Source organism: Orcinus orca, chromosome 12 (genome assembly GCF_937001465.1).
Source record: "Orcinus orca chromosome 12, mOrcOrc1.1, whole genome shotgun sequence".
In the NCBI taxonomy this organism is placed as follows: Eukaryota; Metazoa; Chordata; class Mammalia; order Artiodactyla; family Delphinidae; genus Orcinus; species Orcinus orca.
The window spans coordinates 17528846-17668449 of record NC_064570.1 but is presented as its reverse complement, the minus strand read 5'-3'; the positions used below and the strand labels follow the sequence as shown (position 1 = coordinate 17668449).

The 139604-nt window shown below is 41.1% G+C and overlaps 1 protein-coding gene across 1 annotated transcript; it reads left to right on the top strand.

Annotated features, from left to right (window-relative positions):
- Positions 1-18225: 18225 nt before the first annotated feature.
- Positions 18226-76255, top strand: SAMD5 (sterile alpha motif domain containing 5). Its single transcript, XM_004263734.3, has 2 exons — positions 18226-18962; positions 71957-76255. The coding sequence occupies exons 1-2, from the start codon at positions 18498-18500 to the stop codon at positions 72017-72019; spliced, it is 528 nt and encodes a 175-aa protein (XP_004263782.1). The 5' UTR covers positions 18226-18497; the 3' UTR covers positions 72020-76255.
- Positions 76256-139604: the final 63349 nt, after the last annotated feature.

Sequence of the window (139604 nt, the reverse complement as noted above, 5' to 3'; positions counted from 1 at the left end):
ATAAAATAATCCGAAGGAACAGGCCAAGAGAGCCAGACAACTTAGAGGCTTTAGAAGTCCTAACAGCTAAGTGTCTTTGAATTCTACTATTGTACACGTTTCCAAATGATTGGAGTAATATACACTACTCCATTATGGGCATATAATGAAAGTATTCTCTTTACTAAGAAATTGCAGAAATTATGCAAGCTCTTTAACATAAGCTTGCTAGGTCTAGAAGTGCCTTATGGATTTTGAGCACACAAAACAGCCACTACCCTACCCCTAATTTCTGCTGTCATTGAACCTACAGTAAATATTATGTTAGATAATAATAAGTTCCAGGGAGAAAAATAAAATCAGGGTGGAGAGTAAACTGTGCATGAGAGGGAGAATTTTTGTTTATTTATTTGCTTGTTTGTTTGGTACTTTAATTAGGGTGGCCAGAAAAAGTACACTTGAGAAAAGATGAAGGAGGTGGTGAGGGAGCAGACTGGGCAGATCAAGCGGGGAAGCGTCTTCCAGATGGAGGGAGCAGCAAGTGTTAAAGTTCTGAGGTCAAGTGTGTTTGCCTGGCACATTTGAGCATCGGCAAGGAGATGAGTGTCCTGGAGTGGAGTAAGTAAGTGGGAAGGTTGCTGGAGCCGTACATGTATCCTGTAGGGCTTTACATAACATCGTAAGGTCACTGGTTTCTCTTCTGAGAGAAAAGATGAACAAACATGGAGGGTACCAAGCAGAGGAGTGACATGGCCTGACTTAATCTGAACAGGATCACTCTGGCTGCTGTGTGGGAATAGACGGGAGGAGAGCAGGGGCCGAAGCAAGGGGAACAGTTAGAAGGCTATTGCAAGAAGTGATGAAAAGCCTGGACCAGGCTAGCGATTCTGAGATTACCTGAAAGTGTCATCACAATCATCCAAGATGGTGGACAGAGAGGACAGTAGACATTCAATTCGGAAATGCCTATATTTATAATATAGGAAGAAGAAGAGGAATTCGCAGAGAAAACCAGACATACTCTCAGCGTTCCACGAGGTCTGAGTGTCTGCTAGATTTCTAAAGCAGGAAGAAGGACCAAGAAGTTATTATATGCTCATGAGGCAGCAAGGCAAGAATATCTGCTCTCATCGCTTATGTTCAGTATTGTACTAGATGCCCTACCCAGAGTAATAACCCTAGAAAAAGAAACAAAAGACATACCATTTAGAAAAGAAAAAACTTTTTTTATTCTCGGATAACATGACCATTTATGTAAAAAATCCAAGGGAAGCTACCACACACACACACACACACACACACACACACACACACAGATTACTAGAACTAATATGTGAGTTTAGCAAGGTTACAGGATACAAGATCAATATAAAAAATAGTCATATTTCTTTATAATATTAATGAATGATTAGAAACTGAAATTTTAAAAAACATCTATAATAACAATGCAAATATGAAATATTTAGATAAAATTTTACAAAAATTTGCAAAAGACCTGTACATTGAGAACTACAAAGACAGTGATAATGAAGAGTTTTTAAAAATAGAAATAAATGGAGAGATACACCCTGTTCATAAATTTAGACTCAATATTTGTAAAATGTCAGATTTTCCCAAGTTAATCTATACATTCAAGGAAATACAGCTGGCTTTAGGAGGAGGAGGAATAGAAACTGATAAACTCATTCTAGCATTTCAACGGAACTACAAGGACCTAGAATAACCATAACAACTTTGAAAAAGAAGAACGAAATTGGGGGATTTATACTACCTGAATTCAAGACTTGCTGTAAAGCAACAGTAAAGGCAGTTTGGTACTGGCATAGATATAGACATATAAGTCAATGGAATAGAATAGATAGTTCAGAAATAGATTCACACGTAATTGACCAATTGGTTTTCTTTTTTGTTTTTTTTTTTTTGCGGTACGCGGGCCTCTCACTGTTGTGGCCTCTCCCGTTGTGGAGCACAGGCTCCGGACGCGCAGGCTCAGTGGCCATGGCTCACGGGCCCAGCCGCTCCGCGGCATGTGGGATCTTCCCGGACTGAGGCACGAACCCATGTCCCCTGCATCGGCAGGTGGACTCTCAACCACTGTGCCACCAGGGAAGCCCTCTTTTTCTTTTTAATATAAACATATCTTTATTTGCCCTCAATATTATTTTTATTGAGTTATAACTGACATACATTATATCAGTTTCAGATGTACAACATGATGATTCAATATTTGTACGTATTATGAAATGATCACTACAATACATCTAGTTAACATCCACAGCATACATAGTTTGTTGAGAACATTTAAGACGTGCCCTCTTAGCAACTTGTAAATATGCAATAGAGTATTATCAACTATGGTTGTCATGCTATACATTACATCCCCTAGATTTATTTACTTATTTTATAACTGGAAGTTTGTACCTTTTGACCCCCTCTGCCCACTCCCCTGCCTCTCATCTCTGACAACCACTAATCTGTTCTCTGTATGAATGAGCTTGTTGGTTTTCGTATTTGTTCTTAGTTTTCACATATAAGTAAGATCGTATGGTATTTGTCTTTCTCTCTCTGACTTACTTTGCATAATGCCCTCTAGGTGCCCAACTGATTTTCAACAAAGATGCCATGGAGAAAGGATAATCTTTTCAATAAATGGTATTGGCAAAGCTGATTATTTATATGTAAAAATGATGAACTTTGACCTTTACCTCAGACCACATACAAAAATTAACTTGAAATGGATCATAGATCCAAGTGTAAAAGTGACAACGACAAAACTTCTAGAAGAAAATGGAGGAGAAAACCTTAATGACCTTACATTTTGCAAAAATTTCTTAAAGAAAACACAGAAAGTATGAACCCTGAAAGAACAAGTTGATAAACTGGACATAATTTAAGGATTTTGTCCTTCAAAAGATAATGTGAAGAAAATGAAAAGGCAAGCCACATACTGAGAGAAATTATTTGCAAAGCATGTATCTGATAAAAAAAAAATCTATGCAAATTTCATAAAGAACCCTTGCTACTCAATATTAAAACAACTTTGATAACATAAAACAGGCAAAAAGTTGACACTTCACCAAAGATAAAATTACCAGATATAAGTACAAGAAAAGATGGTCAATGTCATTAGTTATTAGAGAAATGCAAATTAAAGCCGCAGTGAGATATCACTGCATATAAAATTGAATCGCTAAAATGAAAGGAACTGACTGACAAACGTTGTAGAACATGAGTAGCAAATCAGGCTCTCCTCCATCACCAGTGGGATATAAAGGCATATGGTCACTTTAGAAGGCAGTTCCTTATGGTCACTATATGACCCAGCAATCCCCTTCCAGGTATTTATCCAAAAAGAAATGAAAGCATAGCATCAATCCACACAGAGATTTGTGCTCAAATGTTCACCGCAGCAATATTCATGAAAACCAGGAACTGGAAAGAACCCAAAACGTCCATCAATCGTTAAATGGACAAATGGAGGTACATTCTTAATGATAAAGTACTACTCAATAATAAAAAGGCACTAATTACAGGTTCACACCACATGGCTGAATCTCAACACATTGTGCTAAGTGAAAGAAGTCACACACAGAAGACCGCATAGGTTGAATTCCATTCATAAGAAATTTTACTAAAGGCAGAATCCATGATACAAAACACATCAGTGGTTGCCTGGAGCTGGGATAGGAGTAGGGATTGACTGCAAAGGGGAAAGAGGAACTTCTGGGGGTGAGAGAAATGTTCTGTATCTTTTTTTTTTTTTTGTGCGGTACGCGGGCCTCTCCCTGCTGTGGCCTCTCCTATTGCAGAGCACAGGCTCCAGACACGCAGGCTCAGCGGCCATGGCTCACGGGCCCAGCCGCTCCGCGGCATGTGGGATCTTCCAGGACCGGGGCACGAACCCGCGTCCCCTTAATCGGCAGGCGGACTCTCTACTACTGCGCCACCAGGGAAGCACCAGTCTGTGTATTTTTTTAGAAAGGCACAACCCTGCGTCTTTCTACCACACACTAACATTGACACCATTTGCTTCAAAGAAATCTACCGTTACCTAGAAATTCCATAAGGAACTAGGAGATACAAAGACATAAGTCCCTGTAAAGATACATAATTTATCATTTTGTTCTTACTTATCATCTAGTATTTTCTTCATGGAATTTCCATTTTAATGGACACCCTAAGTATTTTGTCAAAAAAATTTAAACACTTTTTTTCCATTAATCTCACAGAACTTCTTGGAGAACATAGTTCTAAAGATCTTCTATTTCGATGTCTTCAGAAAAAGTCTACTTTTGCTTTTATATTTTATAAATCTTTCATGGTGACTTTTGTAAATTATTCCCACCTTCCTTCTACCAATCCAAAGCATAATCTTTCAGAATTTTCTGGAAAAAAATATTTGCCTTAAGTCATTTTCCATTATTTCTAGGTATAGAATTAAATTAATGCAATAAAATTTAAAGAAGAAACTCTTCCATTCATGTAGCTTTTATACTCATTTCTTTTATTTCCTTTGTACCTGAAATTTATGTCTTTTTGTGCTCACAGTGACTTGTAAATCGTCTTTTCCCATCTACACCACTGAACTCAGGCCCTGGAAAAAGGGTTTTGAGTCCTGATTTCCTTTCCTGCAGCATTTTCAGGGCAGTAGGTTATGCTAAGGTAATTTCAATTAGAATGTAAATTGGGTAATCTGGAATTCTATCAAGTATAGTCATTCTTTCCTCTTCTCTCTAATATCAAGTTTAGTACTTCTTTCACTAGCACAATAACTGATGTTCATCATTATAACCCCAAGGTACCATGCTGTCCTCTGAATCAAGAAGGTTTCCAGTATAGTTTTATTAGGTGTACTCATCCTTTAAAAATGTATAATCTTATGTAATAAAGTTTTTTGTTAGTCAGATTATTTGATTAACTAGCTCAATTCTTTCTTTGCTTTATGCAGGATAACAGAAAAGACTGTCAAACTTCTAAGTTTGTTTGTTGGATTGTTTCAGGTTTCCATTTCCTATGTGTAAATCCTCTCTTGCATTGTATTCTGGGGTTTTTTTCTAAGTCAAGGTTTGGTTAAAGTGAATCTTCTGCCAGCTCTGCACATGCACTGGAGCAGCTCCATGCTGCTGAAGGATAGCATACAATCCTGCTGACTGGCCTCATTCAGTTTATGACCATAAGCTGCAAATACGACCCCAGGGTTACCGGCATCCCTGCTATATGTCTCTAGTCGATTCAGTCTCCCACTCCCTAGGATGGCTGTTTCTACACCACCTCATACCTGCATGGCTTCCTCCTCTTTCTCATCAGATGACCTTGCCTTCGGTCATCAATCAGAACAGAACTTCCACATCCTCCCATCCCCACATCTACTCATCTACCTGTGTCTGTCCCCACAGACTTGTTCTCCCACCTGTTAGAAACAAAACGAACCAGCTGGGCTCCTACCCGAGGCCAGAGCCTCCACGCATGCCCCCATTCCATCCCCTCCCAGCCGCCCAGGGGCTCTGTTCCTGCATCACCTGTTCCCCCCTCTTCCTGGATCCTTCCCTTCTGCAGCCCCACATACAGAAATTTCTCGTTACTAAAAAAAGATGCTTCCTTTACCGCATACCATTCTCTAGCCCTCACCCCATTTTTCTGATCCCTTATGGCTACACTCCCTGTACTGTCACCTCCACTTTCTCCCCTCAGTCTCTCTTGAGCCCACCCCTGGGCTGAGACTGTTCTGGGCAAGGCCAGAAACTGACCTCCCTGCTCTCGATCCAAAGTCAGTCTGGATCCGTCGGCAGCAATGGACGCAGTTGCTCGTTGCCTTCTTGGAGTGGCTTTATGCACAGGTCCCGTCCCCACCTCACGGCCTGATCCTTCTGCTTCTCTCCTGTGCTTCTCCAGAGTGCCTTCCAGATGCTCCACATCGCGGTGCCCTAAATTTTCATCGCTTGCCTGCTTTAATCTAATCTCACTTCATCCCGTGACTTTAAATACCAACTACATGCTGAAATGGCCAAGTTTATACTTCTGCCCTACTGTTCTCCCCTAGCTGCAGACGCCCCTTGACGACTCCACTTAGATAACTTTTAGGCGTCTGAAACTTGATATGTCTGAATGGGGACTCTTGCTTCCTTTCTATCCCCACTCCCCAAATCACTCCTGTCTCTCCATTATAATAGAATATGGCGACCCCGTCCCTCAGTTGCTCATGCCAAACATTTAGGAGTCAACCTTGGTTTCTCTCTTTTTCACAGTCCACACCCAGCAAGCTCTACTAGTGTAATGGCATTCTTTGGGGATACGGCAGGGTTGAGTTCCAGGCCACCACAATAAAGCGAATATCAAAATAAAGGGAGTCACACAAATTTGGGGGTTTCCCAGTGTATATAACAGTTTTGTTTACACTACACTGTAGTCTGTTAAGTGTGCAATAGCATTATGCTTTAAAAACAATGTACATATCTTAATTAAAAGATAACGCTGTTGGAGAAATGGTACTGATAGACTTACTCAGAGCAGGGTTGCCACAGACCTTCAATTTGTAAAAAACGCAGTATCTGTGAAACTCAATAAACAAGACGAAGCACAATAAAGCGAGGTATGCCTGTATCAGACATTCTGAATGCTTCTCACCGCGTTTGCCACTATAGGTGCCAAGTCCAAGGCCTTGCTAGACCTACTAAGGTAGCTTTCTAAGTGGTCTCACTGCTTGTACGCTTGGTCCCTGTGGTCTCTCCTCCATGAAGCAGCCAGAATAGTCCTGTTAAATTACGAATTAGCTCACGTTCCCCTGCCAGGAATCTGAAGAGATGGTTTTCTATCACACTTGGAACAAGCTCCAACGCCCTCAAGGTGATTCGGCCCTGCCCCCCTCTCCGATTCCAATTGTTCCAACTCTCCCTCACTCTTACTTTTCTCCACAACACAGGCCTTCTTACTTCTCCCCAAATGCACCACGCTTGGTGCTGCCTCAGTACCTTTGCATTTGCTGTTCCCTCTACCCAGAACATTCCTTCCCCCAGGTATTTCATGACATTTATTCTTCCTTTTAGACTTTATTTTTCTTAATATTTTTTATCTTCATCTGAAACGATACAGTTATTTATTTAAGCCCTAGGAGGAAAGAAACTGTCTCTCTTGGGCACTGCTGTATCTCCACTCTTAGAACAGTACTTGAAACATGACAGGCACTCAATAAATATTAAATGACAAAGAACTCATCAGTGACATACGCTATTTTCCAATTTTTTGGTTCTGTTTCCACCCTACTAACGCAATAGCCGTTGATCATATTCTTTATATAGATATTTGTTTCACAGTTCTAGTTCTAGCCATCTGCAACTCCGGCCTCTACATAATCTCTCTGATCTCTGTCATTGGCAATCTCACCTCCTGTTCTAATTACGGTAGGCCACCTTGTGCCCATCAACAGGGTTGCAAGCCATCCCACAGAACAGTGTGGAGTTCGCATTGCCTATATATTTGTTTAACTTGTTATTACGAAAATTTGAAAACAGGTACAATAGTAAAGAAAATAATATAATGAACCCTATTTAATATAACCCAGCTTCAGTAATTAACTCAAGGTTAGGCTTGTTTCGTGTATTACTACCTCTTACTTCTCCAAATTACTCTGGAGCAAATCCCAGGCATTATATATTTCACCTGCAAAAATTGCATCTCTATGGAATTGCTACATTAAAAAAAAAAAAAGAAAGAAAACACACATAACTACAATATTGGTATCACCCCCCCAAATGATCAATTTCTTAATATCGACAAATATTTAGTCAGTATTTACATTTTTCTCATTTTCTTATAACAGTATTTAACAATGTCTGTTCAAATCAGGTTCCAGGAAAAGTCCATATTTTAAAATTGTTTGATCTGCCTTTTGTTTCTCTTGTCAAAGTCTCTGTCTCCCAATTCCTCTCCGCACCCACACCCTGACTTTGCCATTTTTGTTCAAGAAAAATGGTGCTTTTTTTGTAATCTCCTTTAGTCTGGATTTTGCTGATTGCATCTCCCACATGTTCATCTGTTGTATTCCCTATAAATTGGTAGTTGCTCATAGAACTTTGTTCAGAGTCAGGTTCAATATAACTTCTGGCAAGACTTCTTCATAGGTAGTGTCTACTTCCAATGGAAGTAATAATAATGTCTGGATGTCTGGATGTCTCTCTTTTAGTGATGCTGTCAGCCATTGACATACTACTAAGATCAGCAGTTATCAAGCTTTTTGCCTTATGAGTACATTACACTCAAAAATTATTGAGGATCCCGCAGAGCTTTTGCTTTTGTGGGTTTTATCTACTGGTATTTACTATATTAAAAATTAAAACTGAGAAAACTTTAAAATATTTATTTGTTTAAAATAACAATAATAAAACATTATATGTTAACATAAATAGCATATTTTATGGGAGAAACTATATTTTCCAAAATAAAAAATTCACAAGAAGAAGAGCATTGTTTTGCATTTTTACAAATCTCTTTACCGTCTGGTTTAATGGAATAGAAGAGCACTGGATTTTTCTTTCTGCTTCTGTGTTCAATCTGTCGCAATATGTTGCTTTAATTGAAGTGCATAAAAAATCCATCTTCACAAAGATGTGTTGTTAGAAGTGGAAGAATTATTTTAATACCCTTTTCAGATAACTGTAGATATTCTCCTTGGACACTATACAGAACCTTGATGAATGGTAGTTTTCTAAAGGTTAGTTGTAGTGTGAAATCTAAAACCATGTCAGTGGACTTTTCCTATTCAATTAAGAATAGGCTTATCTTCCTCTTTGAATGGATCTCTCACCAGGCATGATTTTGTGACAATATTTGGAAAATATACTGATATATGTAGAACTTCCAAATGTGGACATATTTCATTATTCAATATCAAAAAACCACATTTATTAATAACCATTAGTTATTTTTTAAAAATCTGTAGGTGTTGGGAAGCTGTCAAGCTCATGGTGGCAAACTCAAGTTTTCCCAAATTCAGATTTTTATCAGAAAATTTGAATTTTACCACTGGCAACAGATACTGTCAGTTGTTTACTTGACGTGTCAGTGTCACTTCATTCATTTTCAGGAAAATACCTGCCAATACCCAAATCTGAATAACCATAATTTTTCTGTCAATCATTCCTTGAAGTGAAAATTATGTTCCGTGGACAAAGCAGTTAGTTCAGGGGCAACTCAATCACACAAATGATTTTTAAGGAGATGATTTTTAAGGAGATGACCACCAGAGGTCAGTAGTCAGCATAAGGGCTTTATGGGTATTTCTACCTTCTTTTAACATGGAAAAAAAATTTTTTTTTTTGTAATCGGTCAAGATTTAATACAATTAATTACTTTTACTGCTTCATTAGGAAATTCTGAGGTGAAATTGGCTTGTTTTTGTCTTGCAGTGTGTGTTGGTAGAAATACAATGGCTGCTAGTAAGGTGGTTTGTGCCACCGCCTTGACAGGTATTGAGGCCCCAGCAGTTTTGCCCACCATTACTTTTGTACCATTATTGTAAAAGTTAACACAGGGGAGAAGGTCAATAATGTCTTCATAGTGCCATGAATATAATATTGAACTTGTGGTCTCCCTAAAAGCTTCTTAGGGATTCCTATTTTGAAGTCTACTGGTAGATATATTACTTTAATAGGAGTCGCATTAGTGACATTTTAATTTTCATAGCTGGGATGCTTCTATGAAGAAATTTCTCCTCATCAATGATTTTGTTTCCTGAGTTACAAATCATATAGGAAAAGCAGGAAAAGTGCTTGATTCATTCTCTTTAGGTACCCGTCTTTAAAATAATGAAGTGGTTCTCTAATATCCTCTAAAGGTTACCAAGTAGGGTCATATTAAAATATCATAGGAACTTATGAGTTTAAACATATTTGATCAGTTTTCATTCATTACACTTATGATCCTAATTGATAATGCTCAAATTATTCCATCTTTGTCTGGTGGGAACTTGTTCAGGTTGGTGCCTGAGCCCTTTGGCATGCCTAGCTGTCTTTGATAGATACCTTGTCTTCTGCTATGACAACATTTCCCAGACTAATCTTGTTCATTTCCTTCCCCAAACCTGCAACTGGGCATTTTTTTAAGGAAGTAGTCCCCTTTAGTGGGAAATAGTATTTGAGATCAGAATTTGGGTTCTAGAGGTCTCATTACTATTGGGTCAATCATTTTTTCTAAACCTTTTTGTAGACAAAGCTAAGAAAAGGTGTTTTTTTAAGATAAAATATATTATGAGTTCATATTATTTCAAATTAAAACTTAGGACTACGGAGTTTTATTTTTAACTCATTGATCTTACAACTCTAGCTCCTTTTCAATCGTGCTTTCAAAAATCTTGGATCTCAACACCACCAACAATTATTATTTGATTTATACCACATTATACATGTAACAATGTCTTCGTAACAATCCAAATACTATTAACAACAGTCTCATTAGTAAACAAATAGTTTACTATTTGTTGTTGTTGTTCTTTTTTCCTTAGGTGATCCCATTGGGTTTGTATGGTCAAATTGCCCTTTTAAATCCCTTAGATAGCTCCTCTCTGTGAGGTTATGCCACTCCAGGGCAAATAGGTTTCTTTGTTTTGTTTTACTTCTAATTTGGGGAGGTTGATTTTAAAATTTAATTTAATTTTATGATTATTTAAAACATTTTCATTGTTCCACAGCCAAATTGACAAAATATGTTTAAAAAAAAAAAATCTAGGTCCTAGCCCCATCTCTTCCACCCTATGCCATCTATCTCTTTTTGAATAATCATTTCTCAAATTGTAGGACATATATTCACACCTCCTCCTCCTTAAATTAAGTATAGAATACTAAATGTAAGTATTGAATACTTTCCTCCATCTTGCTTTTTTTTTTTTCAAATAGTGGTATAGCCTGGAGCTCACTCCATGCTCATGTACAGAGGGCGTCCTCATTCCTTTTAACAGTTGCCAAGTACTTCACTGTGTCATTTAACCATAGCTTATTCCATCAGTCCCTCACTGATGGACATTTGGACTGGTGCTAATATTTAGCTATTACAAAAAGAACTGTGATTAACAGTCTTCTGCATACTTAAACAAGTTTAAAAACAATTTTTGCTAGTATATCTTTGGGATAGATTCACAGAAGTGGGAATGCGAAATTGAAGGATAAACGAACATGAAATTTGCTGGCTATCACCAAATCCCCCTCCATAGGTGTTATGCTGATTATTTGTTCATTTTTTCTCATCTCTCTACCCACCATTTCATCCTCCACTTTGAGATGCAGGTGCTGGGACTCAGCACTCCACCTTTCTGCTTTACCGGCTGGCTCCCTGCTAAGTTCTGGCAAAAGTGTGCTAGAGGTAGGCTGCAAAGCAGGAAAAAGAATGAGGGACTTGCTACTTTCTGCTTTGTTCCCTCTTCCTGTCAGAGTCACCCCTGCAATGGCGTTTCATCCAGTAGGGACAGGTTACGGTTTCCAGTTTTCTACACTCTTGGAACCCTCCCTAAGATTTCAGCCCCAGCTAGTAAGCAGCCTTCCTTAGAAACCTCAGCTCTGCAGGGGGACCTCCTTGGAACTCCTGAGGTACCTCTACCAGCCAGATGGTGTTCCTTCCTCAGAAGTCTGACCCCAGCTCCATGGGGTCCTTCCTCCTAACCAATCAGGCAGCACACCTTTCTCAGAATTCTGGGTCCCCGCTCAGCAGGGCTCCTTCTTGAAGTTTTTATATTCTAATAATTCCAACCTCTTTCCTTTGTTCCCTCAATTTTTAAGGATAAATAGCTACTTCCTAAAGTTACTACATCTGGTATACTGCAGGGTTTACTTTTTGTCTTTTAGATTCAATACTTGGTTAAATTCTCTTTCAATTAAATAGATACTGTGAGTTTTATTTTTCTGAGTCTGAGCAACGCAGAGGTTGTACCATTTTGCCTTTTTATTCTCAATTTTGAGAATGTTTGTTTCTCTGAGGTCTTGCCAACTGAGTTTGTTGCTAAACTTTTGTTTTTTGCTAATCTGATAGGTAAGTGGTGGTCTCTCAGTATATTTTGAAAGTGCATTTCTTTTATCTTGAGGAAGGTAGAGAATGGTTTCAGATGAATATCCATTTGCATTTTTACTGGGAACTCTGGCCAATTTTCGTTTAGGTCTATTGCCTTTTTTCCTCTTTTATTTTGAGATGCTTTTTTTGGTATTAGCTTTTCCAATCCTTGATTGTCACATAAGTTCTAAATGTTTTCCCAGAGGGTGTCATTTGCCTTTTTTACTTTGCTAATGGCAGTTTCAATTTTAATTTTATTTGTTTGCCATGCAAAGGCTTTTTATATTTATGTAATCAAAGGCATCAATCTTTTTTCCCATTGCTTCTAGAAGTGGATTCAAAATTAAGAAAGTCTTCCCTACTCCCAAGTTACCCATATTTTCTTTTAGTATGTATATCGTTTCACCTTTATCTTTAAATTGTTGATCCATCTGGAATTTATCCTGATGTACAGTATAAGGAATGTATCATTTATATTTTTTCTGGGCAGGACCCTGAAGACCCCGCTCTCCTTGCTCATGAAACCAGCAAGTCCTCGGAAGTCAGGACACATTGGCGGAGAGCATGCTGCCAAGACCATGGCCATGGCCCAAGCTGTGAGGGTCTGGGATCACTCGGACAAGACAGATGAACAACACCAAGAGTCTGAAATTTGGCTTTGGTGAAACTGATAGGCTGAAAAGTTTTAAAGATGTATTCAAAACATCTACTATTCCCAGGTTTGTCCAACACACTTCTAGGAACAGGGCTTTGCTGGTTTAAGAATCTGGTGCTGCACTCAGATAGGATGTTAACACACCCATAAATGAGGTCTGAGTTTGCATATGTATATCCAAAGTGACCTCAAAGGTCACAGACAGTCCACCTGCCTCTCTCTAAAGCTGGAAAAGGAACAAGGCCTAAGGTTTCCATAGGAGCCCCAATTACTGCAGGTTTCCTATAAGTTAAGGGTTCAAGAGTTTTAGAGTGTATATTCCAATAGCAAATTTGAACCAAATAAGGAGGAAGAAAGATTTGAAAACAAACACATAAAATTACTTTGTCTCAAAAGAGACCACCTACAACCTCTCATTCACAGGAGCCAAACAGATCTCAGGAAGTAGCCTCACCAAACCATTTGTCCTAACACCTGAATGGAAATGAACTGTTAGATGGGAACAGCTAGTATGTGTTCAGTTTTGACACCTGGTCATAAATGGAATGATTTCATTTTTGTGATTAGGTAGATAACTTGCACTTGTCTGAAATAGTTTTTATCAATATCATTTCACTTGTATGAGATTATGTAACCTAACTTTCAGGTGGTAAGTTAACTTTGCTGATTTAGATTAAAAAAAAAAAAGGTACTCCTAAGAGCTGCCTATCATTTAACAAAATACTTCACCTACCATCTTTACTTTAGGAAACACTGAACTAATCAATCCTTTCCTCCTCTTCTTGAGTGAATTTTAAAATACAGCATGTTTCGGGCTTACCAGAGATAAGAGCATAGATTTATTATTTTTTTTAATGGATCTCATTTTATTTTCTATCACTATTAGTCTCTTGCTTGGCTTTTTCTGTTAGTGATCTCCAGGTCTCTGACTTTTTTGAACATTTTTTTTTTTACCCTTTGTTCCTTCCTTAAAGAAAGAAAGGTCTGTTATAATAGAAATGAATAATCTAATGGAATCCTGCTGCTACTCCCTACTGCTTCGTGTCTCTCCTTCTTTCATATACGTGTTGTCACACACAAGTATAATGTATACAGCTCAGACATATTAACAGGTGCCCCCGCCCAGCCTGCCCCCAATTAAGTTGCCAACCCAACGTCTGACTCCCAGCCACCAGAGAACGCATTGCCTATTACATCACTCAAGTCCATTATTCTCCTTTCTCCCTATGGCATCCGCTCCTCCTAGATGCTTTTTAGCTCATAGTTTAAACAGAGGCAAGACATATTCTGCATTTTAAGATTAATATTATATATCCTTGACTTCTACAAGCCTAGACACAATGGGGACTGATGTTTAATAGATATTAATGGAAATTAATTTTTACACACCCTACATGCAAACAATTTATTCCGAAAAAAAATGGTATGAAACCTTAAGTGGCACCGAGAAAATTTCAAAACAAATTGTTTTTCACTCTATATCCTTAGATCAGTTTACAGAGTCTGAGCAAAGTAGAAAAGCTGTCTTTTGAGATTTAGAATTTAAAACTTGAATATAATTATCATTAATTTATTACACTGAGTATCAACAGGCATTTTGCCATAGTTATTACCGTTACAGAACAGTTCTCAAAGAATGCCTACAAAAAGAAACGTTGTCTACAACCTATTTTCCCATTAATTTTCATCAGGCAAGGAGTCCTCTCTGCAAAAAAAATCTGGCTCCAAACATATTAAATAATAATCAGCATTATAAATGTTTTGAACATTTTTATAAAAAGAAAAAGATTCTAATAAAGCAATACCACTTGAAAATACTTGTAAAATTATAGGTACTCGACAATGTGTGTTAAGTAAATTAATTTGGTGTTCCAAGGCTGTGCCTAGAAACATAATAGCCACTTGTTTTTTTTAAATACATTTCTGTCTGGATGTAAAATAGTTTAATTACACATTTTGGCTAGTGTAAAGATTCATGGAATTTGAATAATTAATTAAAGATAGAAGAAAATATCACCTTTGTAATCTTCTTAATTCATGAACTCACATACAAAAAACTATGGGTTTATTCTCTACATATTTAGAATGCTGAAATCTCTCCAGTTCCAATTAATGAAGGAAATCTCATCTCTTTTTGCTTCAGTGCCTGGCACTGAAATGCCTACTTAATAAACGTTTGATGAGTAAATGAATGTTTTTGACAGTAGCCAGGCGCTTACAGCAAAAAATGAGGTAACGCAGTGCATTGTGAAGAACATAGGAGGAAACAGATCTGGGTTCCTGTCCTAGATCTGTCACAAACTAGCGGTGTGACCTTAGGTAAGTAATTTGACCTTCCTGAGCTTCAACTTCCTTCATGTAAATATGGATGTTTGAGATGACCTTGAATGGCCTTCTAGCTCCAAAACACTACAGTTCTAAATCTTAAAACTGCCTGTTGTACTTTGGACTTTAGCCTTGTGTCTCTCCCTCCTGTTTAGCCTATAAAACTTTTGTATTTGCGATTATATGTAGTTGCCTCTGGAACTAAATCTATTAAGAGGTTCAGTATGCTAAGGCAAAGCAGAAGAAAGATAGTAGCCTTGAGGGCTCACAAATAAAAGACTTGAGCAAGTGTAGGAAATAAGAGAAGTAGAAGGGAAAAAATGTCTCAGTAGTTCAGACTAGTGAAGTCTCCACATAGCAGGCTTTCTCTACAGGTAACAGTAAGTTTTATTTATGACTGATTAACAGCGATTGATTTATAAAAGCCTTCCCTTTCAAAGAGAGCACCAGGATGCTTTATTTCCTAATTGGATAGTGGCTTTGCACATAAATAAAGGGAGAATCCCAGCCACCGGTTGGGAAGACACTTTGACATGGCAGGTTTCTTCTTGTCTCTGCCCTGATTTACTGTATGACCTTGGACAAGTAGTTTATCTTCCCCCAAACAAGTTTCCGTAATTATAAAACGGAAATACAAATACTTGCTGCCGTCACTGAGGATTAATGAGCAAGGTGAGTGTCTTCAAGCTCCCAGAGGGGAAAAAGCTGTATATAACTAAGCAAAGAACCCCTCGGTAACACTGTTGGACTTTTCACACAACTGGGGAAAGAAAAAAGCCACAGCTCTAAAAAAACCCTGCAGCTTTCAGTTTCACAGTCTAAACACAAAAAGCGCTCCCCTCTTACAACCAGACCAATTTTTCCTGCACGTTACCCAGCACACTCTGGAGACGAGGAAGTTTCCTGGCTGGAAGACAGGCGCTGAATTTACTCCTCCAGGGTTCTGGCCCTTGCTCTATCGTGAACAGTGACATCTTTGGGGTGGGGTGGGTGGGCAAATTGGTGTTTCGGTGCCTCCATTTCTTCTTCTGTAAGATGCTGGAAAATAATACGGCTTGCCATATATAAGGAGATATGTGTAAGTGCCTGGCGTATGGTAAATTACAAATAACCTGCTGTAACTTCTGTTCTTAGCAGCATAGTTCAAACTGCTGGAGTATTTTCCTCCTAAAAGTCAAAGGCCTTTATGAAACAGTGTCGGGGTACAAAGGTAAACCTGCTGTAAACATTTGTATTTTAAAAGGGGGTCGGGGAACTAATATAAAGCCTTGAAGCTCACTTCTTTGGCTAAGTTTCGGGGTAGGGGTGCTTGAACAACTCGTTAAAATTCGGCCGCGCGATCGCTAGGGGGCACTGTGAGCCTGCTTTGGCGAGAGAGAGACGGCGAGCTGCGCCGGGCGGAAGGGGCTTGGTACTTTCAGCACCCAAGCGCGCGAGAGAAACGCAACCTAGCGTTGCCGGCGACCCTAGGGCGAGCTCCGTCAGGCGTGACCCGGGCGACCCAGCGGGGGTGGGGGACGGGCTACATGCAGCCTCACAGCTCTTCGCGCTCGACTCCCCACGCCCACCAGGCTCCTTCCTGGCAACTGTTCTTACTGTGGTATCCGCGAGTCCGGAGGCTTGGGAACCCGGCCCACCCTCTCCCCCTGCCCCCAGCTATAGGCAATATTTTGGGTGCACCTAGGTGGGTTGTTTTGCCCGCCCAAAGGGCCAAAACTGTCATTTGATTCTTTAAGGGCTCTACGTCCCCAAAGGGGTTCAGCTCTTTTGATTTAGGAAAGAGGACCCCCTCCCTGCCCTGAAGGCTAAATGAGCAGGTCTGGAAACGACACTGAAATCATCGTCGAGTCGGGGCTAGCGGCTGGCACGCCCCACGGCGACTCCAGGAAAAGTGTCCAGTTCAGGTCCTGAAATGGCTCAGGTGCGAAGTTGAAACGCCCTTCCGCGAAAAGAGTGGAGGCAGTGAACCTGCCCCACTGAGTACCTAGACCAAAATTCCCTTAGCCCCAAGAAGAGGTCAACACACTTAAGGAAACTCGGGCGAGGCACTCGGCGGTTCCACCTGCTTCTCGGGTCCCCGCCTCAGGCGTCTGTTCAGGCATTGGGCACGAAAGGGAAAATCGGTAGATGGTGTTCTTCCCTAGAGAGAAAGTGTGGCGGGCGGAGGTTGGTGCGTCTCCTCTAACGCGAGCTGGGTGCTGGTGTATCGATGTCCACGCGATCCCGGGGCGGGAGGCGTAAGCTCTGCTCCCCAGGCTCCTGGACTGAACGCCTCGAAGTGTCATCCCTGGGGGGTAGAGCACCCGAAGAGGCAGGGCATTGTGCTGGTGTGTGTGGGGGGGGGACCGGAAAGAAAGCACAGTGGAGACGAGGGTGAGAGAACCCGGCAGAAAGTCGCCGGGGTGGGGTGGGGGCGGGGCGGCAGGGAATGCGCCAGCCGAGGGGAAATTTCGTACAACCCGTCCCAAACTTTCGCAGACCCGGGGGCCTAGGAAGGGAGAGCCAGGCAGAAGTACCAGCCTCTCCCGCCACCCAGAGTGCCCAGCTGCAGCGAGGAGGGGCCGCACGCAGCGCCGGCTGAAACGGGCGGTCCCCGCGTCGCGCCCACCCGCCGAGCCAAAGCGCCGCGGCCGGGCGCCGAGCGGCCGTTCCTGGGAGAAGCCAGAACGCCGGGCTCCGGCCTTGCGCGCGGGCTCCGAGCAAGGGGGATCCAACGCGGATCGGGAAAGGAGAAGGGAAACTTGACCTTCCAGCCTCTCCCAGCCTGGGGAAGTGCCCGTGGGCGACCGGCGAGCGCGCAGGCTGCAGCCAGAGAGGTTCGGGAAGAAGTGAGCGCAGAGATTTCCACGAGCTAGAGAAAGCGGATTAAAAACAAATGTGAAAAGCAATCCAAGGCATCCGCGGGAGCCCGGCAGTTTAGGAGACACCCCCTCTCCGCTAGGAGGACGACAGTGACTCGCACTAGCGAAGACGAGGCGCTCCTGGGCTGCCGCGGATCTGCGCCGAGGAGCTGCCTCCGCAGCGTGGGGCGCGCGTTCAGACGCCAACGGCGGCGGCCAGAAACTGAGATGCGGCGCGCAGCCCTAGGACGGTCCGGGCTGCGGAAAGTCCTGGGCGGCGCGACGCGCCGCTGACCCCGCGCGGGTCCGAGGGGTGTGCCCGGGCCCCGCCCGCCTCCGCCCCCTCGCGCGCCCGCCGCGCGCCCCTCCCCTAGGCGCCGGCGGCGGCGGCGGAGAATCTAGGGGCGGCGCGGAGCGGCTCCCCCAGCCGCCAGTGCCTGCGAGCTCCAGGCTGCTTGGGGAATTCAGTTTGCCGCTTTTCCGCTTCTCCCTCTTCAGGCTTCTGATGGCTTTCTATCTCCGGCCCTATCCTTTTCTTTAAAAGGAAAACTTCACTGAGATTTTTTTCTTTCCCTTTGGAGGAGAGGATTAAAAGTTCTCAGAACTGGTGCCGCCCGTGCCGCTCGGGCGCTGGGACGCCGTTTGCCGGCGGGGGTTCCAGTCCCACCATGTGCACCAACATAGTTTACGAGTGGCTGAAAGCGCTGCAGCTCCCGCAGTACGCGGAGTCCTTCGTGGATAACGGCTACGATGACCTGGAGGTGTGCAAGCAGATCGGGGACCCGGACCTGGACGCCATCGGGGTGCTGGCGCCCGCGCACCGGCGTCGCATCCTGGAGGCCGTGCGCCGGCTGCGGGAGCAGGACGCCGCCGCCGCCGGCCTCTACTTCACGCTGGAGCCGCAGCCGCCGCCCGCGCCACCCGGGCCGCCTTCGGTCGCCGTCCCCACTCGCCGCCGGGGGGAGCCTTGCGGCGGCCAGGCCCAGGGCCCCCGCGGGGACCCCCGCAGCCTGACGACCGCCCCTCGCGGCAGGGAGCTGGTGAGCTACCCGAAGCTGAAGCTGAAGATCATGATCAGGGATAAGCTCGTCCGCGACGGCATCCACCTGAGCAAGCCCCCGTACTCCCGCAAGGTAAGGAGGCGGCGTGGGCGCGCGGCGGGAGGGACGCGGCCCGGCCGCTCCTGCCCAGGCTTGGCAGCCCGCTTTGCCCAGGAAACGACGGGAGACGAGGAGGCTCTGGGTGTTTGGGATTCTCTTCTGGGTTCTTTCTGTGTTCGCTTCCCGGTGCCACCAACGGTTGATACGACAGGCTCCCTCACCCAGGTGTTACTTCTAAACTAGGACCAAGTGTCCGCGTAGGCTCGGTCAGGAACTGGGTGCGCGGTGCTTCTCCAGGAGCACAGGACAGTCATGATACCCTCCGTGGGAGTGTTTGGGTCTGAAGGTACCAGAAGACTGGTTAAAACCCACATTGTTCTCGACCTTTCTTTTTCTCACCTTTTTGAGAAGCTCCCAAGGGAAATTGGCCGACCCTTTCCTTCAAAGAGTGAGAAATGATGCCCTGTTGCTGTCAATTCCATAAAGTCGAATCCCAGCTGCAAATTTGAAAAGTGAACGATTGACATGAACAGTCTAGGGGAAAAGTTAACAAAACACAAGTCAGTCCGCTTGGGATAAGTTCCTTCAGCTTAAGTATAGGGAGGTAATGGGTGCTAAGGACATTGGTGGTAATGGGGTCACTGAGGGCGAGCTGCTGAGTTCTGTGCTGGGTCACCGGTTTGGTTGATTATTAATCCAGATGAGATGAAGCAGGTACAGCTGTGACTTCTAGAAAGCCTGAGTGGATTCTCATGTAGGAAAGGAGAGCACAGCACAAGGAAGTGAGATTTTCCGTCACCAGTGAGGACTTCCCTGGGGAGAAGCTGGGAAAGTATGGCAGCTGATCTGTGAGGAAGGCTGAACTGTGGATTTGGGCCTTTAATAATTAACTACGGAAAGTCTTAATTTCTTACAAGAGCTCGGCCACCAGCTGAGTCTGTTCAGTTCAGGCTTCTGCAGCCATCCAGGTAGAGGGTCCTGACTTGAAAGGGAGAAGTAAACAGTATATGGAATCCTCAAGCTTGCCTGGAGTTGCCCAGGAAAAGGAGCACCTCAGCGGGAAAGTCAAGACATAGAGAGAAGCCCAGCGGAGAATGGTGGCAAGGATGCTGTAGCTGGAGGGGAGTAGACACAGCACCACAGCAGAGACATGCGGGTAATCCAAATGTTGTGTGCGGATAATCCAAATGTTGTGTGCTTGTCTAGGGCACTTGCGTTGCTTTATAGTCCTAAGTTACGGTCATAACGTCTGGATTTAAGGAAGTTCAAGAGAATACTTTGTAAAAAGTAGATAAATATATCTAGGGTAGATGAGAATAGAAGGTTTAATATTATCCATAGGTTATCTTGTAAGACAGGCAACTGAGATAACCTGCTTAAGAGTATAAATTTGTTTTGTATGAGCTATATAAAGAGGGCAAGTCCGGAGGACAGTTTGCCTTAAGTTAAACACATGTTCCAGTTACCCACTCTGAATGTGTTTCTGCTATGTGCCCCAAACAGGGCGATGAAGGGGAGAACACAGTTTTCCCAGGCAGGTAGAGGTGGAGATACGTGTAGTGTGTATACAGTGACTCTGACATCAGTGTAAAATAAAGGCTCGTTCCTGGAGACGGCAGGTCAAAGGAGTTCAAGGCCAGTCAGACTTTTGTGATTACATCCTGGGAAGTGAGGTGGGCTTAGGCTGAGAGAGTGTGAGCTCCTGGGCACCTGGTGAGGGCAGAGGTCAAGTCCTGGCCAGAAAGGGATGCCGGGTACAAGTTCATATCACTAGGGCTTGCTGCTTCTTCAGAAGAGCTGGGTACGGGGCTGGGTGGGTAGAGGAGAGTGTGGGCTGCAGGTGGGGATGATGTAACACATTTTGATTCTGATGCTTAAAAAGACCTCGATATCAAAGTCAGAAGCTGAAAAGGATAAGTGGAAGAGGGTTCTAAGGACATGAATGTCTGGGCATTGGCTTTGGACTGTGCATTCCTGCCGAGATCAGTGTGTGAGATGGTAGTGCATTTGAGTCAGTGCAATTTATCGAAGAAAATTTCGACTTACATTGTAGTACTATTTACTTTTGTAAATAATACTTTCTGTCAACTTCTATATAAATCCCATAACAATAATGTTTGATAGTAAAAATATACCCTCATTCACTTTCTACACATAGGTAATTTCTCAAAGTGATGAAGAATGAAATGGGGCCAGAAGTGTTTGTGTACCTCCTTCATCGATGCTCCAAGTGGGGACCAAAAAAATGGAGCTGACGAATTTAAGTGTAAAAAAAATTCTGTCACTTCATGTATTTGTTACAAGAAAAACACACACTGAAACAGAAACTAAAATACAATTAATGTACCCCAAACTGAGCATGCACATGTATAGTGCCAGATCATGTTGCTTTTTCTGAATTTGTTGCCTACGTATGCATTGCTTCTTAAATTTTGGATTTTAAATGATCTAAGAAGTTGTTTTCTGCAACAGTGTTAGGACTCTTTTTTTAAAATTAATTAATTAATTAATTAATTTTTGGCTGCATTGGGTCTTTGTTGCTGCACACGGGCTTTCTCTAGCTGCAGTGAGCAGGGGCTACTCTTCGTTGTGGTGCGCGGGCTTCTTATTGCAGTGGCTTCTCTTGTTGCGGAGCCCGGGCTCTAGGCACGCGGGCTTCAGTAGTTGTGCCTCACGGGCTCTAGAGCACAGGCTCAGTAGTTGTGGTGCACAAGTAGTTGTGGGCTTAGTTGCTCTGCGGCATGTGGGATCTTCCCGGACCACGGCTTGAACCCGTGTCCCCTGCATTGGCAGGCGGATTCTTAACTACTGCGCCACCAGGGAAGCCCAGGACTCTTCTTTAAAGTGTGATCCACTTTTTAATTTCTCCAGATTCCTTGGCTGTGTCAGGATCAGAACACAGTGTTCATTCTGTGCATTTGGAATTCTGCTTGTTAGAGAGGCCTCACGTCTCCTTTATAGTCTTTGCATGGCTGATCCTTGTAATTTTTTTGTACTTTGGTGAGAATATTAGATGGTTTGAAAGTGGATTTTATGTAGGGTGATCAAGGCAGGAATAGTGAATCTTTACAGAGGAAAGTAAGTTGAGGAATTTTCCCAGGAATTACTTGAAAGGACTGCAGGATTGTGGTATTTGCCCCAATAACAGTTAATGTTACCGGGAACTGTGCTGCAGTGCTGTGTTCATTGTCTTATCAACAGTTGCCACTTTCCTCTTTTAGGTGAGTTAAAATGTAAGAAAAGTAAGTTTCTCTCTGTACCAAGGCAATCCAGCTTTGGAAAACCAGGAGCTTGGAAAGAGCGCTGCTTGAAATCTAAAAACATCGGATGAATCCCTCTTCTGCTCTGTCCTTAGCTTCTCCAACTGCTGTGATTTCTACCTTAATGAAGTGGGGATATGTTTTCACAAAGTAAGGATTAGGAAAAGCTTTGTGTACATGTTCTCGATACTTTATCAAGCTTCTCTATGCTGAGGCTCTGCCAGGCTCCAGGTTACTGTGATTGGCAGGATGCAGAAGTCCTGCCTTCAAGGAACTTGGGATCTAGCGGGGAAGACATAAAATGGGATGAACAACAATGATGAAGTATAGTGATTGCTTCCAACCTAGTTTGTGGGGAGGGGGATCATGGCAGACTTTCTAGAACTGGCCTTTGGTCTGAGAACTGAAGGATGGAGGGTTTAGCCTGAAGGAGAGGAGGGTCTTAAGGGAACAAGTGTTCTAGGTATAGAGAACAGTGTGTGCAAAGGACCAGAAAGGGAAGAAGTGCAGCAGGGCACCGGGAATTTAAAGGAATTCAGTCTGGCTGAGCACGGAATGCTTGGAAGAAGTGGCAAGAGATGGCGAGACAGGCAGGGGCTGGTCCTGGATGGCCTTGGAGTAATATGTAGGTGCTGGAGTGTATCTCGAGAGGGGAGCTATTGATGGATCCTGACCAGAGATAGAGGAAATGATTAGGACGAGGTTGCAGTGTCAGGAGAGATTTGCCGGCAGCCTGGACTGCGTGGCGACAGGCTGGGAGGCGCCATGGAGGTAACTGAGGGGTAGAATTGCCAGGACTGAATGATTGTTTGGACGACAGGCATGAGGGGAGAGAGGTTGGGATGACGTGTAGATTTCTGATTTAGGATTGCAATGCCCTTTCCTGAGCAAGAGGCCCAGGAGAAGAGCAAGTTTGGAAACAGAGATGTTGCCTTCAGGTTTAAATATACTGATGCCGGAGGCATATTGGAACATATTTGTCTAGTTGGCAGTTGGAAATACAGTTGTGGAGCAGAGGAGAGATGCTGGGACAAAAGATACAGATTTGGGAGTAGTCTGCACATTGAAGCCACAAATACGAGTGATCTGTAGAGGGAGAAGGGAGAAGGGACCAGGACAGAACCTTGGGGAACACCAGGATTTGGGAGATGGGCAGAGGACAAAGAACCTTCGAGGGAGGCAGAAAGGGTGAGTCAGTGGAAGCAGTGACGCTTCAAGGAGGAGGGACTGGTCAGGAGGTCAGAGACCGGTCAAGCAGGACGAGAACTAAATGTGTCCATGCCATGGGAAGTAGCAGCCATGCCAGTGGGAACCTCTGAAATAGCAGGTTCAAGTGATGGACCAATGAGAGGACGTGGAAACAGGGAGCATAGACAACTTTTGTTTTTAAGACTTAATTTTTTTTAAAGAGCAGTTTTAGGTTCTCAGAAAAATTGAGAGGATGGTCCAGAGAGTTCCTATATACCCCTGTCCCACATATGCATAGTGTTCCTCGCTGCCACCAGAAGTGGGACATTTGTTACAATTGATGAACCTACCTTGATACATTATAATCACCTAAAGTTCATAGCTTACATTAGGCGGTCACTCTTGGTGGTGTGCATTCTTGACTTTGAACAAATGTATAATGAATGACATGTAGCCATCATTATGGTATCGTGCAGAGTATATTCATTGCCCTAAAAATCCTCTGTGCTCTGCCCATTCATTCTTCTTTTCCCCCAACTCCTGGCAAGCAATGATTTTTTGCTCTCTCCACAGTATTGCCTTTTCTAGAACGTCACATATTTGGAAAGGCTACATAGTATATAACTTTTTCAGATTGGTTTCTTTCACTTGGTGATAGGCATTTATGATTCCTTTGTGTCTTTTCATGGCTTGATAGCTCATTTGTTTTTAGCGCTGAGTAATAGTCCATTGTCTGGATGTACTATAGGCAACTTTTTAATGAAGTCAGACTGAGAAAATAGACTAAAGCTATAGCTGGAGGAAGAAGGGAGAATTTGAGTCAAGGGAAGAGTTTTGTGAATTTGTATTTTTTTTTAAGTATGAGAGAAGCTACAGCATGTCTAAGTGTTGGTGGGAGGGAGCCAGAGAGAGGGAGCAGGTGAAGATGTGGGAGAAGGGAGACCACCCACGAGATCAAGGAGGTGGGAGGGAATTGTGTCCAAAGCACTGGAAAAAAAAGGGGAACACACTTCCAGTGTGTGGGGGGATGCCTTCTCCATGACAGAGGGGCGGAGAGGAAGGGTGGATGAGGAGACTGGGAACTTTGTGGGGATGGCGTTGAAGAGCCCTCATTTCTCTGTCTGCTCACATGATACCAGTGAGGGGGGAGATGGAGAGATTAGAGGTTTACGGAGCGTATTGCGTTAATATACAAATACTAGGTATTATGCATCTGGTGTTTATAGCTATGCCTAAATGTAAACGTTATACAATAATGCTTGTAGGATATATATAGCTCTACGTGAATAGAAAGTACTCTCACCATTCCTATGTTTGCGCTGCAGGTTACAAGCTACGTGTGATGTTGTATTGCGTCCTGTAAGTTTGGCAGTGCTTGTGCACGGGGGTTGTGGTAGATGTGGGTTGTATGGGACTGTAAAAGTATCCTGTTTTCTAACAGACTTGGAAAAGCGGAAGGCAGGCTCTAGGGTAGATGGTGGACGGGGAAGGTGTACAGACTTCTTCACTGAAAAATATCTCCTTGCCACACACTACCAAGTAGAGCTGAGTTAATATAATGTTATTTTAAAAATGCTGTAGGAGTGTTAAGCTTCATTCATGCCTCAGTGTGAATTTAATTACCGTAAGTAATAAGACTCTTATGGTAACAGGGTTATTCATGGATTTTGGGGAGAGATGGCTTGGGATGGAGGTGTTTGGAGAGACAGGTGGCATGAGGGCTTCTGTTTTTTGGGGCCAGGGTGAAGGATATAGAAAGAATATTTAGAAAGGAAAGAGAGGTTGGCAGAGAACATGCTTACGTCCTTTGGAGTTGTGCCTTGGGTCCTGGCAGAAGCTGAAATGACAGTAAATATTCCTTCTCCCAAGAATGTCTCTGCCTTCATGGTGCTAACATCATTGTTTATTTTCAATCTGTTGTTTGACTGATTCATGTAGTACCATGGGAGACATGACAACTTCTACAAACTTATTTTAGAAAATGACTCTTATAACCAAGTTTGTGGATATTAGCAGGCATTGAGCAAACAACATTTGCCAGATGGGTAGCCTGGCTCCTGCCACCCCGTACCTGTCCTTGCTTAGACATTTCAGCCGCCATCATAGTGGTCATGTCTTGGCTGTGTACAGAAAAGCCTGTTGGCCCAGGTCTTACTCCTGATAATAGGGGGATTTGGTAATTAATCAGCAGTAAATTTTTAGTACCAGTGATACGCAGTCATTTCTGCAGGCCTGAGGATACAATAATGAAAATTATTTGTAAAAACTTCAAAAATTAGATTTTCAAAATTCGGTTGGAATGTTCAAAACTGTCACCTGGTAGTGAGAGATTGACATATATACTATTGATACTGTGTATAAAATAGATAACTAATGAGAACCTACTGTATAGCACAGGGACCTCTACTCAGTGCTCTGTGGTGATCTAAATGGGAAGGAAATCCAAAAAAGAGGGGATATATATATATATATATATATGTATATGTATATGTATGTATGTATAACTGACCCACTTTGCTGTACAGTAGAAACTAACACAACATTGTAAAGCAAATATACTGCAATGAAAATTTTTTAAAAAAGGAAGATTAAGGGCTTCCCTGGTGGCACAGTGGTTGAGAGTCCGCCTGCCGATGCAGGGGACATGGGCTCGTGCCCCGGTCCGGGAAGATCCCACATGCCGCGGAGCGGCTGGGCCCGTGAGCCATGGCCGCTGAGCCTGCGCGCCTGGAGCCTGTGCTCCACGACAGGAGAGGCCACAGCAGTGAGAGGCCCGTGTACCGCAAAAAAAAAAAAAAAAAAGGAAGATAAAAAAGGAGTAAAAAAAAGAGAGAGGTTAAGCAACCTGCCCAAGGTCATACAACTTGCCCAAGGTCACACTCTTCCCATCCACACTCTGTGGATGGGAAGAAAAATACAGCTATTCCTTCTTGGTACGTATTATTATTTTCATATTTTTATTAAAATTAAAAAGGTCATTAAAAAAAAGAAAGCTCTTTTCTCTGCACTGGCATCTCCAGTCTTAAAGAGGTCTCAGTTGTGCTCATTCTTCCTTCCTCACTGTTCAATGAGGAAAAGATGCTCAGGGCAGGGTTAGCAGTACTAAGGGTGGGGCCTCATGAACCTTGTCTGCTCTTAGGTAGTTGTCTAACGCATGCCATGAAAAATAAGAAAGAAATTTTGATAAAAAAGCACATTTTTTCAGATTATGTAAGTAATTAGATTCCAGTTCACCAGAAATATGTTCTGAAATGAATTTTCTTGAAGTAAGGTAAGTCAGATGACACGGACTCAACCAACGCTGGTGCTTGAAATTAACAAGGGATATCCTAAGGTATTTGGAAGAACATTGCCCATGGTGAGGGAAAGTACACCCAGGACCATGATCGGTATAACTTTTCAAGGTTATAGTCTGTGTAGAGCTAGAAACAGCATCGAGTCCTTAGCTATAGCTAAGGCTTATTATACTATTGCTAACACTTGAGTTAAAAAGTTTTTAACAGTTATTTTCTAAGTTTTATGCAAAATGCTATTTCAGTTCAACCGCTGATTTGGACTTGAGGACGCCTGGGAGAAGTAGGAAGGGAATCCTTGTTTTCAGTCAATATAAAAAGTATTAAGGGCAAATAATTGTGGATCATGCCAAAAGGCATTAAGCATACAATCCGTCTTACATAGAGACTAAGTGACATCTAATAGTTTAAAGAGATTTCATTACTGCTTCTAATTGAAATAAATGGTCTGATGAGCTCTTAAAACCTTACTGTTATGTTTCCATAAAGTTATAAATACAAACAAAATAAGACCTACTTCATTTGGAACATGTCCGAAAGATGAGGAAAACAATCAGCATGTATTCTTTACCAAAATCTGAATTTTAAGATATTTTCCCTAGAGCATACCATAATTTTATAATAAGACTAGAAGTGTACCTGTTGTATTTGACACCCATATTTTTTTAACACCCTACCTCTATTTGACAAAGCTATTTTAAGTAAAAGTCATGGAATAAAACACAGCAATTATTTTCTTGATTTCTTCTGTAGTTTTAAACAGTTAACAGTTAAAATAAGGAATATATTTCAGTTTTAAAGAATTCAAATTTAATAAAAACATTTCATCTATAAAATAGAATTTGCACTTAACCAAACTAACATATTGCACTTTGCAGTTTGTACTCTGTTTCACTGTTTTGACTTTTCAACACATATAAAAACTCTAAGTGGTCATAAGAATAATGGAATTGAACTAACTCAAGTTTCACGTTTTTCTGTTTTGTTTTTACAAATCACGATGCTATCATTGTTTATTTTCAATCTACAGTTTAACTTATTCATGTAGTACCATGGGAGAGACATGACAACTTTTACAAACTTATTTTATTTATTTATTTTTAAGTTTTTTTTTTTAATTAATTAATTTACTTTTGGCTGTGTTAGGTCTTCGTTGCTGCACCCGGGCTTTCTTTAGTTGCAGCGAGCGGTGGCTACTGTTCGTTGTGGTGTACCGCCTTCTCCTTGCGGTGGTTTCTCTTGTTGCGGAGCACGGGCTCTAGGCGCACGGGCTTCAGTAGTTGTGGCACACGGGCTCAGTAGTTATGGCTCGCGGGCTCTAGAGCACAGGCTCAGTAGTTGTGGTGCACAGGCTTAGTTGCTCCACGGCATGTGGAATCTTCCTGGACCAGGGATTGAACCCGTGTCCCCTGCATTGGCAGGCGGATTCTTAACCACTGCACCACCAGGGAAGTCCTACAAACTTATTTTAGAAAGGACTCTTATAACAAAGTTCGTGTGTTGGTGCCAACCATATAACCAGGAGTTCTGTGAATTAACTCCCAGGTAGGACACAATGCCTATAAAAGGACAGGTAATAAAAGATGCTAATTTGGGCTTCCCGGGTGGCGCAGTGGTTGAGAGTCCGCCTGCCGATGGAGGGGACACGGGTTCGTGCCCCGGTCCGGGAGGATCCCACATGTCGCGGAGCGGCTGGTCTCGTGAACCATGGCCGCTGAGCCTGCGCATCCGGAGCCTGTGCTCCGCAACAGGAGAGGCCACAACAGTGAGAGGCCCGCTAATTTGAAGATGCTAATTTGAAGCGAATGTAAATGCCATTGAAACTCGACAGTAACTGTGACAGCTAGAAGTTAGGCCAACAAAAGGTTTTTTTCAGGGAGAAGTGTTTTATCACTGACATTGTTTAGAGTTTCTATAGGTCTTGTTCATAATTTAAAATTTCATTTTGTTTTAAGGGCCCCTTCTTTGCCTGCCCTTTCTCTCTGCCCCGTCCTTGGAAGACATGAGGAAATGTGATCTTTTTAGTTTAAGAAACGTTATTTCTTCTGTAAAATAATGCCAGTATTTATCTCAAAAGGTTGTAGTGTGAATTAAATGGGATAATATTTATGAGGTTGTTTTGTAAATTCTAAAAGAACTTCACAAATTTGAAGGGCTCTTACTGATAGTGAATAAATCATTGTTTCTAATACAATTTTGAAAATATTTCTGATTGAAAAGTAAATAGATTGAATTGAGAAAATTTGGAGAACACTGAAGCAGACTGAGAAGAAATTTAAAATGGTCTGTTTTACAGTTTCTAACACTACAGTGTATTTCTTTAAAAATCACCTATGAATTAGAATTTCTGTCTTGTACACATGCATAAATCTGGTATTGGATAAGAGTAAGGATAAGGCTAGTCCTATGTTGGCAGATATCATTTGAAAAGTGATTGTAATGCTAAGACATATTCCATCTTAGTTTAGCACCATAATTAATTTAACCATTTTCTTATTGGGTTGAAACCTCACCCATGTTATTATTGATTATTTACATTTCTTCATAATTTGAAAATGTCATGTTTGAGAAATAATATTTCATCATTCTTTGAATGACATTTCTTAGATTATTGATTTACATAATTTCATGTTTGTGGCTTTTATAATTATGTATTGCTTATTCACTGTACTTGCCTGTTTTTTCTGTTGGTCTTAGACCACTTCCAGTTGCTTGGCAAGAGCTCTTTATATATTAAGGAAAATAATCATTGTTGCATAGAGGTTGCAGAGATTTTTCAGAGTGTGGTTTACCTTAGATTTTTTTTTTTTTTTTTTTTTTTTTTTTTCTGGTATGCGGGCCTCTCACTGTCGTGGCCTCTCCCGTTGCAGAGCACAGGCTCCGGACGCGCAGGCTCAGCGGCCATGGCTCACGGGCCCAGCTGCTCCGCGGCATGCGGGATCCTCCCGGATCGGGGCACGAACCCGTGTCCCCTGCATCGGCAGGCGGACTCTCAACCACTGCGCCACCAGGGAAGCCCCTACCTTAGATTTTAATGATTTATTTTTGGATGTCCAAAATTTTAAAACTCCTATGTATTCCACCTTATCAATAATTTTAGTTGTTTCTTCCGGACTGGAGGAATATAGAGGGTACAGACTTGGATAGAATTGAAGTTACATTCTTTTTTACCATTTACTTGGACAAATTATTTAATCTTTCTAAAACTCAGTTGTCTCATCTATAAATGGGTGTAATATTACCTACTTCTTAAGGGTGTTGAATCAGAGAGACAGTATATGAAAAGTGCCTCAAAGAATAACTGACAGTAATTCCTCAAAACATCTGGCTAATCTTTGTTGTATAATACAAAATCTTGTGATTATAAAGTTATTCTCAATATGAAGACCTATCTTAAATTATTAGTTCATGTCCTTATGATTCTGTTGAGGCTAAATGTTCTTTCCATAATTTCAGAAAGCTGTTTAAATAACAATAACGTACATAATTTGTTTGTTATAATAATTGAAAATATTTTACTCAATTTACCATTTGCCTTTTAGGTTTTCCTTTCTCTTTTTTTAAATTAATTTTTAATTGGAGAATGGTTGCTTTATACTGTTGTGTTAGCCTCCACTGCACAACAAAATGAATCAGCCATACACATGCAGATATCCCCTCCCTTTTGGACTTCGCTCACATTTAGGTTACCACAGTGCATTAGGTAGAGCTCCCTGTGCTATACAGCATGTTCCCATCAGCTCTCTATTTTATACATAGTACCAATAATGTATATGTGTCTATCCTAGTCTCCCAATTCCTCCCACCGCATCCCTTTCCCCCTTGGTATCCATACATTTGTTCTCTATGTCTGTGTCTCTATTTCTGCTTGCAAATAAGATCATCTATACCATTTTTCTAGATTCCACATATATGCTTTATTATATGATATTTGCTTTTCTCCTTCTGAGTTACTTCACTGTGTATGACACTCTCTAGGTCCACCCACGTCTCTACAAATGACCCAATTTCATTCCTTTTTATGGCTGAGTAATACTCCACTGTATATATGTACCACATCTTTATGCATTCATCTGTCGATGGACACTTAGGTTGCTTCCATGTCCTGGCTATTGTAAATAGTGCTGCAATGAACATTGTGGTACATGACTCTTTCTGAATTATGGTTTTCTCTGGGTATATGCCCAGTAGTGGGATTGCTGGGTCATATGGTAGTTCTATTTTTAGTTTTTTAAGGAACCTCCATTCTGTTCTCCATAGTGGCTGTATCAATTTACATTCCTCCCACAGTACAAGAGGGTTCCCTTTTCTCCACACGCTCTCCAGCATTTATTGTTTGTAGATTTTTTGAGGATGGCCATTCTGACTGGTATGAGGTGACGACTCACTGTAGTTTTGATTTGAATTTCTGTAATAATTAGTGATGTCGAGCATCTTTTCATGTGTTTGTTGGCCATCTGTATGTCTTCTTTGGAGAAATGTCTAAGTCTTCTGCCCATTTTTTGATTGCATTGTTTGTTTTTTATGTATTGCACTGTATGAGCTGTTTGTATATTTTGGAGATTAATCCTTTGTCAGTTGCTTTGTCTGCAGATATTTTCTCCCATTCTGATGGTTGTCTTTTCATTTTGTTTATGGTTTCCTTTGCTGTGCAAAAGCTTTTAAGTTTCATTAGGTCCCATTTGTTTATTTTTATTTTTAGTTCCATTTCTCTAGGAGGTAGGTCAAAAAGGATCTTGCTGTGATTAATGTCAAAGAGTGTTCTGCCTATGTTTTCCTCTAAGAGTTTTATAGTGTCTGGCCTTAACATTTAGGTCTTTAATCCATTTTGAGTTTATTTTTGTGTCTGGTGTTAGGGAGTGCTCTAATTTCATTCTTTTACATGTAGCTGCCCAGTTTTCCCAGCACCACTTATTGAAGAGACTGTCTTTTCTCCCTTGTATATTTTTGCCTCCTTTGTCATTGCTTAGGTGACCACAGGTGCGTGGTATCTCTGGGCTTTCTATCCTGTACCATTGACCTATATTTCTGGTTTTGTGCCAGTACTATTACTGTCTTGATTACTGCCCCTTTGTAGTATAGTATGAAGTCAGGGAGCCTGGTTCCTCCAGCTCCGTTTTTCTTTCTCAAGATTGCTTTGGGGACTTCCCTGGTGGCACAGTGGTTAAGAATCCACCTGTCAATGCAGGGGACACAGGTTCGATCCCTGGTCCGAGAAGGTCCCACATGCCGTGGAGCAACTAAGCACGTGCACCACAACTACTGAGCTTGTGCTCTAGAGCCTGCGAGCCACAACTACTGAGCCTGCGTGCCACAACTGCTGAAGCCCGCACACCTAGAGCCTGTGCTGGGCAACAAGAGAAGGCACCACGATGAGAAGCCCACGCACTGCGACGAAGAGTAGCCCCCACTTGCCACAACTGGAGAAAGCCGGTGCTCAGTAATGAAGACCCAACGCAGCCATAAACAAATAATTTAATTAAAAACTTTAAACAATCTAAACTTACACCTAAAGCAACTAGAGAAAGAAGAACAAACAAAACCCAAAGTTAGTAAAAGGAAAGAAATAATAAAGATCAGAGCAGAAATAAATGAAATAGAAACAAAGAAAACAATAGCAAAGATCAATAAAACTAAAAGCTCATTCTTTGAGAAGATAAACAAAATTGATAAACCTTTAGCCAGACTCATCAAGAAAAAAAGGGAGAGGACTCAAATCAATCAAAAAAAAAAAAAAAAGATTGCTTTGGCTATTCGGGGTCTTTTGTGTTTCCATACAAATTGTAAAATTTTTTGTTCTAGTTCTGTGAAAAATGCCATTGGTAATTTGATAGGGATTGTATTGAACCTTTTTTTTTAACGGAGAAGTATAATCAATCTATTTTTGTGATTACTTTTATTCTTATAATAAATCCCTTCTTTAGTCCAGGATCAGTTAATATTTACCTACATCTCTAATTAATTTATTTGGTTTTAGGTTTACATTTAACTCTAATTCATCTGAAATTTATTTTGGGACATGATATAAGATGGAGTTCTGGGCTTCCCTGGTGGCGCAGTGGTTGAGAGTCCGCCTGCCGATGCAGGGGACACGGGTTCGTGCCCCGGCCCGGGAAGATCCCACATGCCGTGGAGCGGCTGGGCCCGTGAGCCATGGCCGCTGAGCCTGCGTGTCCGGAGCCCGTGCTCCACAACGGGAGAGGCCACAACAGTGAGAGCCCCGCGTACCGCAAAAAAAAAAAAAAAAAAAAAAGATGGAGTTCTAATGTTATATGTAATCATACACAGGTGATAATTTTATCACCTACTTTACAGGAATTACAGCTTTTATTTCTGTGTTCTGGTCCTACTGCATTGGCTAGAATTTATGTAGCATTGTTAAATAATGGTGATAATTAGATGTTCTTGTCTTATTCCAAATTTTAATGGACATGCTACAAGTATTTTGTTATTATTCTGCCATCGGCTCTCAGCTTAAGATACTCTTCATGAGGGAGACGCAAGAGGGAAGAGATATGGGAACATATGTATATGTATAACTGATTCACTTTGTTATAAAGCAGAAACTAACACACCATTGTAAAGCAATTATACTCCAATAAAGATGTTAAAAAAAAACAACCCCCCCCCCGAAAAAAAGATACTCTTCATGATGTTGAAAAGCATCTTTGTTTTCCTAATTTTGTAGGCATTTTTATTGGGAATGGATATTTGATTCTATTAAATACCTTTGTAGCAACTTAAAAATAATCGAAAGTCTTTTTCTTCCTGGGCCCAATGTTGTGATGTATTGCATGAACAAATTTCCTAACATGAAACCATCCTTAAGTGTTCTCTTTTGAAGCCACCTGAGTGTGAGAGGAGGAATTTTGTGATCTTACTCCCAGATTATTGTGACATTCTTTTACATGACATAGCTTTTCTTTCAGGAACGATGTTTGACATTTACCTTCAGTTTGGTAACTACTGTGGCAGTTGTTGTCATGATATTATTACAGTTGACTTCCTGCCAATAGCTTTTTGGAAGTTGCCGTCTCTGTCTAGACAAGCAAGAGAGGCAGCGACAGCAGTGAGATGTGGGGACCAGCCCCGCACCCTTCTTGCTCAAAAGACAACAGCCACATAGTTGTGGGTAACGATTGAATTTTCTGGTTTTGCAGACATTTTGTTTTTGAACCAGAGGGCAGAGACTCTGAGGGGGGTGAGGGGTTAACTTGAATCTTTATTGATTTTACTGTTTTCACAGCCAAAATGGGCTTTTTTTCCCCCCTAAGTATAGTTCGGGAAATTGCTCCCAGATTCTAGAATTATATTCTCTTCCTTCATCCTCCCACTCTCCCACTCCCCCCACCCCCTTGTACTCCCTCATCAACTAGTCTGCTCCCTTCCTGCCCTCACCCTACCCAAGGCCTGTTGGTGGACAATACAGATGGGGACTGCTTGCCAGATGCCATGTTAAACTGAAAACCCTTACAAAAGAAATTGAAGTGGCGTTCATTTTAATTTGAATGTTTGGCTTTGCGTAGAAACAGTAGCCCAATTGTAACAAATATGAAGTTGGAAAACTCTGTAAGAAATATTGTTATAACAAATCCTTGATTTACATTTAAACATGTGTTGACAGGTCAAAAAGAATTACTTTTTTAAAAGGTCGTTGAAGCAAGGATTAAAGATAGGTACAGAATGGTATGTTTCTGGAAGAAATACCTACCTCAGGTGCTGAATTCAGCTCAGTGTGTAGAAATAGATGCACCCAACGCTTCCCAAGCTGGCCATCAATCACGCAATAAATATATAGGCACTTTAAAGTAACCATATATCAATGCAGAATGGAACACTGCTGGATTAGGAGGTGCTCCTTTGGGAAACTCTTGATTGACAAAAGTAGTACTGCATTAAGTAGCAGCAATATTTTCATGGCCAGAAAGTAATAAAGCAGTAGATAATCTTTATGAAGAGGAAAATATTTTACATAAAAAACCGTTGAGCAATTCTTAGAACTCGCTAACTACAGGATCCAGTTAAGGTGAAAAATAGCTCTACCTAAATGTGAAAGAAAAAAACGATAATTCAGTGAATTGTTAATTGCATCCAAGTTCAGTGCTCTAGTCCCTGTCATTGATAAGGCATCTAAAGAAAAGAGGGGATTCGTTGCTATCTGGGATTGCATGAACCCCCTGTATCTCTGGTTTGCACAGTAGGAGAAAAATTCAGGATATGCATATTGCATCCATTATAGATTAGAGTGGAGCCAGAGGGTATGCAAAATAGTTTACTCTTTTGAGACCTACTTCATTACGGAGAGGTGGTGGAGAGTTGGAGTTAGGTTGGTGACATTAACTTTGAGTTTTATTGTTGTGTCATTTTATTTTATTTTATTTTATTTTATTTTGCGGTACATGGGCTTCTCACTGTTGTGGCCTCTCCCGTTGCGGAGCACAGGCTCCGGACGCGCAGGCTCAGCGGCCATGGCTCACGGGCCCAGCCACTCCGTGGCATGTGGGATCTTCCCAGACCGGGGCACAAACCCGTGTCCCCTGCATTGGCAGGCAGACTCTCAACCACTGCGCCACCAGGAAAGTCCTTTATTTATTTTTAAATAAATTTATTTATTTCATCTATGTTTATTTTTGGCTGCACTGGGTCTTCATTGCAGTACGTGGGCTTCTCATTGCGGTGGCTGGCTTTTCTTGTTGCGGAGCGTGGGCTCTAGGAGCGTGGGCTTCAGTTGCTGTGGCTCTCAGGCTCTAGAGCGCAGGCTCAGTAGTTGTGGCTCATGGGCTTAGTTGCTCCGGGGCATGTGGGATCTTCCCGGACCAGGGCTCGAATCCGTGCCCCCTGCATTGGCAGGCGGACTCTTAACCACTGCGCCTCCAGGGAAGCACCTTGCTGTATCATTTTAAATCAGAGTTTTCACCGCCACTTCTTGGCACAGCAGTTTGGGCCATATGTTTATCTCTGTTAATATGGTTCCTTGTATTGATATACTTACCTTGAAAATGGGGGTGAATTGAATCTTCTGATGGTTTATTAAAACATTGTGACAGTGACATGCTTGACCTGCTGAGGCATATTAGTCCTGCTCCCTGATAGGAAGCATGATCTTCTTTGTTATCCCCAAGATTGCTGTTTGGGGATGCACATGCTAAATTATATTAAGAGTGATTTGTAGGGCAACGGGGAGAGGGATGGTGTTCTTTTGAAAGCAGGCAAACTGAGAAAGCAAGAGCTTCCTAGAGTAGGGAACTCACCCTGTAGTCTGAACACCTTTCACTGTGCTTTGATTTCATTCACTGTGAAATTTAGACTGATACTTGATTCAACCTTATATGAATTATTTATGGCTACGTCTGATTTTCCTCTTCACATCAGGGGAGGACTTCTCTTCTTCCTCGAACCACCTCCCTTGTGCAGGATAATAATAGTGATAACAGTCTATATTATTTGCTAAGAGTGCTTTATCACATTATTTCATTCAATCCTCATCACAGGTCTCTGAGGAAGATGCTATTTTTGCTATCCTTGTTTTATAGGTGGGAAAAATGAGGCATAGTTGTGGGGTAGGGAGTGGATATGTCCTAGAGAGTTTTACTTTATTTTTAAAATTTAATCACATACTAATAAGTGTAAATTTCATAGACTTACGGTAGAATGAATCCATATTTCGTGTTTGATTTAAGATAAGGAGAATTCCTTCATTCTTTCCACATGCATTACAAATACTGATTGGCAAAAGGAGACTGGAAAGAAAGTCATATATAAATTAAATCACACCAGTTTGGTGACAAAAGCCCCTGTTAATCTTGAGCATTCACTGATGAAGTGAGTAGCCATCATTAACTGTGTATGATTGTTACTGTGGTACATACACTGCAAAGCAAATAGTGGTTTTCTTTGGTTCTGCTTTTCAGGAGTTTTTACTGAATTAATGTCTTTGCTAATAAATACATAACTTGTGATTTTAGTTTAAGATAAGTTCTTAAGATCGGGGCTTTTCTTCTTTTAGACAAAGTGGAGAATAGTATTGGAAGCAGGCATTTAATCAAGTGATTCTTTTCTTTCTTGGAACACTTCTTGAAGTTAATTTGAGTTGCTTTCTTAGCCTCCAGCACAGTTTTTGAATATCCATAATGGCATATTTGGTGTTTGAGGTGGGATTTGGAAACAGTTGAAAGTCATTTTGGTAAACAAGTTAGTTAGTGGGGTAGGTCCTATTTTAGTCCCAAATACCGAACAATCAAATAAAAAGTAAGACAAAACAGAAATGTGACTATCACGAGACAAGTCTGATTTTCTTAGAACTGTGCATTTTTCAGGAGAAACGATTTATTAATATCTTGATCATGTACATAGATCTACTGTTTTAATAAGCATTGTCTCCCAACAAAAATTATTTTTAAAACATTTCTTATTTTACAGTTTTTTAAAAACTTTAATTTTATTGGGTTATAGTTGATTTACAATGTTGTGTTAGTTTCAGGTGTACAGCAAAGTGTTTCAGTTATACATATATGTATATATTCATTCTTTTTTAGATTTTCTTCTCATATAGGTTATCACAGAATATTGAGTAGAGGTTCCCTGTGCTATACAGTAGCTCTTCGTTGTTTTTTCTTTTTTTGTTTTGCTGTACGCGGGCCTCTCACTGTTGTGGCCTCTCCCGTTGCGGAGCACAGGCTCCGGACACGCAGGCTCAGTGGCCATGGCTCACGGGCCCAGCTGCTCCACGGCATGTGGGATCTTCCTGGACCGGGGCACAAACCCATGTCCCCTGCAGCGGCAGGCGGACTCTCAACCACTGCGCCACCAGGGAAGCCCTACAGTAGCTCTTTGTTAGTTATTTATCTTATATATAGTAGTGTGTGTATGTTCATCTTAAGCTCCTGATTTATCCCTGCCCCCACGTTTCCCCTTTGGTAACTCTAAGTTTGTTTTTGATATCTGTAAGTCTGCTTCTGTTTTGTAAATAAGTTCATTTGTATCTTTTTTTTTTAATTAGATTCCACATATGAGTGATATCATATACTATTTGTCTTTCTCTGTTTGACTTCATTTAGTATGATAATCTCTAGGTCCATCCATGTTGCTACAAATGGCATTATTTCATTCCTTTTTATGGCTAATATTCCACTGTATATATGTGCCACATCTTTATTCATTCCTCTGTTGACGGACATTTAGGTTGCTTCCATGTCTTGGCTATTGTAAATAGTCCGAAAGGATACATGCACCCCAATGTTCATTGCAGCACTATTTACAAAAATTACTTTTAAAGGTACCTTTTTGGGTCATATGTAAGTCTTGATTTGTTTGCTTAAAAAATCTATTTAGTCATTTGTAATAAGTATCCCCTTTGCTTAGGTTCATGTGTTTTAATGGTCTTATTTTGCAATTGAAATTAAGAATAGATATTTGAAATTGAGTAGCAATTATAAACTTGGAGAAGCAGGCTGTCTTCTAGGCCTTAATTATAAAAGAGGGAATTAGTCTCTTCTGAAGAATTAGCTGACATATTATTCAATTCCAGTAAGACTCAGCCCATGTTACATCTGTGAACACTGTGTCTTAATGGGAATATTCCTAGGATACCTTCATATCATTTGAGTCTGAAAAAAGACTCACATACTGAATATGAGGCTTAATTTTGTTGGAAAGAAGGAAAGGAAAGTTTCAAAATAATGAGAAAGCCTTTGGTTATACTGTAAAGTCCTATAGGATCATTAACTTGTTTTAAATAATATTTAACTCTAGAGTTCTGCTTTCATTTACGGTGTAGAAAGCCACAGGAATACACTGGTCCCACATTAACCATGAGAAAAAGGTGGATAATGTACAGTATTGTGCCTATTTTTGGTCCCATCAGAGACCTGAGTTCTAAAGGTAGTCAGATGATCTAAATTCCAAGGAGAGAAGGGACACATCATTGTTTTGTCTTTAGCAGGGCCCGAGAAGAAGGGTTAGCAGCCATCAAAGCAGATGTGAAGACAACAAGTAAAATTTTTGTGAATTTTTAAAAGCTAGTATGGGCTAACATGACAATTTTGAATTGTCAGGGACGCCAGATACAAAGAGAATCTGTATCTATCAGTACTTACCACTTTTTACCATAGGCCTTCAACTCAATACTCATGAGAAAGAATGAGTGGGGCAGGAAACCAGAGGAAGCTTGTCAGTGGTGCAGGCATGTAGGTGATGACGAACTCTACCCCTCGGAGACAGGCACAAAATCCACCAGTGTCCCAGAACTTCTGTCATAGGACACAAAAGCTGTCATAGGCAGGGATGGGCAAGAAACCTGCCCAAACCTGGATCCAGGCAAAGTTTGGCACATTGTTGGAATAGTGATAGAAAATATACTGTCTCAGCCCTGCACTGATGCTGGATAAAGCCCATCCGCTGGGGAGGAGCAGGCTTGGATTCACGATCCACTGATCCACCAATGGTGCAAGGTAGAGACTGGCTGTCATTCATAGGGAGAAGAGGAAGGGATGCTGAGAAAGCCTCACTTCTGAAGCTCAGGTGCACAAGGTCTGTCAAAGACAGAGGCTGCAGCAGGAGAATAAAGAAAACTCCTTTGACCCCACCATGTATTGGTGTGGAACAGGAACTCTAAGAAAAACCCTCTGTTACCCCAGATCTCACATTAAACATAAGGTGGCTGGAATCCACTGCTAGAAGAATTCATAGTTTTTGCTGTACCAGAAGTTACTATAGCATCAACAAAACACACACCCACCTCAGTACTCTTAGATTAACTCAGGCACTCACAGTAATAGCCTGACAACAGAAGAGATATGCCCATTCCAGAAGTAAATTCATTTACGTCAGTCTCAGCTGCTTTTCTGTATACAGTGTTTTGTGTTTAATCAAAATCTGTAAGATATGCAGAATAAAAAGGGAAAAGAAAATTAACCTACCAAGAGAAAAAGCAGTCAATAGAACCAGACCCAGGAATGACCAGGATGTTGCAACTATCAGATAGAAACTTAAAAAATGGCTATTAATTATAAAAAATGTACCATAGTAATGTAAGATGTTAAAAACGGGGAAGCGGGTATGGGGTTATATGGGGACTCTTTGTACTGTCTTCTCCATTTTTCTGTAAATCTGAAACTTCTAAAAATAAAGTTTATTAAAAACTATATTGTTAAGGAATACATTTAAAATATATTATTAAGGAAATAAAAGTTCAAGCCAGAGACTGAGAGAAAGAATTTGCAAAGTGCCTGTCTGCTTAAAGAAAGAACTCTAACAACTCAGTAGTAAGAAAATCATTTCAACAGGAAAATGGACAAACATTTTGACCTTCACCAAACAAGATTTATGGATTGCAATTATGCACATGAAAAGATGCTCGACATCATTAGTCATTAGAGAAATGCAGATTAAAACCACAGTGAGATGCCATTAGAATGTCTAGAATTAAAAAGCCTGTCAAAACCAAGCGCTGTTTAGAATATAAAGCAAGTAGAACTCGCATACGTTTCTGTTGAGAATGCAGGATGGTCCAGCCTCTTTGGAAAACAGTTCGGCAGTCTCTTATGAAGGTGCGTGTAAGCTTACCATACAGCCAAGCAGCCCCACTCATAGCTCTCTACCCAAGAGACGTTAAACGTATGTCCATACAAAGACCTATGCATGAATATATATGGAAGCTTTACTTAAAATAGCCCCAAACTGGAAACAACCCAAATCTTCATCTACTTGTGAATGGATAAACAGATTGTCATATATCCATACTGTGAGATACTGCCAAGCAAGAAAAAGGAACAAATTACTGATACTTGGCAATAGCATAGATGAACCTCAGAAGACTTATGCAAGATGAAAGAAGCCAGACACAGAAGACTACATAGTGTACGATTCCATTTGTGTGATATTCTAGAAAAGACAAAACTATAGTGACAGAAAAAAGATCAGTGATTGCCGTGGGCTGGGCATGACTGCAAAAGGGCACGTGGAAAATTTTTGAGATGATGAAAATGTTATATATTTTATTGTGGTTGTGATTTCATGACTGTATACATCTGTCAAAACTCATTGAGCCAGGCTTCCCTGGTGGCGCAGTGGTTGAGAGTCTGCCTGCCGATTCAGGGGACACGGGTTCGTGCCCCGGTCCGGGAAGATCCCACATGCCAGGGAGCAGCTGGGCCCATGAGCCATGGCCGCTGAGCCTGCGCGTCCGGAGCCTATGCTCCGCAACGGGAGAGGCCACGGCAGTGAGAGGCCTGTGTACCTCAAAAAAAAAAAAAGAAAACCTCATTGAGCCAAATAGACAAAAAGGGTAAATTATTGTATGCAAATTATATTTCAACAAACTTGTCCAAAGACACTATTAAACCATAGACGAACATATAGTAAGTTCTCAGAAAATAATTTAAAATGTAATTTTAAGAACTTTTGGTAGTTTCTGTCTACAATAATGCTGTGCTATGTGAGGGGTCTTGAACAAGTTACTTTACTTCTTGGGTCCTTATTTTCCTTATCTATAAAATGGGATAGCAGTCCTACATACCTTATATGAATTTTTTGTGAGCATTTAAATAATACTCATAAAGGACTTAGAAAAATTCCCAGAACATAGTAAATACTCAAATAATGTCATTTCTGTGCTGCTTTAGCTTCTGTGTATAATAGGGGACTGAAAACTTAGATGTCCATGTGTTGTGATAACCTGAAGTAAGGATTTAGAGAAACACTACTATCGTTAACTGAAAAAAATGCGCAACCTAAAAGTTGAGGGTTATGTTTTATTTGATGGACTTACTGAGGACTTAAACCCCGGATCTAGCCTCTCAGATAGCTCTGAGGGACTGTTCTAAAGAGGTAAGAGCAGAGCCAGGATAGATAGGAGTTTTTGCCAAAAAAAAAAAAAAAAACACCCCCAAACCCACGTAGTCAGAACATCAAAAGATTACTGTTAACTAAAGAAAAAGACATCTCAAGTCAATGAGTTTAATGCTTTTCTATGTATGGGAAGATGCAAGGGTCTGAGCTTACTGAAATTATTCCTTTGATGTGCACCTTAACTATGTAGGGCCAGTATCCTGTTTTTCTCCACCCTGAGTTCCCCACAGGTGCACCATCAGGGGTGGCTGCAGTGGCTGACGACTTGATGGCTGCAACATCCTTTGTTTACTGAAGTGGCAGGTGACATTCTTTGTCCACACAACTTTACTTCAAAATTGATGTTTGCTTGTGCTATTGCATAGACTCATTTCTGCATTCATTTGAAATTTTTTAACTGGACACTCTCTCTCTGTTAAACATTGTTTGTCTTGAAGAATAAGACTCAGTCTGTGTCCTCAAGAACGTACTGTGAAAACAGACCACTCAGTAGGGGATTACAATGCTTTGACTGGGATAAGTACTATGAGTAGGCATGGGAGCCTGTTATGGGACTCTATGGAGTGGGTATCTGATCTGGAAAGCGGGGAGATTTTATGGAGGAGGTGATGATGTGGCTGACCCCTGATGCAAGCTGGTCATCAGTTGGCCTGTTTGGGAGTGGAAATACATTTTTAAAGGTCCATGGAACACTGATATAGAAGGAAAAGAAACTTAAAAAACAGAACTGGATCTGTATAAATAGTATCTGACCTTTTAGTAAAATCAGTTGATATCCAAAGTTTAGGTAGCTACAGGTTACAAGGGATCAGATTCTAACTTTTCCCATTTGTGACATAGCATTGTTGTTAGTCACAATGGAAATGTCACATTAAACCACAACCATCAGATTCCTGAAGAGAGCAGTCAAGGTTTTTAAACTGAGGCGTGAACCATGGTGGTAGGTTCCTGCATGGGCAAAATCATCTGAAGCCTGTGTCTCAAAACCTGATGGCGAGAGAAACATCTGTCAGCCTGTGTTAGAGAAGCACTGTTGATTGTTAATGTCCCTGAATATGCTTTAGAAGGATCAGTCTGTTGATATGCTTTACCTACAGGTAGAAAAACACAACTAAGAAAGCCAGTATGCCATCTGAAAAGCTAGACGGTTTATGATACGATAAGCATCAATTTCTAAACTGATCTTAGGTTCCAGCAGGCAGGTACAGGTCCAACCTTTGGGCCATTATCCTTGGATGTACCACAGCGACCATACCTGGCTGGCTTTTGTCATTTTGTTAGCGTCACCTACACACCACACTCTAGATGGCCTGCTAGAGATGAATTCCTGGGGCAGAGTCCAGGCAACATGAAGTGGGCTGTGGCAGTTCAGCTCATAAAAAGTAAAAATATTTGCAGAGGGAATGGGCAACAGTGTTTTGCAGAGAAAACATTGTAAACCTAAAAATTTGGGGGCCTAGATTTGGTGAGTTTCATATTTTTGTTTAGTTCTGTACCTTAGCATATTATTGATTATTGTTCATTAATATTTAAAAATTCATTGACGTTCAGCAGATATTTTTTGAACACCAAGAATGTGCAAAGTACTGTTAGGTGTTATGTGGGGAATTCAAAGGTAACTAAAGTATAAATTATGCTCTAATGGAATTTATAATCTAGAGGACAACCTATATGGATATATCTGTTTCTGTATTGATATCTATGTACACACACAAATACATCCACAAATCCATACATAGTAAATATGTGTATATGTAAGTATACATAATATTTCAGTATGATATGAATGCCAAAATGAAATATAAACAGAATTTTGGGGGGTACCAAAGAGAAAGCTGTCCATTTTGATTGGAGGTTGGGAGGATCTTTGGAAAGTAAATGGTAGCTTTCACTAGGCAGAGCTACAGTGGGGACTAGGGACTGGAAACTGAGGGAAATAGACCGTCCATTTTATAACTTGTCCATTTTATAAACTTTTGAATATTCAGCACCTTGCTACACAACATTTGTTGAATGAATGCATGCATGAAACATCATCACCCAAATTTCAGAGTAGAGAGGGGAATAATGTAAATTGGTGAGTGGTCCGCCATGGGTGGTGCCCAGCTACGGGCCAGTGTTTATATGGTATAGGGTGCAGCTTATTGAGCGCTGGGCTGGGTTGTTTTGTTTGTTTGTTTTGCGGTACGTGGGCCTCTCACTGTTGTGGCCTCTCTCGTTGCAGAGCACAGGCTCCAGACGCGCAGGCTCAGCGGCCATGGCTCACGGGCCCAGCCGCTCCGCGGCATGTGGGATCTTCCCGGACCGGGGCACGAACCCGTGTCCCCTGCATCGGCAGGTGGACTCTCAACCACTGCGCCACCAGGGAAGCCCTGGGCTGGGTTTTTGAGGGACTTTGCTATAGTGCTAAGGAGTTCAGAATTTATTCCGCTGCCTGGGACCTGTCAGATATGTTTGACCTGGAGAGTTACCTAAACTTATTTATTTTACAGAGCTCCTTCATGCTTTCACCATTCTTTGTTTTCTTTCCTGTTATCTCCTCAGGAGTTCTGAATCTCTTTATCCACAAGCACCCAGTTTATTGGGCTCCACCCTACCCCCATCTTTGGGGCTTTGTTTTAAAAAACTATCTCCTACATTGCTCTAATGGTAATCAATTAATTTTCCTATTTTATTGGTGAAAAGCATGTAATTCAGGAACAAGGTATTCCTGCAGAGGTTGAACATGGATTTAATTGCTGACTGTATTAGTTACCTGGGACCGCCATAACCAAATGCCACAGGCTGGGTAGTTTAAGCAACAGAAATTTATTTTCTCACAGTTCTGGAGGCTGGAAGTCCAAGATCAAGGTGTGGACAGGGCTGGTTTCATTCTGAGGACTCTCTCCTTGGCTTGCAGATGGCCATCTTCTCACTGGGTCCTCACATGGTCTCCTCTCTGTTTGTTGTCTGTGTCCTAATCTTCTAATCTCTAATCTTCTCCTCTTCTTATAAGGACACCAGTCAGTCATATTGGATGAGGGCCCACCCATATGACCTTATTATACCGTAATTACCTCTTAAAGGCCCTATCTCCAATACAGTCACATTCTGGAATACCGGGGTTTAGGACTACAACACGTGAATTTTGGACAGGACACAGTTCAACCCGTAACACTGACCTGAGAAGTTACATCCGTGCTCTGCCACCTGACAGGATATCATACTGTTGGGGTTCAAGGCAATTTGTGTCACATGTGGTTGGGATCTAAGCTTGAATCTAAGTAAGTGGCTAGTTGCTCAGAAGCTGATGGAACTCGGTTGTTGCCTAGTGAAAGCGATCCCTTCCGAAGTGCTCAGTCTCTACCAAATCCATTGGCAGTCCATATTATAATAGTTTTAAGTAAGTTTGGACAGGATGAACATAAATCCAGAGCACAGTTGTACGACATTTACTAGAGCATCACCAACTAAGCAAGTGCTAAACAGTATAGTTGATGAGATGAGTCAAGTCAGGTGTACTGGACTCCATCATTTTTGATCTGTGTGACCTCAGGCAGATGGCTGAATCTTTCTCTGCCACTCTTTCCTTATCTATAAATCAAAGATAATGCTTCCTACCTCATAGGATTGTTCTGAAAGGTTAAAGGAGAAAATGTAGGTCAAGCATTTAGCACAGTGCTTGGTACATAGCACTCAGAAAGTTAACTAATCTAATGTGTATTCAATGTTAGCTGCTGTTAAAGATGAAAATGGTGGATCTGTTCATAGGCATGTTAGCAATAGAACTATAGCAAAATATTAGTCTTTGTAGCCATATTTATATAAATAGCAGAAATAATTTTTAATGTTTTATATATTTTAAAAATATCATAAATATTCTGATACCCTTATTAAATAAACGTACTTCTTATTCTTGTGTACACTATAGTATTATTGAAAAATAACTTTCCTTGGCCTTAATCCAACAATTTGAGGAATACCAATTTAGATGTAACTTAGGTCGATTTATCTTCTACAATTGAACATTGGATTCTGTTAATAGTATAAACTTTAATTGTCTTTGGGGTATAGATACAAATAAGTTATTTCTTTGTATTGTTAAGATACACAAAACAATTGGACACCATTATCATTTCATTACAGATAATGTCATAGGAAGCCTTCCAGGAGGTTTGCATAAAGGAAGGGTGGCACTCGTAGAAAATGCTGAATAAACTCATCAGTAATGATTTTCTTGGACCTTTTGTACTTTCTGCCTACTTCTTCCCACCTTGAGTAAAGCAGTTTATTATTAATGCTTTTCATACCACTTATTTTGCTAGTCCTATACTTGTTTTAGAACATTTTGAAATATCCAATAAAAATGAATCAGGCACTTATAAATACTTTGTAATATATGGCTGTTTTGAATATTATCATAAAATAATTCTTTCAGAGGTTGCCCAGTTTATACAATACAAATGATAACTGAGATACTTAAGATTTGTATTGCGTGTTTAAAAGAACAAAGTTAGTGGGAAAGGTTTGTTAGTTTTAGAGATGGGTTGAAAGGACATTTAAAAATATTGTCAACAGTTGGGATGCTTCAGCAACTTTTCTTTTCGTGACCTTTCTTTTTTCTTTAAAGTGGGTTTTAGTCTTTACTACATATGGTGACGGTACTTTTCTAATATTTAGGTTCTGCTTTAAAAAAAACTACAAGCAGAACTATCCAGCAAACATATTAAGAGGTTCTGCCACGGGAACGGAAATATTTGTTATTTGTGCTTGGGATTTCTCTTTAGTAATAATTAGCCTTCGCTTTTATACTATAAACAGATGCGACCTGGACAGGAAGTACTTCAGTATTAGTGGAGGAATGTTTTCTGGCGATACGGTTAGTTACTACCATGTTGTAGCCACGTGTGTGCACACACGTGCACATTTTTCTTGTTGGCATTTACCTTGGAGCAGGGCCTGTGGGCAGTGTGCAGGAGGCAGGTGCAGACGGCTTTTTATGAGTGATAGGGCATGTCAGTTCTCATTTCCTTCTGCAGAGAAGTGTAAAGTGAAGCAGCCCATGGGGCCCTCTGGGGCCAGCCCACTGCTTCCTCTAGCTGGCATCCTGGAGACATGCCATCCAGCCCCTGCCGCCGCCTTCTCAACCACAGCTGGCTTGTAGTTTTTGTTTTTGCTTTGTTTTGTTTTTTAAATCTTTGTGGTGATTGTTGAAGATTGTGAAATTAATTTAATAAGCAGAACAGACTTTACAGAGGATTGGCTGTAAATGCTAAGAATCAGCAACTAAAAGGCAGAGAGCTGGGGTGCAGAGTGGCTTGGGGTGGAGTTAAGGAACTAGTGAGATGCATGGCCAGGCCACTATTTCCCAAACACTGGGAGAAAAGTCCTGGGTTCTGAGCCCTGGGCATTTTGCATCATCAGCCTTCTTTGCAATTTCTGTCATCGGGTGTCTTCATCTGTTATTCTTAGAACTACCAAATTGTGTTACAGAGATCCAGGTTAATCCAAGTTACCCTCTGAACTTGACCTACTTTCACTTAGAATTAGCCTTATTTGAAATTGTAAACTACTGTCATGACTATGGCACATTAAACAGTGTTCTGTTTATAAAACATATGCCTTTTTTCCTACTGTAGATCCCTTCTGGCTCGAGAAATCTCTATAACAAAACCAGAATATGTATTTCAATTACCCCAGGACATTTAGACTTTCAAGGATTTAAAAATAATAGTTTTTTTTTCCTTTTCAATTTTGGAGATCAAAGAGGTTCCTTAGGCTCTAAAACTCTCAATTAATTTTTGTTCTAATGTTTTAGAAAAAACACTTTAATCTTGTTTACGTGAATAAAGTCCAGTCCACATGAAATCTACACTCAAGTCATAATAGTCAGTTATGATTATGTAAATTGTAGAAGTGAATTTGGCTCAGCATTTAAACTATTCTGCCTGAAATTACAGTATTTAATTGTAATCTTAGATGATTAGCAGGATAATTGCTGTTTTCAGTCTTTTTTGTTCCGTAAGATGTGAGGGCAGGCCCGTGACTTACTTACTTCTTTAGCCCCAAGGCCGGACACCATGCCTAGTGCTTGGCAGGCACCCACTCCATGGAATGTGCACCAAGAGGACACTTGCCGCCATTTTCATCTTGCTCCTTAATTTAAACAAACATAGCAGCCAACATTCATGTCAGAACTCTACTCTTCTGATACGGGTTGGCTTCCAATACAAGAGTTCAGCCCAAATCAACAGAAGCATTCTATGAGAATCAATTGGGTATTATGGAATTACAATAAGGGGTATCACAGAGTTTATCTTTTTGTAAATTATGTGCTACACATCATTTATATCAGTAAAATGTATAATATATTTATGAATGTGTATGTATGTATACATTTTTTTCCCCCTGGGGAGCCGGTTATTAAATATTAACAGCACAACACTGAGGAGGCCTTATTACTAGAGTTACTTCTAAGATTTTGGATAGTCAAGGTTCACTTAAGTTCTTCTGAGCTGAGATTTTACACACCTGCCGTGCAGCCTAGTCCCAGGAATGGTCAGGCCCTGGGCAGGGTAAGAGTCCCGCAGCTCTGCCAGAGGTGAGGCAGGCAAGTTCAGAGCTCAGACTCCGACGTAGGGACCCAGGCCCACACATCCGTGGAACCCAGGGGTGGAGCCGGGTCTTTTGGAGATGAGGTTTATCAAATTGAGAGGACCCTTTTTAAGAAACAAAATACACAATTAGGTAAAAGGCCTGGGAAAAGCCCAGGTAAGGAGCCTCGAGGCTTCTCCTTCATGGTATACCTGCCTTTGATCAAGCAAAGGGAACATTTTAGAGATGAGGCAAAGCTTTCAGGCTGAGATCAGGAAGATAGACAACAGGATTGCAAGACAGGATACACGGGAAGCTCAGTGGTGGCAGAAGACAGTGAGAGACTTGCTGCAAATCCAGCAGGGTGAGTATCCTGTATTAGAGGATCAGAATTAATAGGGTGTGTGCATGTGGGGGGTGTGTGTGTGTGTGTGTATGTAGGTGTAGAGAGAGAGAAGGAGGGAGTGAGAATGCCTTATTTTAAGAAATTGGCTCATGTGATTGTGGGCGCTGGTGTGTCTAAATCTGCAGGGCAGGCTGGAGACTCAGGGAAGAATTGATGTTATGGTCTTGAGTCCAAAGTCAGTCTGAAGGCAGAATTTCTTCATTCTTGGGGGACTTCAGGCTTTTCTCTTAAGGCTTTCACCTGATTGGATGAGACCCACCGACATTGTACAAGAAAAGCTGCTTTACTCTATTATCTATTGTCAAACACATCTAAGAAATATCTTCACAGCAACATCTAGACTGTTTCAGGGCACCATTGCCAAGCCACACTGACACAGAAAATTAACCATCACAAGCCCCAGTGCAAGTTCTCAACCTGGACCACAACAAGGGGTGGGGGAGGGCAGGTCACCTCCTGCCACAGTGTGGAGATGGCCTGCTACACCTAGAATGCAGCAGAATGACTACAAGTGGAATATGGGGGTCCAATCCCTGCTCTGCCATTGGCTACTTTAGTTTGGGGTCCTGAGGGAGGTGAGCCCTTTAGCCTTTCCAGCCTGCATTTTCTTCCATATTAAATGAAAGCATTTGTAGAGGCTTGCCACGTCAGAGGTGAAAGGACTGGGGTTTTCAGTTTTTTTTTTCTTATAGTACTTTAAAAAAATTTTTATTTATTTATTTTTGGCTGCGTTGGGTCTTCGTTGCTGCGCGCGGGCTTTCTCTAGTTGCGGCGAGCAGGGGCTGCTCTTCGTTGCAGTGTGCGGGCTTCTCACTGCAGTGGTTTCTCTTGCTGCAGAGCATGGGCTCTAGGCATGCAGGCTCCATTGTTGTAGCTCGTGGGCTTCAGTAGTTGTGAAGCATAACCTTAGTTGCTCCATGGCATGTGGGATCTTCCCAGACCAGGGCTTGAACCCGTGTCCTCTGCATTGGCAGGTGGATTCTTAACCACTGCGCCACCAGGGAAGCCCTATGATGCCTTTTTTGAAGCAAAAATCTCATAAGGAATTCCCAAACAGAGTTAAAAGGAGCTTGTCTGAATGAACAGTTAGGGCAAGGACTAAGAGTCAGATAACAAACACACAGCAGGCTGGGTAATTCAGTGGTTTGAGAATCACTGATCCATGTCATTCTAACCCTACTTTCCCATGCCTGTTTTCTAAACCACTGAATCCACATCCCAAGCTTGTGGAATGACAAAATCAAGATTTGAAGTCACATTCCTTCTGGCTGCAAAATTATTTTCTCTGTTTGAAAGCTGTGTCATTCGGCCTGACTTGCATTGATTTGCTTCAACACATGTATACATTCTGACATCTAGAAACATTTTTATGGTTTCAAATGAGAACATCCTCTGTTCACTCCTCTGGAGAAAGTTCTAGTGAGAGCAAGGTCAGAATTATAGAACTTAGTTGAACTTATCTAGAAGTGAGAAAATTTTAATTAAAAAATTTTTTTTGCCATTTGTGTGTTTGATTTGCTTGGAGCCAAATCGTATATAATGACCAGAACATACAATATTTAGGTCTAAATAACCTGAGAAAGAACATCTAGTCCTAAAATTATGGAACTCTTGAGTGTTGAGAATTATGGACAATTTTTAAAAATACTTCAGCACTAAGGCATAATTTCTGTTGATGAACTTATAGTTGATAAGAAAAGACAGAAATTTGTAAAATGTTAAATGCATAGCTTAAGGCAGCAAAGATGGGAAAGCAGGATGGCTGCTAAATGAACTAAGAGTTTAGAATAAGGAGAATGAATTCTTCAGGATGGGGTGATCTGGGGATTTATAACATAAAGGATGGAGTTTGAGTCAAGTTTAGATATGAGTCGGGAGGAGGAGAGGAGGCATTCCAGGAGAACGTAATAAAATATAAACTAAAAATAGAGCTACCATACGACCCAACAATCCCACTACTGGGCATATACCCTGAGAAAACCATAATTCAGAAAGAGTCATGTACCACAATGTTGACTGCAGCTCTATTTACAATAGTCAGGACATGGAAGCAACCTAAGTGCCCATCATCGGATGAATGGATAAAGAAGATGTGGCACATATATACAATGGAATATTACTCAGCCATAAAAAGAAACAAAATTGAGCTATTGTAATGAGGTGGATAGACCTAGAGTCTGTCATACAGAGTGAAGTAAGCCAGAAAGAGAGAGACAAATACCGTATGCTAACACATATATATGGAATCTAAGAAAAAAATGTTATGAAGAACCTAGGGGTAAGATGGGAATAAAGACACAGACCTACTAGAGAATGGACTTGAGGACACGGGGAGGGGGAATGGTAAGCTGTGACAAAGCGAGAGAGTGGCATGGACATATATACACTACCAAACGTAAACTAGATAGCTAGTGGGAAGCAGCCGCATAGCACAGGGAGATCAGCTCGGTGCTTTGTGACCACCTAGAGGGGTGGGATAGGGAGGGTGGGAGGGAGGGAGACGCAAGAGGGAAGAGATATGGGAACATATGTATATGTATAACTGAGCCGCTTTGTTATAAAGCAGAAACTAAAAAAAAAAAACTGGATTAATAAAGGGTAATAAGTATGAAAAAATATATATAAGTGAACACATATAAGCAGTGGGCAAGGACTGTTCAAGGGAGAGCAAGATCCTCTCTTTTGAAAGGTAGTAGAAAAGTATATTCAAAAATAAGATACCCAAAGGAGATTAAGGCCCTTCAGATGCCAGTACACTGTGAGTAGAAAATTATAGCGCATATAATTTATAAAAAGGCTTTCTGTGGTGGCACAACCTCATTGAAAGAAAATTGTTGGTCTTTCAGGGCTGTAACGTCTATTGTGGACATCAGGCAAATTAGTAGGAGTTAGTATATAGGAAATTTACTTTTAATAGAATGATTGCACTGTATACTCATCCATGTGATGTAAATAGTAAATACTGTATCTACATAGATACATACATTCATGTGAACTCCAGCATTTATGGAATATATTTAAGAGGGAGTTATTAGATCATTAGCTATTAAACTTACACTTAAAGTTATATTCATATTATCACCATCCCTCTCAGTGGCTTGGTGGCCGATCCTGTGTTCCTTACTCATATGCACACAAATAACAGTGTTGTTGTTATTACCTTTTTGTAAATGTCCTGACACCCCCTGGTCATTTGTAATAAGGGGATTGATACTGATGTTGCCGGGTCTCTTGTAGCCCCCATCACATCCCATTGGGCGAGGGGGGCTATGGAAGTGATTTGGGAAGGGACGCACCATTTAACATCCTTTCGTGGATGGTAGATTCTATTTGATTTTTCTATTCTGTTTTTCTTTTTGCATATTATGGTTTGCTTTAGAAATGTAAAATCTTGAGTGCTTAAGAAACCATCCACATAGTTTTGCTCCGAAATCAACTCCCCCAGTTTGGCAGTGTAAAATGCTCTTACTTATTGCTCTAGACAAAGCAAACGATTTCAAAGTTATTTCTGAATAGCTGAAATTCTTTGGCAACAAAATAATTCTGAATACTAGCAGAAAATTTATGGATTTCAATTCGCGTTTGTAGCATATCATAATTCCAGTTTTATATTCCATGCAGTTCAGTGTTCTGGATTTTTAATGGGGCCAGTGCAGTAATAATAAAAGTGATTCAAAATGCACCCAGTAATTACAGAGATTTGCTGTTGCCTTTGCATTAAAAATGATGATGATTTATGCTCAGTGAAATTGCGGTCTGTGGCTCTATTTAGGGTATTCTTGCTATTAAGCTGCTTATTAGTTATGGTCAGTGATTTAAAGCTTAAGAGCTGTATTAGAGGGCTGTAAAATTATTTACTCCTTAATAGATAACAGTAAATTTGAAACAGACTTTGGGTTAATTATAATCGTGTACATTAAAGGAATACGTGTTAGCCCTTTGTCTCTTCTTAGGTCTTTTGAAATTCATTTCAAGTAAATGGCAAAATGGGTGATTGGGTTAGAAGGCCTGGTATATTCACTTCTGCCTTCTGGTTTATAAGTGGTTAACACCTTTTCTGAATGTTCCGGAAAAATAATTTGACTTCTCATTGTGAGTCCTTCTGCCTGCTAAACAAATGCTAGTTTTCACTTTAAACTTGTCTTTGTTCCAGGTTGACCTTGATTGCTTACATTAGGCTGAAAAGATCAGAGCGCTGGGCCCATCTTCTGAGGGGGGGGTGGGGGTAGTGGGGGATGGAGATGTGGTTAAGGTTAAGTGTACTTTTTTTTGTTGTTGTTACACTAGTTTTATTTTAAAAGTCTTGTTATTGCATAAATAAGTCTCCACGAGGTTAAGTATACTTTAAACTGGCATTGCAGGAAGGAGTTTGTCATTATTCCTATTATTAATAATTACATGTATATGTGTACATTTGCATGTATATGCGTGCTCCTCATTGTAGTTTTACGTTAAGACAGAAATTATCCAGTGTAGATATCAGATGTGTTGGAATGTGAGTGTCTTTTAACAGTAATTAAATTTGATATTCAAATTCCTGTGTTAATGTCCTTGTGTAATGCTTGGGTGTTACACTAAATCAAGAAAAAGTCTAAGACAAAGAGATTCTGTCTAAACCTGTTAATAAATTAGATCCAAGGAGAAAATATATTTGTATTATTTAAGATAAGTGAATATTATTAAGCTGTGCTGTAATAAGAATATTACCCTCCCCCCCAAATCTGAAAACCTTAACAGATACTTATTTCTGGCTCCAACAAAGTCCAGTGTACCTTGGTGGAGGCTCTCTTCCGTGCAGTGACTCAGAGATCCAGGCTCCCTCAACACGTGGCCTCTTCAGGGACAAGAGAACTTCAGATTGGTTCACGATATTTTTGAAGAGGTGGCCTGGAGATGACTTCTGTTATTTCTACTTACATCCCATTTGCCAGAACTCCATCGTATTCCCAACATATTTGTAGAGGAGCCTGAAATGGTAGCCTTCCTTTGTGCCAAGGAAAAGGAAAGGGCATCGGGTGAACACACAGTGTTTCCTCTGCTGCAATATGTAAACACTTCTGAACTCTGCATATAATCATGTGAATTTATAATTGGAAAAATGCCAGAAAGGCATGGCATCATTTAAGCAATTTCATCATCTCCCCTCTCTCCCCCACCCCATGTACTAAGAATTGACAAGAAAGACAGTTGGTTGTACCCAGTTTCCTGTCACTTTGTGCCATGGCACATTTTAGTTTATCCCAGCTGTTCTGCCTCTTTCCCTCCTTTAGAGTACTGTAGTTGGTGGCCCAGCACATGTCACACTGCAACCGGGCATGGTAAATGATACAGTATTTGCCATTAGTCTGTCCCACATTGGGTCCTACTTTTCCATCACTGACCCTCCTCCCCCTTTTCTCCCAGACAATTCCCCTCGTTTCATTAGAATTAATGGTGCATATTCTGAAGGTGGGAAAGAGTCGTTATTTAGCTGTTTAACAATAGAACACTCAGTTGATAAATCTGGTTACATGTTGTGTTAGTTTTCTCTTGCTGCATGACAAATTCCTACCAACCTAATGGCTAAAAATAATACCCATTGGTTACCTCACAGTTCTGTAAGTCAACACTCTGGGCAAGTTGGCTGGGTTCTCTGCTCAGGGTCTTATAAGGCCAAAGTCAAGGTATCAGCCAGCTTGGGCTCTTATCTGGAGGATTTGGGGGAGAATCTGCTCCTAAGGTGGTAGGTTGTTGGGAGAATACAATTCCTTGCAGGAAATTCCCTGGCCGTCCAGTGGTCAGGACTCCACTCACAGCTGTAGATTCGAGGTTCCCAAATCTTTGCTGGCTGTTAGCGGTGGGCGTCTGGATACTGACTGCGTTCCTTTCTCCTATTTTTTTTTTTTTTTCTTTTTTGCGGTACGCGGGCCTCTCACTGTTGTGGCCTCTCCCGTTGTGGAGCACAGGCTCCGGACGCGCAGGCTCAGCGGCCATGGCTCACGGGCCCAGCTGCTCCGCGGCATGTGGGATCTTCCCGGACCGGGGCACGAACCCGCGTCCCCTGCATCGGCAGGCGGACTCTCAACCACTGCGCCACCAGCGAAGCCCTCCTTCTCCTGTTTTAAACCAGCAGTGGTGAGCCAAGTCCTTCTCATGCTCCCGATTTCTCTGTCTTCCTGTCTTCTAGCCAGAGAAGCACTATGCTTTTAAATGACTAGGATTAGATTAAGCCAACCTGAAGAATCTGCCTTTTGTCATACAGTGTAACCTAATCATGGGAGTGACATCGTGTATTCATGGGTTTCACCCTTACTCAAAGGGCAGGGACTTGGACAAAGGCAAGAGTCACTGGGGCCATTCTTAGAATTCTGCCTCTGGTATGTGTTTCTGCCCGGGACAGGTAAGAAAGGAATTTTTTGTTTAGCAGAACCTGTATTTTTGCCCAAATCCAGACTTGAAAGGTACGAAGTCTTTCTACCGCCAGAATTAAATTCAGGTAGGAGAAGAGGGGGTAACTGAGGGTGGTGAGGAGGGAGGATGAATTTTCTTTCAAAGGCTTCATGATGTATAGAAAATACTTAAAAAGCAACTTAATTTGGATAATGGGGATATAAAATAGCTTACTTCATTTTTAAATTGTCTGTAATCATAAAAGTGCATTTAATAAATAAAACAAGAAAAATATAGTAATGGGCAATTAAAAGAGAGATTTAGTGGGGAATGGGAAGTGGAGGTAAAATCCATTCAAAGATCTTACTAGAGTAACAATAGCCCTTAAAGGATAATGTTGCTGATTGTTACTAACAACTGGGTTGTGACTTTACATAAATAGCGTCATAATTTCCTTACATGATGCCTGCTCAGAGACCCCCACTTAACAGATTGACATCCCACCTCTCACCATCAAACCACTGTTTTACTGTCCTTAGAGACCTACCCTAATTTGAAGTTATCTTGGTTATTTACATGTCTAATTGTTTATTCTCTGCACCCCCCACCCCCTCCCCAAAGCGTACACTCCATGAAGGGGGGACATTGCTGCCTTGCCCTTCACTGTCAGCCCAGTGCCTAGAACTGTGCTGTGCACAGCATGGGCACTCAGTAAAAACGGATTGAATGAATAAACGGATGGAATAGTTTGCCACGCTTTCATCATTGGCCTCTAAGGCAGATCGAATTAGGTACAGGCTTGGAGGTTACAGTTTTCTCTCCCAGATAGGGACTCCCTTTATTTAAATGAGGCTCGTCTAACCTCTGCCCTCTTCCCTCTTGGCTGTTTCATCTGACAAAATTCTGATGGTTCTTAAGTTTGTGCAAAGAACGTGATATCTCTGGTCAGCAGGCTGGTAAATCAAATGCTCTAAGTGTAACATGCTTCCTTTAATTTATTAACAAATTAAATTGAATTTTGTCTTGTCAGTGTAGTGCCTACCTCGCTATTTTAAATTGTTTCATTGTTACATTAGGTTGTTAACTTTATAAAAGAAACAGATATTTTCTGTAAAATGTATGTACTTTTCAGGTAATTTGAACAGAAAATGATGACTAATGTTTTCTATCAACTCTGTCCTGGAATGGGAATACAGAGAATTGAAGCCTAGTCCCAGGTCTCTCATTAACTTCCTCAGGAGTCACTTCATTTGGGATTTGAACATCTATAAAATGAAGGAATTCACAAAACAGGAAGTAGATGGTTTCTTATCCTTCCCCATGAGGTATCCCCCATGCTTTTTTTTTCTCATTGGAAAAAGATTTGCTTTCTTTGATTGAGACTTAATATTCCTAAATTTTTTGTTTTTTTGCGGTACGCCGGCCTCTCACTGTTGTGGCCTCTCCCGTTGCGGAGCACAGGCTCTGGACGCGCAGGCTCAGCGGCCATGGCTCACGGGCCCAGCCGCTCCATGGCATGTGGGATCTTCCCGGACCGGGGCACAAACCCGTGTCCCCTGCATCAGCAGGCGGACTCTCAACCACTGCGCCACCAGGGAAGCCCAATATTCCTAAATATTGGTTGCCATGTGCCCAAAGAAAATTGGTGCTATGAAATAATTTTCACAGGATTCCTTAAAGTTAATTGTTCCTCCTACCCTTGGCTTTTCTCCCATGAAGATGAAAGTATAGAGTAATAGGCTGTATTACTGTATTCCAAATCACTCTTCCTACATTACCCCTCCCTGCAGGAGGATTATATATTCCAGCCCTTTGAACTAAGAATAGGCAGATGGCATGTTTTGGTCAATGAAAGGTGAGTAGAAGTGATGTGGACCTCTTCCAGGCAGAAGCTTTATAAAACTGTGCATAGTTCACAAATTTAATATTTTCCCTCAAGTCACAATGACTGGCTATGTTTTTTGTTTGTTTGTTTGTTTTGCGGTACATGGAGTGTATACTTTGGGGAGGAGGTAGGGGGTGCAGAGAATAAACAATTAGACATGTAAATAACCAAGATAACTTCAAATTAGGGTAGGTCTTTAAAGACAGTAAAACAGTGGTTTGATGGTGAGAGGTGGGATGTCAATCTGTTAAGTGGTAGTCTCTGAGTACTGTTGTGGCCTCTCCCGTTGCGGAGCACAGGCTCCGGATGCGCAGGCTCAGTGACCATGGCTCACGGGCCCAGCCGCTCTGCGGCATGTGGGATCTTCCCGGACCGGGGCATGAACCCGTGTCCCCTGCATCAGCAGGCGAACTCTCAACCACTGCGCCACCAGGGAAGCCCTGGCTATTTTTTTTGATGGAGACTGATTTGTCAGCTTTGGTCCTGGAGTGAAGAAAATGGCCCAGAGCCATAGCAGACCCACCTTGGATTTGTAGCATGAGTAAAAAATAAACCTTTGTTGTTGTAAGCCATTGAAATCGTGGGGTCATTTGTTACTGCGGCATAACTGGCCCATCCTGACTCATACACATGCCTGATGCTTGTGTGCACCAGTTCAAATCATCTTAGCCTTGTTTCTTATTCCACCCACTGCTGAGTGAACACTTCTGCACAGGCTTAAACAGGTAGCCCATGAGTGTAGCCTAACGGCTCATTGGCTCAAGCCCGCGCTTCTTGCTTTATAGCCAGGAGCTTCTTTGATTTTTTCCTTCACTCCTATGGGAGCTGACTAGGCTCTCACCGTGTGTAAATACAAAGTGCAGAAAAATTGCCACCCACCAGGAAAACCTTGACAAGTGGGTAATAGAAGATGAGGTCTAAATGTTCCTCCTTTCTCCTTTCACATACCTGGTTCTGAGATGCATTTCCTAAGGCTCCCCTGAAGGTCTTACAGAATTGAACAGCACGTCACTGAGTGGCCAACTCCAGATGCATCCTTGTGTTGGCTTTCCCTTCTTTATTTCACTCTCCCTGGCCCCTACTTCTGCTCTCTGGGATCACATTCCCAAATAAACGACCTGCACCTAAGCTTTTGTCTCAGGCTCTGTTTGGCGGGGGAACCAGTCAGACCTTCATTTAATTGGACCAATCAGAACATTATCCACCACCAGAGTGAATTATTTAAGTAATTCAGCGGTGTAAAGGATTATACTATGCATTTATAGAAACTTGCAAAGCATAAACACTTTGTTACTCAACCTGAAAATTATTGTTAGATTTGCTGATCCAAAAATAAGACTTTCCCCTTCCCCCCTACAGAGGTTAATTTCCTGTTATTAGTTCTCAGTCCATTCTGATGCCTTGACACAGACCTTAGTTGGGAGGAATCCATGTTTTTTTTTGTTTTTTTTTTTTGAGGTTCAGTGATTTATTGAATGGCATATTGTTAGGCAGATGTTTATTTGTTTCATTTTTATTTACTTATTTTAAAAGCCAATACTCAGTTGAATATTTTGTTTTTTAACTGGTGTCATAGAGATCCTTGCATTAACCATAGAACGGATTAAATAAAGTGTGTAGGCAGATGTTTAAATGTTAATGTGGAGTTGAGGTTTTGGTGGAACTGTTGTTCTGTGGTAGCTTCGAGTTGCCAGTCCACTGACAGTGCCCAGTGGGATGTGTGTCTGCATCATGGGAATTACTGCCTTGTTTAGGAGCTGAATTGGCCGAGTTCCCATAGCATCTTGGCTCTGTTTCGCCTTTGCCTCCGCATCAGACTATTCCCTAGAAATCTTAAAATCACAGCACGATAGAACCAGAGGGTATCTTAAGATCATCTAATCACACTCGTTATTTCCTAGGTCAGAAAAGAAGCCCATAAAGGTTAAGAAGAATGACCCACTTTGGTGGCGGGGGAGGAGAGAAATTGAGGGGGATGCACTTCTGGTTGTTAAAAAGATACCGTTCTTTTTTTGACATAATTAAATTCTTGATTGTGATGCTCTTAAATGAACCATGAAATTATAAGTGCTTCCAATGCAAGTGTGATTTTTAACTAAGGCTTTTCTTCCCCCCAATCTGAATGTTAAGGTGGCAGATGCATAACTAATCTTAGCTGAATCTATATTAAGAAATCAGCAAGGTGTCTTTATTTAGCTTGCATGACCTGTGAATATAAGGTAGAGTCAAATAACATGATTTTGCATGTTATGTCCTAAAATAAAAACAACTCTGCCTTTAAAGCGATAGCAAAATGCAATTACATGAGAGGTTGTTTTCCATTTGCTCTCAAAGGGAATGAGAAGCACAGAAGAAAATAACTGAAGAACTTGTTCCTAAACGTAATTTCAGCAGACGTTTATACCTATTTCAAATACTATTTTGTCTGAGGGACAAAAAGTCAGCTCTTGGGATTGCGTTCCATGTCATACAGAGCAAAGTCCTATCAACAGTAGGGAGCTTCTAAAATCTCTTGTTATCCTAGTTTTGAATTGTCTGAAAAATGCCCAGTCCACTGAGCTTCTCTGTTTTTGCCTGGAGATGTTTCCACGGATCTGTATTAGTTCCAGGAAATTTGGGTCCTTTCTATTATCTCTGGAACCAGGCATGTTTCCTGTAGAAACGACATGGTATTATCTGTTTCTCTGTTTAACATCTTTGCCGCAGAGGGTCAGATTCCTGAAGGGGTAAACAGTGAAAAATTGTGAGGCTCAACTGTGGAAGATTGTGTGGAGAGGAAAGCAAGCTATTCTGATTTAAGTCATAAAAAATGTTGGCCTTTAGCTTCTTGGAATACTGCTGTATTCAGATGTACTGAAATACTTCTTGCCTGCCACATGCTAACCGATGCAAGCCTGGGGTGCCCACTCCGCGTTAGATTAAAGTCGGGATCCTGGGGTTTGACTTTCACTTGGTTAATCAACTTTTATTTTAATATATTTGAATTTCTTCAAGAACACGATCTTAGCTTCTGATGATTCCATTCCTCTGTGAAAGCGACTTCTAATCTGAGAAACCCAGACCCTTGAGGAATTAATACAGGAGACTTGGGACCAAGTTCCCCGGTGGCCTACTGGTTAGGATTCTGGGCTTTCACAGCCATGGAATCCCTGGTTCGATCCCTGGTTGGGGAACTGAGATCCCCCAAGCTGCACGGTGTAGCCAAAATAAAAACAGTTGGAACCTACTTGGGTACTAAGTATCCTCAGTGGATCTGTACGTAAATAATATGTTTCATATTCATTTATTTGAAGGTATTCTTACATTCTTGATCACTTTTAAAGCAACAATTTTTCTCAGAGAGTGGTAGGAAAGTAAGAAGAATTTAATAGTGAAGTTACTCTCTTTTGTGCGTGTGTGTGTGTGTGTGTGTGTGTGTGTGTGGATGCGTGCACTCACACACACGCCCTGTGGCGGGGGGGTGTGACTTACGTTTTAAAACAATTAAAGGGGTCTTTATGCTTGAACAAGCTGAGAACGACTGCTATGGCAGTTATGTTCTATAGGGCATGCTTCACAAAGCTAAATGAAATTTTTCAAACTTAATGGCTAGACAGTGCTTAAAGCATACACACTATTCATGATTTATTCTAATAACATTTGTGGATGACTAACTTAATAATGTTGCCGCACATCCATTATGTTTTTGTTCTGAAAATGTGCCTAAGTATCTATGCCTCCTTAGGGGTGGGTTTATATCACTCGGTGATTGAATGAAGAAATAGAATTCCATGCCTTTTATGGGGTACGTGTTAGAAGAAACATCCACTTATATAGGCTGACACTGTGCCAGATACTGTTCTAAACAATCTTGCAAATGTTAACTCGTTTAATCCTCATAACAGCTCTCTGAAATGGTACCACTGTTGTTCTCATTTCAGATGGGAAACTGAAGCACAGAGCAGTTAGGTTAAGTAATGTGCCCAAGGCCACCCATCCAGAAAGTAGTAAACCTGGGGTTTCCTTCCAGAGTCTGAGCATGGGTCTCTAGCCCTGCACTGCTTCCCGCCAGGGGCTTTCACTTCTGTCCTGGCAGGAAGGGAGGCACTGACTGCTGAGGATACCTGGAGGATAGGCTGGTTTGGTTTGAGGAGGTAGACCCAGGTGTCCTCCATTCCCCACCCCCAACCCTCAATGTCTCTCTGTCTCTCTGTCTCTCTCTCTCTCACACACACACACACACACACACACACACACACACACACACACACACACACACAAAGAGTCACTCTGGGCTCACTCTGGACACAGTGACATTAGGCTACCTTGAACTGTAACCATGTGAAGGGCTGCGATTTGGGTTTTGCTCCCAAACCTTCTAGAAGTGTCACTTCATAACAGCAAGTGTGTGTGTGGTGAAGACCTTCAGTGTATGATGAAACTCAGTCCTATTTACATATTTTGCTGCTTCAGGTAACCCATTTACTCTTCCTCAGAGTTTATTTGGACAAGGCCAGCATCTTGAGGATTATTCAGATGACTTCATAAGTACTGTTTCTTTCTTTATTTTATTTTATTTTGTTTTTAGCTGCATTGGGTCTTCATTGCTGTGTGCAGGCTTTCTCTAGTTGTGGCGAGCGGGGGCTACTTTTCCTTGCTGTATGCGGGCTTCTCATTGCGGTGGCTTCTCTTGTTGCAGAGCACGGGCTCTAGGCGCGTGGGCTTCAGTAGTTGTGGCACATGGGCTCACTAGTTGTGGCTCGTGGGCTCTAGAGCGCAGGCTCAGTAGTTGTGGCACACTGGCTTAGTTTCTCGGTGGCATGTGGGATCTTCCTGGGCCAGGGATCGAACCCGTGTCCCCTGCATTGGCAGGTGGATTCTTAACCACTGCACCACCAGGGAAGCCCAGTACTGTTTCTTTAAAGCAATTAGCTGATGGTCCTTAAGACCCAGAATGATGGCATCAGAGCTTGTGGCTTTCTCGAGACATTTAAAAATGTCCCTCTTTTCCCCTGCCAAAACCAGAGAAGAGGTAGAGTAATGGAAAACAGCACAGATCCCCTGGGTAGTGCTTCACTCTGGCTGCCACTATACATGCAAATGGGCTTTCCAAGGAATTGCTAAAAAGGCTTATGACAGTTTTCTTGCTTCCCTGCCCATTCCAATTTGGCAGGTGAGGTTAAGGCCCAGTGGAGGCCACGCTTCAGTGTTCAGGGGTCTGGGACTGGATGCCAAGAGACCACAGGTTATTTTTGATCAGAATTGCCTAAATCACATAAAAAGCTCTTGCTTTTGTCAAATCTGGCAAGCACTGTCCCTCCGAGAAGCGTTTCCCCCCCAGCCAGCCCAGCTACCTTTGCAAACCCTCTCTCGACAGGAGGAAAGTCAACTCACCTTCATGGCAGGAAGGCTACAGCCTTTCTGGTTTCATGGGGCTGAGGCAGGTGGGGAGCCAGGAGGGTAAATACAGAGCGATTGTTAGGAAGGAGTTATTTCAAAGGGAAGAATTATATTCCAGACTGATGAGTTGGTCTGAGATCTCCTGGTGCTGATTTTGTGGCCTGTACCCTCTAGAAGTGGTTTAGACAGTGGTTCTCAAAGTGTGGTCCACAGATCCTTGGGGGTCCCAGGGGTCTTTGAGGTAATAATTATTTCATAACAATACTGTAGCATTATTTGCCTTTTTCGCGTTGTGGACGTTTGCATTGGTAGCACAAAAGCCACAGTGGGTAAAAATGCTGACACATTAGTGCCAATCAAGGCAGTGGCATCAAACTGCATTAGTGCTTATGGCATTCATCACCTGCGCACATGCCAAAAAATAGCTGTTTTCCTTAAAATATCCTTGATGAAGCCGTAGAAATTAGTAAGTTGATTAAATTCTCAACCTTTGAGTACATTTTTATTTTGATATTCTGTGTGACAAAATGAGAACTACTCACAAAGACTTCTGTTGCAAATGGAAGTGCATGTGAACCTTGTCTCCTCATTAACCACTTCTGCTGTTAAGTTACTAGCTCAACTAGCTGCTTTAGTCATGGAACAGCATTTTGCCTTAGAAGAACAACTGAGGAACAAATTGTGGTTACTTATTGGGTATTTGGCAGCTAAATTTCTTTCTTTTTTAATATGTATTTTATTTTATTTTTGCCCACGCTGCGTGGGATGTGGGATCTTAGTTCCCCAACCAGAGATTCAACCTGCACCCACTGCATTGGAAGCCCAGAGTCTTAACCACTGGACTGCCAGGGAAGTCCCAGCAGCTAAATTTCTTGAAAGCGAGTAAAGTGAACCTAATATTTCAAGAAAAGTAATGGATAATATTTGTTAATGGTAAAATTTGAATATTCAAGTAAAAATTACATTAAAAAAAAAACCTGTGTCTGCCACAGCGAGCTTGACAGTTTCCCAAGACTTGAAGGCTTTTTTGATGAGCTGGGTGGTGATAGTAACAAATGTTACTTTTTTGATATTGAATGACGATATCTGTTAACATTTAGAAGATCTGCATAGCTCAGGAACCTAATATTTTCCAAATGATTAATGCATGATGTTGCCAAATCACGTATAACAAGAGATCTGTTAATAGTAGAAGACAGACCAAAGATTTTCATGTCGTTGATGGAGTACAAAAAGTTCATTGATATGGTTTCAGATTTCACATGGTAACTGACTTAAGAATCTATATGTTGTCAAATTTTGGCATGGTAGCAAAAGAATATCTACAACTATCTATCTTAAAAAGCTATTAAAATATTTTCCTTTTTCTAATGGCACAGATTTTTCTTTATGTATTTCAACTAAGACAACATATTGTCACAGTTCAAGTGTGGAAGATATGAGAACTCAGTAGCCTATAAAACTAGCCATTAAAGAGATATGCAAAAATGTAAAACAATGTCATGCTTACTATTAATTTTGGGGGAAATAGATTTATTTTTAATAAAAATGTTATGTTAACATGATACATGTACTATTTTAATTTTTAAATGAATTAAATAAATATTTTAAACATTTCTCAGTTGCAGTTTCAAATAGGTAAATGTCGATAATTATAACGCATATAAACAAAAGCTCTTTGGAATCTTCAGTGTTTTTTAAAAATGCAGTTTGCTCCTGGAAACAAATGTTTGAGAACTGCTAATATAGAAACTGCCATGTTATCTAGCTGGAGGTTTCTGAGCTGTCAAAAGAGTCAAGAAAGGTTTCCAGGTTGGGAATAGTAACTGTTTCATCATATATCTTTAAGTATATCAATGAAAATTATTTAAATATTTTCCTCTGTAAAATGAGAGCTTCATTAGAGTTCAGATATGCTTACATTGCACATTAAACTCACATTCTTCAATAACTGATATCAAAACAGAAAAATACTGGTGTTTACATTCAATTTTAACTTATTGGAAATAAAAATGTCATGTATATAGCATGTTATTTGTAGAGAAATGCTTACAAATAGTCACTGTAACCTTCCCTCTGGTCTTGCAACTTAAAGCAAATCATAAATATTCAAGTAAATAAACTAGTGGGCATCAAGCAAAATGAAAACAATCATCCCAACTGCTGATTATTTTCTTTCTTTTTTTAAACATCATAAGCCAATCTTTTTATTTATTTATTTTTTGGCTGAGTTTGGTCTTTGTTGCTGCGTGCGGGCTTTCTCTAGTTGCGGCGAGGGGGGCTACTCTTCGTTGCGGAGCACGGGTTCTAGGCACGCGGGCTTCAGTAGTTGTGGCTCGCAGGCTCTAGAGCGCAGGGAGGCTCAGTAGTTGTGGCGCACGGGCTTAGTTGCTCCGCGGCATGTGGGATCCTCCCGTACCAGGGCTCGAACCCATGTCCCCTGCATTGGCAGGCAGATTCCCAACCACTGTGCCACCAGGGAAGCCCTGATTATTTTCTATTTTTGATGCTGTAGGAAATAGTTAAATCTCAGTCTGCATCTTAATATACATGGAGGATGCATAAACACAGCATATAGTTTTTAATGTATTTTTTACAAATCATATAACAGTTTGCATCATTTATTTAATAGGACAAAATTAAAATGTTCTTATATATTATGAATGACATTAAATATAATATCTAAGTAAGCATTATGCGCAACATTTTGTATCCTGAATAAAAATAAAATACCTTTTGCCTAAAATCACATTTGCGTGTATTGCTAAAAATGATGGAGTGATTAAAAATACTCCCAAGAGCATTTGAGAAATTAAGTATTTCTGTGAAAGGATTCCATATTAGTTTATGAGAGCTGCTGTACAAAGTACCACAAACTGAGTGGCTTCAAACAACAGACGTTTACTCTCTCACAGTTCTGGAGTCCGGAAATATGAAATCACAGTTTGGGGGGGGCCATGCTCCCTCTAAGGGCCCGAAGGGAGAATTCTCCCTTGCCCCTCCCAGTTTCTGGTGGTTCCTGGCATTACTGGGCTTGTAGCTGCATTACTCCGCTCTTGGCCTCTGTCTTCACGTGGCCTTCTTCTCGGTGTGTGTCTGTGTCTTCTCTTCTTCATAAAAGAACACCAGTGGCTGCATCTAGGGCCCACCCTAAATCCAGGATGATTTCATCTCCAGAGTTTAAACCATCTGCAAAGGCTGTATTTGCAAATTCACATTCTGAGGTTTCAGGTGGGTGTGAATTTTGGAGGATGCTATTTAACTACTATACATTCACAGTCAAAAATGATGGGGGGAATTCCCTGGCAGTCCAGTGGTTAGGACTCTGCGTTTCCACTGAGGGACGCACAAAGTTCCGTCCCTGGTCAAGGAAGTCCCGCATGCTGCACGGACCAAAATAAATAAATAAATAAATAAAAACAAAAATGATGGGGAGTGCAGACATACTTTTACAAGGTTGGGCTTTGCTGTGGGACAGGACTGCTCTGCCACTGATTAGCTCTTTGACCCTCTCAGGGTATCTACACTTTAAAGCCTCAGATTCCCCATGCGTAAAACTGAGTCCATGATAGCCATCACGCTGGCTTGTGGTAAGAAGTAAAGGAGATTATGTTTAAATATACTGTGTCCTTAGCACAGTGCCCGGCACAGAAGAAGGTCGCTCAGTTACTGTTCGTAGCCGTTTACTGTTGGCGGGGTAGGCAGGTAGTAATAATTGTAATATGTACTATAAACCTACAGTTGATGGTAATTACGTTAATGATAATTGTAATCAGAGTTAGCAGGTTAGTGTTAATGGTGGTTTCAAGCACCATTAGAACATAATAAAGGATGATTTTACTGTGAGTATGTAGATGAGAGAGAAGGAGACGGAGGGACAGAGAGGTGAGAAACCCTTAAATGGGTAGCCAGGGAGCCTGGTTAGAGACAGATGATGCTATAAACTGAATGTCTATGTCTCAAAATTCATATGTTGAAACCTAATCCCCAATGTGATGGTATTTGGGGGTGGGGCCTTTGGGAGGTGATTAGATTATGAGAGTAAAGCCCTCAGGAAGGGATTGATGCCCTAATAAAAGAGACCTAAGAGCTCTCTTGCCCCTTCTTCCTTGTGAGAACCCAGTGAGAAGGTGGTGTCTGTGAACCAGGAAGACAGGCTCACCAGACACTGACCCTGTGGGCACCTTGACCTTGGACTTCCCAGCCTCCAGAAGTGTGAGAAGTAATTCTGTTGTTTATAATCTAGCCCGTCTGTGGTATTCTGTTATAGCAGCCCAAACAGACCAAGCTAGTCATCAACGGCACTGTTTCATTCAAAGGCATATTAATATTAAATATGCCTTAAAGAGCTTTACTGGAAGACAGAACACTCATATACAACATACTGTAGCACTTACTATTTCTATTCTGGACTTGTATTGCGCATTTCCAGGCCCGTGTCTTGATCCCTATTTTGGGTAGTATTTGGAGACTTTGAAGCATAATACAGAAAAACTCTAAAAGCTCATTTCACTGTAATTCTATGCAGTCCAGCCCAGCTGAATCTGCCCTCCTGCAGCTGTCAAACTGATTTCATGTCCCAGTTCAGGCCCCCCTTACCGCCTCTGGGCGCCTTAAAACTGTACCCTTGCTCCTCTCTCACCTCCCCTTCTGCAGATGACCTTGGCTAGGTCGTTCCTGAGAACTGCAAGTCCGTTGCACACGAGCTACCTCCCTCGCTCTCTCCTTCATCTCAAAGTGTGTTGACGTCCTTGCCCATCTGTTCTTCTTTCCCTCTGTTTCTGATGAGGAATTGCCTCTCTCCCCTCTAAGACTAATCCCTCCTCTGGGTATCTACCCTTGGCCCTAGTCATAATTATGGTCCATAATTATGCCTTTATTTTCTTGCATTTGGTCTCTCTCCATGGAATCCTTCCACTCCATCTGTAAACATGCTCAGAATCCCTCTTTGTTCTTAAAAGCACTGTCCCCTCCAGCTACTATTTTGCCTCCGTAACAGTACTATTAAACTTCTTGAAAGTATGGTGACCTAGCCCCAGTTTCATGTTGTGACCAGCTGTTAATTATTATAAAATTGTTGAAAGAAGAATTCAGAATTCCCAACAGTTAGACCCCTGATCATTTCTTCCTGGTAGAGATAAGACATGACCCAACTCTGGGCAGCGAGGAGGTCCCGGGCCTCTGAAGCCTGGTCTCTGGAGTTTGCTGCCACTTGCCGACCACAGCCCTGTGGGCTGCCCTCCGTGTGGGGGGAATTTAGCATATTCAGAATATGTCAACGATGACTATAACAAAGTGGTTTTAAGAAATCGGAAATTTACATAGCTATTCAGTTGGAAAAATTATAAAATCGGTGAATGCCCTGAGGAGAGCATAAATAAAGACGCTTTTGTCTTTTAACCTCTGAATTTGTTCCTGAGAGTTTTCTGAATAATAAGGGGTAGGAGAATTTCCATCCTCTCCAGTATACATTCCATTTGCTTAAAACCTGCAGATTCAGTCCTGAGTGAAGCTTAGAACTCTTGTGGGTCCAGAGAAGGTGGCGAGAAGCTGTTCAGTTTATTATAACCTGTTTAATTTGTTCCAGGAATTAGATAGTAAATCAGTACTTACCAAGTACACACCATAGATGGAGGCAGGATAGTTGTACAGAATGGTTTATAATGCGTCTGGGTATTTGTGTTTAAAGTCAGAAAAAGAAAATGTACGTGGATCATACTGGAGCAGGCCAAACATTTTTCTATAGAATCCCTGGAAACCTACCCTGTAAAATCCCTGTAGAAAAAAGGACATATATGCCAGCTCATTGTGTAACGTAACATTGCATCCTCCAGCCTACTGGGGGCTGGGAGGCAGCCTCAGCCTTCCCAGCAGCTGAGAGGTGCCCCGCCCCCCACCAGAGGCCTTTCAAGGAACTGAAAGATGACTGTGAAGATGCAGATGGGTTTAGTGAACATATTGCAATTTTATTCTCTGTTGTGTAGGCAAAGGAAACTATACTCCTATCTGACTTGCTAGACTAACATTTCTCAATAGCAACTTTGTTTACTGAGAAATTGTATGTAAAAATTATACTGTGGACAGTTGAATCAATCAGCAGTAGAAGTGTGTGACATGCTATATATAATATTCCCGAGGCAGATAGAAAGAAGTGTAAAATGTGGTTTCTGCCTTTGGAGAAATTTACAGCTAAAATGAGGCTGTATTTACACCCGCCCACCTCCCCGGTCTCTTATCAAATTACCAACCTTCCTTGGTTCCATAACAATAAGTAGTGTGACATGGTTGAATGTTGAGAAAGTTATGTGTTAAAAAATCTTGTCTTATCACCAACCACCCAAAGGTTCAGATTTGTGTGCCTTGTGCCATCCAGGAGGAGAGAAGGCAGCATTGGCACCACTGTTCTTTATTCTTTCCTGTGAGAGAGTCGTCCCCCTCCCTCCCCGCCCCCCCCAAGGGAATTGCATGGCCTGTTATGGTACAGTCACCAGTTTTATTTTTTTTATCTCAGCCACCACGTGTGGAGAATTTATTGGTTCTACATCTGCAATCGAGCTACATCCTTTAACCTAATATCACAATAGAGAAATAACCTCTAAATGGTTTAGCCTGCATATAACTCTGATTGCCTTTTAATTAGGGGGAAAATCACAAGCTGAAAAGAGCAACAGACTGGAAGCCAGTTAAAAATCAGAATAATCAACTGAGAAACAAGAAAACGTAATCTCGTAACATTTAATGTTTAACCACAGGATAATAGTTTCTTTATTCCTTAAATAACTTTTTCTGCACCCCTGCCCACCCCCTCTGTTTCTCAGATTGGAACTCTAACATAGATTAGAATTGCCAAGTATCTGTGGAATGAAAGACTGTCCCTGTACCCCTCCCATCCCCCATAAGAGCTTAGAGCAAATAAAACTGAGAAAGTCACAGTTCAGCCCAAGAATTAGGTTTGTATGGCCCTGATGTAGGACTATCTGAGAGTGGGCTCAAAGGCAGATTGGGGAAGAATTAGGCCAAACCAGAGTATAAACCTTTTAGTAATGTTTCCGTAGACATAGATAATAATTTGGCATATTACAAACCGCTGGCATTCAATTTTTACAAACTTTAAAAACAGGAAAACTTCAGGAGCATTAGTAGAACCAAAAATATAACTTGCTATTTATTGGTCCAGAGGTTGACTTTTATGAATTTTGAGAAAGGACCAGGTTTGAGGCAATTCCTTTCATGATTTGTTAAGTCAGCCTAGTCATATCCAAAGAAGGCTGTAAACACATATAAACAGATTGTTATTTTTCTTGGTGGAGTGAAGAAAGGGCTTTTTTCTTTGTAGGCGTATGCCGGATTATTTAGGGGGGAAAATGAAAGGAAAAAATGTGAGGTGGTAGGAGCAGCTCTGTGAAATGAGGCTGGACTGGCATCGCTTGTTTGCCCATAAGACGTATTTCTAGCAGTTATCTCCTTAAAGCTGGTCAGAGTTGTGAACATCTGTTCATTTCTATTCAGCTTGAGGACTGCGGTCTGTAAGGAAAAGGATCTGGGATGTCACAATGCATGCCAGGCGCCAGAGCTCCAAGGAGCCTTCCTAACATGGAAATTACTCACGTTTCCTATGATCACGAAGCACCATGTGCTCAGCTAATTACTGTTCTCTGCGACTGCTGTCACATCTTGAAACTCTCCATGACCCAACTGTGGAAATCCTGTTTGCCTCCCACCCCCTCCCCCAAAGAATGAAAAGTAGCAAATTGCACGGCTGGGCTTGTTTAATGAATGCGATTTATTTTTGTTGAACCAAAGACACAAGAGGTTTCCGAGGCTGTTAGGTTGATGCTAGATTTGTGAGTGACTTCGTGGTCCACATCTTTAGATAAGTTTAAGGTGGAGGGTGTCTGCCCGTTTACTAGATGATAGTCTGTACAAAGGCGTTTTCTTTATTTCCGCAGGTTCCTGGAATAAAATGACTTTTAACAGTAGACAAGGTCATCCTGCTGACTTCAGGCAGAGCCTATCAGGTGTGGTGCAGACATCTGAGAATCATTTTAATAAGAATGTCCTCAAGATGCTGCCTCCTTCCTTTGTGACCCCTTCAGAATTCAGCTGTAGTCTTCCTGAGGTCTTAGTAACCCTAATGCTGTAACCTGAGGCTCTTTCTGTTTTTTCAGATAGAAATAGCAAGTTAGCTTGCACTCTATAGCAAATACAATTTTTGTTGCAATGCTTTTTCATTCATTCATTCATTCGAGCATTAAAAATGAAACAGTTTTGCCTTCGTGATGTTAAGGTAACTTTGATCACTCCCCCCTCAAAAAAAAAAACTTAGTTTGTCAAGACAGATTGAACATTACTTTTACATAGTTTATAACAGGAGTTTGGTTTTCATGGAGGCATTGATTGGCTTGGGTATGGGTTTATCTGAGTGACTATGTGAATATATTAGTGAGTAGTAAGATATTATTACTTGGTCTTACAGGGGCGAAAAAGGCCTGAAAGCAGCTTGATTTTCTGGAGAAAGAAACTTGTGAGCACGGCTAGTAATACTTCCTATCCATTTACTTGCAACTGCCGGATGATATTACCCAAAGTAATGAATGGTGACATATTAGTTAACATATTGCCATCGGCAGGTTTGAGCAAGGGTGAAGATGGCATATGCTAAAACAAATTATTATGCCCTAGAGAAATATGCAGAATTGTTTCTTAAAAGTCTTAATAATGCCTGCAATATGATTTTTTTTTGCAAGAGATAAAACTGGGGGTACCACTGGAGAGATATAGACTAGAAAAACAAAACAAAACAAAAACAAAAGAGAGCAAAATTGATTCAACCATTTCCAGAAGCTTTTCCAGTTAAAAAACAACAACAAGAAAATTGTTGAATCCAAGCAGCACAGCCTGCCTGTCATATCAAAAATCATAGGAGAGACCCAGGCATCCTCATTCTTCCTTTGCACTCTTTTTTTTTCCTTCTTCTCCTTTGTCCATTCTCGATCTGTCAAGGGATTCTAGGCCCAGGGCATAACTATGACAGACGGGCAGGAAACTGTAATCTGTTGCTGTCTTTCAATTTTGGAGGAATCATGGTGACCACGAAGGGGTTAAAACTGTCAACACGGATCAGAGCTTGGAGATAATTAGTGTAATATCAATCTCAGAACACTGGTGCAGATGACCACACAATAGCAGATGAATTCAACTAGGTTACTGTTTGTAAGAAATGCTTCTTCATCTCTTTCCAGTTCATGCACAACTATGTTTTTTAAATGCCTATGTGTTAAAGTTATGTGCATACAAATCATGATTAAAGATGATTGTGAATCTTTTTTTATTTTGGAAGGTACATTTTGAATTAGCACTTGTACAGACAAGCTGGATAGATATGTACCCTCTGAGCATGAGCTAGGTAGCCTTTGAAATGTTTAGCAGTACGTTGACTGTTACCTATGACTAAGGCTGCCGGAATGTAGAATTCAGTGATGTGATTTCAGGGAGGCAAACTATTACAAGATATACTTTTATTTATTTATTGCGTTTTAACTTTCCTTTTCTTATAAGAAACATGAAAGGAAAGAGAAGTAGACCTTTTTTTTTTTTTTTTAAACAAAACATAGGCTTGAGAAGAATAAAATACGTTTTTCTCTTATTAGCTTCAAAGAGAAAATTGATAGATAAAAAGCAGAGACTGAAAGCTGGTTTTCAGAAATCCATGTGGTAACCAGAAAGGGACAAGTATGACTTAAAAATTGGAGCAGGAATCCATGATGGACTAGGGGAAGAATGGGTAAAGGAGAACTTAAATAACCCCGATATGTTCAAATCCACAGGTCCCAATGGCTGGCATCCTAGAGTTCTTAATGAATTGGCCGAAGTCATCACAGAACCGCTAGATATCATTTTTGAGAACTCGTGGAGGACTGATGAGGTGCCTGAAGACTGGAAAAGGGCATATTTAGAGCCTTCTTTCAAAAAGGGAAATGGATGATGACCCTGGAAATACTCATCAGCCTAACTTTTTGCTTGGAAAAATTCTGGAATAATCAACTTAGTACACTGGGTAACGAACTTATAATAGCTAGACAAAAGGCAGTGAAATATCACACATAAAGAAGTACTGAGTTCATTTTTTAAAGACACACCATTGTGAGATACAGTCTTCTACATATTTTGGGATTCTGCCCTCGGTGCTATGAATTCTTGCTTCAAATAAGTGAGGTTGGCTAAGGCATTTGGGTACTGACTAATTTTAAGTGGTAATACAAGACAAAAAGATTTCTGGCAATAGCTAGAAATTACATCATTTCCAAATTAGCCTTTAAGTTGAGAATAGTCTTTTTTTTTTTTTTTTTTGCGGTACGCGGGCCTCTCACTGCTGTGGCCTCTCCCGTTGTGGAGCACAGGCTCCGGACGCGCAGGCCCAGTGGCCATGGCTCACGGGCCCAGCCGCTGCGCAGCACGTGGGATCCTCCCGGACCGGGGCACGAACCCGCATCCCCTGCATCGGCAGGTGGACCCCCAACCACTGTGCCACCAGGGAAGCCCGAGAACAGTCATTTTAATTTTGTATTTTAACATATTTTTTCGCTTTATATAGGACTGTTTTCATAGGTGAAGTATTTTATATAATTCTCTATAGAATAGTTTGGTGAAGGAATTCTTATTTTAAGGTGCTTTATGTAGTTATTTCATATGTAGGTACAATGATAAAGGTGACAAATTCAGGAACATCTGCAAAGGAAGAAACTTTTTTCTAACTTCTCTTTTTAAGTTTCATCTGGCTGAATTTGAGTGTTAGGACATGTAAGAGTGTCTTACTCTGATGTACATGGAGCAAGGGCCAGCTGTGTGACTGGATGGCCAGTTTTCCTCAGCCCTGGACACTGCCATGGCCCAGATTCCCTCCCCAGATTCTGATTTCAGGCCTTTGGTGGTGGGGGGGGCAGAGAGGTGGGCCGTGGCAGTGGACATTAAGAACCCTGTATAACCACAGCCAAAAAGGAGAGTAGAAGGAGGTGGGAGGAAGAAATTAACATGAATCTGGAGTTCTTCTAATTCCTATTGTTTTTGCCTTTGGATGTTGGCAGTTTTCTTTTCTGCTTAGAAAATGCAGTCATGTTGACCAGACCCCAAACTTAGTTAAAAGGAGATCATCAGAAGAGATCTAGACATGCAACAAGCTCCACGGTCAGACAGATTCTGAGAGCAGCTGGGCAGTACTGTATTCCAGAATCTTCCCTGCACTACTTAGAAGTACAAAAGAGATTGAAGCTTACATCACATTGTAATGCTCCAGAGTAGGAACCCTCGGAGAAAAAGAGGTAGATGTACATTCATTTCTTCCTGGTGCGTATGGGAATGGGTAGGCAGTTAAGGTCTCCAAGGGCTATTTTAATCACAATACTGCTTTAAAAATCTAAGGTTGACATAGTTTAGCTACTTCTAGAGATTAATTTCGATACCGGGTAAAGTCAGTCTCATTCTTAAGTACAAATGCAAGGAAATTAAGCTCTAAAAGCATGTATACGTTGTCTTTTAAACTACATGTTTAAAAAAATACTGCTTGCAGTTTTGTAAGAATTATACGCCGATCAACCTTTCATCATTTTTTTTTTCCCAAGTGAGTCTTTATAATTTCCAAGTTAGGTTTTTTTTTTGGTTTTTGTTTTTTTTAAGGAGTGGGGGGTCTCTATAGATTATAGATATAATTTATTGTGATAATAAATGGCTTCCTGTTCGAGACCTCATTTCCAGGTGCAGGATCTGTGGCAGATTTATTTCACAGATGTACATTTACATGCATTTGTTGAATTGTTGCTAGAGAGGACCCGATTTCTGAAAAATCTAGTATTTTCACTGTGGGCATTATGATGCAATCTACTGCAACCAAAAAGGAGGCTCTTTGGTCATTGCAAGTTTTATTTTCTATTTATATAATGTCTAGCTTCAATTATTTTGCCAAATTTAAATCTTCTCTTTGTGTTTGCTATTGGAATTTGAAAATAACAATCCTCTATCACAATCTAGAACGGTGAAATAGCCCATGGATTTTAAAGACTTCTTACCTAAAGCTAGAGGAAGAAAGCTTTAAAATCAGCAGAGAAATATTAAAGGAAGCCCATTAATTCTTTTGCATTAAATGAAGATGAGTTAAGAGTTAGAATATAAGACATAAGAGAAAGGAAGTAATCTTACCATGAATTATATCTGGAGATAATTAAGCTTAAGAAGAGTAATTTTTTCATAGTGTTTTTTTCTTTTATCTAATATTCATGATATTGTTAATTTTTTAAGGTAAAGGAAATAGCAGAGGGACAAATAAATATATTATGAAAACTAGAGGATTATCTTGATTTGTATCTCCTAGAACATCAAGAGAGGTTAATTACAGACTTTTACTTCATAATATTGAGGAAATGGGAGGATTATAGCAACACTTTCTTCATTTCATCTTAAAACAAAATTTTTAAGGTGAGGAAAGAAAGATTTTACGCACATATTCTTGGCATAGGGAATGCATGATTCTAAGGGCTCTTTCCTCACAAAGGAATTTACAGCAACATAGAATAGCTGTACTCAAGCAGTTTTTCAATCCAGAGAAATTTACAGCATCTTGGTGTTGTGAAATTAATAACAGAAACAATAAGCATTGAGTTTTTATTTTGGAGTTCCTCAGATCTGAGTTCAAATTCTAGAATTACGTTGATAGCTTTTTCCTGTCATGAATCTGTTAAGAACAAAGCTAAGAATGTAGCATGAGAAATGATCTTGAACAATTATTAAACTCATCAAAGCTTTTTATCCTTGTCCATAAAATGGGAAGAATACATACCCTCCCTTAGTTCTTAAGAGGCTTAAGAATTCTGCAACATACACCCACACAGTTCTTGGCTCGGTGTTGACACATAGTAGGTGCGCAGTGCCTCGCTCCCTTCCCTTCTTTTTTTCCTCTTATATGAAAGAGATTACCTTAAAGCTGACTACAACACTCAAGAATAAATTGACTCAAGCACAAATTGTCCTTATTGATGCCTTAAACCCACTGAATAAGGCCCTTTGCTTTCTTTTAGGAAGGAAAAAGGAGAGCTACAGTGCCTGCCCATAGTAGGAGTCGAGTAAATGTTTATTGATCGAATGAAAAGAATGTGATTTTTAAAAACAATGAGCGGATAGCTAAGGCCAACGTTTTTCAAGTCTGGGGAAATTGTCACATAGACACATATAAAGGTATTCTTTAAGTTGCCCCTTTTTAAAACCGCTTTAGATTTATAAATTTAGTGTGCAAATTAGGGACGGGCAGATATGCATTTCCTCTGATTTTATGACTGTGATTTACAAATTAAGAGTGCAAATGGGCATTCCCCCATAGCCTTTTCTGGGATAAATCCAGCCAAGACATGAAGCAGATGATGGTGGATGGCAAACTCTTTTCTATGCAAAGAGAAACCAGATGTGCAAGTGACTGGGATGCACCTGCCAGCAAACTGAGATAAGCCTGCCTGGAATGTCCTCTATGAAGAATCTGGGTGTTGTAAACAGGTCCTTTGCATGGGCATTGAACAGTAATAAAAAGGAAGGTTGAAGAAAATTAAATTCTTCGACAAAATGGTTCATTTTTACATGTAATATTTAATTACGTGTCAAAATATCATGTTCAGACAGGTGGAGGATTTCTGCATTTCAAAGTGAATAAGGAATAAAGAGTAGAAAAGTATATCCAGAGACATATGCAAGAAATGAGCAACAGCTACACCTCTAAAGTGGCCAGTTCACCATTCAGACCAAGGGCAGGGTGACAGAATTCTTAGAAGAGACCAGCTGGCATCTTATGCTTAGAATAAAATCATCAGAGATGCTGTCTTAAATTAAACCAGATAAGTTGTGCAGAGCAAAGTGAATCAGCTAGGCTTTCTCTTCTAGAATTTTCGAATTTTATTCTTATTAGCAGTCTCAGTGGTCATCAATTAAGTATTCCTACATCAGATGTTTTATACTATCAGATTCTTTGATTAGAAAATCCTCTTCAGTTTTCTATTATTAATCTCTAAGGAGATAAAAATCTAATAATTTTCTACTCCATGATCACTATTTTAGATATTTCCATAAAAGGCAAAAAAAAAGAGATAGAATGTAGTTCAGAAAATGGAACAACATAACTTTTTTTACTTATAAAAATAGTTATTTTGTTTTAAATTGTTTAAATTCCTGGAAATTAAGTTTTTAAAAAAATTTTTGTTGTCAAAATATAACTTTTAGAGGAAAATTGGAGGTTAAAGTCTACCTCAAGAACCTGGTGGTATTTTTTTTGACAATTTGACCAACCTTTCTTCCACTGGAACAAAAGGAAAGAAGTCGACTATTAAACATTGTTTGAGATGAGAAATCCCTTTTATAGGTGTATTCCGTATCATGTCCTTTGTCAGATGAATTTTCCCTTGTTATTCCAAAAATGAAGTACTGTGTTGAATTTCTTGAGGGCAAAGTAGGATATTGATTGGGGCAAATGTTAGAAATTCTGTTGTTCACTGAAGCTGTTGCCCTGCTTGCTAAACTCGACACTATCCTGAGATAGTCTATGGGTTACAAAAGCATTATTCTTTGAAAAGTTCTGACCGTACAAAAACGTGTGCATGGACTTGAAGAATCACCTCGTGTCCATCTAAGTAGTAGAGCAGAGATTCATTCTAAATGAAAGTTGCCATGTGGTTTTGTGCATGTAACTGCAATTGACACCTTTTTCCTTTCAGTTACTGTTTTAAAAAGGGACTGTGTGAGAAGGCCCTTTGGAGAGCCGAACTGGAACAGCATTATGAACCCTGGACTGTGTGCTCGTGCAGCGCTGTAATTTGCAAACATATGTCCTCTGTTCAATAAACGTTACAGCTTTCACTGCGGTTTCCGCCTTGACTCTTTTGTGATCGTTTACATTTCGATGAATGGGACAGAGTATGTGCATTGTTTAAATGGACAATATATAAATGTTTATGGTACTGGAGCATTATGGTTAGCATGGGAAATCAGAGTGCGAACCCAGAAGAAAGGAGAAAGCCGGGCTCCCCACACTGCCTGCAAAATTCAAATAAATCCTTAATGATGTTTGCTTGGATGCTTTTGTGTGAGGGTTATTATACATGTATGTTGTGGCTTTCTCCCTTCTCCCCCCACCCCGCTTCTGACTAAAAAAATACTTCTGAGGGTGATAGCATGCGATTCCGTGCCAGTAATTGTGGCCCCCCGCAGTGGGAGGTGAGTCGTGGTGTATGTTAGGTGGTAGGCGGGGTCATATGTGGAGTTTCTCCATATGGGATCCTGCTGTGGCTGCCAGAGTCCCTGAATCTCCACCCAAAGGTTGTTGTGATTCAATTATAGGTAAGCAGCATCTCAGGGGTCATGAGACCTAAAGATTTGAATCCCAGCCTTACTACTTTCTTCCTTCAGGACCTTGAGCAAATGGAATAATTCTTGTAAATGCTTAACACGATAATTAGCACATGATAAGCAGCCCCGAACATTAATTCAAAGAAGTTTTGTAATAGTGTTTTGGGTTCTGTATAAATGGCATCATGTGATATGTTTTGATGATGATGAATAGCTGTTTTTATTCACGCTGAATACAAAATGAAAGGAAAGTAAATTTAAAGCAAGGAAGATGTGGAGTAAATATTAGGAAGAAATAGCTACATTTTTGATTTTTAGAAATGAAAAGGGACCTGAGGATGTCCTAGATGGATTGAGAAATTGTGTAGTTAAGACACTAAGGAGCCTAGAGTGTGTGGCACACCCACCGTGACATTGGGCTGGTGATAGACAGTCGAGGTTATTCCCAGGTCCTCTAATCCCAGCTTTTTGTCTGATGTCAGATCCTAGAAAGTATACCTAAGATATGTGGCATCTTCAAAAAAAAGACCCATCTTTCTGTACTGTCCTAAATTTCAACTTAGATTCATGGTCTTCAAGACATAGCCTTAGAATACTTTTGTTCATAAACTAAAGCTCCAACCAGCCCCAGGGTTCTGCAGGGGCCAGCATTATGGTATGAAAACCTAATCTGTCAGCTCTAAAATCGTATGCTTCAAGACTTCGTTGATTTGTCAGCGAAAAAGTCAATAATAGAAGAGTCAGTAATATTGGTGAACAGCACTAAAATGTATTTTTAAAAAAGGGAAGGGCTTCCCTGGTGGCGCAGTGGTTGAGAGTCCGCCTGCCGATGCGGGGGACGCGGGTTCGTGCCCCGGTCTGGGAGGATCCCACGTGACGCGGAGCGGCTGAGCCCGTGAACCATGGCCGCTGAGCCTGCGCGTCCGGAGCCTGTGCTCCGCAATGGGAGAGGCCACAACAGTGAGAGGCCCGCAAAAAATGAATAAATAAATAAATAAATAAATAAAATAAAATAAAATAAAAAAGGGAAAATGCGAGCATGCAGTAGAAATCCCGAGTAAGGAGCGGTTGATAAAGAGTAGGATGGTTTATATCATAAATAAAATCACTTGACCTAGGGCAGCCTTTAAAGTCTGTCAACTGAATCTGGAAAATGAATACCTTTTAGTCTCATTCCAGGTCATACGCTGTCCCACTGAGGACTTTTTAATTTAAAAGAGGAATCTTGAACAATTTTAAGTGAAAAACTTACTTCCCTCCCTCCCCTACCCTAGAATTACTCTGAGGACAGAGTGCCTTCATGTAATTATGGACACTTTTTTGGCCCGCCTTCTCTACTTTATTATATCCATGTACCGTTAACAGGATGTCTGTGGAATCTCATCTGTCTCTTGGTTGAAAAATGAGCACCAGTCATGAACTGTATATATTCCGTGTGCATTCTTTTATATCCGCTGAGCTCCATCAATTTAACTTCAACTTCATTTTGGAAATTAATCAATCTACAAAATAGCATTTGCAAAAATAGCCATTTTGAGTGAAGAATATACATTTAATTTCTTTCTAAATCCTGACTGATAAATCAGAAGCCCTGAATCCAATCCAGTCTTGGTTTTCTTGGTGAGTAGCTGTCTAACCACTTCTTTTTACCCCTTTGCAGCTCTCACGTCTGTAAAAGTGTCCAGTGAACAGTGTTACCTAAACACACCCTGTGAAAGGTCTGGGAAACAGATGGTATCTGTGAATACCATCATGCCCTTTAGAAGAAAGTCACAGAGAGACATGGTCTGGTTTTTTACTATGACCTCCCAGAGGCTGTGAGCATGTCTCTTTCGCCCCCAATAGAGTTGTTCCCGGCTTAGTACTTCCGTAGTTCTGGTATATTTTCTGACACATTGTGCGTGTTCAATAATATTGTTGAATGGATGAAGAACCAAGTGAACTTTTTCACGTGCCTAAGGAAACTGAACACTGAAGTTGTATCAGTTGGTTCTACCAGGGCATTTCCTGGTCTCAGGGAATTTGCAGGAACTCCATGCCCTTTGTGTTTGAAGGAGGGCATGCCTTTCACTCCAAGAAGCGGGAAACCAAATTTCTTTTTATCAGAAGTTCACCTTGGGGTGTAGTTTTGTTGTTATTCAAGTCCTCTGACTTTCCTGTTTCCTTTTATATAAAACTATAAATGCAAATATTTTATAAAATAAAAATTTACATGCTCATTTAAGGTTTTTTTGGACTGAAATGTATTAAATATTATAATTTGTGAAGGCATCTGGAAGTATTAAAATGGTACACTATTTGAATTATGATTTTCTTTTGGCTGTATTTTCCTAATCTGAATTGTGAGAGGGATATCACCTATTCCTGCAATTAAAGCTTACAAAATATCAATCTATTCTTGCGATTAAAGCTAATCAAACTATGATAAATATACTTATCATATGCATGCTAGTGTATGGTGTGCTACTAGACAACATACAAAGATATTTTGATAACCTGTCCTACAAATAGTAACTTCCCTCTTTGTTGCATTTTGGACACACCGCCTTTTAGATATATTTAATATAAATATATGACCTATGGTTTTGTCCTTGGAAATAATTATTTCTTCCCTAAAGATTATGTTTACCTTCTACCATTAGAAAGGCAAAAAAAGAGTGGAGTATTTAAGAATAGTCATTCCACGAGTGATATAAACAGGTGGGGGGAGGGATAGTTTGGGAGTCTGGGATTGACAGGTACACACTGCTATTTTTAAAATAGATCACCAATAAGGACCTACTGTATAACACAGGACACTCTACTCAGTATTCTGTAATAACCTAAATGGGAAGAGAATTTGAAAAAGAATAGATATATGTATATGCATAACTAAATCACTTTGTTGTACACCTGAAACTAATGCAACATTGTTAATCAACTGTGCTCCAATTTAAAATAAAAATTAAAAGAACCCAGTCATTCCAGGGTTGTTCCGACTGGATTTGAATCCCAGAGAGCACTGAGAATTACAGTCACTTGATCTAGAAGGAAACTTGTGCCTCTACAGTGGTCACATGTCTTGTCTTTCTTCTGTTGTGCTGATATGTGTGGATCACGTGGAAGGAAGGGAAGAACGTTAAGGCTTTGGAATCACAAAGACCTGGATGCAAATCCCAGTTCCCCACACTGGGCTCAGTGACTGTAGGCAGGTTACTGAACTCTTTCAGGTCTGTTTTGCCATCTGAAACGTGAGGTTAATAAAACCCTCTCAAAGAGGTCTTGTGGAAATTGAACAAACTAACCTGTAGCCGATAGAAGGTCTTGTGTTGAAGGAACACGAGTCCTTACCACAGATCCGATGGGCAATATTGGCAGGTAGGAAGTAGAGACACAGGACACTGAAGAACAATTTGTGACTCATGAACTAAAATTGTATTCCAGGTCTGTTAGAAAAAAGCTTACCGCCTCGACTTGATTACAGACAACAACATTAAAACATATAGTTGTCAACACTTTAAAGGATATTTAATATGGTACCCAGGACAGTTCAAAGCACTTTGCATGTATGTTCTCTTTTAATCTTCCCGACAACCCCATGAGGTAGATGTTATCATTATTTGCCCTCTACAGCTCAGGAAACTGAAGTAAAGACGGGTTTTTGATCATTTCCCTGAGGCCACACAGCCAGCAAGCAGGAAAACCGGAATTTGAATCTCAGCCGTGTAACTTTAAGTCTCTCCCCTTAACCTTTATTTACAGTTTATGGGGCCAAATTATTATGAGACCAAACATAAGGGCCATAAATTAAGAAGTAGGAGAGGGCAGGAGGATGAGAGTAGGGTTTATCTTAAAAGAGGGAGTACTTGAGGGGTCAGGAGACAAGGTGAAGAAGGTGTGAAATATATTGCAAGTCTTAGGTGCCACAAAGGGTAAGACCACTAGTAAGTGCCACTGAGAAAGAAGAAATGTTCAGCTGGTACACGATCCTGCTTTTCCATTAAGGTTTTTATTTTCAACTTATTGACAGAGCTGTCTTGGACTTAACTTATACATAGATGTTTATGACATCACTCAGGCATACGTAACTATAAAAGTAGAGTTAAGCAAGTATGAGGTAATCCTTCAGCATTTTTCTAGGCAGACTCTTCTGAGTCACTTTTGCACTCGGGTCCATCCTCACAGTGTCATGGTCGGCAGGAAGATGGCTAGCGCAGCCTGTCTGAGAGCGCCTCTGTCATCTCTGGATTTCATCCAAACCCTTCTACGAGTTTAGATGCTCGTACTATCTTGATCTTACTTGACTGTAGAAGGTTTCCAGACAGCGTCTCATTCTTTTTTTCAAATGGTCATTAAGTGGTTTGTAAGCTGAAATGTGGGCTTTTGGCTCTGCAGTTGTGCCACCAGGAATGGCATCCGCGTTTGCATACATGCACCTAGGGGCAACTGCATCGCTAGCCACTGGTCAACATCAGCTGTAGCTCCCCCTCCATTGTTCTCAGCCCTGGTGTTGTTGAAATGTGACAAAGTGTGCATTCAAATCCACAAAATGTACTTGTGTGTTAAGTTATGAGGAAAATTAGACCACCTATCTCATTTTACTTTACGTTCCTCTACTTTGTTGATAATTATATATTAGTAATTTTGTCTGTAGCCATCTTAGACTCAATAAGAATTTCTTTTGACTTTTTTGTAGTTGAGCCTGTGCTAGTATTATTCTCCAGGGGCTCTCTGACATGATTTACCCCATAGTCACATAATGCATATTGGTAAATTTGGCTTACTGTATTCTGTATTTCATGGGGATCTCTGGCTCATGGAGAGTCTGTAAACAATGATTTAAATATTATTTTATAGAATTTAGCACCTTCCCCCATGGAATGATAATTTTTAGTTTAGTCCTTTAATAATGATGCCCCATTATAGAGTTAACCATCATAGCACCAATGTACCTGCCCACTGCTGGAAGCAGGAGTTTGTTCTCACTAATGCTTCAGGGTAAGAAATACTCTATACTTGTAGTTAGAATTCCAAGCGGCTATGGCTCACGGGACCAGCCGCTCCGCGGCATGTGGGATCTTCCCGGACCGGGGCACGAACCCGTGTCCCCTGCATCAGCAGGCGGACTCTCAGCCACTGCACCACCAGGGGAGCCCCATAATTTACTATTTGACCTTTAAAAATTAGGACCTGTTAAAATATTTGAAGTTTCTAAATGTCTTCAGGAGCTCTTAGGCTTCCATTCCTTGTGCTCAGAGTATTATGGGTGGTGTGGCAGAAAGAGGGTGGGGCCTTGGGACCAGGAAGAAAGGAATACCAAACTCCCTACTGAGTGGCCTTGGTGAAAAAACACCAAGTGCTTTCACTGGTCAGAGCAAGGTATATACAAATTCCATTTAATTCTTATAATAACCCAATAAAGTAATTGCTGCTACTGCTCCATTTTACAGATGAGGAAACTAAGACTCAGAGTTTTTAAGTCCCTTAGGAAATTTATTTCACCTCTTTCATTCTCGGTGTCCTTAGATTTATAAAAGTGATTATTTGTGAGTGCTTAGCCATATCCTGAAAACACACTGCATATATCAGGTGCTTGAAATGGAAACTAATTTTATTACACTGGTTTTTAATTGCTATTTTCCTCCTCCATGCATGCCCTAAGGTGTAATAATTTGCCATTTGAAATCACCTTATACATTCTGAGAGGAAAAATAAACATTTGGGAATTTTTTTTTTTTTTTTTTTTTTTGCTGTACGCGGGCCTCTCACTGTTGTGGCCTCTCCCATTGCGGAGCACAGGCTCCGGACGCGCAGGCTCGGCGGCCGTGGCTCACGGGCCCAGCCACTCCGCGGCATGTGGGATCCTCCCGGACCAGGACACGAACCTGTGTCCCCTGCAACGGCAGGCGGACTCTCAACCACTGCACCACCAGGGAAGCCCCATTTTGGAATTTTTGATCCCCCCAAATTGTTTTCTGTTACACATATTGATTTTTCATGTTTTGTCTTAAGTGATTGATAACCTTTATTTTTTTTAAACTTTTTATTTTATGTTGGAGTATAGTTGATTAGTAATGTTGTGTTTGTTTCAGGTATACAACAAAGTGATTCAGTTATACATATATATGTATCTATTCTTTTTCAAATTCTTTTCCCATTTAGGTTATTCCAGAGTATTGAGCAGAGTTCCCTGTGCTATACAGTAGGTCCTTGCTGGTTATACATTTTAAATATAGCAGTGTGTACATGTCAATCCTTTTTTTTACTCAGAAAACCCAGTAGGCAGCTTCATACCAAGGTCCAAGCATTTCTAAATGCTTGTGAATATTCTCCATGATTTCTAAACTGAAGGAATTTGGTGACCAATTATTTTTTACTTGGACCTTTGGGTGACAAAACCTAATATCTTCTGTACTTTTAATGAACCAATGATCATCCAGTTAGATACATAACAAACTATAACTTCCAATAGTTCCTATCTTGATAAAATCCCAGTGTTAGCATTAGAAATATTCCCTTTAGAAAATTACTTCAATGCCCCAACAAAATACAAAACAGGGTAGTATTTCTTATACGTATTAAGACAAAGAAGTCCTTCAAGAATTTGATAGATGTAAGTGATTAAGGCATAGTTTTAGGAAACATTAAAATCAGTGCCTTAAGTTTTTGAGCCTGTCTTCTTTCCTTCCTTCTTTTTCTCTCTTTCTTTCTTGGAAGTGACAACGAAATGAACCAAATATATCTCTTTCAGCCCACAAGTCCTATTCATCTGCTTTTATTTTTCTATGCTTTAATCTCCTTCCAAGTACATTCAAAGAATAAGTAAATATATTTTCTGAAAATCTTGGCACATTTCCTAGGTTTTGGAGGGAGGAAAGTGTTGGTAAAAAAAAGTGATTTTTGAATGAAAAATTAAATCTCTTTTTAGATTTAAAATCTCCAGAGACATCATTGATGTAAACCAAAATAGCTATTTGTAGTAAGGAAAATAGCTAGGTTGTATGTGATTTTGATGAATGAGTTTTAAAGAAAGCATGTAGCAACTAAATATATATATATATATATATATATATATATATATATATATATATATCTAGTGTTTAGTGTTTTTATAACACAAACCATAGTGTCATCTCAACCAATAATTGGAAAAGAATAAACCAATGAGGCCTGTATTCTAACATTGAGTATACTATTTAAAAAGTCCAGGGCTTCCCTGGTGGCGCAGTGGTTGAGAGTCCGCCTGGTGATGTGGGGGACACGTGTTCGTGCCCTGGTCCGGGAAGATCCCACATGCCGCGGAGCGGCTAGGCCCGTGAGCCATGGCCGCTGAGCCTGTATGTCCAGAGGCTGTGCTCCTCAACGGGAGAGGCCACAACAGTGAGAGGCCCACGTACTGGAAAATAAATAAATAAAAATAAAATTAAAAGTCCAATCTATCAACATAATAGGTCTGTTAAATGCAATGTTAGGAATAAGGCAAAGCATTTGTGTCATACAGTGAGGAGAAGTTGGAAGACATTTACAAAGCGTACTTCATGGAGTTACATACAACTGACAGAATAAGGAAGGACAAAAAAGTGCTGTGAATTAAGTTTACTGCCCATCGGAAGAAGTTTACTGCCCTTCTGCTTTATAAGGTTTTTGAATCTTGCCTTTGGATTTTTTGACTCTAATTAATAGTTGCGTAAGGTTTAATCATTTTGATACTCTGCTGCTTAGTTGTGGTGTTAGTAGAATATTTAGGGTCTACTTATGTATAATTTACCTGGCTTCATAAACAGCAAATAATGTTCAGCAGCTAAAATGCTATGCCCATTTTCATTCCCACCTCCCAAAAGAAGAGTGACCTTAAGTTAGGAGGGTAATCTGCACTGGGTAATGCACCTCTCTGCTCACCTTGGAGATACTGAGGGAGCTTTTAACTCACATCAGTTACTAAAAAACTGCATGAGAGGGACTTCTCTGGTGGTCCAGTGGTTAAGACTCCACATGTCCACTGCAGGGGGCATGGGTTTGATCCCTGGTTGGGGAACTAAGATCCTGTGTACTGCACGATGCAGCAAAAATCAAACAAATAAACAAAAACTGAATGAGTAAATATTTCTTCACAGTAAAGGATGAGTTTATTTTTTGCGTGATTCAAAAATAATTCTGAGGCATTATCTAATCACAGAAAAAAATTAAGCATGATTTTCCCCTTGATAGTAAAGGTTACAGTAGACATAGAGAGTGATAAATATTAATAGGTTGTAGCCCACATCCTGTAGTTAAAAATGCTTTCAAACATTTTGGAGTTAATGTCCATAGGAAAAACGTATGGCAGAGGTTGAAAGTCATTTGTGGGTAATAATCGTTCGTGTTTTATAGATAGCATCAAGAGTAATATCTTCAGAGTGAGAAAATCAAACCTATCCACACTTATTACAGATGATAAAACAGTGCAAAGAAAAGAAGACACAAGAATCAGTGGAAAGAAAAGAGATGTGGGTTTGAATTCCTTTCTGCCACCTAAATCGATGTGGCCTTGGGCAAGTTACCTTACCTCTGTCAGGATTATATGAACTGTTTGTGTACTTCAATTCATATAAGAAGTGCCCAATAAGTGTTAGTTAGCAGTTGTCATCAGAATTCATTTTCATATTTGACAACTATACTGTTAAGACTGTGTGATGAACCAAAGCCCATTTCCTAAACGATGCTGTTTGAGGAGGAATTATTGAGCAGTATGCCCACAGGTACCACATTGGGCTCTGAGGGGACCACAAGGAGGAATGAACAAAGGATTTACTGTGTATAGGAGGAGGTGCGTGTGCAGAGGATTCAAACTCTATCAAAACAAAATGGCACTAGTGCCAAGTAAATTCCTAGGACATGATGAGAAGTAAAGAGATGTGTATGATTTAGATGAACAGTCTTAACAGGTGGGTAGGATTTTGATTATTGGGGGCTTGGAAGAGGAGTGAAGTGGGGAGGGATTCCCAGATTGGGGAGCTGCATGAACAGAGGACTAAAGGGGTGAAAGTGTGTGGTGTCTGTGGAGGAAAGGATGTTGGCCAGTGGCTCTGGAGCCTAGGAACCTAGGGCAGATAGGTGAATAAGAGGAAGATACGTCTGTCATAGCTTGGAAGCAGGTCTCAGATCCTTAAATATTATACTAAGGGGACATGTTTTATTTTGTAGGCTGGGTCTTTTCAAGCTTTTCTTTCTCGAGGTGTACGGCTGGATGGCATTCACACGCACGATGTATTTTCATGCGACGAATATGTATTGATTCCTTACTCATGCCAGGCACTGTTCTAAGTGCTAGGGAAAACTAGACACAATCCTGCCATCATGGAGAGCGTGTTTCTAGAGAAATATAGGTGTGGGTCCTTTAGTGCCTATTCCTTTCGTCTTTAACTCAAGAAGGCATATTAGAATGCAAATCCATGATAATGTGGTTATGATAGGAAGAGCCTAGTGCATAAAATTGCTAATTATGCACGAACTGCTGCTTTATATATACTTGTCAGCAGATTACTGGTACACTCAAAATCCATGCCAGCTCTTCTGAGCGTCTGACAACTGCCGCTCAGGAGGGAAGGGATGTGATCTGAGAAGAAACCAGAGGATGCTAATATTAAGGCTAGTCTTGACTTCCCTTGCAGTCCAGTGGTTAAGACTCCGTGCTTCCACTGCAGGGGGCACGGGTTCAATTCCTGGTCAGGGAACTAAGATCCTGCATGCTGCCTGGTGTGAAAAAACAAACAAACAAAAGGCTAGTCTTGTGAGCACCGTCATTCCATGAATTCACGGGCAGCCCTTCCCTGGGCTTCCCCTGAGACTTGCTCTTACTTGTTTGTCGGCACCACCTTTATACCACAGGCTAAAGGCGCAGCGGCTGACAGTGCAGATCCACCGCCGGCCTTTTCCTCTCTTTCAGTCTTACCTCTCTTCGTTTTATTTACCATGCTCGTTTCTGTTATTACGTTTTTCTGGATCAGCAGTGTCAGGTAGCATTCTCTGCAATGATGGCAGTGTTTTATTCGGCACCGTTCAATACGGTAGCCACTAGCCATATGTGACTGCTGAGTGTTTGGACTATGGCTCGTGCTACTGAGGAATGCAACTTTATTTTATTTTATTTTATTATTTATTTATGTATTTATTTTTGGCTGCGTTGGGTCTTCGTTGCTGCTCACGGGCTTTCTCTAGTTGCGGTGAGCAGGGGCTGCTCTTCGTTGTAGTGCGCGGACCTCTCATTGCCATGGTTTCTCTTGCTGCGGAGCACAGGCTCTAGGCACGTGGGCTCAGTAGTTGTGGCGCACGGGCTCTAGAGCGCAGGCTCGGTAGTTGTGACGCAGGGGCTTAAGTTGCTCCGCGGCATGTGGGATCTTCCAGGACCAGGGCTAGAACCCATGTCCCTGCATTGGCAGGCGGATTCTTAACCACTGCGCCGCCAGGGAAGCCCCAGGAATGCAACTTTAAATTAAATTAAATTTAATCAACTTACATTTAAATAGCCTTAGGTGACTAGCAGTAACATATTAAACGGTGTAGATCTAGACGTTCATAAAAAGTCCAATGCCATGTTCTACTTCCTTGACAATCATATATCTGGCAAATTTTTCTAGTTTTCAAGTACCTGGAATTCTTTTTTGCAGCCAATCTATGATTTTTTTTTTTTAATTTAAAATTCTCAACTAGATTGAGGAGCAGGAGAGTGACATTGCTGTTTGCTCTTTGTCTACATGTGGTCCGCAGGCAGGAAAGAGATGCCAGCTCGGGGGTACAGCTCTACTGTGGCTTTTTATTTTAATCTACCTCCTGCCAGTCTCTAGCCAAGGAAAAGAACGGGTTTTTTTCTTCTTCTCTTTTCTAAACAAGCTACCTCAGGGTAAGAATTGCAAGAGAGAAGAGGTAGGTCTGTTTCGACAAAAAGGTACCCTGCAAAGTGATACGGTTCCTCTTCACTGGCTCCTGGTTTTTAAGGGATGTGGGGTGAAGGAGAGGGAGGGCTCACGTATGACCTGACAGGCAACTCCATGTGTGGTGCCGTTCATTCATGTAGGGCGCACAAGAGAAGAAATCCATTAGCAGGGCCAGGGAGGTGATGCGCTCCAGTTTGGACACGTTGAGTTCGAGGTCTTTGTGGTGGGATGTGCAGTTGGATGGGGGATGTATATCTGCACCTCTGGAGAGTGATCTGTTCTGGAGATAAATGTCTGGGGGTCATTGGCATATGCTAATGAAAGCCACAGGAAAGATAAGATGGCCCAGACACAGTGTGTAAAGTGAGAAAAGGAAAGGATGAGAGACAGCACGTAGCCACAGCATCAGTATTTACGTGATGGATGAAGAACAGGAGCTTTGAACGAGGTAGGAGGAAACAACCAAGAGAAGACAGGCATCAAAGACAAAAGGAGAGACAGTTTCGAGAAAAAGAACATTTGACAGTGTCATGTGCTGTGGAAAGGTCCAGTTAAAGAGGGACTGAAAAGTAGCCATTAGATGAAGCCACATGACATGGAAAGTAGAGACACCGGTGAGAACAGGTGACACAGCTTTGAGGGATGGGTAGGAGGTGAGAAAACAAGGACAGCAAGTATGTTCCACTACTCAGAAAAATGTTTGGTTGTAATGGGGAGAGAGCTGGAATGGCTGTAGCTGAGGGAAAGTGAGATGGGTGGAGAGGTGTTTGGATTTGGTTTTGTTTAGTTCTAAAGGTAGGTTAGAGTTGGCTCAAGCTGAGGGGTCCATAGAGAGGGGTTGAAGGTGTGATACAAGAAAGGGAGTGAGCAGGTCATCCAGGGAGGGGGCTCATGAGAAGGGCAGATGGTTGGGGTCCAGGAACAGGTGGAGGGGGAGACATCAACCTTAGGCAGAGAGAGGGGTGACTTTCAGTCTAAGATGGAAAGGACCAGTGTGGCCACGGGTGAGTTAAGAGGCTCAGTAGATGGTGAGAAAGTCCTGTCTGAGCACTGGCTTTGCCAAAACTAGTTTTATGTCTAAGATTCTCTGTATCCCTACAGTGACCTTTATATTTACCCTGATAGAAATATACTCATAAAGAGTCCCCATCCAAATCAGCTGTGCTTCTGAAGTTGGTCTAGGGTTTATGAAAGAGACGGGTTCACTGTCATCCGCAGGACTCAGCAACAAGCAGTCCTGAGGCTCTAAAATCAAGAGGAGCTCGGGCTTCCCTGGTGGCGAAGTGGTTAAGAATCTGCCTGCCAGTGCAGGAGACACGGGTTCAAGCCCTGGTCCGGAAAGGTCCCACATGCCGCAGAGCAACTAAGCCCTTGTGCCATAACTACTGAGCCTGTGCTCTGGAGCCCGCGAGCCACAACTACTGAGCCTGCGAGCCACAACTACTGAAGCCCGCGTGCCTAGAGCCTGTGCTCCACAACAAAGAGAGAAGCCCGTGCACCGCAACAAAGAGTAGCCCCCGCTCGCCGCAACTAGAGAAAGCCCGCACGCAGCAACCAAGACCCAACGCAACCAAAAATAAATATCAAATAATAAATAAATTTAAAAAATAAAATCAAGAGGAGCTCTGGGTATCCCCCTTGAGTAAGTTAAAAGCTGGAAGCGAGCACAGTAATTGTTTTGGGTTTTCCTCTCTGCAGTTTGTACTGCGAATGTGTGGTTTTAATTTTTAAAACTCTACCGAAACGCATCCTTGAGTTTCTAAGGTGCAGAGCCCTAAAAGCTGTGAGCTATGCTTCGGATTGGATGAGCGCTGCAGCCAGAGGCCCAGTGTTAGAAGCACCTGTTTGTGTGAGGCAGGGGTCCGTGGTGCCTGCCTGCCTGGCTGCTTTGGTGCACAGCTGAAGCCGTCATTGCCTTCACAGGTGCTAGAAAACACAGTTGCTTCAGGCGGATGGGGTGGGCTGGGATCTGGGTGGCATCAGCTTCTGAGAGTCTTATTATGCAAAATGAAAATATGACTAAACATTAAAATACTTAATGATTTCTTAAAATAACGTACCCTTTTCATTACATAAAAACTGTATGTAAAATATCCATATCTAGTTTTCAACATAAACATTTCATCACGTGAATATTTCTCCAGTACGAAACAGAGCAGCTGTTTCTCCAGATGCCACACCAGGGCTCTGGAGGGAATAGTTACTCAGTCCAACACCACAGTTAGTTAGATATTGAAAGAAATACTACAAGATATGTCTGGTCTAATCAGTAAGCCTCAGTGAACCAAAATTTAAACACACAGCATGGAATTAATGCGAGAATTTGGGTTACATTCTGAACAAGGGAAATGTAATTGCTATGCTTCTGTGCTTATCACGTTGTAATTTTTATTATTTAAAACCTATTAAGGATCCATCACAAGGAACCCTCTTTGTTTTTCCTACAATCAGTTGTCGTTGTGGCAGCCAATTGTTTTGAGAGAGAAAGTATAACATTATTATTTATGAGAAAGAGCTGACATATACAATCCATATATTTAGCTGACTCTAACATTCCTGGGCCAGCGTATTAAATCATATGCACAGCTACTTGAAAGGTAGATCCAGAAGGTTATAGGTAATTTTTATGCAGGAACCATCGGCCCTATACTGAAGTGAAAAACTACTCATAAAGTAGTCTGTAACCTATTGCCATTCTGCGAGGAGTGTTAAAATGCAGAGCAAGAGAAATTTATGGAAGGATTCCATTGCTCTAGAATGAGTTACCTGACAATTATGTAAAACAGTGGATTTTAAAAAACCCTGCAAAAATTGGCAAGTTACCCGGAAGAAGTTTATTAGAAAAAAACTAGTTTTTTTTTTTTTTTTTACAAATAAAAACTATGTCTCTGGACTATGCTTCTGTTTCTAAAATGTATAAAGATAAAATGTTCAATTGTACTGCCAAGTTAAAAAAAGTCCTTAAAATACTCTAACATACTCTGAAGCATATAGGATTTCAGTAAAAATTTATATAGTCTATCCCTGTAGGAAAAATACTGGAAGGTCAGATGGCAGTATGTAATATTTCTTATCTCTGATTGGTATGATGATAGGCATTGTTATGATTTTTCCTTTATTAATGAATATTCGCTCTGAGCATGTATTACTTCCATGATTACTAAAACACAACCCACCAAAAATAACCCCTAAGTGTTTCACACACTTTTATAGAGAGTTCATGAACACCATTCAGATGTTCTTGACTAAGGACTTCCTTTTGTTTCTCAAAGAACTGTCATTTGTCTTTACATTATATTGGATTTATAACGGAATTCTTTAATCTTTAATCTCTGTAATTTGATACACTGCTCCTTTAACTCTTTGCCACTCATGTTCCTTATCCTAAGATACCAAAGACCACAGCACTGGTTTCAAGCAAGGCTCACTTAACCTGAAGCTGCCCAGAGCCCAAGTCTTCCACCTGCCTTTCCAGCCCAGCCAGAGCTGATCTGGCCTCACAGCTCCTGCTCTGGCCAGTTCCTGGCCCACACCCCTCTCCTTATTACTGGATAAGAAGCCCAGGGACCATGCCAGGCGGTGTGGGAACATAGCTTTGGATGACATTTGTTCCCCTGATTCTACACAGTGTCTTATCACTAATGAATTATTATATAAATTACAATTATATACATACTTTGTTAGTGTAACATACCTTCTTAGAGTAAGTAAATGAGGACACATTTATTGTTAAGTGTTTCAAGCAACTAATTAGATTAGCTCTGTGAGTGCCTGGCGAAATGTAACTCGTGTGTTATCTTTGGCAGCATCAGTTATAAAACCCTTATTAGAAAATGTGACAGAAAGGAGAAAAAGAGCATGAGAGAAAATCGTTGACTTCACAAAAGTAGCTTGCTGGTAGAAATAGATGTAGCAAATCAATGGTTCTTTATATCATCAAGGATGTATAAATGTATGGTTATATTAAAAGTATTTGTGGGGGGACTTCCCTGGTGGCACAGTGGTTAAGAATCCGCCTGCCAACGCAGGGGACATGGGTTCAATCCCTGGTCCGGGAAGATCCCACATGCCGCAGAGCAACTAAGCCCGTGTTCCGCAGCTGCTGAGCCTGTGCTCTAGAGCCCACGAGCCACAACTGTTGAGCCAGCACACCCTGGAGCCCGTGCTCCACAACAAGAGAAGCCACCGCAATGAGAAGCCTGCACACTGCTACGAAGAGTAGGCCCCGCTCGCCACAACTAGAGAAAGCCTGCGCACAGCAACGAAGACCCAACGCCGCCAAAAAAAAAAAGTATATGTGGGGGGGGTTTCTAAAAATTGCACCCATCCACATTGACTCTATATGCTTTGCTGCCAACCTCTGATGCCCCAGCCACTTGAGTGAGCCTTTCTTATTTATGGGAGTTGTGTTGGTACACACAAAAGGTTGAGAACCATTGATAGTGATATAAGAATCTGGAGAATATCATGGCAACTAGATGAGGATCTGTTAATGGAGAGGGATGGAGGCCAGTGGAGGATTTTTAAACATTGACAGTTTCAGATGAAAAGTTACAGAGATAACTCCAAATGCAGCTGTAAATATTATGAGATGGAATGGAGGAAGGAAAGGATGAGGCTGATGGAGTTATAGCATGAACCCTTCTTCCAGTGATTGTTAAGTCAGAAAACATGCCCCCAAAGTCAATAATCAATCTCACCAAAGAGAATAAGATTTTGCTCTTAAAAACTGTGATGGGCTAACTGCTGCCTCTTATGAATTTTATGTACTAGGCAAAAACTTATCAATGAGAAGGCAGCAAAGTGCTCCTGTTAGTAGGTGCATTAAGTCTCTCAGGCCACTAGGAATTCATTTAATAAATTACTACTCCAGCATAAGAGATCTCTCCTTAATAGCCTGAAAAAGTGTTCCAAAGGAGTAGCGATTTACTTCCTTCTTTTCAGGAGGAACAAACCCCATATACAGTATGAAGAACCTGCCATTTCTTTGTCATTTCAAGGATTCTTATTTTGGGTCTTTAATTATGAATTTTGAAAGAGCTTTGATTTTCTTAAGTCATAATGCCATCTCAGTTTGAGAGAGAAAATATATGCATATCTTCACACCGCGAATGCAGAAAAGACCTAGTGAAAAGTGAAAATTCAGTGTTGACATAAATTCTGCAGAAAGGACCACAAAAAAGATGAGTTTTAATTTAAGTGAAATTTTCTTGGTGCCTCAGTTCTGAACAATGTGGTCATGACAAAAAGAAATGGGTCACATCAAAGAATGGGGTGGGAAATGAATATTAGCTCGGAGCTGAGATAGCAGTCATCCTTAAGGATGGCCATCACAAGGTGCCATGATTAATTAAGGTATCTGCCAGTCATATGGGCTTGAATCATTGCTTCGAAAAGGGCAGAAAGCCTGGGTATTTACATAGGGATCATACACTCATATTCAGAGTGCTGTCACCGCTTCTCCTGGCAGCCTGTGACTTGTTGGCAAAATGTCTTCAATTATGGGCAAGCTGCCTAGTCTCATATCATCACAAACCAATTTGTTAGGATGTGTGTATTTGGAAAGCTTTGGAAACAGAAATACTTAACTTATTTTAAAAGGGGGGGGAAATCCTTGTGTACGTATATTCAGAAACACCCAATCTTATGAAATTTCACTCATATATTTAATAAAAATGTTTATGCCTTTCACAAGGGGAACAAACTAGAGAAGAAATATCTGTGTTAATGTTGATGATAATAGCTCTTTGGGTGTTTACAGAGAGATTGCTGAGTAGAGAGACTAGAATATTTCTGCCTGACCTCCACATTTAAACTAATCAACAATACCATGGTCTTTCTTAAATAAGTCCACATTGCCTAGACTTTTTTTTTTTTTTTTAATCATCATTTCCGGGGCTTCCCTGGTGGCGCAGTGGTTGGGAGCCCTCCTGCCGATGCAGGGGACGCGGGTTCGTGCCCCGGTCCGGGAAGATCCCACATGCCGCGGCGCGGCTGGGCCCGTGAGCCATGGCCGCTGAGCCTGAGCGTCCAGAGCCTGTGCTCCGCAACGAGAGAGAGGCCACAGCAGTGAGAGGCCCGCGTACCGCAAAAAAAAAAAAAAAAAAAAAATCATCATTTCCTCCATACTCTGTGAGAATAATGGGGGTTAAAGTATTAGCTATTATAATTTATATTGCAATAATATAAAGATATAAATGATATAAACATAAAGATACAGAGTATGGAAAAGCACCTACGGCAGCAAAAATAAAATAAAGGCCAATTAGTAAAAGAAAAGCCGAAATGAAGAAATACATTAGCATTCTTCCATTTTTCTTGCTTCTCATCTTTCTCTTTCCAATAGGCTGCAAGAAAAATGGTTATGGGAACTAACAAACAATTATTAGTACATAAATTATGTATTCCGTTGCTCCTTGTCTATGGTTTTACGTTATTTTAGGCTTTGAAGAAAATAGCTGCTGTTCTACAATGTTGATTGTAACGTGAATGCCAGCAAAACGAATGTTATTTTCCCATTAGATTTAGTTATGGAGTTTGAGTATTTATTTGTGTGTCCACTTGTTTACTTCTTGTCTTCCCCTCTAGATTGTAAGCTTCTAAAGGGCAAGGCTTATGTCTTTTTCATCACTGTATTCCCACTACCTGCAACAACTATTATGATTCTTGCTAAAAATATGTTTTTCAATGACTCTTGAAGACATGCTGCTCTGGAAAAGTATCATCCAGTATAATAAATCTAAAATCTTGTAAAATAAATAAATATAGACGGTTAAGAGATAGTCTACATTCATGTCATAATGAATATACTAGCACAGCAACAGGGATGCACCTGCAGGCCACAGAATTTACCATGTGATTACTTTTTCTATTGCAGCTTTTTCAAGACTTGGTGGGACTTCTCCTCTTCTGAGTTTTCCCTTCTACAGTCTGACATAGTTTGCCCCTCCCAGCCTGCCAGAGTAAGGACTTATTTTGTTCCTTAAGCTCCTAGAAGGTAGCCCCTCTTCTCTGTTTCACCTTTGAGTTTCCAGGAGCAGAGTTGAACTGTGAGGACTCATTTCCCTGAAGGATATTCTACAACCTGGAAACTTTGCATGTTTGAAGCTTTGCATTTTGCAAAACGAATGAGGATCTGTTTCCACTTTTAAAGTTTAAACCATCTCTAGAGACTCTTACAATGGTAGGTACTTGCCATTACAGGATTTATAAAATGGAAGCAAAGAAATTAAGGTGAAACAAGCCATCATATGAGGCAATAGAAGGATGAGCAGCAAAGACCAGGGTGAAGTTGCTTTAAATTTCCCTCATTTATTCTTGAGAGAAATTATTATATGCTAATTAACAAATCTTTGTAGGACTCTGAAACATCTAATTTGTTTTCAAGTATTTTAGATAAATATATGATGTGAATAATATTAACTGGTTTCAGACAATCATTTCAGTTCCCTGAATACAATTTGTTTTCTTACTCTGTGATGTGATTTTTGAAATAGATTTTAGAGGACTACTAAAAAAACATCGTTTACTTATCAAGATGATTTATACTTTTGTTTCTTGTAAGGATCCCGTAACCTAGAAAAAGTGGTATGTGGGTTATTTTCCCCCATGCATCTTTATTTTTATTTTTATTTTTTTTGCGGTACGCGGGCCTCTCACTGCTGTGGCCTCTCCCATTGCGGAGCACGGGCTCTGGACGCGCAGGCTCAGTGGCCATGGCTCACGGGCCTAGCCGCTCCGGGGCATGTGGGATCCTCCCAGACCGGGGCACGAACCCGTGTCCCCTGCATCGGCAGGCGGACTCTCAACCACTGCGCCACCAGGGAAGCCCCCCCATGCATCTTTTTACGCACTTCAACTAATAAGGTGATTCATGGAGATATGGGCATGATGTTAGCAGAGTTCTGGTGGTGACCATACCTCCTGGTTTATGCCTGTTGTCCTGGCATTAATATTAACAGTGCCCATTTCACTTTCAAAACTTTAGACAGTAACTTATGTGGTTAGTCATCTATAAGGACTTTCAGAACAACCTCTTCATACTTTAAACATTTCCCACTTTTCTCCACCTCTGCTTCTCAAACAACAAGCTGTCCTTTCTCACATATGCTACAGAGATAAATCTAGCATGGCCATTATACCATGAGGACATAAAGGATTGAGAGCTGGAGACAGATGACCTAGTTTGAGAGCCCAGCTTGACCATTTGCAGGCTGTGTGACCTTGGGCCAGCTAGCCAGCCCCCGAAGCCCCAGTGTCCTCATTTGCACATGGGGTTGCAGTAGCACTCCATGGGGAGGCAGTTACAGGCCTAGACTCCGGTGCCTAGCTGCCTGAGTGTGAATCCCAGCTCTGCCACAACTTAAGGCTATGAGAGCGTTGAACAAGCTGACATATATACAAGTTCTTAAAATAAAGCCTGGCAAATGGAAAGTGCTGGGTAAATGTTGGCAATCGTTATTAGTGCTCTGAGAATTAAACATGGTATAAATGCAAGTGCCTAACACATAGTCAGCACTCATTAAATGAGATCTAGTGGTATTACTGGATACTGACCTGGCATGTCTCTGGGTTTTCTCCCTCCTCGTCCCAGCAAAAATATATTCATCATAGATCTCCTAAATATGTGCATTCATATGTGTGTATATGTGGACCCAGAATTAGGAACTCTGAGCAGATACTGCTTTGTATCCCCAAGCAGGCAGTTCAGTGCTGCCTAACTGCAGTTAAAAAATCGAGTGAAATGCCAGCACATTCGGAGTAAGATGCAAATGTGAAATCCGCTTTGCTCTTAGAGGGTGCATAAAGGCTTTGCTAAATTAGAAACGCAGAGAAAGGAGGGTTTATTTGTCCTGTTTATTTGAAGTCAGAGCCAGAATTGTGATGCTTTAATAATGGTCCTAAATATTTCTTTGGGTTTTTCCAGGAGAGAGAGATTGCATTTATCTCTTAAATGGCCCATAGCTATTTCCACATAAGAACTGGGAGAAATTTTATTTCTTTAGCATTCTTCAAAGAAGGTGTAACTCCAGGGGAATACAAACTTCTTCAGTGAATGACGTATCTCGTATCCCTCACGTACGTGGCATGAGACCCTGTACCCGTCAGAAACTAGTGAGCGTTTGCTGAAGTGAAGGGGGTTGCACCCCACAGGAGGGTGTCAGCCACTGCTTGATTTCACGGTCTTTTTTTCGTTCCACTTCTTGTTTACCAGGAACAAAGTTCAGTAATAAGAAGTCTACTTGACCTCACTGAGTGACATTTGAATGCAAAGTTTTGAACGTTTCTTTGTGACCAGCTTACATTTTATAGCTTGCAATGAGGATCAGCGTTCTAGCAAAATTTAATTCAGTCATATATCTGGGTAATGGGTTGCTCCATTGAAATGGGGATATTTATTTGGTAGAAATAGGAGATTTTCACTAATTTGACTTACTGTGCTTAGAATAAGAATATAAGGATCACTGTGACATTTTTGGAAAATGACAAGCTGTGACAAGATAGAGCACCCACATTTACAGGTTCCGGAGCGTGAAGCTCAGAATCCCTGAGCCACTGCTAAGAAGGGCTCTGGGGATATAGCCCCTGAGCAAGCAGCTCTTCTGTCTCCAAAGGTCTCCCCAGTTTCTCCCGGCCTCGGGGTAGGGCAACCATAGGGGAAAGCAGGTCAGATCAGTACTGGAAAACAGGAGAGTGTTGCTCTCTCTTCACGCCCTGGAGTGCCTCACCTTCTGTATTCAAGGAGACGCCCAGCTATTTCTTAAACAAAGCCCTCCCTTGGCTGGTATGATTGTTCCACTCCCCCAGTGGCTTCGCTTAGCTCTTGTTAAAAAGGAGAATGTTTTCCTCTCACCACACAAATGAAGAGGCAGCTATAATAGGGTATAGTCAGTGCTAGGAAAGGCGTGAGCACAGGTTGCCATGCAAACACAGGCGAGGCACCTATCAGGTGTTCAGGTAAGGCTCCTAGATGAAGAGGTGTGCAAGTTAAACTACCAGCACATCCAAAACCAGGACGTTGGTTCCTGATGATTTAAAGAATGAAGTCCAGATATTTAAAGTTCTACTCAATCCATTTTTCATCCACATTTCTTGACTTCTTTCTTACTCTGCCGCTTCTCAACCTTACACGCCCATCAACACTCTTTTGGGCCCCATTGATATCTGCCTGCTGCTCTTCTCTGACTCATAAAGTCCTTGCCTCACTCAGGTCCAAGATCACTCATCTACATTCTTCTTACAATGAGTAGAGAAAACACAAGTTTTCTCTTTTGTTCTTTTCTCCAATAGAGTCCAAGCTCCTAGGAGACTGGGTCCGTGTGCTGATAATACCCAGCATGGTGGGTACTCAGTGATTTTGATGACTAAGAACTTCAGTTCATAGTCATGAACTAAAGCAGTGGGCAAGAGGTTTAACATTTCTGCACCTCAACCTGCTCATCTGCAAAACAGAAGTAAGAATGTCCATATTGCAGGGTTGCTTGAGGAGTGAGTGAGAGAGCACATGTAAAATGCCCAGCCTGGTACCTGGCATCGAGCAGGCCTTCATAGCTGGCTTTAACAGCTGTTCCCACTACTTGTTTTCTCATGCTGTATTCAGGATCTGAAACATCTATACAACATTTAGATCTTGAACCTCCTTCAAGCAGAGGTAGAATTAGGCTCTTGCAGTCAGATGAGACCTTTAATATCATGTGGTCTGGAGAGCTGATTCTTTAAAAATTATGAAGTCCCATTCTGGGATACTACAGAGGTAATTAAGGCTGTGTAGAGGGAAAAGAACTTGTGGTAGCGGGGAGTGACTTCACTAGATCACATCAGAACTTAGTGGCCAGGACTGAATTCCAGCACACATGCATTTGCCCGTTCTTTCACTCATTTTATTGAATATTGAGAGCCTATTCTGTATCATGCTGGAAAATATCTGAATTTGTAATGGCAAACGAAACAGACTTGGTTCCCTGTCTTAACAGTGCTTACAGTCTAGTGGAGAGGCAGACTATGTACAAATAAATATTCAAATAAATACATGATCAGTGCGTTGAAGCAAAAGGACAGGAGACTAAGGAGGAGGAGTGGGGGACCTACTTTATTTTTTTATTATTATTACGTTTTTACATATATATTTTTTATTTTTCAGATTATTTCCCATTACAGTTTATTACAAGATATTGAATATAGTTCCACGTGCTATACAGTAGGTCCTTGTTGTTTATCTATTTTACTTTATTTTTTAGTCCTACTCTTATTTTATTTCTTTATTATTATTTTTAAATTTTTATTTGTTTTTTTATACAGCAGGTTCTTATTAGTCATCCATTTTATCCACATCAGTGTATACATGTCAATCTCAATCTCCCAATTCACCCCGCCACCCCCACCCCCCACCCCCTGCCACTTTCCCCCCTTGGTGTCAATACGTTTGTTCTCTACATCTGTGTCTCTATTTCTGCCCTGCAAACCGGTTCATCTGTACCATTTCTCTAGGTTCCACATATATGTGTTAATATATGATATTCGTTTTTCTCTTTCTGACTTACTTCACTCTGTATGACACTCTCTAGATCCATCCACGTCTCAACAAATGACGCAATTTTGTTCCTTTTTATGGCTGAGTAATAGTTCATTGTATATATGTACCACATCTTCTTTATCCATTAGTCTGTCGATGGGCATTTAGGTTGCTTCCATGACCTGGCTATTGTAAACAGTGCTGCAATGAACATTGGGGTGCATGTGTCTTTTTGAATTATGGTTTTCTCTGGGTACATGCCCAGTAGTGGGATTGCTGGATCATACGGTAATTCTATTTTTAGTTTTTTAAGGAACCTCCATACTGTTCTCCATAGTGACTGTATCAATTTACATTCCCACCAACAAAGAGGGTTCCCTTTTCTCCACACCCTCTCTCGCATTTGTTGTTTGTAGATTTTCTGATGATGCCCATGCTAACTGGTGTGAGGTGATACCTTATTGTAATTTTGATTTGCATTTCTCTAATAATTAGTGATAATTATAGAGCTTCTCATGTGCTTCTTAGCCATCTGTATGTCTTCTTTGGAGAAATGTCTATTTAGATCTTCTGCCCATTTTTGGATTCGGTTGTTTGTCTCCTTAATACTGAACTGCATGAGCTGTTTATATATTTTGGAAATTAATCCTTTGTCAGTTGCTTCATTTGCAAATATTTTCTCCCATTCTGAGGGTTGTCTTTTCGTCTTGTTTATGGTTTCCTTTGCTGTGCAAAAGCCTTTAAGTTTCATTAGGTCCCATTTGTTTATTTGTGTTTTTATTTCCATTACTCTAGGAGGTGGATCAAAAGAGATCTTGCTGTGATTTATGTCAAAGAATGTTCTTCCTATGTTTTCCTCTAAGAGTTTTATAGTGTCCAGTCTTACATTTAGGTCTCTAATCCATTTTGAGTTTGTTTTTGTGTACGGTGTTAGGGAGTGCTCTAATTTCATTCTTTTACATGTAGCTGTCCAGTTTTCCCAGCACCACTTATTGAAGAGGCTGTCTTTTCTCCATTGTATATCCTTGCCTCCTTTGTCATAGATTAGTTGACCATAGGTGTGTGGGTTTATCTCTGGGCTTTCTATCCTGTTCCATTGATCTATATTTCTGTTTTTGTGCCAGTACCATATTGTCTTGATTACTGTAGCTTTGTAGTATAGTCTGAAGTGAGGGAGTCTGATTCCTCCATCTCCGATTTTTTCCCTCAAGACTGCTTTGCCTATTCGCAGTCTTTTGTGTTTCCATACAATTGTGAAATTTTTGGTTCTAGTTCTGTGAAAAATGCCATTGGTAGTTTGATAGGGATTGCATTGAATCTGTAGATTGCTTTGGGTAGTATAGCCATTTTCACAATATTATTTCTTCCAATCCAATACTATGGTATATCTCTCCATCTGTTTGTATTATCTTTAATTTCTTTCATCAGTGTCTTACAGTTTTCTGCCTACAGGTCTTTTGTCTCCCTAGGTAGGTTTATTCCTAGGTATTTTATTCTTCGTGTTGTAATGGTAAATGAGAATGTTTCCTTAATTTCTCTTTCAGATTTTTCATCATTAGTATATAGGAATACAAGAGATTTCTGTGTGTTAATTTTGTATTCTGCAACTTTACCAAATTCATTGATTAGCTCTAGCAGTTTTCTGGTGGCATCTTTAGGATTCTCTATGTATAGTATCATGTCATCTGCAAACAGTGACAGTTTTACTTCTTCTTTTCCAATTTGTATTCCTTTTATTTCTTTTTCTTCTCTCATTGCCGTGGCTAGGACTTCCAAAACTATGCTGAATAATAGTGGTGAGAGTGGACATCCTTGTCTTGTTCCTGATCTTAGAAGAAATGCTTTCAGGTTTCCACCATTGAGAATGATGTTTGCTGTGGGTTTGACATATATGGCTTTTATTATGTTGAGGTAGATTCCCTCTATGTCCACTTTCTGGAGAGTTTTTATCATAAATGGGTGTTGAATTTTGTCAAAAGCTTTTTCTGCCTCTATTGAGATGATCATATGGTTTTTATTCTTCAATTTGTTAATATGGTGTATCACATGGATTGATTTGCATATGTTGGAAGAATCCTTACATCCCTGGGATAAATCCCACTTGATCATGGTGTATGCCCTTTTAATGTGTTGTTGGATTCTGTTTGCTAGTATTTTGTTGAGGATTTTTGCATCTATATTCATCAGTGATATTGGTCTGTAATTTTCTTTTTTTGTAGTATCTTTGTCTGGTTTTGGTATCAGGGTGATAGTGGCCTCATAGAATGAGTTTGTGAGTGTTCCTTCCTCCGCAATTTCTTGGAAGAGTTTGAGAAGGATGGGTGTCAGCTCTTCTCTAAATATTTGATAGAATTCACCTGTGAAGCCATCTGGTCCTGGACTTTTGTTTGGTGGAAGATTTTTAATGACAGTTTCAATTTCATTACTTGTGATTGGTCTGTTCATATTTTCTGTTTCTTCCTGGTTCAGTCTTGGAAGGTTATATCTTTCTAAGAATTTGTCCATTTCTTCCAGGTTGTCCATTTTATTGGCATAGAGTTGCTTGTAGTAGTCTCTTAGGTTGCTTTGTATTTCTGCGGTGTCTGTTGTAACTTCTCCTTTTCGATTTCTAATTTTATTGAATTGAGTCCTCTCCCTCTTTTTCTTGATGAGTCTGACTAATGGTTTATCAATTTTGTTTATCTTCTCAAAGAACCAGCTTTTAGTTTTATTCATCTTTGCTATTGTTTTCTTTGTTTCTATTTCATTTTTTTCTGCTCTGATCTTTATGATTTCTTTCCTTCTGCTAACTTTGGGTTTTGTTTGTTCTTCTTTCTCTAGTTCCTTTAGGTGTAAGATTAGATTGTTTATTTGAGGTGTTTCTTGTTTCTTGAGGTAGGCTTGTGTAGCTATACACTTCCCTCTTAGAACTGCTTTTGCTGCATCCCATAGGTTTTGGATCGTCGTGTTCATCGTCATTTGTCTCTAGGTATTTTCTGATTTCCTCTTCGATTTCTTCAGTGATCTCTTGGTTATTCAGTAACGTATTGTTTGGCCTCCATGTGTTTGTGTTTTTTACATTTTTTTTCCCTGTAATTCATTTCTAATCTCATAGTGTTGTGGTCAGAAAAGATGCTTGATATGATTTCAATTTTCTCGGATTTACTGAGGCTTGATTTGTGACCCAAGATGTGATCTATCCTGGAGAATATTCCATGCACACTTGAGAGGAAAGTGTAATCTGCTCTTTTTGGATGGAATGTCCTATAAATATCAATTAAATCTATCTGGTCTATTGTGTCATTTAAATCTTCTGTTTCCTTATTTATTTTCATATTGGATGATCTGTCCATTGGTGAAAGTGGGGTGTTAAAGTCCCCTACTATGAATGTGTTACTGTCGATTTCCCCTTTTATGGCTGTTAGTATTTGCCTTATGTATGGAGGTGCTCCTATGTTGGGTGCATATGTATTTACAATTATTATATCTTCTTCTTGGATTGATCCCTTGATCATTATGTAGTGTCGTTCCTTGTCTCTTGTAACATTCTTTAAAGTCTATTTTATCTGATATGAGTATTGCTACTCTAGCTTTCTTTTGATTTCCATTTGCACGGAATAACTTTTTCCATCTCCTCACTTTCAGACTCTGTGTGTCCCTAGGTCTGATGTGGGTTTCTTGTAGACAGCATATATATGGGTCTTGTTTTTGCATCCATTCAGCAAGCCTGTGCCTTTTGGTTGGAGCATTTAATCCATTCAAGTTTAAGGTAATTATTATTTTTTTTAAGGTAATTATTGATATGTATGTTCTTATGACCATTTTCTTAATTGTTTTGGGTTTGTTTCTGTAGGTCTTTTTCTTCTCTTGTGTTTCCCACTTAGAGAAGTTCCTTTAGCATTTGTTGTAGAGCTGGTTTGGTGGTGCTGAATTCGCTTAGCTTTTGCTTGTCTGTAAAGCTTTTGATTTCTCCGTCAAATCTGAATGAGATCCTTGCCGGGTAGAGTAATCTTGGTTGTAGCTTCTTTGCTTTCATCACTTAAAGTATATCATGCCACTCCCTTCTGGCTTGTAGAGCTTATGCTGAGAAATCAGCTGTTAACCTCGTGGGAGTTCCCTTGTATATGATTTTTTGTTTTCCCCTGGTTGCTTTTAATAATTTTTCTTTGTCCTTAATTTTTGTCAATTTGATTACTATGTGTCTCGGCATGTTTCTCCTTGGGTTTATCCTGCCTGGGACTGTCTGCGCTTCCTAGACTTGGGTGGCTATTTCCTTTCCCATGTTAGGGAAGTTTTCATGTATAATCTTTTCAAATATTTTCTCTGGTCCTTTCTCTCTCTTCTCCTTCTGTGACCCCTATAATGCGGATGTTGTTGCATTTAATGTTGTCCCAGAGGTCTGTTAGGCTGTCTTCATTTCTTTTCATTCTTTTTTCTCTATTCTGTTCTACAGCAGTGAATTCCACCATTCTGTCTTCCAGGTCACTTATCCATTCTTCTGCCTCAGTTATTCTGCTATTGATTCCTTCTAGTGTATTTTTCCTTTCAGTTATTGTATTGTTCATCTCTGTTTTTTGTTCTTTAATTCTTCTAGGTCTTTGTTAAACATTTCTTGCATCTTCTTGATCTTTGCCTCCATTCTTTTTCTGAGGTCCTGGGTCATCTTCACCATCATTATTCTGAATTCTTTTTCTGGAAGGTTGCCTGTCTCCACTTCATTTAGTTGTTTTTCTGAGGTTTTATCTTGTTGCTTCATCTGGTACATAGCCCTCTGCCTTTTCATCTTGTCTATCTTTCTGTGAATGTGGTTTTAGTTCCACAGGCTGCAGGACTGTAGTTCTTCTTGCTTCTGCTGTGTGCCCTCTGGTGGATGAGGCTATCTAAGAAACCTGTGCAAGTTTCCTGATGGGAGGGACTAGTGATGGGTAGAGTTGGCTGTTGCTCTGGTGGGCAGAGCTCAGTAAAACTTCAATCTGCTTGACTGCTAATGGGTGGGGCTGGGTTCCCTTCCTGTTGGTTGTTTGGCCTGAGGCAACCCAACACTGGAGCCTACCTGGGCTCTTTGGTGGGGCTAATCACAGAGTCCAGGAGGGCTCACGCCAAGCAGCACTTCCCAGAACTTCTGCTGCCAGTGTCCTTGTCCTCACCATGAGCCAGGACCACCGCCCACCTCTGCAGGAGACCCTCCAACACTAGCAGGTAGTTCTGGTTCAGTCTTCCCTGGGGTCACTGCTCCTTCCTGTGGGTCCTGATGCACACACTACTTTTTGTGTGCCCTCCAAGAGTGGAGTCTCTGTTTCCCCCAGTCCTGTCAAAGTCCTGCAATCAAATCCCGCTAGCCTTCAAAGTCTGATTCTCTAGGTATTCCTCCTCCCATTGCCAGACCCCCAGGTTCAGAAGCCTGACGTGGGACTCAGAACCTTTGCTCCAGTGAGTGGACTTCTGTGGTATAAGTGTTCTCCAGTGTGTGACTCACCCACCCAGCAGTTATGGGGTTTGGTTTTATTGTGATTGAACCCCTCCTACCGTCTCATTATGGCTTCTCCTTTGTCTTTGGATGTGGGGTATCTTTTTTGGTGAGTTCCAGTGTCTTCCTGTCGATGACTGTTCAGCAGTTAGTTGTGATTCTGGTGTTCTTGCAAGAGGGAGTGAGAGCAACTAAGCCCGTGCACCACGACTACTGAGCCTGCTCTCTAGAGCCCTTGAGCCACAACTACTGAGCCTGCGCTCTAGAGCCCATGAGCCTCAGCTACTGAAGCCCGTGCGCCTAGAGCCCGTGCTCCGCAACGAGAGAAGCCACTGCAATGAGAAGCCCGTGCACCACAACAAAGAGTAGTCCTGGCTCGCCGCAACTAGAGAAAGCCTGCACGCAGCAACAAAGACCCAACTCAGCCAAAAATAAATAAATACATTTATTAAAAAAAAAAAATCATCAACGTCGGACTCCATTGTGCCTTTTCCCCCAAATCATTTGTTGTAGGTAGTTTCCTGCTGCATGTCCTGAGGCTTAGAGAACATATCCATTGTAGGAGGTCTACTTAGTCTTTGTGTAAACTCGTCCCCATGAAAGTAAAATAAAAATCACCAGGAGCCAAAGAGGAAAGTGCAAACAAGAGCACTTCCATTTCCCAGCCTTAATTAATCCATTTGGTATTATCCGAGCACTTTGATCTTTTTTGTTCCCCTCTCTTGCACATCTTTCTCTCATTTCTTTGCTTGTTAAGACTCGATCAGAGGTTATGTAAGAGCAGAAATAGGAGAATGCAGTAGTCTCTTTTCTTTTGATTAACAGCTCTTGTAAAAGGTTTTGGTGGCTGAGAAGATTGAAGGTAAAATAAGATTATAAGATTATAATGATGTTTACAGATAATGCCATCAATTCCAAGTTCTGAGCATCAGAGATAATTGAGACTGAGTGTATTTTACAAGTTTTCATCTAATCCATTATGTTACAAGGGCAGGTATTGGTAAATAGCTGTTTACACTTAAAGGTATGTAATTAAACAGATTTCAGAGAGTTATTATGGCTGATTCTTTCCAATAGTGAAAGGAGAAAGATACTAGGCAGGAGTATGGAGCAGGGGGGAGTTCTGAGCTCATCCAAACTAGAGCCATATCATCAGAAAGAAAACTCTAAACACTCCTCACTAACAATCAGTTAATCAGAAATTGTCACCAACTGGCATGTCTCCGAATTCTGGCCATGTGAGGAAAATTGAGGTTCAACCTGGTGGTCTTCTGGTACTTTAAGAGCTCAAAGCATCTTCTGAAGACTTATAAAAAACTGAAGTACCTTTGGTGTTATTTTAAAATATTTGTGTATGCTTCCTTAGAAGTTGGTGATGTGTGCACCTTGAAATGTGACTGTTCTATTACCAGAATATTTATTCAATTGAACATCCCTCCACCAGTCCCATCTGGAGAACAGAATTTAGTCTACTTGCCTGAAGCTACAGAAGAAAACCTTGGTAAAGCTATTAATTTAATTTTATATGGTAGAATCATTTTCATAAACTGCCTTAGAACTTGCTCTGCCTGTTAACACCACTGCATAATATGTCATTCTGAGAACTGATCTAGCTCTGAGACTCACTGCTTCTTGAGCAGCTCCTTAAAAAGTCCCCACTATATTTGAAATGCTTACACAGACTGTGAACTCTTTTTTTTTCATAGTAATGACAATAAGCATTACCATTTTAACACAGTGCAAAAAGCTTTATATGAAATAAATAACTTAATGCTCACATCAGCCTTATGAGGTAGAGCTATTATTTTTCCCATTTAATAGTTTGCAACTTAGAATAACATTCCCAGGAGTTAGTCAGTGGAGTCCAGCTCCTAACTCACGTCTTCAGCAGAGCCCTTATCCCCTTGCTCTTAGGCCTCCCTGAGAGTCAGTGTGCTGTGGGCTACGTGCCCCTCACTTCCTACCCCATCTCATAGTGGTTGCACTACTGTATTTAAAAAAACATTTTATTGCCATATAGTTGATTTACAAGGTTGTGTTAGTTTCAGGTGTATGGCAAAGTGATTCATATATATATATGTATATACACTTTTTTAGATTCTTTTACATTATAGGTTATTATAAGATATTGAATATAGTTCACTGTACTGTACAGTAGGTCCTTGTTGGTTATCTATGTTATATATAGTAGTGTGTATATTTTAATCCCAAACTCCTAATTAATCCCTCTCCCACCTTTTCCCTTTGGTAACTATAGGTTTGTTTTCTATGTCTGTGAGTCTATTTCTGTTTTGTAATAAGTTCATTTGTATCCTTTTTTAAGATTCCACATATAAATGATATCATATGATATTTGTCTTTCTCTCTCTTACTTCACTTAGCATAATAATCTCTAAGTCCATCCATGTTTCTGCAGATGGCATTATTTCATTCTTTTTTATGGCTGAGTAGTATTCCATCATATATATGTACCACATCTTCTTTATCCATTCATCTTTTGATGGACGTTTAATTGCTTCCATGTCTTGGCTATTGTAAATCGCTGGGTCATATGGGAGTTCTATTTTTAGTTTTTTAAGGCACCTCCATACTGTTCTCCAGAGTGGCTGCACCAATTTACGTTCCCACCAACAGTGTAGGAGTGTTCCTCTTTCTCCACACCCTCTTCAGCATTTACCTAAATTTTAATTTGAAGGCAAATCATCCATACTCTTCATGCCTCTGTTTTCTTATCTGGAAAATAATGATAACAACTGTCCTTTATACAGCTCAGTGTTACTATTTTATTATTATGACACAAATGAATGTGATATAGACTTATGCAGCTAGATTTCTCTGGCCAGGGGTATCGAAGGAAAATATATTTGGGATACATCCTGTTTACATGATGTGTTTAGCTGTAACGCCTTCTGTGTTTGCCAGGTTCCCAGTTAAGTGAGATACTCAAGGCCATGTGAAAGTAACTAAAATTTTTCTAGAAAACCAGATTATTTTAGTATTTCTTTTATCTTCATTACGTTTTTCCTCCTAGCCAGGATTATGTATTTGTTTTTTTTTTTTCCCTGTAGGTTTTTTTTTTCTTAATGACTCCTCCTCTACGTTTTTTTTTTTTTAATTATTTATTTGTTTGTTTTTATTTTTGGCTGCGTTGGGTCTTCGTTGCTGTGCACGGGCTTTCTCTAGTTGCGGCGAGAGGGGGCCACTCTTCGTCGCGGTACGCGGGCTTCTCATTGTCGTGGCTTCTCTTGTTTGCAGAGCACGGGCTCTAGGCGCGCAGGCCTCAGCAGTTGTGGCACGTGGGCTCACTAGTTGTGGCTCGCGGACTCTTGAGCACAGGTTCAGAAGTTGTGGCACACGGACTTAGTTGCTCCGTGGCATGTGGGATCTTCCCGGGCCAGGGCTTGAACCCGTGTCCCTCGCATTGGCAGGCAGATTCCCAACCACTGCGCCAGCAGGGAAGCCCTCCTCCTCTACTTTTGTCAAACAATGTCATAATGTAGATGGACTTTTTGGTTCATGACTGTGTCTTTATCTCAGTACATTCATTACTATAAACTTTCTTATAAAATATTCTCAAGTTGTTAAACTTAATATGATTTGAAAGAAATTCATTACAAAGTGTATCTCTGGTTGCCTATTTATTAAACTTACTAATGTTTAATTATGGCCATAATTGCTACTCTGGCAAAATTTTGGTTTGTGTGTATATGCAGGTGATACTTGGAGACTAATATCCATTCTCTAAACACACATTTTCCAGAGAAATGGCATCATCTTTTGCTCTAAGAATGTCACTTGAAAAAATTCTATTTGAATAGTGAGTTATCAAACACTCTAGTGTATCTCTGTCCCCAATTATTAATAAGCTGCTACCCCAAAATCTGTTTTTTCCTCTTTACTTGACAAACATGACCATTTATTAATATTTGTACATTCCTGCTTTATCTGTTAGATAGGTGCTATGGAAGAAGGGTCTGCCTGCTTTTATTTCATGTTGAAAAATGTCATGTGAACGAATTATGCCAGCTGGTGGTGATCTTTCTTTAAATTTATTCAGAGCCTTATTTCTAGGAAATGGCATACTTTTTTGGTGCCACATGCTTCAAGTTTCAAACAGACACCATCTAAGGACAGTTCCCTTCCTGCCATAAGGGCTTATGGAGTTATGAGCGTGGGAGAAAGGGGGGAAGAGTGTTGACCCAGCTGAAAAATCACCCAGATTCTTGATGGTACTGAGCATCCTGGGATGCTGTTGTCCCGTTAGCCGTGAGCGTTTGAGAAGGATGTTTATCATACAGATAGGTCTTCAGACAATCAGCAATTTCTCAACTGTAAGGTTGTTGATTTTTAGGATTAATTAGTAGGGTTATTAATCTAAACAATTAAATTCTCTCCTAAGAGTACAGCTGTCTGATTAATTAATCTGTTAATTAATCAGTGGTTTCTCCAGATGTCTGTTGAGATACTGTCCCTTGAGCACTGCTGGGATGTGCTTTCAGACCATGGATTAATCCCTTTCACTTACTCAACTTTACAGTAAAAGGAGACTATTTATAACAGAGCTTGTTGTGGGTTTGCTATGAGCAAAAATCTATTTGTAATTATCTCAGGATATCCTTCTCACTCTCATATGTGACATACTTCTGTGTCATGAATTGATAACATTTGATAAAATCTTAATAGCTTTTCAGATGTATTTCCCCTTACTTTACTGGAAAGTGTATTTACAAAATTAAACATTCCTATTGAAAAGAGAAGAGTCATCACATTCTAAAACATGATTTATTTATTTCAGTAAAGCAAGGAAATTATACTGATATTTCTAGTCATCTAAATTTCATGACTTCTGCGAGAGCTACTGTTTTCTAAGGTTAAAATTTTTGTGGCAAACTGTACTTTCCTGAGTCTTGCTTTAAGCTCATGAGGGACTCCAGGTCCCAGGAATAGCCCTTCTGGGACAATACCTGGGAATCCCCAGGGAGTCATTGTCTAGTAGGTAAAGGAATGGCTTCCTCCTTCCTGCCTTTCTCCTCCAGGCGTGGCTGAACTGCTCTGTCCCTTTGTCATGCATCTACTGCAGAGATAGAACCACCCTTGTCCGCTGAAGGCCACCCAGCACCTCAGCTCTGCTTGGCCAGTCCTGCTGTGTAGCTGTCTCCTTCCTGGAGTTACATTACTTTGGCTCAATTATGCCAGGCTGTCCAGCGCAGCCTCACTGACCCACTGATGCAGTGGAGTCCATGAGGTGACAAAGCTGCAGGGTATTCTTTTTAAAAGTGGGAAAGAATGGTTCTCCCCTCTGTTTTTGTGGGACAGTATAATATAGCAAAAAACAACATCAGTTTTAGAATCAGAAAGACCTGGATTTGAACATATATTAAACAGAGGGTAATGATGATGATACTGACTTTACAGGGTAGCTCTGAGCTATTGAAAGGCTGAATGTAATCCAGGCTCCTCTTTGGAAACCCAGCCCTTGGAAGAACGTTCTGTACATCGGATGCATTCATTCATTCATTCCTCAGTCAGTACCTATGGTACTAAGTGTGCATCCATTATGTGTCCAACATTGTGTTGATTTATGTCTTGAAGGTGTGTCCTAGGTGCATAAGGGTAGAGAAGAGGAGCAGAGGAAAGAAAAAGCCCTGGGCAGTAGTTGAGGCTGTGGACCCATCTGAAGTCACCAGCATGAATGTATGCAAATTAAAAAAAACAAAGGCTGAGGATGGACCTGTGGAGAACAAGACATTTACAGGGAGAGCAGAAGAAGAGGGTCAGTAATGAACAGTAAGGAGGTGTGATGGCTGGAGTGGGAGGAGAAAAACGGGGGGTGAGAGCCACAGTGGGTGGTGTCACAGAAGACAAAGGAAGAGTTCCAAGGCGCAAGTGGGCATCTGGACAAATTCTAAGTGTCTCTTGGATTGGGCAAGTCCAAGATATTGGTGACCTTATGCAGTCCTGACAAAGAATGCCAAACTGTCATAGTTTTAGAAGTGAATAGGAAGGTAGAAATATAGATTTCTCCAAAGAAGCATGGCTGGGCTTCCCTGGTGGCGCCGTGGTTGAGAGTCCGCCTGCCGATGCAGGGGACACGGGTTCGTGCCCCGGTCCGCGAAGATCCCACATGCCGCGGAGCGGCTGCGCCCGTGAGCCATGGCCGCTGAGCCTGCGCGTCCGGAGCCTGTGCTCCGCAACGGGAGAGGTCACAACAGTGAGAGGCCCGCGTACCGCAAAAGAAAAAAAAAAAAAAAAGCATGGCTTTGTAGGAAAGAAGGCAATAAAAGAGGCAAGAAGAGTTAAGACGGGTTTGTTTTTCGAGATGAAGGAGACTGAGCATGTTGTGATATGTTCCAGACAGTTTTGCTTGCCCAAAAAATGCAAAATTTGCAATGAAATAAGGTTTCTACAATGATAAAAATGGAACTTGATATATCACCTCCATTTTAATGATTAAAGTAAGATATAAATTCTAATCTAATATAGCTATAGCATTTGTCAGAGTTGGAGGGGAAATGCATTATTTTAAATCTTTTATTCTCTTTTTGGAGATTAAACCCGATATTTTGACTAGTGAAATACTTTGGGGGAAAAAGAACCAATCCAAACAGTTTTTCGTGAACATCTTGGATGCCTCAGCATTCAACTCAGATGTTTCCTTCCTGAGTTAGAATTAGAAGCAATGAGAACCAGACCCATTGTCAGGTCATATTTCAGTCAGTTCCTTGTCATAAGAGATTTGTGAAAAGAGCACATCTTTGCCTGACTACTTGGTAAAACTAAAGATCCCTCCACATCAAACTGATCCTGGGCTCTTTCTTTCAGTCATTACATGTTATTGGATGAGCCTGACCTGTGAGGCAGCAACAGCTGCTAAACTCAAAGTTTTGCTGGGGAGCTTCCCTGGTGGCGTTGAGAGTCTGCCTGCCGGTGCAGGGGACACGGGTTCGTGCCCCGGTCCGGGAAGATCCTACATGCCACGGAGCAGCTGGGCCCATGAGCCATGGCCGCTGAGCCTGCGCGTCCGGAGCCTGTGCTCCGCAACGGGAGAGGCCACAACAGTGAGAGGGCCCGCGTACCGCAAAAAAAAAAAAAAAAAAAAATTTGCTGGGGCTCAGGGAGAGCCTTAGAGCAGGAGCTCAGGGTTCTCCCCTTCCTTCTCCCCTGCCTGTCTTCCCCTGGAGTCGTTTATGTTTAGGAGGGAGAGTCACTCCTAGTAGCAGAGAGGGGAAGGAAAGTGACAAGCAGCTATGGAAGCTCTTGGCAGTGTGGTCAGAGCTGCTACATATTCAGCCTCTGGGTCCTTGAGAAACTCCCTTAGAGTGGGAAGAGCTTGGGGGAAGGGCCCCTCCTGGATGCTCCGTGTAGCAGGGAATGGTAGTGATTTTTGCACTGGTTCTCCCTGGTCCCTGCTCTTCCAGACAACTCTGCTTCAGGGAGTTTATGGAGGAGTCATCCTGTTTCTGCAGAAGAACTAACCGAGTGTCTGCAGATTGAGATGCCAAACTCTTCTTTCCTTACCTTTCTTCTTTTCTTTTCCTTCGTTTTCTTTTCTTTTCCCTCCCTCCCTCCCTTCCTTCCTTCCTTGGATTCAGACAAATTCTCTATCCCTTGATAGGTAAAAGAGGTAACTAAACAGGACTGAGAAATGACTAGCTCCCCTCCATCTGTTCCCTTTTGGGGAGTTTCATTTGCAATTTTTCCTCCTCACTTCTCCTCCCACCCCCACCCCCCATCCCAATCTAGCTCAAAGTGCCCCCTACCCTCTCGGGTTTATCTTTCTCTCTCTTTAATTTCAAAATTAGGTGAATAAATGCATCTATTCTTGGAGTACATTCCTTTCCCTCACTTTCTCTCTCCTCATTTAGAATCCTATGTTTTGACAGAATTTATCATGGGTTGTCACCCTTGATGATTAAAAAAGGCACTAATGAGATGAAGCTTGTCAAGACTTGATCACAGGGTCTCTATGTTCTGTCAGATGGTAATAGGACACCTTCAAGAGACTTGGAGAAAGTGGGAAATGTGAGAAAAAATTATGGATTCTTGCGGTTGAGGGCAGAGGTGAGGCGAGGCAACACCAAATCCGAATTCCTTAAGGGAATGAAACAGCACAAGAGCAGTTCCGTTCTTGACTGTGTGACTAGTTCATTGAGCAATGGGGATTGAATGCTAAAACTTAGAACGAGCTATCCACAAGAGTAGACTTTTCAAAAATAGATGTGGGTTTTTCTTGCCGTGATTGGGATTTTGGACTCTGATGACTGTGCGACAAACATAAGGTGAAAGGCCAGCAGGTAGAGTAGCTTGTCATAGGTTTTACATGGAACTCACAAGATGACCCCAAGACAGACCAGACCGAGTTTATGTGCTTCTGCAATGGGATTTCTTGTGTGAGATCCGTCTTTTACTCTGGATCAGTGCAGCATAGCTAGCAAGTTGGCAGTGATTTATTAGGAAAGGGGTATCCAAAAATAAACAAATCATGAAATCCATCAGGTCTCTGCCACCTGAATTTATAGATTACAAGTTAATAAATTGCATACACACTGAACACCAACAATTAGAATTTTCTGCTGATCTGCATGCAACTATTTCCCTCAGATATTTGGAGAATCAGGTTACTTTTCTATCCAGAACAACTTCTCTAACTCATGTAAGAGTTTATTTTAGTTTAAGATTTGTATTTAACTGTAACTTGTGATTTGGTATTTTTTAGAAATACCATCGTGTGTGTGTGTCTGCTTAAAATTGTTTCAGAGACTTGAAACTTTAGAACATCTTGAGAGCACCCTCTTTTCAAACCTTCACAAATGAACACATATCCGCATTGCACGAACACAAGTGTACCTTGCATTACAATCCTCAGTCCTAGTCATGGATCGGAAAACTTGTTAAGAAGATATAAAGTAAGAAAAAAATTAAATAATTACATCAAAGCATGATTTTTCACGTTATATTACTGTTATTCTCATCCCATATGGCACAAAAGAATTAATCGTGGTCTGTTGGCCAACCCACAGACTTGACACAGCTAACTTCACTGTGTATGTGATGGTGCATTTCAGAATTTTCATGAAGAAGCAGATGTCAGAAGGGACGTGTGTGCTGGGAGTGTTCATATTTTATGAAAACGATCTTGGTCCATTGCCCCCTTCCCTTGAATTAGCACTCACTTATCCTTAAGGAAGGGGCTGAAGACTCAGCAGAGCTGGAGAGATAACCTCTAGCCCCGTTAGCACAGCAGCAGCTGCCTGAATGTGCTCACACCAAATTGCAGCAACTTGTTTCATTTCATGTGTGCTGTCTTACTCTGTAAAAGACAGAAATGTATTTTACATTTTTGAAATTTCTTAGCACAGATTGAGAGCACCATAACAGCCTGAAAACTGGTAAAATCTCTCACTTATGAAATATCTTTCATTCCCATTTGAGGTTGGATAGGCTGAAGACTTCATGCTCTTTTTTTTTTGGCTATGAAAGTGCATCATTTTCAACATGACATTTTGAATTCAGAACAGAACTTCTGGATTGGAAAGGATGGCAGTGCTGAGTCAGTGTCATTAATTCTGCAGTTTTTTATTATACTAACCTTTTTTTTTTTTTTTTCATGGTACGCGGGCCTCTCCCTGTTGTGGCCTTTCCCGTCGTGGAGCACAGGCTCCGGACGCGCAGGTTCAGCGGCCATGGCTCACGGGACCAGCCGCTCCGCGGCATGTGGGATCCTCCCGGACCGGGGCACGAACCCGTGTCCCCTGCATCGGCAGGCGGACTCTCAACCCCTGCGCCACCAGGGAAGCCCCTATACTAACCTATTTTTAAAATTACATATGGAAATAGTATATTAGGTCATATTTCAGAAGTGTGCCTTTACTCTGTTTGAAGGGATCATTGTGGAAACATAGTCACAAAAACTTCTCACCACTATGGTGTAAGTATAGTTCCAGCATAAGGAAAATTGTTAGGTATTTAAAAATAGAATAGGGAAATATTTGGTCAGGAATACCGAAACAAAGGGTGTGGGATGGGAAAGATGGGGGACTCCGAAAGCGTACAATTCACTGGAACTAGTGTAAAAACAGCTACATTATTTCAAGTTGATAAGCATCAACTAGAATGGATGTAATGGAAGTACATTTTCTAAGTATGAAGCAAGTAACCATGCTGTAATTTTAAAGCCATGTAAAGGTAAAGATGAAATTGAAAAGATAAGACTTTAAGTTCAAGATTCGAATTCTTTAAAAAGCAAACTGATCTTACGTTTCTTCCTAAGGAATTGCATCAGATATGTTAACTGAAGTTATTTCTCGGTGATTACAACAGAAATTAAATTGAGTATTAGGGAGGAAGAGATCTCAGGTTATTAATAAAACAGTCTATTGTCAGCATATTTTAGACCCACTGATATAATATTACCCAAGCAAGTATAATATTTTTAGTGCTTTATACAATAATTTTTTTGTGTGTGGAGGTCTATATAGATGTTAATATGGGTTTATATTGACAAAATGAGAGATATAGTTTATCAGATTTCCAGTTTTATTCTGTCTTTTTTATTAGAGTCAGGTATTCCCTGAGGCAGCCCTTACTTTCAAACTACAAGAATCAAAATCAAGAACTCCAGGCAGTATTTGCGCTCCCATGTTCATTGCAGCGTTATTCATAATAGCCAGGATGTGGAAACAACTTAAATGTCCATCGACAGTTGAATGGATAAACAAAACATGGTATGTGTTTTTGATGGAATATTATTCAACCTTAAAGAAGAAGGAACGCCTACAATATGTGATGACTTGGATGAACCTGGAGGACATTATGCTAAGTGAGAGAAGCCAGCCACAGCAGGACAAACACTGCATGATTGCACTTACATGACGTGACTTAAATAGTCAAACTCATAGAAGCAGAGAGTAGAATGGTGGTTCTGGAGCTGGAGGAAGGGGAAATGGGAGTTGCTATTCAAAGGATAGAAAGTTTCAGTTATGCAAGATGAATACGTTTTAGAGAGCTGCTGTACAACAGTGTAACTATAGTTAACAATACTGCCTTGTGCTCTTTAAAAAATTGTTGGGGCTTCCCTGGTGGCGCAGTGGTTGAGAGTCCGCCTGCCGATGCTGGGGACACGGGTTCGTGCCCCGGTCCGGGAGGATCCCACATGCCGCGGAGCGGCTGGGCCCGTGAGCCATGGCCGCTGACCCTGCGCGTCAGGAGCCTGTGCTCCGCAACGGGAGAGGCCACAGCAGTGAGAGGCCCGCGTACCGCAAAAAAAAAAAAAAAAAAAATTGTTAAAAAGGTAGGTCTCATGTTAAATGTTCCGACTGCAAGGAAGAAAAGAAAAATCTACTGGAAACAGTGTTTCAAGTGTGCTCCTGTTAGAAACTGACAATAGTAAGTAGATTGAGTTGGGGGAAGTTATGAGCAAGTGGCACCCTGTCTCAGAACCCCAGGGCCTGTGTCTTCCCTGCTGTCTGCTCTAGCTTTTTCAGTGTCCAGTGAGGGCAGGTGACTTGCTGTGTCACAGAACTAGTTTTCTGAAAAGCCAGGTTTCCCAATTTCCTGACCGGTATCCACAAAGTTGGTGCACAAAGATTTCAGGTAAATTGACATTTTAGCATATCTTTGAATGGAGCAAACTCATTTGATACAAAAAACCACCTTTGCTGGGAGACACAGGTTTTTTTAGATTTTCCCGTATTTGTGCAGGAATTGAAAGCTGGGCAGGATGGACTTAGTTCCTGTGTGTGTCTAGCTTTCGTAGATACTATTCTCTAATAATTTTTCTAAAAGGCATTCTGTGTTAGTTTATGGGGCCACATGTATATTTTTAGGCCTTATTTTTCCGTAGTGGCTGGATTAAAAATACATAGTTTTAAATTTAATAACTCTGGCTTTTAATCTGGGATATACGCTTAATATTATTAGAAAATAATGTTTTGTTTCTAACATGAAGACTGACAATTGGAGAAATTTTAGATTTAATGAAAGCACCAAAAGTGAGTTATGCCAGACTGACAAGATTGCTTTTTATGTAATATGTACTAACTGTTGTTTTTTTAAAACTATATGATGCATAAATATTAGCATCTCAAACTTAAGGCTTGAGTTAGTGCTTAGATCAGTGAAAAACATCTCGTTTTTAATACTACTCTTAATTTTTCCTGCTATAAAGACGGGGCAGTTCTTGATGAATATAGTTTAAAAAGACAGCAAAAGTGTTCTGCATTTGGTATGAGACTGTGAGGAAATTATGCCCTTTTCCCTCCGACCATGTAAATCTGAGCCAGGAGATAGTTTCCCTGTTAGGTTAAGTGCTATGTAATTACAAAGTCATTTTCAGGAGGAGGGGAAACAGTTGGCAGATTTGGGGAGTTTTGAAACACACAAGACTGTGCCAGCAGTGTTAGATGGGAATCCAATTTCAATTCTGGTTTTTGAGAAGGGAACTAGTGTTGGCTTATCTTTCCTTGAAGTACCACAGATCCTTTGCTCAGCTTGGTTGGAAGAATTCTTTTGATCCTCTGCCCCAGGGGCTTAATTAAGCTTCAGCATCATGGAATTTGTGAAACAAGACTGGCAAATTTACCAAATGAATTCATCTAGTTCGTAATTGCCTTACTGACAGCACCCCATGTACGTCACCTAGAAACCTTCTTTCCACGAGTGCTGTTAGGAGAACTCCAGGCTGTACCTTGTTGGATAACTGGAGGATGGAGAGTAGGAAAGTTATCTAAAAAAAAGACAGTGGTGAACAAAAATATTTGTCATAAGAACTTCTGAAGCTCTAAGCTATGGCCGCTGATTTATATCTTGTGTGGGACAATCAGAGACTTGACCACTAAAATATGGTCTGGTTGTGTTTCCACATCTAAGATTTCTCTGACACTATCTGGTGTGTCACTTTTAGCTCTAGGTTAACGTTGTGCTCATGTTGCTGTTTTTAGCAGCATTTTTAATTTTATAAAATGTATTGGTAGGAATGGATGGTGAAGAATCTGTAAGTAATCTTTGTGGCTTTAGTCTTATTCCGGAAACCAAAGAATCATGTAAGATGCTTGAAATAAATTTAAATATTTTTCAAGTTTTTAAAATTTTTTTAAATTAATTTATTTATTCATTTATTATTTTTGGCTGCGTTGGGTCTTCGTTGCTGCGTGCAGGCTTTCTCTAGTTGCGGCGAGCGGGGGCTACTCTTCGTTGCGGTGCACAGGCTTCTCTCGGAGCACAGGCTGTAGGCGCACGGGCTTCAGCAGTTGTGGCATGCTGGCTCAGTAGTTGTAGCTTGCAGGCTCTAGAGCGCAGGCTCAGTAGTTGTGGCACACAGGCTTAGTTGCTCTGCGGCATGTGGGATCTTCCCGGACCAGGGCTTGAACCCGTGTCCCCTGCATTGGCAGGCAGATTCTTAACCACTGTGCCACCAGGGAAGTCCCAAGTTTTTTTAAATAAACAAAACAACTTACAGAAAATGTGGAGGATAGGAGGGATGTTTTAAAAAATATTAACCCATTAAAAAAATCTATTGAAATTCCATAAAAAGTAACCATTTACCTCTTTATGTTTTCTTCAATTCCACGGAATTTACACTAATTAGTTTTCAACATTTTGCAAATTTATCATGAAGTAATTCAAGATGGAGTGACCAGTTGAACCCAAAAGATAAACAAATTAACCATTAGGACTGTATCTGGTTCTGGGCAATATACTTTAAAAGGTGAAAAATTCCTCTTTTGAGCAGAAAACCCAGAATGGTAAAGGGAATAGAACTGTTTCCAATGAGGGACGTTTGAGGCACAAGAGTGTTTACCACGGAGAAGATTCTAGTCGGTGTCGGACTCTGTCGCCACATAGTACGCACACAGCAAATATTTGCTGAATGCATGAGTACCAGGTTTCAAATGCTTGGGGCTTGTCATGTGAAAGGAATTAGATAGGTTCTGTTTGGTCGCATAGATAGAATTAGGATCCATTCTACTCAGTAAAAGGGAGAACTTTCTACCTCCCAGCTGTGTAAAGGGGCACCGTCATCCTCTGGGTGAGTTTGCCGCTCAGTGCAGACTCGATGTCCCTTTAGTGTGGTTGCCGTGGAGAGATTTCACGAAGTGCATGGAAGATGGGGTCAGGGGACTTTGCTGGCTTTTTTTTGACTCCGACATGCTGTAAAGTGATCTTTTTTGTTTGTTTGTTTTTCTTGGATTCCTACTCAGTTTCTTCATTCTGTTTTGGCAAACATTGAGGTTTTACTAGTGCCCTCGGATTTATTGAAACAGAACAAAACAAAATAAAAAAGCCATGAGTGGGCTTCCCTGGTGGCGCAGTGGTTGAGAGTCCGCCTGCCGATGCAGGGGACACGGGTTCATGCCCCGGTCCGGGAAGATCCCACATGCCGCGGAGCGGCTGGGCCCGTGAGCCATGGCCGCTGAGCCTGTGCGTCTGGAGCCTGTGCTCGGCAACGGGAGAGGCCAGAACAGTGAGAGGCCCGCGTACCGCAAAAAAAAAAAAAAAAAAAAGCCATGAGTGAGATAAGGCAGGCCTGGGTGGCCCACACTGAGTCCTCTATACCCTGTATGTGTGGCAGGAAGAGCTGATGTTTCCACTTCATTTTAGTTTTTAGAATTGTTTTTATAAACTCAGGTGGAATTTTGAAATTCTTTTTGAAAGCAGAAAGCGATTATGTTTTAAAGGATGCTTGTTTTCTTGTATCAGGTAAACAAGAGCTACCTTTAAAAGTTATTATTTTTAAACTCCCTGATAAGGGTTTGACTGTGTCCTCCCTAAAATTCATTTGCTGAAGTCCTAACTCCTAGTACCTCTAAATGTGACCTTATTTGAAGATGGGGTCTTTATAGAGGTAATCAAGTTAAAATGAGCTCATTAGGGTGGGTCCTAATCCAATATGACTGGTATCTTTATAAAAAGGGGAAATCTGGGCTTCCCTGGTGGCGCAGTGGTTGAGAGCCCGCCTGCCGATGCAGGGGACACGGGTTTGTGCCCCGGCCCGGGAGGATCCCGCGTGCCGCAGAGCGGCTGGGCCCGTGGGCCATGGCCGCTGGGCCTGCACGTCCGGAGCCTGTGCTCCGCGGCGGGAGAGGCCACAACAGTGAGAGGCCCGCGTACCACAAAAAAAAAAAAAAAAGTAAAAAAAAAAAAAGGGGGAAATCTGGAGATAGACACACAGGAGAACACCATGTGAACATGAAGACAGACATCTACAAGCCAAGGAGAAAAGGCTAGAATGGATCCTTTCCTCACTGGCTGCAAAAGGAACCAATCCTGTGAACACCTTGATCTTGGACTTCTAGCCTCCAGAACTGTGAGACAGTAAATCTGTTGTTGAAGCCATTCAGTTTGTGCTACTTTGTTATGGCAGCCCCAGCAAAACTAATGCACTCCCTTAAAGACATTATTTCACAACTCTACTGGATTGCCAACAGGAGAATATATTTGGTAGATCAGAGAAAACAGTTGCCTCATATAAAATATTTATTTTCCTCAAGTACGCCTGGATTTAATTTTTCTAACAGCCCAGTTTACGTTAACGCAACTCGTTGTGACTTCTGTTGCTTTCATTAAACAGTCGGGAAAATAGCCACCAACAAAGCGTGAAGATCCCACATTATACTGGATGCTGTGCTCTGTAGACGATGCACATAATTTTCTCACTTATGAGATACTTTCCATGCTGGGCACACAGGTCTTGCTACACATCTTACATTATACGTGTTCAGGTTTCCATTTATATTTATATGTGAAACGTATTTGGGCTGGCTGATAAACACACAATGGAGGGAAGGAAGTAATTTACCTGAAGCATTTAGTCCATTGCAACTTTTATTATTCCTCGCTGATCCACCCCACTGGAGTAAAAAATAGGAGAAAAAAGTCCCGTTTCAACAGAGACTTTATTCAAGACATGACTGAGTCTGGTGCAGTGACTACGCTCCTGGGAGCAGTTGTGAAGCCAGGCGATGTTGCGTGTAAGCAGAGCCCCGGGGACATGATTCTCCCGCAGTCTCTCCCCACCACCATCTGTTGTGCAATATATGTCCTATAAAATCATATTCAGGGCTTCCCTGGTAGCACAGTGGTTAAGAATCCACCTGCCAATGCAGGGGACACAGGTTTGATCCCTGGTCTGGGAAGATCCCACATGCCGTGGAGCAACTAAGCCCATACGCCACAACTACTGAGCCTGCGCTCTAGAGCCCGTGAGCCACAACTACTGAGCCCGTGCGCCACAACTACTGAGCCTGCGCTCTAGAGCCTGCAAGCCACAACTACTGAGTCCGCGTGCCACAGCTACTGAAGCCCGCCCGTCTAGAGCCCATGCTCCGCAGCAAGAGAAGCCACCGCAATGAGAAGCCTGCGCAGGGCAACAAAGAGTAGCCCCCACTCGCTGCAACTAGAAAAAGCCGGCGTGTGGCAACAAACACCCAATGCAGCCAAAAATAAAATGAATGAATAAATTTATAAAAAAACAAAACCAAAGCCCCCCCCCCTTAATTTAAAAAAAAACGTATTCAAGCATGGAATTGAAATTTGTCTTATTACTAGTAGTTTCCTATGAGTGAGACACTTGCTGGACATGTCAAAGTAACAGCAGAATATCTTTGAAATTCAGATCACCTATTATTCCTTTAAATCTGACCTTCACACACTGTCCTGGAGCCGCAGTCTTATGAGATGGACCGAAGTCCCCGAGCCAGTTTTTCTCGGGAGGGTCTGGCCTCCATTTCCCTCATTGTTGCAACCGGTTTGATCAGGATTTGGGATTGGGCCCAGAGGCATGGTCTGGGATGGGTGTTCTACGGGGGAGAGACAGAGGCAGAAAGAACCAGTGGGGTCCATAAAAGCCAGAGGTCTTTGTAGGAAGTTAAACCTGGCTCTGGAGCGACCAGATGCACACTCTCAGATGGAAAGTGCAAGAGAGGAAGCTGAGAGAAGAGACTGAGAATTGATTAAAGTGGAAGCTGTTCCAAGGTACCCAGAGAGAATGAGGGGCAACTGCCCTGACCTCAGCGGGGTTTTCCACGATGGGAGAGGGAAGGGTGCGTTGGACTCCTCTGAAGACTGGAATTGAGTCAGACAGTCCTCAACTTTTCTGCCGCCTAAATTCTTTATTTAGGAGGAAGAGAGACTCCCTGAAGTCACCTGGAGTGATGTAGTCTGGCTATACGGATCTATGGCAGGAATCTCACTCAGGTCGCCTAGACCCCTGGGAACAGTCGTACACATGTCATTTGGGAAAAGGATAGTTATCATCAGGGCTCTAAGACAGCTGGGACCTATGATTATCTTCCGGCCGCCCCAGCACACCAGGCTTTCAATAAACGTCTATTCCCCATCTTGTTCAAATTCTTATTTAACAAATAAGCTTCCTTACTTAATAAATTCTAAAATTAAAAATGAATTGCGGGGGCCATTGATGTAGCTCGCTTCTCTCTCTGATTCTGTTTTCCTTTATCTGCTCAGCTTCTACCGCCACCACCCATTGCTGATCTATTCAGTCTCAAGTTCACACTTACACAAAGCAAGGGTGCTATTGGTTTAGTTGGCTGGACTACGGCCTAGTTGCTTTCCAGCAGGCAGGGGGACTGATCTTGGGTCAAGGGCCCACCTCTGGCCGTCACATGGCATGAGCGTGGTGACTTGTGGCAGAGGCTGTGGGTTTGTACCACCCTGCAGCCTGGCCACCCAAACACAAGCGGCCCAGTAAGCCACAGTGTGCATCATTGCTAGACTAATTCAGTGCCCGTAAACATTGATTTTACTTCCATATCCTCCGATTAAAAAGTCCTTAATTTCATTACAAATTTACACTTTCTAACTTGGCATGCAAATCCTTAGTAATTTGACCTTAAACTGCCTTCCTAACTTCCTTTTCCAACAGTATTCTGTTCTAACCTTCCCCACTATCTTGAATTGCTCTCTGAATTTCTTTCCCTATCAAGTTTTGCTCCTGAACCTCTTTTTTTGAGAAATGTGACAGGCACAATGCTAGACTTTGACTCAAAAAACTGCTAGAGAACAGAGGAAACTGCTGTGTGCTATTGGATGGGTTACCGTCCTCTCTGGGCCGTTGTGCCAGTCACAGAATATACTAAGGTACCTCATGTTATGTAAGTTCCTTTCTTCCTCTTATACCCCCTGGAGGGCTGAGCCAGGGAGTGGACTCAGTCTTCTCTCTCTTTCTTTTTTCTAAAATCATTGCATTTAAAGCCTCAGGTTTTGTTTGAAAGTTGATTATGATTATATTTTACAGAGTCACTTGTTCTGTAGTCTGCGCCCCCTCTTCCTGCACCCCCTAGAGTGACTGTGCAGTGCAGAGGGAGAGTGAACAGACAGTGGGTCTCTGCCCTGTGAATCTGTAGCTTTGCTTCCCTGTTGAGCACCCTGAGCCTCTTAAATGCCTTCTTAGAGCCCCATGTGCTAAGAGACCAGTCGAACTCATGGTCATGGTCTAATACCTTTCTGGCCAGTTAGACATTTGGGCACTTACCTGTTCACTCATACAGGGATTATTCTGTACACCTAACAGCTCTTCTCTTGCACTGGCACACCTGAGTCATTCATTTTCTCCTCCTGATACCCTGATATCACCAGACACAGTGCAGCGACCACCAGGCACATCACGTGATGCCTGGGCTCAGGGTTAATGAAACTTCTGGGAACTCAGTAGCCTGATATTCCATTAAGTGTTTTTCAAATGAATCAACTAACACAAGAGAAGAAAAAAATGAATGCAAAGAAAGCAAAGAAAATTAGATTAAGTGAAAGAGGGGGAGATGGAAGGGATAAGGAAGACGAGGAGGGAGAGAAGTAAAGAAGGGGGAGAGATGGAGAGAGCAGAGGCACAGAAGGTGGTAGAAGAGGAAGGAGAGAGGGAAAATTGCGAGAACTGGTCTTTGTCTGAATTGTACATTTTTCTCAACCAGTGCTCCACAGCTGCACCTCCCGTTCACATTCATCCACTAAGTGACTATTCGTTTGGCTACCCTTCCTATCTTCTCTTGGCGATTGCTCTGCAGAATGGGGGCGTCACACCCCAGGAAGCAGATTGAAATATGCTTTTTAAAAAAGGCATGATCAGAAAAGGAGCTGCTAATGTTGTCTTGGGGAGATCGAGAAGTGCTTGATGGAGGAGATGGCGTTGGGTGAGCCCAACAAGATCAGCAGAATTTGTTAGGCAAAGAAGGTGGCATCTGAGGTTGGGAGACCAGCCTGCAAAAAGATGAGCTGATAAAAACAAGGGCTGACACAGACAATACCACGGTCTCAGAATCTCAGAAACACTATGTTGAGTCAAAGAAGCCAGACACAAAGAGACATTCTTATGACCCCATTCTACAAAGATGAAGAACACGCAAAACTAATCTATGATTTTAGAAGCTGTAAAGTAATTACCTGGAATTGGAGGGTAATACCTGGGAAAAGGGGTACAAAAGAACTTTCTGTGATGTTGTAAAGTTGCTATGTGTTGATTTAGGTAGCGAGGAAACGGGAGCATACGTATATAAAAATTCATCAAGGTGTACACAAGGTTTTTTCATTTCCCTATATATGAAATATACTGCAATTAAAAAAAAGGCTAAGTAGAAGAAAGTTTACAGGTAGAATAGTACATTTAAAATACCAATACAAAGAAAGTCTGTTAAACAACTAGCCCGGATTTTAGAATTTATATTTCCAATTTTTACAAGCTTGTTGAAATTTAAAATTAGGCTGTATTAACACCGTGCAAATACATCATAGTTCTGATCTGAAGATTAGATTTAATAAATGGGTACCTTTAAATATTTATCAACTTAAAAATAGATCACTGATAATGTTTGTCTCATGCCTTTGGGACACCTATTTTCTATGACTTCGGGAAAAGTACTCATTTTTATTTATATCAACAATTAATAAAATTGAAGAAAGTTGAGATTTTTATTTATTTGAGATGCAAAGTCTCCATTATTTCATTCATGACTGTGAACTTGTTTATAAAAGCCCTCCAGAAAAGCTGAGGAAGTTCCCGTGCCTCCTATACTAGTGAAATTCAAGTATTAATAAATGTTTAGTTCTTTGAAATGTGCCTGGGGTGTGTGTCAGTATAAACATACTTCCCTTAACAGAGTGATATGAAAATATTGGCTGCAAAGATTCATATTTTTTGTGAACTAAAAGTGTATGCATGAGTATTTTTTTAATAAATAAATTATATTAGGCACAGTTTGAAATATACCAAAGACATAAACAGGTTCTTCACTGTAACTCTGCTACTCTGGACCAGAGGTCATGACTTTAATCTTGGCTTTTATGTTGGTAAGAGAAAACGCTGCAGAAGACCCCGGAGACTAAATAACCCAAAGCATTTCCCCTTTTACCTTGGCTATTAGGAAGTTCAGTTATAAATGCAGTGTTCACTTAAGTGCTTACGTCCTTTCAAGTACATGGTGACTTTTTTTTTTTCATTTCCAATTTTATATACTTCTTTTAAATGAGAATGGGGAAGATGTTATTTTTGAATGGTTTGAAAACGTATCTCCCATTTTACTATGTCTTTGCAAAGAGTTCCAATTTCCTAGTTAGAGACATTCTCCTTAAGGATGAAGTAACTTAAAAAGCATTGGTGAGCCCTGGGGGTGTACCAAAGAAACAAGGATTCATGTTTGGAAGAGATGAATCCTATTGGTAGACGCGTGTTGCTTAAATGACTTGCTGAGAAATGGAATCCCAGCTACTAATACCTGCCGCCACGTGTAGCCTCGTGAAAAGTGAATGCATGAAAGCACAGGGTCTGGCATATAATAGATGCTCGATAAATTCTTCCCTCCAACCCTCTCTCCCTCCTTTCCTGGGGATACCGTGGCCACTGCCATCCCTCTATTAGCTACTCATACAGTAGCGTTTAGCTTTAATAGTTCTGTTCACTTACCGTATGGTAATTTCAGAAGATAAATTAGTTAAGAAGAGAGTGAGTGATATTTGGTTCAGATAGATTTTCTTCCTTGTTTTCAGTGTTAATAAATGCATTCATGTTGGACACAGCAGGTTGAAGTTATGGGATAAACGTTTCTCATCTGTGAATTCCAATAATTGGGATCACGTGGATCTCTCTCTCTCTCTTCATCATAGGAGGGATATTGTGAACAGTCTTTTTCTGGGTGACTCTTACCTGGTGTGTGAGAAGATGCTGTTCTCTGAATGGGAGATTTGCATAGGGCTATGGTAACCCAAAAAGATATTAAGAAAAATTAATAGTATTTCTTGAAAAGCAAGGGAGAAACATGCAGGAAGCCCAGTAAAAGCAAGATCTCTTGTGTAGGCTGTGTGCCTAGCTCTGGCCGCCATGCCACTGGGCCCCAAAAGACTGAAAAAGATACCTGGGAAAAGCAACTTTTCAGATTCATTGTCCTTTGGAATTGGTTTGTGACTTATAAACTTGACTTAGAACATAATTATGTCATTTCCATCTTTGCAAATGCGACATACTCTCCAATCTAAGCTGCAGGGGTTGCTTTATGAAATGAAATTGCTTCATAGTGCTTTCAGTGGAAATTGCTGCATCAGCTGCACAGTAGTGTCTATTCTGGAAGCTAATTGAAATTACTCTGGCAGACGCTGGAAACAAATGCTGGGTTACATTAGCTGATGGGGGTCACTTTCTCCAGCAGCACATGTAAAACTTGTCATACTGGCCTGGATTCTAGGAAAGTGCACAGACCTAGGAGAAAGGGAAGTTGGCCACTGTCTCCCATACAGTATATACTTCTGGTGGCATTCCAGCCCTGTCTGTGACAGGCACGTGCCTTGTACAATAATAATATCTACATCCCATGACTACGCACAGGTTTGCTGACATAGATTGTTTAAAAGGCAAAATTTACTGGGCAAGTGAGTCATTTAATTTTTAATACTGATTTTGTCATTATATCCATATTTAGTCTTTTATTCACATTTATCGAATGCCAAATAATTTGGTTATTTATTGAGTACTTAATAATAATGGTTAAATTTTACTGAATGCTTAGAATATGCCAGAACACTCTACTTTTTACGTTTTAGCTCACTTAATCCTCACAATAGCCCTATCATCTCTGTTTTATGAGTGAGGAAGCTGTGATACAACTGAGGCAAAGAGGTTAAATATTTGATCACCATTTGCTGAGTGCCTTAAATGTGCCTGCACTGTGCTGGGTGTTAGGAACACACAGATCAATCAGATACAGCCTGAAGCACAAGGACATTAAAGCCTAGTTGGAGGGAGAACAAGAATAGAAAAACTGACCGGCCTGAAGATGGAGGACCGGCTAAAGATGCAGCCCCATGGAGGGACACCTGGAAGCACTTTAGACCAAATGATGGGGAAGGTGGGTGTGGTTCTAAGAGAAAGGTGGGTCTAAAGGGAGCCTGGAGCATACACTGAGCAGCTGGACTTTGAAGCCAGTGGTTAAAATATCAGAGGTCAAAGTAAAGTGAGCTATCAGGAACTGAACAGACAGAGCAAGGTGAGGCCAGAAACTCAGGGAGACTGTCCGCCCCTGAAGCCATATGTGAGGAGACAGAGAGCACCTCTAATACGCAGACTTCAGTGGGTAACCCATTATCTAGCGAGCCTGGAGAGCTTTGTTTCTGCTGAAGCTTTTGGCCAATGTGGGATGCATCCCTCGGGGTACGTGGCCACTTCATGAGTGCAGAAAAGACATTTAAAGAAACCATCCAAGCTTGTTCTCCTGAGCATCCCATTTCTTAGTAAGTCATTTGAGCGACACACGTCTGTCTCTTCCAAGTATTGTATTCATGTGGTACATTCCCACGGCACATCAATGCTTTTTAAGTTACTTCCTCTTTAAAAAGGAGAATGTGTCTCTAACTAGGAAGTTAGAACTCTTTGCAAAAACATAGTAAAATGGGAGCTATGCTTTCACACTGTTCAAAAATAACATCTTCCCCATTCTTATTTAAAAGAAATATATGAGGGCTTCCCTGGTGGCGCAGTGGTTGAGAGTCTGCCTGCCGATGCAGGGGACACGGGTTCGTGCCCCGGTCTGGGAAGATCCCACATGACACGGAGCGGCTGCGCCCGTGAGCCATGGCCGCTGAGCCTGCGCGTCCGGAGCCTGTGCTCTGCAACAGGAGAGGCCACAACAGTGAGAGGCCCGCGTACCGCAAAAAAAAAAAAAAAAAGAAAAAAAGAAATACATGAAATTGGAAAATAAAAATAAAAAAATAATAGAAAGTCACTGTGTACTTGAAATGAATTAAATACGTAAGTGAACATTGCCTTTATATCTGAACTTCCTAGTAGCCAAGGTAAAAAGGGAAATGCACTGGATTATCTAGTTACTATAACCTGACAGAAAAGAAGCACAATACCTTGATCTGGAGAGAAACTTTCCTGAGTTCTATATAAGCATTTCTCGATAAGTGTGGCAGATATGCTATTCCTAAGGAGATATTTATAAGCATTTCTCGATAAGTGTGGCAGATATGCTATTCCTAAGGAGATTTTTAAGTAAATTTGTGACTTCTAAAGTCACAAATTATATTGCAGTTGGCTGAAAAGTTCATTCGGAGTTTTCCGTAGAGGGAATTTTTGGCCTACCCAATACAAGAAGGGATGCTTGTTTTTTTGTCTCTAAATAAGTGAATCGGAGAGGAAATTGTACCGTTTCTGCTTCAGTGTGATTTCTAAGAGTGAGGGAGAATTGCCCCCTTCAGAAATTTTTGAAGAACAGAGCAGAAAGGAGAAAACTGTTCTCGGTATCAGGGGCCAGAGATAACTGTTTACTTTATCTAAGTAAGCCTGCCCTTTCTCTTCTCAGTGCCCCACACTGTTCTCTTCCTCACAGATTCTCATCCCTTTTCACTCCTGGTTGCAGGAGTGTTTGGACCATAGTCATTGTTGTGCTGTATCTAGAGAGGCCATTCGCATCTCAGCTAGGCAGCCTAGCAAGGGAGGGCGCCCTCTCGTGGTGATTACCCCAAAGACTGACACCCAGGCATTAGGGTACCAGGAGCCCCTGCAGGCTAGTGCCTGGTAGATTCCCTAGGGAAGGTCTGGTGGGGTTCTAGTAGACTGCGGAAGCTTCTGCTGCCGATCTTTTCTGGTCAGTGGCCTCGGGCTACATGATCACCCTTTCAGCTGTTTTGGATTCTGTATGAAGTACAATGTATTTCATCAAAACCGATTGACTGTTGATGCTTCCTCCTTGGAACCACGTGTTACCCTTGCTGGAAAGAGCCAGGGCACTGTGCTCTTCCTCGGTCCCGGGCCACCCTGTGGGTCTCATCCCTTTTCACTAGCTGTCCTGCGTCCGTCCTACCTGCTGTCTGCTCCACTTCAGCAAACTCGGAGCGCAACCCGCATGGCTAGCCTGCCCCTTTTCTTTCTCAGTGCCTCTTACTGCTCTCTTCCTCACAGGTTCTAGCCTCAGCCTTACCGCTGTAGGACCCCTTGGCCACCGACTTCGCCCACTTCCTACACAGCTCTGCTCTCAGAACCAAGGCCACAGTGCACATTATTTGACGTGCGCTTTCATTCCTGTAACCTGAATACGAATCAGGGACAAAGCCTGGGTAGGAGTTCACGGTGGGGGCGTGGGGGGGTGGCGGGGCGGGGGGAGGTAAGACACAGGCATAACTAACTGCCTCAAGGCCACAAGAGCACGTAAATCACATGCTGCAGGAGCGTGTAAATTACCGGGGGGAGAAAACACTTCCGGAAGGACCGGAGAGGCTTCCTGAAGGAGGCTGTGTTCCCTAAAGCAGCGAGCGCTTCTTCCCTCGGGTGCTGAGAATAGGATACAGGTGAGCCCAACAGCCATGGAAGGCTTGGCCGGCTTGGAGGTTACCAGCCAGATCAGTTTACCTCGGTGGACTGTACAGAAGTGGTCATTTCCCGTGTGTATCCTGATGTAAAGACGGTAAGAACACTTTCTTACAGAGGGGCTAGATTTGGACGTCGGGATTGTTGGTATGAGGGGCAGTTGCAAGGGAGACAAGGTTAGACGGAGGAAGTAGAGATAGTTCTGTGTTTTTCTGTGTTTGTGCATGTGACTGGGTTCTTGTGTGCGTAGCAATAGCCGATAAGGCTGAAAAGATGGATCAGTGCCGTCATCACACAGGGCCTTCTTCCACGCCTGGCTGCTGAGCTGGCGTTTTACTTTGAAGTTTGGGTTGTCGGTGAAGTTTATGCCTAGTGGAGGGTTATAATTGGAGCGAAGCTTCTTTGGTACTTACATACTTCTTGGGCTAGAAAGGGGAGAGAGGCTGGAGAAGTCCTAGGGGGAGTTTTTGAAGTTTCATCTGTAAGAAATAAGGGAGGGATGGAATCCTTCATTGTCAAAGGCACCAGGAACTTTTTCCTGTCTCTCTTCTCTGGAGACCATCCCCAAAGGAATATAGTTACTTGGCCCCAATCTCACATTCTTGGGCAGACAGTCTGGCCTAGTGTGATTAGCTGCTCGGGACGGTGAGATTACAGTGCACAAGCAGGGTAGCTGTGTGTGTGGGTGTGAAGGGCAGGGGGCAAGCCAGGGGGTTCCCTGTGAGCTGCCCAGGCTCCCCAAAACATGTCTACTCTTCTTATATTCTTATTGCTTACTTGGCTACTATCTTCCAATAACCCCTCACGCACAAATTGGATTCTGTGGTTATTTTTGGCCATGCCGGGAGGCTTGTGGGATCTTAGTTCCCTGACCAGGGATCGAACCCGGACCCTAGGCAGTGCAAGCATGGAGTCTTAACCACTGGACCACCAGGGAATTCCCACAATAGGATTCTTAATGGAGAATTAGCCACCTATGGCAAACTATTTTAATGTCAAAATCATTCTTCTAATACCAAAGGACTTTGACACAAAAATCATATGTCTATATTTTAGGTCGTATGCTATGCTTTTGAGCTGCATTGAGCAAACACTACACTAGCATTGTAAGAGGTGTTTGGCCTCCTCCCGCACTGAAACGTATACAGGAAGGAATAGGGAAGATGGTGTAATCTGATATTATCTTTGCTATTTCCATGATTTATTTTCCTGTTAGAACATTTTCATTGAAGAAGACAATATAACTCAGCAGATCCTTGTAACAGTTCTTCCTAAAAACAGTGTATATTGTGGAAAAATAAGCATTTGCTCATCATATCTCTGACCTCATTTTGCCTAGTGTATCTGAAAACCTGTGACCTCAAAGGGCCATTGAGTTTAAGTAAGATTGCACACATTAGAGAAAGGAAGAATGGGTAAATGGTAGATGCCAATTTCAATGAGACTGAAATTTAACAGAGGGCATATACATTTGTTTTTTTATTGTGTTTATTTCCTGGGTAAATTTCTTTTACTTTGCAAATTTTTGTAATTCTGAAATCAAAGGAGAGAAAAGAATCTAAAAACCCCCAGTTAGGCTAACAAGGAACCTGAAAGTGAGTCCTGGCTGGGGCGTGCATATCCCCGCCCCTTCCCCAGGAATGTGGAGGTCCTCCAGTAACTAGGGCCTCGGGAACCATGGCTCATCTGCCTGGGGCACTGGTTTTACTTAACTTGAAGTAAAGAAAAACATTATTTTTATGTTAAAGCAAACAGAGGTAGATTATAGAGAGAATGCACAAAGAGCTTGATTTTTTTTTTTAATTAAACTTTAAAAAAATTAAAAACTGCCTGTTTAGGGTAGTCCTCCTTCAGCGTGGCATTTAGGCTGGGAGTTGTAGGGGAGGGGGGAGTTGGAGTGAAACTCAAATAGGGAGACGGAGAGAAATAGTTCTTTTATTTTAGACCAGGTATTCCATCGGGGTGGGTTTTACTGGGGTGCGGGTGCACATGGAGAGTCCATGTGAGTATCAGCGTATATCCATGTGAATATCCCATGTCTGGGAAGGGCTCAGGGTCTCCCAGGGGGTTATGGAATCAATCCGATAATATTTTCTGGTTAATGTGGATGGATGTTCCCACTGTTTGGGCTTTTAGTCATCATGATAGATGCTGCTGCTTTCATCTTTTATGCTTTCCTAAGGTTAGAATCTCTCAGTATTGGGGCTAGAAGGGACTTGTGGCTTGTCTGGTCTAACTCTCACTCTACAGAATGTGGTCTGGCTGAAAGAGCTAAAATTATTAGGTGAGTTACTGAAATAATTCCGTTATTAAATCACTCAGTTATTTATTAGTTAATTTATTAGGGTAGGAATTTGGTTTTCCTAACTTCCAGTCTTATTTCTTTTGAGAAAATGAAAGTTTAGATATAGGGATATGTTAAGGCTTCTAACCAGTCTTAACTGATTTGAATTTCTTCAGTGCTACATTTCATACCTGGAGCCTTGTCCCAAACCTCAGGCAAACTGCAACCCACTCACAGTCGATTTTTAGGTAGCTTAGGATTTTTTCAGGGTTGTTAAAACAAAAACAAACAGGAATATATGGCATAGATCCTATGTGGCCCTCAAAGTCTAAAATGTTTACTCTCAGCTTCTTTACAGGAATAATTTTCAGACTCCCTAAGGCCCATATCCGACCATGGTAACTCCAAATCCAGTCCCAGCCTTGCTAACAGAACCCCACTTCAATCCCAGGCAGCAGGCTGCTTAGCTCCAGATAGTTGGGCACAAATGATCCAACCAGTCATGATGATTCTCTTCATATTTCTCAGCCTGTTTTGTTGTTAAAAGTAGCCATGTAACTTAGTTCTGACTTGTGAGACCTAAGTGGAAATCTTTTGACTGGGGGACTGGGAGTGGTTTGGGGAAAGCTTTTGCTTTTCTGATTTGACGGCCCCTGTTTTACTTCTTTGAATGTGATATGATGGCTGGTGTTACCATGAGGAAATGGCCAAGAAGACTGCAGGGTCGTTGGCCTTTACATTATTAAACCAAGAGCAGCAAACACCTATCTCAAGATGTGTGTAAGAAAATTAAATCCATGTTTACGTAAGCCACTGCAATGGTTTTGTCTGTTACTCGCTGTGAAATATCTTCCTACTGATAGGGGCATGATCCACTCCAAAAATTCCAATTGTTTCCAGTTTTGTTTTGTTTTGTTTTCCTAGCAAATAGTTTCTGGTCAATCAAGAGTTACTGGACTTTTTTTGTTCTTTATTTTTATCCATAATTGCCCCACCTCCTTAGTACTTACCCTGATATAGATTTAGCCTTTGTAATTTGTGTTAATTTATGCATTTTAAATAAACTCTGTAACCTTGGAAAATTACTTACCCTTTCAGTTTCCAGATTTCTAAAATGGGAATAATAATAGTACCTAACATCATTAGGTCCTTTGGGGGCTTAAAAATTAATGCATGTAAAGCATTTAGCATAGTGTCTGGCACATGATTACGGCTCAGAAATGTGTATTGTTGCTGCTGTTGTTTTATTGTTGATTCCCCTGTTCCTTTTCCTCCTCTTTCTTTCTTTCTCTGGGTCTTAAACTTAAAAGGATAAACATTTTAAGTTATATATGGACCTGCACCCCTTTACTAATAGTACAAAGGCAATGGCCTTAGAACTACTCAGGAAATACTTAACCGAAGGAGGAGAAACGTAAACTTTTAAATTCAGGGTTGGAAATAGCCTGATGGTTTCTCATTGAATTTTAATTTTAATTTTTTTTTTTTTTGCGGTATGCAGGCCTCTCACTGTTGTGGCCTCTCCCATTGCAGAGCACAGGCTCTGGACGTGCAGGCTCAGCGGCCATGGCTCACGGGCCCAGCCACTCTGCGGCATGTGGTATCCTCCCGGACCGGGGCACGAACCCGCGTCCCCTGCATCGGCGGGTGGACTCTCAACCACTGCGCCACCAGGGAAGCCCTTAATTTGAATTTTTGATATTGGACAGATTTGGAGTACAAAGACAGCAGAGGAAGCATTTCTTTTTCTTTCAGGTTTCAAATGTTACCTGGGTAAACTGGAAAAAGATATTTACAAAAGCACCTTATTACCAGCTGAAGGCCTCTGCTTATGTTTAGCACAGTTTGATTTTTAAAGGATCCAAGTGGTGTGTCACCTGAGTGATATACATTTTGTGTAGGATTTTTTTATCATACCAATTTATATTTCTCATAAAGTACCCTTGGGGTTTTGACAGGGAAGAGAATCTATTTAGTAAAATTAGGAACAGGGGAAAAAATGTGCCTCTTTTTAAAGTGATGCTTCAAAAGGAGGAATATTTCTATTGCAATAAATTATTTTTTGATTTGCCTCTATATACCTCTTCCTGCTCCAAATCCGCATTCTGAATGGCATCATTAAACAGCGCCCGATGTGAATATTAATGTGAGTCAGGAGAAGTCTGCCAGCCACACACAATGCAGTCACATGTTGGCTTTACATAATTATGCTTCCCTTTTCCTGTGTTCTTCACGAGGCCCAGTCTAGATTTTGCTGTGCTGTCTAGTAAATCTGCCGTGAAAATTTCTTTGTATTTGGATGATAGCCTAAAGTATTGCCAGCCTTATACCTCCATGAAATTTGGCTCAAAAGGAACCAAGCTACTGGCAAAAACGAAATTTTACCAGAGTTTTAAAGACACTATTCACATTCCACTGATGTTTTATTTCTTTTTTGTACAGCTATTCCTGCCACTAGATTATTGTTCTACACCTTTTTTTTTTTTTTTTTGCGGTACGCTGGCGCCTCCCTGTTGTGGCCTCTCCCGTTGCGGAGCACAGGCTCCGGACGCGCAGGCTCAGCGGCCATGGCTCACGGGCCCAGCCGCTCCGCTCTGCGGCACGTGGGATCTTCCCGGACCGGGGCACGAACCCGTGTCCCCTGCATCGGCAGGCGGACTCTCAGCCACTGCACCACCAGGGAAGCCCTGTTCTGTGCCTCTGATATGTGCAGAAAGGTTAATAATATCGGCCTCCATAGCTCAGTGCCTAGGATTTGTTCAGAATAGTTACTATTGAAGGAAAGCCTAGTAAATATTTTCAGTCTGTGAAAAGGTATAGTTCCTCGTGAATGAAATTATTATTGTGCACCAATAGATATTGCTGATAGATGTGCTTGTTGTTTGATTCCCCTAATGTTGGTGAAGTTTCTTTAATCTCATTACAAGCTTTTTGTAGTGGAAATAAGGCCCCAAATACAAGGAGATTATAAGAAAGCTTCTGGCTCCTTTAAATGACTTTATAACCTCTTGCTATGAATGATTTACAATCTAACATACTGAAATAACTTGAAAATTGTATTTATAAACCATTACTAATCATTTTGAAGGCTTTGTGGGATAAACGATAATTTCTGAAATTCTATGGTTTGGCAAGTATGGCCTTAATGCCCATTGCAGTCTAGTATAAGAGGCTTTCTTAAGCAAACATATTTTGAGAATTAAAAAAAAAAAGAGTGGATCACCAGGACCCAATGTGGATTTGCTAAGATGATTTGCTCTGATGATAGGATTGCGGGAGTGCTAGTGAGGAGAGGTCAGGACAGTCTATCTGAATTTCAAAAGACATCTGTCAAAGGATCTCCTGATGTACTCATAGAAAATAGAGAAATTTGGTCTAAATCAATGGTTTTCAAAGATTCGTTTGAACACAAAGGATTTTTTTTTCAAACAAAAGATCATGAGGAAATATGGTATGCAAAAAAATAAAAAGGAAAGAAAAAAGAAAAGAGAAAGAGTCGGCTTAGGGAGAGGAGAGAGTACTGACCCTTTGCTCCTTTATTTCCTGCAGCCCCTGGACCTCATAATACTCTATGGAGAACAGATGGGAAGCCACTGGCATATAGAATAACATCTTTGGCTGGTTTCGTAATTGGTTGAAGGACCATACCCAAATAGTACTCATTATTAACTTGATGACATTCTGCAATACTCCTGCAATGGAATGTCACAGAGATTCATTCATCCTCTATTTCTCATGCTTCCCATTTTCTAAATTTCTTGGGTAGATCAAGACATTGGTGATGATCAAATTCCTGAATATGAAGCTAGAGGAAATATTAACATATTGGACAGCAAAATCAGACTCTAAAAAGCTCTCAAGGGGTAGAGTGATAGGAAATCCAATAGGATGAAATGCAATGGCATAGATGAAAAGCTCTGCATTTAGGTTATTAAAACCAGTCATATGCATACAAGACAGAGGATATAATTTAGCAGCAAGTATGAGAAAGGTTTGGGGGTTTCAGTCAATTTTAAAATAATTGGTAGTCAAAAGTAGTAAAAAGTTAATATCTGGGCCAGGGCAACACAGGATCTCACATTCACTGACTGTCAGAACCAATCTGAACTGTGGGGTTCAGTATCGTAATAATGATTGTTAAGTACTTGCTCTGTGTCAGACTTACTTTTACTTTACATGAACTGTGATCCCCAGATTCCTGACCATATAGCTTCTTCGTGTGTGTGTGGGGGTGGAGGGGGTTCATCAAGAAACTCCTCTCTGTGCCACCTCTCCTCACAGCCCAGAGGCAACGGAGGCAGCATCCTGACTGCCATTCGAGCCACCGGCAGTGATTCCTCTGAAAGATCCAGGTCCGACTCCCATCCATTGAAGAGTTTTTAATGAGTCATGATCCTTGGATTTTCTTAAGACAAAACTGACCTAGTTTTTCATTCATTCTTTACAAAGATGAATCAAAGAATCAGGGATGTTTCAGGCCATAGACTTGATATGTGTCCTGTGACAACAGACTGATTTTGACTGTTGGTTCACTTCTAATCTAGTCCTGAGTCATGAAATTTGAAAGTGTGTGTAAATGGCTAATGCTCTTTAAAAAATAACAATAAGCCTTAAAAATAATATTCTTTCCAAACTCATGCTGTGGAGAACATTAGATCAGTTCCACTATTTGTGCCTCATGGCAAATTTTAACAGGCTATTTAATTATAATTAAAATCTTATAATTAGTATAAATTCTCCCTCCCTCTCTCTTTTCTCACATTTTTCCCTTCTCACTGTCTTAACCTCTTTTCTCCTTTGTTCCTTCAACACATTAAGCATTTTCTATGCCACAGGTCCTGGAGAGCAAAAAGAATAAAGTGAGGTCGGTTAGTCAGTGTTCAGGTGTAACCCTTGGACTAAGAAGTAAGTTGAATGAAATGACAGATACACGGGCAGTTTTAGTTTTTGGTTACTCTCTTAAAAGAGACCATCTTACTCAATGCCTAAGGCTCAATGCAGTTTCTTCCAAAATGCACCAAATAGAGCATTTTTGAGGCCACGTACCTAGTTCTTTATTTTAAAACTGTAGTAATTATTGCAGATAAACTCTCGCCAGGGGTTATACTCTACTTGCTTTGAGAAGATAAAAAATTCCAGCTGGCCCCTCTTGCTCTCACTTCTCTTTGTAAGGTTTCCTGGCCTTCAGGCTGCAGTGCCAATGACAGCGTTCGCTTTGCTGGTTGCTGAGTGGATCGGGAGTCACTGGGGACATCTGCTCACACTAGCTCAGTCTAGCATTTTGTGGAGATAGCTGTAGGAGGAATCTTATACCCACATGAGCCGACAACTGCTGTTTTTCCAAGTAAAGTACTGATATTGGTATGGAAATAATTTTCTCTGGAGGCCGATAAACAACAGCTTCTGGGCAAAGCATTTAACTTGATCTGGTAATTTGTATATAATTTTAACATTCCAGTTCATTTTTTTACAGCATTCCAGAAAGTTATGCTACTGCTGCTTTTTCTTATTCCTCCTCTTTTCCCTTTCCTTTTCCTTTCCTTCCTTTTGAGAATTTAAAAAGTTTTGGTGCAAACTTTGTTTTCCCCTTTATTTAAAAAGAGTATTATTGAGATATCATCTGCATACCATACAATTCGCCCATTTAAAGTATACAGTTCAGTGATTTTTAGTATATTCACAGAGTTGTGTAACCGGCACCACAGTCAATTTTAGGACACTTTTATTACCTCAAAAAATAAGCCCTGTATGTGTTGGCAGTCACTCCCCACTTATCCCCAACTCCTACCCAATGCCAGCCCTCAGCAGCTGCTAATCTGCTGTCTGTCTCTATAGATTTGCCTATTCTAGAAATTTAATATAAATGGAATCATATGTCTGGTCTTTTAGATGGTCTAATATATGGTCTTTTATGATGGGCTTCTTTTATTTAGCATAATGTTTTCAGAGTCCGTCCACACTGAAGCGTGAATCAGTATTTCATTCTTTTTTATGGGTGAATAATATTCCATTGTATAGATATACCATATTTCCATTCTCTCTTCTTGAGGCCTCAAAGTTTTTAGCTCATCTATTGGATTATAAGTATTTTAAGGGCAGGGATTTTTTTTCCCCTACAAGGCTTGTTTTCTGCAACATATAATACAACACCTGCAATATAGTGCAAATTCAATAGTGTTGAATTGATGTTATAGAAGTATATGTGGAAAAAATGAGTTTGTTCTCTTAGCTTTGGCAGAGTGAAGGTTCTGAAGGAAAGATATGAAAGGGACAGTGAGAGAAACGATTTGACATAATAGATTGAATGAGTATGAAATTTGAAAAGGAGTAAAATAAAGAAGAGGGGCAAAGCACCTTAGTGGGACACAGAGGACCTTGGAAAGAAGGTTCAGAGAGCAGGAATAGCCAATCAGAGACACACATAGACACACAGAAGCAGTTTGAGTTAAGAGCCAAAATTTTAGAGTATTTATCACAGATTATGTTGAAAATTTTGGCAGAGACAACTGCCAAAATTTTGCTCTGTTTTGTTTGTTTAGTTTTATAGATATCATGAAGTTGTTGAAATTAGAATGGGAAACTAGTTCATTCATGAATAATTGACATTTTTGTGGCTTGTCACCGTCTTCATCATCGCCATCACCATCATGTCACTGCTATTGTCACACCACCATCAGCAGAAGCATCGTGAACGTTTATTGACTGCATATTGAAATGTTTTGAAAATGGCCGTTTCTTGGTGTTCAGGACTCTAGCCTAAAACATTTTACATGTGTTATTTTGTTAGTCTTCCTAACAATTCTATGAGGTAGGACCTATTAATATCCCCAGTTTTACATATGAGAAAAGTGAGGTTGGAATTTGAATTAGATTTGACTACTGACTCTGATAGCCATACGTACATTTTTCTAAAGTAATTTGTAGTTGCAACTCCTAAACTTTTTTTTTAAGTCTTTTTTTTTAATTAATTAATTTTATTTTTGGCTGCATTGGGTCTTCGTTGCTACGCGTGGGCTTTCTCTAGTTCCGGCGAGCGGGGGCTACTCTTCGTTGCGGTGCGCAGGCTTCTCATTGCGGTGGCTTCTCTTGCCGCAGAGCACGGGCTCTAGGCACGCGGGCTTCAGTAGTTGTGGCATATGGGCTCAGTAGTTGTTGCTTGCG

Excerpts from the sequence above, each read along its gene's own strand:
- SAMD5 (XM_004263734.3), top strand. The coding sequence starts at position 18,498 with ATGTGCACCAACATAGTTTACGAGTGGCTGAAAGCGCTGCAGCTCCCG. Across the intron at positions 18,963-71,956 it reads AGCCCCCGTACTCCCGCAAG|GTCCCAATGGCTGGCATCCT; the intron begins GTAAGGAGGCGG and ends TCAAATCCACAG.